This window comes from Erithacus rubecula, assembly GCF_903797595.1.
Source record: "Erithacus rubecula genome assembly, chromosome: 12".
Classification (NCBI taxonomy): Eukaryota; Metazoa; Chordata; class Aves; order Passeriformes; family Muscicapidae; genus Erithacus; species Erithacus rubecula.
The window spans coordinates 11883242-12027420 of record NC_136664.1 but is presented as its reverse complement, the minus strand read 5'-3'; the positions used below and the strand labels follow the sequence as shown (position 1 = coordinate 12027420).

The 144179-nt window shown below is 40.3% G+C and overlaps 1 protein-coding gene across 2 annotated transcripts; it reads left to right on the top strand.

Moving 5' to 3' along the window:
* Positions 1-24033: 24033 nt before the first annotated feature.
* NKD1 (NKD inhibitor of WNT signaling pathway 1) lies at positions 24034-134115 on the top strand. 2 transcript variants are annotated; one of them, XM_079315799.1, is made up of 10 exons: positions 24034-24635; positions 24777-24809; positions 25114-25271; positions 92688-92745; positions 110548-110654; positions 113150-113245; positions 121390-121537; positions 122556-122640; positions 126328-126458; positions 127195-134115. In XM_079315799.1, the coding sequence occupies exons 1-10, from the start codon at positions 24611-24613 to the stop codon at positions 127767-127769; spliced, it is 1416 nt and encodes a 471-aa protein (XP_079171925.1). In that variant the 5' UTR covers positions 24034-24610; the 3' UTR covers positions 127770-134115. The 2 variants fall into 2 exon arrangements, with proteins under 2 accessions (XP_079171925.1, XP_079171926.1); XM_079315800.1 differs by lacking the exon at positions 113150-113245.
* Positions 134116-144179: the final 10064 nt, after the last annotated feature.

The window sequence follows — 144179 nt, the reverse complement described above, 5'->3', positions numbered from 1 at the left end:
GGGCATGAGGTTTTCACTATGAGCTGGTGGTGGGCCAAGCCCTGATAAAAACAAAGCTGCCTTTTTGCCATATGCTGTGACAGAACATATGAAAAGTAAAAGCAAAGCAGAGCTGGACAGGGCAGGGGATGCATTCTTTAGGATGGGAGCTGCTGAGTTCAGGATGCAACAGGGCAAGAGCCCAGTGTGCTGTCTGCAGATCATTGTTCCCTGTCCCTACAAGAGCAAGTTGGGAGGGAAACTGCCTCCAGTCATCTTGCAGCTGTGTTGGGAACCAGATTGCACTGCAAGCTATGAATGCTTCTTGCTTTGGTTCCTGAATGGTCAATTAGCAAGGGGAAGATATATGTCAGGACAGATGCAAGAGTAATGAACTGTTCTCCAGACTCTTAATGTTTCTTTACAAAGAGGATAGTCCTGAGGTCTCTAAAAATCTGAGTGTGATTGCACCATGCAGTACGAACAAAGCAATCTTTGAAGCAGGGTGACATATTAAAGTTTTAATCCTATTTTTTTCCAGTTCATTTTTCTTTTTACTTTCCTCTCTAATACCTCTGTGGATCTCTTTGCTTTCACAGGGCCTATGGATGCTCCACACAGGCTAGCATCACTTCCAGCCAAAACAGAAAAAGTTAAAAAGCTTTTTGCTACTTTCATTCTCTGAATCTCTTGGAGTGAGTCTGTTTTATCTTCTCTGCCTTTCAGTTTGTATGCTCTTTTGGCAGAAACTGTTGGCCTGATTCTGATCTTATCTGAAGTGTGTAAATCAGAACAAAGCCCAGTGCTTTTGAGTGAAATACTGGAGCAAACACCTTGCTATGGTGTATGGCATTGTGTACTGCCAAGAATTCCAGTTGGATTTGCTGCAAAAGGGAATTCTTAACTAGGTTCAGTTTATACAAAGGGTAGTTTGCTGCTACAAAGGGAGTTAAATAGAATGACTCCACATTGAAACAAAAGTGGAGGGTAGGGATCACAGTAGTGAGTTTTAAAGGCATTTATTGGAAAGTCTGCTGAAGGAAAAATTGAAAATGCTGCTAAGAGACAGATCAGCACCAGCACAAACAGTCAGTATAGACTTTTTTCTGGAATATACTAAGCTGGTAATACACTAGATATTTCAACTAAGGTCTAGTTATTATTATTCTTTCACTTGCTGTTGTAACTATACTTGAACTCTTGGAAAGCAATGGACAGATGGTAGCATCAGACTGGAAGGAGGGCAACCATAGCAATAAAGTCAGCATAAGTAAAAGTATCATTTTAAGAGGAGAATTTTTCAATTTTCAGGTTCAATGTTCTGACCAGCAGTGCTTTCAACATTAATACAGAAGAAACCATAGAGGATTTTAAAGTGATCAGCAGTTTGTACTGACACAGCAATGTTTTTCTTGATAATATCTTTGCAATTTGCCTTTGATCTTAAAAGTAGGCAAGAGCTTGTCTTTTTGGGAAAAAAATAAATATCTACTTCCAAATTTCTTTCTCTGCATTGCTGCAGTCAATCTTTATGTATAGATTGATAGATAGATAGACAGATAGATAGATAGATAGATAGATAGATAGATAGATAGATAGATAGATAGATAGATAGATAGATAGATAGATAGATAGATAGATAGATAGATAGATAGATAGATAGATAGATTTACCAGTCAATCTATATTATATTATGATATCTGTATTGCTGCAAATCCTGGGTGAGTTGGCCTATTTTGGAGTGTCTTCACATGAGAAATTACACTACTAGAAGTTTAGTGGAAAGACTTTATTGTGATAGTCCTAATGGTGAACTTTATTATGCAGAGAAATTCTCAGAGGGTGTTAACGTTTGCTATCTCAATAGTTTCCCTGAACTCTAAAGTTTGAAAACATCCTTGAGATCCATTGCCACTGAAATTGCATGAATCACTGAGAGAAGCTGTGCATCTTAGCTGACTTGCTTCCAATAAAATATGGCTAAAACTGGGAGAGCTCGATTTGCTTCACTTCTAGTGAAGAAAGCATTTTTTCATAATTTATAAGTCAACTGCAGCACTTTCCACCATGGAATTTTGTGGAAACCAAATAGGTTCCAGAAAGGATTAAATCTATACCTAATTCAGCACCACTGCTAGGTTGCAGATTCGGTGTTCTTAAATTTCCACTTGTTGGAACCCGGAAGGATGATGGAGTAAATCTGTGCATGCCTTGTTCTTCCCTTAGCAGCTTGTAGATCTTAGAAACATGACACTGAATCATTAGCTTGACAAAGTGTTGCAGACCCTAAATACTCACAGGACTCTTCCTGAAGATGCATGGTGAAAGGCTGAGCAGCACTGGCCACAGGCTGCACCAAAGGAAATTCTGAACAGATATAAAAGTTACAGAGGTTTGGACTAGATGACCTCAAGAGTTCCTTCCAATCAAATTTAATAAATAAAATTGTGATTATCGGATAGCAAGGGACTTGGCAGTACTATCACTGTTATTGCAGGAACTGTCTCCTTTCTGTCTCTTCAGTGTCTTGCAAAAGTCGATGAAACTACTTCTTTAAAGTTGTTAGGGTCAGTGAAAAAAAAAAATCTAGGGAGTTTTCCAGCTTCAGCTTCTGTGCACTGCTTTATTTCTCTCTGGGGTTAGATACAGTCTTTGTAATTGAGATGGCAGTTACATCTCCTGGTTTTCCTCTTTGCACAGGACTAAGGATCATCAATCCAGACCCTGTGTCCTCTGACCCACACAGCTGGGATCCCCAGCTGAAGAGACGTCTCTCTGCCCGCCAGTAACTTATGAGTAATAACTATTTTATGACACTGTATAAATCAAACTATATCTAACTATATACTTGCAAAAATAAGACTTCAGTAAGCCTACCAGAAAGATTAGGACCTTTTCATTCGTTTCCTTGCTTTGTCTCTGCATAAACATTGAAACTAAATTCCTTTTCCATTCTCTATGACTTCTTTTCCTGGACTATCACACCAAGGATCCTGTCCTGCCTGCCAATCCTCCATCCCAGCACTCACATTAGACAGCTGGACGAACTCTGCTTTGCTGAGACAGAACCTTTAAGCTACTCAAGGTTCTGCAAAAGTGCAGATACCAAAATGTGTTTCTCCATGGGAAAAAACCCCATCAAGTAAACGTGTTTTCTTTGGTTTTAGTCTTAAAGCTGCATTATGGTTTGCAAAATCCAAAATGTTCCCTTAATATTGTTCACCTCAGAAATATTTTACTCTCAAATTTAATTTTTTAAATTGTCTTTATTCAAGCATGTATAATCTAGTATTATAATAGAGCTGTTCACTTGAAAGGAATGTTTAATTTCAATACAGTCTAAATGTTAGGTTTCTTTCCTTTTACCTGGCTTATCAACTTATTGTAGTTCACAAAATACAGCAATCTATTTGCTATACTTTAGTTTATGCTACACTTTATTTTGAAAGTCTTAAATACTGCAATCTATACTTAAATCACCAGAACATCTCTTAACTTTCTACATCTGCCCTTGCTGACATCTGGTTGATTTAATTCTCTTTCCAAGGAGCAATTGATGCCTTTGTCCCTCATTTTCTCTGTGAGAAGTGGCCCCAGCAGTGCCCACCCTCCCTGCCAGCCTGGCAGAGCTCCCTGCCCATGGTGTGCAGCACTTCTCTCTCACAGCCATTTCCCTTCACAGGAATTTCTCTCATAACCAACATTGGTTGCAAGAGAACAGACTGGGCTCTCCCCTGTGGGTATGGAGCCACTCGTTTTGTTTTGATTTGTTGTTTGGGGTTTTTTGTGTGTCTGTGTTCTACATATTTGGCCTTGTCAACTGTGTTTACTCTAGAGTAGAAAAAGAGAAGCTGGTCAGAAAATGACACAGCTGAGCAGTTGAACTGCTGGTTGTATCATTCCTTAACTTGGTTTTCAGCTCACGTTCAGAAAACTGAAACTTGATATTCCTACTCTGAGGCATGAGGAGAACTGATTTGAAGTTTATGTTCTCTATATCCAACTATTTATTTGTGATATTCATCCTGAGATTTCAAGAGGAGGGTTAAACTGGAGTTTTATTTTATAGCTGGCTCTAGGCTTTATGTGTGCTGTGCATACTCACCATGGCATGGACCTTTCCTGTGCCAGGGAAGTTCTGAGCTCCTCCACAGCCCAAGGTGCAAACTCCACTTTCAGTGCTCGTTGTCAGAGTGTACCAGCATTTCTGCCTTCTCTGCCTCTTTCAAGTAGAAATTAGTCACTCAGAGAAGGCTGCCAGAGAATGGGGGGCATCAGAATAGAAAAAATATCACTCTGAAAATATCATCTTAATGTGTCCTAGTGTTAAAATTCATGTAAGTAGCTGTCAGTGTGTGCAGAGCTGGAGCTAAAGCTGTTTGTGTGCTGTGTAACATAGCAGGGGAGCCTTTTGATTTACTGAGCAGCTTTGTCTAGATCCATAGCTGCTCCTTTGCATGCTTAATATTATCTTTACAGTTCTAAGAACAGATAAGCTGTTCTGACCCTCAACAGGATCATCAGATAAATCTTCTTAACAGCTATTATGCTGATTATTTTTTCAAATAGCGAATGCACTCACAATTCTGCATTAACATTGGGATTATTTTCAAGATACAAACACCCTCAGAAGAACTTTCAGAGTAAACAGAGTTTTTTTCTCAATTTGTTAACTTTATATCATCAAATACAATCTAGCAATAAGGTTATGTGCTCTGATCATCCTCTCAAGATCAGTTGTCATGCCCCAGAGTTATGGGCTGTCATTGGCTGGGTACACCAGAGACTCATCTGAAGTGCTTTGTGGGTATCAGCATTTTGCATACTTGCTGCACTGCTTCCAAGCTTGGTAAGTGTCCAGCAATGATAAATGGGTAATTTGTAATTTTATGAAAGCATTTATATGGTTAACACTTCAGGTAAGCATCACTAACTTATTTCCAATCACCCATTTAGTGACCTGTATGAGGAGTCCTATTAAAAAAGAAAATAGGTTTCTCTCTATTATGAAAGTATCTGCTATCTGATCATGAGCTAATATTTTCCATTTGTTCAATAGCCCTGCTTTAACATGTGACCCTCATGATAAACACCTGGATTCCAATCAGCATTACTGCTGTGAATCTGCTCATTGCTTCATCCCAAGCATGTTATACCTGAATCCAGTACAAAACCTTCACCCTAACACATTCTAGGCTAGCTTAGGCAGCTCCAACAATCCCTTCCACATAACTTCAGAATTTGTTTAGACCTGATTCTGAGTAAGACTGTGGCACAGTCAATGGAGATTATCTTACAGCACAGTTCATTAGTACAGATTACTGTTTTTTACTATTTACCTCCAAATGCTTTTCCCTTTCTTTCCATCATACTCCATGGAAAGATGAGCTTATGCTCTATATTTTGTTAGCTGAAGCTGTTTGGCTTAGCATGTGAGTTTTTTTCCTGTGATGAAAACAGAACCTAAAGAATTGTATCTGAATCACTGTTGTCACTTCATATGGCTAAAACTTTTGGGAAGGCTTTGAAAATAAGAAGGAAATGGAGGTTCCTTAACTGTAAAGCAAGTGAAGTGTTAGCCCCTTGATAGAGGCCCCATATTATGAGGTGTCAGCCCCTTGATAGAGGCCCCATTTTGTAACAACTCTTTTATGTCTGAGCTGTGTGAATTCTTGTCTTAAAGATACAAAACTATTCAAGTGTCCTAGAAATGTTTGTTCTAGATATGGAACTAGCAAATCAGGTGCATTTCCACTCTATGTTTGTTTGTAGAGGTTTAGAATTGATACCTGCTCTCCATTGTGAAAGGACACCTCACCTTCTATTTGCTGCAGGTTTGTCTTTGTTTAGTAATCACATAATAGAATGAATAAATGGCATCAAAAAAGAAAGATTGCATGAAATATTAATTGTTGGTCATTTAGAAAAACTCATGGTCAAAGCTGTCTAAACTAAGACATAACATGGATAGCAAGACATAACAGCTTGCAGCTTAGAGATTCATAATAGCAACAGCTTCAGCCAGAGTATTTCTGTCTCTTGAAAGGCCCAGCAGTAACTTGTGCATTTTTCCATATCCCACATCTTTATTTCAATTTGAAATACCAGGATTTTCTTCTGTGATGGAAAAAGCATTAAGCATGATTATCTGAAGAAGAACTGCATGCTGGAGTAGAGTGCTTCATTTACCAGATGATTTCACTGTGACATTCTGTTCCAGTACAGCATCCCTCTCAGGTAAGTATTTCAGCACCCTGTAGGCTATTACTGAAAGAACAAATCCATTGTTCCAGTCAATGAAGTGGGAACTTTGTCAGTTGTATAAATTCTGGGTGAACTCATTCTTTTGATGAGCCAGATCTTTCAGGCATATTAACAGGAGTTAAGAGAGGCATAAGGAGCCATCTGGTTTTTGTCTGATGTAGTTTTGTTAGGATGTCTTTACCTGGTGGTTGCTCTGGTTGGGAGAGCATTTGCTAATTTTTCAGTACAGTAATAATGGACAAAGCATTATTGCCATACTTATATATAAGCCTGTTTGTGTTAAATCTATAAAGCTATGGCAGCAATGCATGGTTTCCCAGATCATAAATTTGTTCTCCTGAAAATTCAGGTAGAAATGTCCTACTGAACTAAAAATCTATTTCCAGGAGGTACAGTACTATGGACCATGAACATTTCCTGCTCCAAAGCTCCACTTGTAGTTCTGTTACAGGCTCAGCCTCCATCATTGGCCTCTGGGGTCACTGTAAAAACTTAACTCGTGGGCAGACTGGGAAAGGAGCAGTCCTTGTACATGCTCTTGCATATTTTGTGTGTATGGAAGGGATGAATGAGCTCCTAAAACTGCCCATTCAAAGTTTGCTGACCACTATAAAGGTTCCTCCTTCCCATCCAACATATGCTGAAGTTTTCACCTTTTGGCAAATTCCCCAATCAGTTTCCTACACTCTTTAAACTTCTATGTGTCTGTGGTCATCTGGAGATTTGACCAGTTCTTGTTAGGGAAGTTTTTCATGCCAGCAGGTTTAATGACTTCATTTAATGTGTCAGTTGTTCCTATTTACTCATTTTCTACCAACTGAATTGACTGCTGTAGAAATTGCACAGAGACATCTCTAAATACCTCAGACTTCTGCTTTCCCAGGATCAGGCTCCCAGTTATGGTGTCTCAGCTCACAGCAATCAGCTGGCATCTTTTTCAGGTCCAGTTGCTTTCCTGTGAAGTTCTGAGAGGAGCTGCTGAGAGGAAAAGGGAAAGGGTCAAGTTCTATTAGCAAACCCACAGGCTCCTGGAATGACTGCTGCTTCTTTTCTGCCCTGATCTTGATCTGCAAGTCCAGATGCATCTAAGTGTGTACAACTGGTTCTTTCCCTGTTTATACTGGAGGACCTTACAAGCACTCGAATATGCCAAAAATACACATTTCCTCATGTTCTTTGTAAGTTCAAGTGGGGTCTTTTTCTTCCCTCCTGACTTGTACATCTTAGTGATGCTGTGGCCAGTTATGCCCCATGCTGGCTGCTTCCAGTGTATCAAGGACTGGTCCTGGATTGGAATGATTCTATTTATTGGAGGGGAAAAAAATTTGGAATATCACTGGTGCTAGATCAGACTAGATGACTGCTAAAACCCTCCTTTCTGACTGTCTTGTAAGCCATTCATTTGAATTTGACATTGAATTGAAAAAATCCCAGAGCTTGCACTTTGGCTGAGCTGGAACAGCAACTTGAAATTTCTGTGCTTATACTTCAGATCTCATTGCTAACACCACTAATCTCTTTCTGACCTAAGGGGCTTGCCAATTTCAACTTGTTTCTGTTAGGAGGAGAAGTTGACTATGGAGTGAATTGTTTCTCTGGGACAAATCTGTTCAGTCACAAAGAATATGCACCAAGCCCTGTTTCCCTGAGCATAGCTGGGATTAATAACAGCACTCACAGATCCAGGCCTTTGTCCATCCAGCCCTCTGCCTTAAAACTATTTTTTTTATGTCTTCTCAGATCATGTTGCCTGTTTGCCCTGGGCTTGTTATTGCTGCCTTCATTTGTTCTTTCACTGCTTCTTTCACATTTGAAAATGTAACACAAAAATTCAGTACAAATTCCTCTATGATTGCGTTTTTGATTGAAACCAATTCAACTTCTCCCTGCAACGAACATCCTATTCCAAAATTTTCCTAGGACTTCTTTTGTTTCAACTGTCACTTAACCAAAAGAAAACTAATTATCTTATATTCAGGAGAATGACTTGTTTGTCTGATACCAACCAGAGAATTTTGGAAAAAGAGTTCTCCGTTGAAGTTCACTAGAGAAAACAGACAACAAATGGAGTCACATTTTTGTGGGCCTATCCTGGAAGCTGGTGTGTCCCTAGAAACATATCCATTCAAGAACTAGCTGTGATTTTGGTCTTATTGTGACAAAAATAATAGACAAATGCCTGGTGAGAGGAGTATGAATGCATCACTCTTGTGATGAATGCATCTTCTCTCTAGCAGGAGAATTTGCCTCAGAATTGGATGCCTGTGACACTGAGCTGGGAGTGTCTTAGTCCTGACTGTTTCTGTGCTGGTTTCAGCTGGGGTAGAGTTAATTTTCTTCAGTGAGGCTGGTACAGGGCTGTGTTTTGAATTTATGCTGAAGAAACTACAGTTTCTTGGCTCTCTTCGGGGAAGAAGGTGGAGGAGGATGTTCTTAACAGAGGATGTTGTGTCAAGGATTATGTGCTGGTTTTTTGCAACGGCTGAAGTGCAAGTACAAATTGAGCATGAGCACTGGATTTTCAGCTGTAGTGGATGACATCTAGAAAGGAGTAGAAAAGAAAATCCTGTGGCTGTTCAGCCTACAAGTCTGGTCTTTAGTTAACTTGTAAACTAATTAAATACTTGGTTTATCTTTATTAATAATTTCAAATAATTTTTGACAATTTCACACCAAAGTAAACAACAGATAGAAGCAGTGGCACCAGGAACACAATACAATAGTGCTATTTTAGTGGTTGTAATCATATTTCATTTGACTTCTTAGTGTGAGCAGTGTTTGTCTTTCCCCCACTGTAGGGCACTTGCAAATTGCCATGGTCTAGAGTAGGAGCTGGCACCTATCAGGAAGCTTCTCTGGAACTGATCAAACATAGACTGTCTCACATTCAAACATGAATTTTTTTATTTTGGCATGCATAACTGGGTTCATTCTAAATGCTCTTTCTGGAGAGCTGATGAAATGCCAAGGTTATGTCCCTGGTAATTCAGAAATGTTGGGACCCTTAGTAGTTATTACTATAGAAAAGGAATTACTCTAGAAAGGAACATGTTTAGTGAGTAAAAGCAACAATGAAGGGTTTAACTGTAGAGACAAGCAGGAAATATACTTTTGGTCCTCAAATATAATCAATGGAAAGTGAAAATAGAATTCTCAGGCAAAACTCCATTTTCTCCAATTTTGTGCTCATATTTTCAAAGTTCTTGACATTTCTCTACTATGAAAATTTTATTTAATTTGAAGTGCTTGCGAGGTTTACTATCCAAAAGATGTTTTTTTCACTAAAAAGGTTGAATACCAAATTTTTAGCCAGTCTTATTTAATATTTTACACTTGTAGCTGTTACAAAGGTTGATCATGTGTTCAGTGTACATGATGTTTCTGATGCAACCTAGAGTTTTCAAGGATTTAAAGCACTCATAAAAAAAAAAAAACAAAAAAGGAAAATTAAACCTATTTTTTCCTGGGAATGTTATTGCTTTTAAAAGTCGAACTGAGAAGTAGCACACATATTACTTGGGAAGGAGGGAATCTTTCAAAGTGTTTAGGTTTGGAATAGGTTCACTAGGATGTACCAAATAAGTGCTGTCTGAAAAGTGGTATAAATAAAGGACCAGTTTTTAAATGGTTCCTATGATTATTTTTTTTAGTACTATTTCTCACTCAGCACTACTTGCCCTGGACTCTTATGATCTTATTAAGCAAAAAGCCAGTCCTGTTTTGGATAGCAGTATGCTTTTGGCAATCATTGTTATAAAATGTCTGTCAAATCGATTGGAGAAAGACCTTTTCAAAATAAAAATTTAAATTAGTTTTTAAAAATAAAACTTGTGGGGCACTTTTAAAAAATTTGATCTGTCCAGTAAGACCACAGCTTTAACCAAATGCTGCTCAAGATGCTTTGAATAAGGATATTCAGATTGTAAATCATAATGGGGCTCATTGTCTTTCACCTTGTCAGTAAAGTGATTTGAATCTACATGAGTAATTAAAGAAAATAAAAGAAAAATATATTGGGGAACACAATCCTGTCATCTAGAATTCACGTGTCGTCCAAACATCACAAGCACCTGTCCCCTTGCTCCTCCTGAGAGACAATTCAGACTTTATCACTGTTTCAAACCTTTGTGAAAATGACCATAAATACATGCATTTTGTGACAATTACAAATATGTGAAATGCACTGCATACTTTGAAGTCTGTAGTTCAATCTCTAGGAAAAAAAAAAGTTACATATAGTTTATAGAAATGTAAGAGCAAGGAAAGGAATTTGTGCTGAAGGCAAAATCTCCAACTCCATAAATGTCTGACCATTTGAACTAGAAGAATCACTGTAAGTGCTTCTTGCTCCTTCACACATCCATTCTCATACTGGATGATTTCTGTAGCCCTTTATACCCATTGTGGCAAATTGCCAGAAAAAGGCATACTTTAGCTGCTCCTTATTAGGAACAGCATATGAGGAAAATTTCTGAGAGCTAGACTTTCAGCTGTATCTCTTCTACATTTTCATGTTCTTAAAAAAGATTTTTTATTGCCACCAAAGGACCTTCAGCACAAATATCTCCGGGTTTGAAAGCAAGAATGGAAAGCATTGTTTACTGATAATTTGTAAAGTTTTGTGTGAATTTTAGAGCATGTTTTCTGTATGGAGAATGTGCACATCTGCCAGCAGAATAAGGGCTCGTGTCTGAGCTGCCAACAGCAATAGACTGCGCATGTATCAGGAAGGGTTTGTCAACTGCTCCCTTCTTTTAATTTGCACGGTTAGTGCTGTGAGGTTTATGCAAGGCAGCTCTCAGGGGAGGGGACTGAAAGTTCTTTGAAGTCCTTTGTGGTGGCTGTCTAATCTGGAGAAGAGGATTACTTTCTTTCTGCCAGAAGCACATGACAGTTTGGTAATTAATGAGCATCATAAAGTTCTCTTTTTCTATTAGATACCCATTAGTAAACCTGGGATGGTTGTCATTTTGGACAAAACCATGCATATCCTCATTTTATCCCAACATCAAAGGGGATCTCCTACTGTCTGATGCTGAATGCTCTAATTGTGTTTGCGTTTGGTGGAGTTGGTGCAGAATGCATCTGAAACAAGCCTTGACACAAACTGTGGGTCCTGTGATTGGACACACAGCCTGAGCCTTCCCAGAGCTAACAGCTTAAATGAGTGGTGGGTTTCTCTATTATTTTAAACATACTGCTCTCTTCCTCTCCTGTCTGTCTGTTTATGCTATTTGTTTTCCTTTGAGAATATGGGAATTAACATACTTTCCACATCCATATCATGCTGAAAAAAGGAAAGCACTGTGTTGGGCTATTTCCCTTTCCCCTTTTGATATAGTATTACAAAAAGTCTTTCTTTAGGATTTAAGAGCATTTCAGGTATTAAAGCTCTCTTGGGTTGTCTTTTTCACATTATTCTGAAAGTACAGAATGGTTTCCTGCTCTTTATATTTGGCTCTTTTATACTGAAACAGTTGAAAAGTCCTAGTCTGTGGACTTTTTCTTTTTGAGAAAATGTCACCCTTTCTTCCAAAGGGTCCAGTTTCTGAATGCAGTGTAGTTTCTTCAACTGCATTTAATCTCCTTTAGAAATAAGAAGAATGGCTAAGCAGCCTGTTTTATATATTCTGAATTTAAGATTTTTTTAAAGGTCAGATGCTCATCCTATACTCAAAATCTGTGCCGAATGCAGGCTGGAAAGAACTCAAGGATATGCAGCTGCCTTTTCTATGCACAGGGTTGGACCAGAAAGCTCCACTGTAATGAAATGTGATGGCTTCAGAGGGACTGCTCAGTTGTGAAACCTAAAGAGGAATATACATACTTAAGATTCCTTTTGCTTTGTTTTCTCTTATATTATTTTATCTTTTTAAATAGGATTATGTCTATACTATTTGGAATATCTGATGAGCCCAGAGTTCTTGTTCAGGGTCAGGCTGGATGCTGTATCTAGTGACTGTTAACTCAGTATTAGCAAAACAAAGTATTATTAATTTTTGCATCTCATGTGGTGAAAGAGCCCTGGTGTCCTAACAAAGGAAATGTAAAAATCTGCAGTGTAAAAACACATAAAATAAAACTGACTGGCTTTAACTGGCCCAAATGTTTAGCATAATCAGAGGCACCCTGCAGTATGGCTGTAAAGAAAACTGACAGAAATAAATGTTCTTCCTTTATAGCAAAACTGAAATAGAGACACTGAATTGCATCTGAAATGAAATTGCACCTTCCTCCCTAAAATCTCTGGGAAGATGAACCTGGGTAAATAAAGAATCAGGTTAATCAGAATTGGAAACTATTTTTTTCAGATGATATCCTAAATCTTTAAAGTAGATAAAATAATAAATATAATTACTATATTTGTTATATCTAGGACCTGAATTTTTGATCATGTTTTTCTGAGTCATCCTTGCCCTTAGGAGACGAAAGGGAGAAGTAATACCATTGAAGATACAAAACTACTTGTAACCCATAATATCTGTATTTTCTCACATTTCAAATTGGAACTGGTCAGAAAATTTATTGTGTATCTGCTCTTAATTGCAAAATGGCAATGCATATAAATGTTTCACTTTTGACAATGTTCTATGTATTAAAATACTGGAGCAGAATATTTGAATAGACTTGAAACAGAAGTTCTTTATATTTTTGGAATAGAACATTTTGACCTTGTAAAATAGCTTTTTAGCCCATTGTTTAAATTTAGGAAGACAAATTCTTTTGTAATAAGAAAAGCCTAAAAAATCAGAACCATCAGTTTAAACCCACTTTAAAAAAATATGAAAATAACGAAAGAGTTTTTTCCTCATTTAGAATGAAAAAAAGAAATTGTGGAATTTCCTACATAGCTGAAAACCTACTTTCTGCAGAGCTCTGATCCCAGCTATAAGCACGACAAAAGCTTGGACCATTGTAGCAATTTGAAACTCTTTGCTTGCAATATTTACTTTTGTCTAATTTTCTTTAAACAGATGCTGAGAATCACATCTGGATTCTTTTAATTGCTAAAGTGAAAATTATGGATGGCTGGAATAGTTTGTGGTCCTTGCAAAATCAGTCTCCTGCCAGTTTGTACGCAAAAGACCATTCCCTGTTTACTTCTGAGGTTGGTACATTGAATTTGTGATTGGGTCTAGACACAAACTTCAGGCGTGTTCCACACTGTAGGCTCCAGCAGCCCATGCAAATGTGGAGTTGGAGTGGAAAAGTCAGAGCCCAGCTGGTGTCTAATTAGGCAAGGGATGGGAAGGGCAACTCAAAGGACTTCTGCAAGTGTATCAGCAGGTAAAATGTGGGTCTGCTGCTGAATGAGGGAGTGGTCTTGGTGACAGAGGACGCCAAGGTGCTCACTGAATGCTTCAGCTCGTTCTCTCCTGGTAAAACCAGCCTCCAATCCCAGGTTCTTGAGCCCAGTGAGAAGTCTGAAGCAATAAGTCTCACCCTCAGTGAAAAAATGTCAGGTCAGGGGGTGTTGGAAGAAGCTGGATGTACACAAGTCCATGGGAACTGATGGGATGCTCTTGGGGGAGCTGGCTGGTGTCTCTGAGAGGTCACTTTCAGCTATCGTTGAAAGGTCACCACTATTGGGAGAGCTTCTGAGGACTGAAATAAAGCAAATGTAACACATTTTCAAGGAGGACAAAAAGGAAAATCTGAGCATTGCAGACCAGTCGGCTTCACCCTGATTCCTGGGAATGCAATGGAACAAATGCCCTGGAACCCATTTCCAAGCACATTTAGGACAGAAAGTGACTGGGAGTGCTCAGTGTTGATTATGAAGGGGGGAAATAATCCCTGGCACACCTGGCAGCCTTCTATAGGAAAGGTGGATGTTGCAGAGGATATTGTTCATTTTGACTTTGGTAAAACTTTTGACATTGTCTAACATAGTAAGATCCCTGCTGACAAAGGGATAGAGGATGGTCTGGATGAAGCACAGGCAGGTGGGCTGAGCCCTGGCTGAACTGCTGGGCTCAGAGCCTTGTGATCAGCTGGGCATGGCACCAGTGCTGCACCCAAGGAACCAAAACAGCCAAATACTGTTATACCTTTTCCTTCATTATGTCAGCTTTAGGTTGTTAGTCCTGTTTGGCCTGGTTTAAGGCTGATACATTTGGAATCCTTAACTATTTGCCAGGGTGCCATAATTCTGAGTATGATTTCATTGTGTGAAAGATGAGCTATTAAAATATTAGACATTATAGTAAAGAGAATATGGAATTTATAAACAAAAGTTCTATTATCCATCTCATTGGTTTGTGCTACAGAAAAGAATTTGTGGAGAACCATAGGGTATTCAACAATAATCCAACAGCAGGGAAGAGCTGAAGTATATTCTTTTTCCATAGAGATTTATGCTGATTTGTAGAATTTTAAATCCAGTTTTATTAATGCCTTCCCACTCTCAGTAGGAAATACTCAGAACATATGAGAAAACTGTCTTATGAAACAAGATTGTATTTTAATAATGTGGATATTATTGTACAGCTACACAGACATGAGGAGACTGAATAGTACCTCATGGGTCTCTTGAAATTAGTATGGAGCCTCCAGACCAGCTCAGTGGCTTAGTTGAACTTGGTGCAAGAATTTTCTTCCTCTCTTCCATGGGGACTATATTAATTGAACTTCTTCAATGGGTCTGAAACACTCCTGATTCACTTTATTTTACTGTGGTAGGTAGATCAAGAATTGCTGAACAAGGCACTGTTCTCTAACAGTGACCAAAAGCAGATGCCTGGGAAAGAATATAATAGGGTTAACATATCATGATACTTCTACTCAATCATGTCTCAGTCTCTCACAATTGTTATTCAGGGAATTCTTGAACCTGAAGTGACTTCTCTCTATTTAGAAACTGTCACTGGATTTCCCTTAGGTTGGTTTGCCCAGACTTTCCCTGAGCCTATGTAAGCTACAGTATTCCCACTGTTTGGTTGGTTAGGAGTACCAGAGGAGGAGATTGCATAGCTGTTCTTGCATGTGTTTGTCTGCTTGAGGTTGATGGGAATGGCTGATCTGGTCACAGTATTCTTCTGGACAGTATTTTCTGCACCCGAAGGCTGATAAGAGCAAACCCTAAGACCAGAGTAGTAAGAAACTTTTTGTGATGACACTCTAAGTCCTTGCAGAAACAGAAAACAAAACATTCCACAGATGCACAACTACACATAAAAGAATGGGATTAACACACCTGTAATTTACACATTTACTGTCTTCTGTACAGTGACAGAGCTGTGATCTCTCACACTTTTGTGCATCCCACTTGAGCCTTGTCCAGCATAGTAGCATCTTGTTCCCTCTGATCTCCTGAATGCTTTACAGTGCATAGCATGCAGGAGTATTCTTTTTTGTGTTTGAAAAAAGAAAATACACCTCTCCTTTTGAGACCAGGATGAAGAAGAACCTTAAAATCTTGCTCGATATGCACAAAGTGGAATGCATCTCACTCAACTTTAGCTATCTACAATGTCTTCACTTGATCTGGTCACCTGGTCTCCCCTTACAGCCAAGGGAGGGGAATAACCTGTTCATCTGACCTATTTTAAATGTCTATATTAAGATGAGACAAATCATGTCCTAATAGGTACTTTTAGAAGATGATTCATTTCAACTTCATAGAGACATATAAAATAGGTCACATGAATCACCCATTACTCTCCATTGACTATAAAGGAAGATAAATTCTACCTAGTATGTGTTGAAGAATTTGTATTTTTAAATGTAAATTTGGATGAATAAATAAGACACTGTTCTCTTATTGAGAACATTGTGAATGAATTAGCAGCAGTGACCCAGCCACAGTCCTATACCTGCCTCATGATACTGAAGGAGTCTTATAGGGAAAGATTCTCTTAAGATATTGCAAGAGGCTTCTGCAAGGGAGGCTGTGAGGAAGTACAAGGTGTGTGATTCATGTGCCTGAGTTCTTTCACTTGTCTGCCCTTTGGCTGCCAGAACAGAGGCAAAAGGGGAAGGACACTATGATGCACCCTGCCTTTGCAGGATGCTGGCAGAAATGGTGCCTTGGCTAGACATGGTCTGGCACTAGTTCAAAACCACCATGGCAAAATTATGAATGCCAGGAGAAGAATTGAGGGCTTGTTGGTTTTATGCAAATCCCAGAATTCCTGTAGCTTCTGTCATGTATTTAATAATGCACAATGTAAAAGGACACAGAAAGTAGAACAGAGCAGCAAAGTGGATCTCCATGGGTTATCTTCATTCAAACTAATGCAGCCTATCTGAATGCAATAATTATGTCATTAATGCCAGAAGAATATGTTGCAGAGGTACAGCAAAGAGGCCATGTATGGAGCACACAAATCAATGTGCAGTGTGCTTGGTAGGAGTAAAGTCTTGTAACACTGATAGTTAATGCTAAAAGAAAAGCAGATTAAATAAATTAAATGCTCAGAGTTTACTTGGTCATTTTGTATCTGTCCATCTGCCAGTCCTTCAGAAATTTCCATGTAGAAGTGAAGAAGACTACAGTTTTAAGCTCATTTAAGATACTGTCTTATCTATATGAGTGAGTGTTGTGGCTCCTTTGGATGCACTTTGTGAAACTAAGTAAATTTTGAAAACAAAGCTGTTTGCCACAGCAAAGTTTAGAGAATATAGGTAAATAGCAAGGACAATTTAGATCAAGCTGTATGTGCTGTGCTGGTGACCTCAATACAGTTGAACTGCTTTAGTGATTTCTGTTTTCCTTGCCAGGAGTTCCTTGCACAGGGGGTTCTGTCCGTGTCTCGTCACCTGGAGTGTGTGTGTGCTGTGCTGGCAATGCTGACACGCTCTGTGCTCCTGCTGTGTGCCTGCATCTCCCTGGGTCTGTGCCTGAAACCAGTCTGCTTCTGATTCAACAGCCTTGGTAACTGCACAAAGGCTGAGCACTGAGCCAGGACCATGCTCAGCAGTAGCAGTTTGGATCTTTTCTGTTGTACTCTTGGGTAATTCATGCCCAAGACTGTCTGGGTACAGGCAGCTGGGCTCTGCTTGGTACTGCAGAGCATAAACACACACAGGGAAATGGAGAGGAGCAGATCCTGTGCCTCAGCCCCTCACCTGTGCCAGTCTCTGTATTCCTGCTGCATCACAGGCTTTGTACCACCACCCCTTGGTGTGCACAGGGTACCTGTGGGGAAAATCAGCTGTAAACAACAACTCAACGTGTAAACAGCTTGGAGATAAACCTGACCATTTATTCTGCTGTATCTTAATGTTCAAAAGAAGGCATTCTTTTATAGCCAAGTTTATTTTATAATGACAAAATACTTGTGGCAAGTTACTGGAGCCAGATTTGTACAGTGACACGGTGGTCCAGGCAGAGTTTGTAAAGTTTTCTTTCCCAGTACGATATGGTTATGAATGTTTGCCAAAACACTTTGGAATTGTTAAAATTCATGCAGAGCTTAAAAGGTAGTTTTACTGACATTTTTTATCCTTTTCAGATATTTATTAAGTTAACACTTCTTACACTTACTTATTTGTAAGCACAGCACCAACCTTGTTTACTATAGCAACAGAACTTCAATAAACTTTGTGCTTATTTAAAAAAAAAAAAAAAAAACAGCAAAACTAACATAGAAGGGCTGTGCTAAACCACCACACATTGAATTCAAGCCTTTCACATTTCATGAAGGTTTTGCAAATGCTATCATATTGAAAATCAGGCCTGGGTGACTGTTAGAGTCTGTAGTTTTGAATATGCTGAAAATACTCCAGAGAAGGAACCTAAATACAAAATATAGGTGCAGATCCTGATTCTTACATTTTCTTTCCAAAGGTCATGGATTTGTCGACATGTGACAGTATAAGAATATACCACACCATAGCTGTAAATAATGAGACAGTGATCAAGCAACTTTCTCATTCCTCCACCCCTTGCTGTGGGTTGCCACTTTGACAGAAGTGACTTCTACACAAGCAGTGTGCTCTGTGTGTAAGGTCTGACTGGTCTTACTTTGATCCCATGCCAATTGTTTTTCCAGCAATAATTTTTTCCTTTTTAAGAAAGAAAAGCACTGGTGAGTTGCGAAATGAAAAATGAAAACAGAAATCCAGCTTCTTGTAGTTTAAAAAACCCCAACAACATTGAGTAAGTAGCAGCAGAGTGGAGAAGCTCAGCTGGCTTATCTGACAGTAACCATTTGATTTAATGCAAGACATGTTTCTTTGTCCATGTGCAGTGAGTATCCTCTAGAATGGATATGAAAAGTAATAGGGAATTGTATGATTTAATGGTGACCCTCAGTGCCATGCTTTGAACAGATCTATGATGTCTGTGTTGTCAGCTGTGGAGTGGGGCTCTCTTCAGTCATCAAAGCATTTTAGTAGAGTTTACAGTCTGCTGTTTACGTTATTGGCCAGTACTTTACTCTCCTGAATACAGTTTAACTATTCCACCGCCCCTGTGATGAGTATTCTTTTCGGCAGCAGCAGTCCTCACAGCCTTGGAACATTGTTTTTGGACACAAACATACACAAGTTATTAGAACACAAGATCAAAGGAGGTGTCCCACTGTCTTCCTTTCAATGCTCCCATTGTGTTTGTATGCTGAAGCCTGCTAGAGAGTTAGAACCAGAGAAGGGGGAGAGGGGGGGAGGAAACCTTTGTACAAAGGTACTTGTCACTGAGAGAAGCCCATAAAAGATGATGTGAGAAAAGACACCAGGTGGAGTATAAACCACCCTTATTGTTAAGAAATGCAAATAAAAATCCTCTCCTATATTAAAACTTTCTTACTTGTCATTTCTTAGATGCCAAAGGAAAGGTTCTGATTATTGAAGTCATGGCAGTACTTTCTACTTTGCTTCTTTTCTTTTTATGTGCAGCACACTATACATTATGTGAAAAAAGTTATTTTTCCTCTTTCTCTGCATATTGTTAGTTACAGTTGTTAGCAAATTTCATCTCAGCAAAATATCCACTGGAAAAAGAAAACTCAGAAAAATCACACTTTAAAATATTTCAAGGATTCCCTTTCAGGAAGGACATCCATAGTTTTGGTTTAGTAAATAAATTGTAATTTATTTTATTTGGATAGGAACAGTGTTTTCCTTGGGGAAACGGTGACTGAAAATTTCCTGCTAATTTTGTATGATCTTTGAATTTATTCTGGAGAACCTGCAATCAGATTCCAAGCAAACAGATTCTAGGTCCAACACCCACTAAAATATACTGAAAAGCCAATTGTTTCTAAATTTCTGGCCCTGGCCCAGCTTCCTCAGCTATAGAGAGACACATGGTAGAAGGAGTTGCACCAATTTTAGGCAGCATCAACCATTTTTTTCACTTTTCCACTTTTCTGGTGAGCTGAAATCTGGATTACTGAGTTAACTATACAAAGTCTTTGAGAGAGAAGTTGCAAGACATAACAGGTGACAATTAGGAATACATGGAAATGAAGCATTTCTAAACTCAGGCCTTCACTGAAGGCAGTTGCTGATGAGGACTTCGATAGTAACAGAGAAAACAAATTAACAAAATTAACCTGGCATGAACCTTCATCCTCATCATCATGGATTCTTCCATTTTAAGACTTCTAAAACTCATTGTCCTCAATACCATGAAAAGAAGATGTGATACTACCTGAAAAGGAGTATTTTAGTGGGGGCAGTAAAAAGGACAACTAGGTATCTCCTGGTGGCTGTTGAAAACAGTTCATCTACCAAATCAGCACTTGTCACCCTGAACTATTTCTATCTGATAGATTTTCTTGGCTTTGAAGAGAAGTGAAAGAAAATACCTTAATCATGGGAACTATATCCACTGGAGTATGGAGACACAGTGGCCTTACAATCTGAGACTATGAAGTTTGCCAGGGTTTTCTCCAGACAGTCATCACAGGCTCTCAGAAGATTTATAGGAATAATCTTGAAGAAGGCCTGGAAAATTTTCTCATGGTACCCGAGCATGTGCAATATCTGGCAAGTGATGTAGTGAATGTGCTCATTTGTGATAGACATCTTTCTGCTGCACAGACACTGTTTGAACTTGCTGATCAGTCTTTCTTCCCCCTCTAGGGTCAGGGCAGTTGCTGACATCCAAGAAAAACTCAAGGAAAACCTGTGAAGCAAGTATGTTTGGAGTTGAAAGGATGCCACAGTGCAGACTCATGCCAAAGCTTTGAGGCAATAAGCTAAGGCTGCAAAGTTGCTAAAGCCAGGAGGTGCTAACATGCCAGATTGCAAAAATGCCTAAGGCAAAAGTGCTGAAAAAACTGCCAAGACCAGAGGTACAAGGACAGAAGCCCAAAAGCTAAAACAGTGTCTTGTGACAGGCATCCCATTGATGTGTTGGGAATGAGCAGTCAGAGCACTCATGTGGTCACCAAACCAAAATTTAAATGTTCATAAAAGGGTTTATGGCCCTAAATGCATCAGCAGGGTAGTGATTGAGGCAACTGTTGAAGGGGAATCATTGCTATGGGCAGTTCTTTGTTGATGGAGTAAAAGGGGTTTGGTTGGAAATGGAGGCTGAGTGTGGTTTGTGACCATCTGTGATTCTGAGAGTGATGAGGTTAAAAATTCTGTATCAGCTGGATCCTGGAAATATTAAGAGCTTACATATGATCCATGTTGTCCCTGGCAATGCTGGTGAGAGCACCAGAGGCATCTTTAGAAACATAAAAACCATGTTTGTTTTTCATTCACAACTGAGCAACATTTTCTTAAAACACTTCTGTTCAATAGGATTTGAATTGTTTAACACAGAGGAGGAGCCATACAGAGGCTTGCACTTTACTGCTTCTGTGTGCCTTTTTATTTTTTTAAAGAATTACATGGGGTTTTTCAACTTCAAAAAACACGTCAACCCTCACTTGTTCTGGAGGTGGTGTAGCATGACCAGCATGCCACTTCCAGGTGGAAGAGAACAGCACCCACCTGAGACTGTGGGAGGCTAATACCAGACTTCTTTCATCTCCAGCTGGAGGGAACATGGCAGGAGAGGGGAAGAAAAGGAAGGAGATAAAGCAGAAGAACTGGAAAGCAGTATCTTACCACTACCCAGACAGGAAAACCAGTGACTCTATCAGGTAACTCTTGCTATTGCAATTATAGTCATCAATTTTGCCATGCTATTGAATAAGACCATTAATTCCTAGAATGGTCTTATTCACCCATTCCTTAGCTAAGATGCATTTCCTATCATCAACAGCTGTACAGTATAGTAAGGTTCAAAAGGGTTTTCCATCTTCTAAAGAAGTAGCTCACAGTCAGCACTAATGAAAGGGCAATGAATAATACTCTACGTCATAGCTTTCGAACTTTAAGAATTCCACTGAGGTCACTGAGTTGGAGATCCTTTAATCATTAGTACTGTTTTGTGAATGGTGTACTTTGCTCTGATACTTTACTAGATGTCACTACTGAACACACTTCTGGCCCCATGGAAGGAAAAACAAAAGGCTTTGTATGCCTTGAGGTCCCTGTAGTTTGAGGATCATTATATACAGAGTCAAACCTTGAGGTTCTTGTTTCGTTGTTACACCATGCTAAATTCTCTAGAAATCAACTGGAATTTGATGTCTGAACAAAACCATGCTAAGAATCGCAAATTTGTCGCTTAGAGAGTAGCTAAAACTTTCTTACTCCCAGGTGGAGGAAGAATCAGGTGCAGCTGTGGTTCATACCCAGAGTAACACAACCAGCTTGTAATTGTGTTACTCCTGTACCCAAGCAGCACAGTCATGAATCCCATTGTACAGAGTCAGTTACTGACATTTGGGATTCTTTTGTCAGATTTGCTCTCCTGTGAAACCCTTGGTTTTGCAGGGTATGTCATCAACTGTAATTAGGAAGGGCTTGCTTTAAACTCTAACAAATGTTGCATATGGGAAGCAGTTCTGCACAAGAGTGGCTGTGTTGTGAATACAAGTTCCTTGACACAAGTGGACCTCTGTAATCTGCTGTGAAAGCCAGGGCTTCTTCCCTGGCCACTTGAGCAGACCTGCTGAACTTGAGACATTTCTAAGGCCTTGTTTGATTCCCAAGAGCTGAATGTGAGCAGCATCTCACAAGATAGATCCATCCCATTTGGGGTCACTTAGGCTAAGCTGTTCTTTATTTCTCATAAACAGTGAAGATAAGTGATATTCCAAATAAAATATTTGCTGATGAAGTTTTAAAGGGTACTTGTGTATATGCCAACCTGAGGTATTTGGATTTTGAATTTCTTCATAAGAATCAGAAAATTTTTAGGAGTTTTCACAGTCTAGGTGAGGCTCATGGCCCAAAGAACCTGCTTCATCTAAATCACTTTCTTCTCCTCTTTCACCTCTCTAAGATAAGAGACAATCTTCAAAGGAACTTTAAATATACAATATAAAAATGGGCCAAATAAATTATTAAAATACATAAAAAGAAATTCACAAAAGATGCATGTTATTAGCTATTTGACAAGCAATTGATGCTGTTGCAATGGCTGCATTTCACAATGCAAGGGCTTTCTCTGCTAGACAGATAAATAGTTGGAATAATGTGAGAATTGACTTTGCAATCATCCAAAGAACAATTTGGGTTGAAATGGTCCATTTAATGGCATTGCATTGGCTGTGCTGTACAGTTGTTTCATACCAGACATTCACCACATCCATGTGCTTTGGAATTCCTTCTAAAAATGAGCTCCAAGCCTGACCCTCCTCTCCCGGTCCCAATTCCCTGCAGAAGTGTTACTACATATGCTTTGAATCTTTTTTTCAGATGAGCTCCCAAGTCTAACTCCTTCCTCCCTGTGCTTGAAACATATGGATTTGAAAGTACAGATGTGGCCTTGAAGTTTTTGGATCAGGCCCATCTGGGTCAAACCCTACATAGTTTGACTAGTAGTTTCTTGAGTTAAATTCTCAGAAGTCTTCATTTTTTCTTGTTCTGAATCTACTACGCACTCCCTTTTATCTCTCCTAGTTGAACTACAAGGATCTCAAGGGAGATGTGATTTTCATAAACAGAAATATAATGACCAGCCAGAGGAAGAAAGCAAATTTTTAATGACTGTGAGAATTATCTTTATGAAACAGCAAATTTCCTTTTAGTTTATGCTATATGTAAAAAATACACCATTCATAATTTGGAGAAGTAGGGGAGATTCTTTGCAAATCTCATCTACTTAACTAATAATGAAAAAAAGCTCAGAGAGACTTTGTCCTCCTGCTGCCAACATTTTGAATCACTGAGAAAGGGTTCCGGACCTGACCCTGAGAACTGCTTTTTGGCATTAACAGCGACTTCATTAGGATCACTTGTGTGCTAAGGGATGCCCGTGAAAAACAAATTGCACGACTAAGTCAGCAGAACAACCGCTCTTCCAGGCACGCTGGCTTCCTTCGCCATCCAGGCAGCGCGCAGCAGGGACAGGAGGGGCTCAGCAGCGCAGCCGGGTGCGGGAGCAGCGTGCGGGGTGCCGGGAGCGGGGTGCAGGAGCAGCGTGCGGGGAGCCCGGAGCAATGTGCGGGGAGAAGCGTGCGGGGTGCCCGGAGCAGCGTGCGGGGTGCATGAGCAGCGTGCGGGGAGCCCGGAGCAATGTGCGGGGAGAAGCGTGCGGGGTGCGGGGAGAAGCGTGCGGGGTGCCCGGAGCAGTGTGCGGGGAGCAGCGTGCGGGGTGCATGAGCAATGTGCGGGGAGAAGCGTGCGGGGTGCCCGGAGCAGCGTGCGGGGTGCAGGAGCAGCGTGCGGGAGCAGCGTGCGGGTGCCCGGGGCCCCGAGGGCGGCGGGCGCGGAGCGGGGGGGCGCGGCCCGCGGGATCCGCGCCGGCTGCGGGCGGAGGGCGGCGCTGGCGGCGGGGCCGGGCCGGGCCGGGCCGGGCCGGGGCAGCGGAGCATTGTCCGCCCCTGGGGCTGCGCGGAGCGGGGCTGGCCGCGCCGCCCGTGCCTGGCTGGAAGTGAAACGCACCCCGGCTGCTCCTTTTTCTTTTTTCTTCTTCTTTTTTTTTTTTTTTTTTTTTTTTTTTTTTTTTTTTTTTTTCCTCCCTTTTTCCTTTTTGAGCCTCCAAAAGGCTCACTCGCCCCTTTCATCTGCCGCCGCGGCCCAATGGGAAGGCGGAGGCTGCCTGCAAGTGGTCTAATCTCAATGAGGTGTCAATCATGTTCCCCGGTGGGTGAAGTAAGGTCTTTTGTAACCGCCTCTGTCTTTGGGAAAGAGAGGAGAGAGGAGGAAGGCTGGAGCGGAGAGGGGGACGCCGGACCGTGCTGCAGGAGAGGAGCTGAGATTTGAGCTCGCTTGTGTGTTAGCAGGGAGAAGCGGAGCACATGGATTTCTAAACACGCTGGGATTTTTATATATCTACAAAAAATAACAACAAGAGAACCTGACCCTACTGAAAACAGTCAAATGAATCGTAATTGCAGATCAATGCAGAGAGATGGGGAAACTTCACTCGAAACATGGTTAGTTTCTTTCACTTGCTACTTCCTTAGCCCCTTCCCTTTATTCGGATTTTACTCGGTTTGTTGCTGTGATTTTTATTCTGGTTTCTAACGATCTTCCTTTATTATTTCCCTCACACACTTTCCTCCGGATCTGCCTAGCTGCCGTTTGTAAACCCAGAGAAAGTCCAGAAGGTAGGGATGGCTCCTCACTGTTAGTAACTTTGAACGCCCTCCCCCGGTCCGGCTGGCTGCCCCCGGCCCCCTGCCCTGTCCCCTCAACTTTCCGCCGCGCTTTGCTCTCTGCGCGGCCGCCCCGCTCCCGGTCCCAGCCCCGGTGCCGGTCTCAGACCCGGCCCCGCTCTAGGTCGTGGTCCCGGTGCCAGCCCCAGCCCCGGTGTCGGTCCTGGTCCCAGCCCCGGCCGGGCGCGGGTCTGGCCGCGGGGGTCGGGCGGGCTCTGCGGGCGGCTCAGCGGCGGCATTGTCTCCTCTTTTCTAGGTGATAGTTTTGCGGTGAACGCCTCTCTGGCTCGCAGAGGGCTGGAGGACTGGATGGTGAAGCAGAAATACTCCGGGGGCAGCAGCAGCGGCGGCAGCAGCTCGGGACTCCAGCACGGCTGCCAGCACCGCGCCGTGTGCAGGCTCTCCAGCGCCAGGGTATGTCAGCTCCTCGCTGCCCCCCCGCCCCTTCCCTTTGAAATAGTGAAAAGCAAAAGCTCTTTCTACATCCCTCTTTCCCTCCCAAGGGGCGGTTGTGCAAAGGAAGGTTTTCTTTGCCCTAATGTTGCTCCGAGGCGCTGCCCCGTGGGTGGTTTCCTTCAGTCCTTTGATGAAGTTAGAAGCTGCAGAGCAAACTTGGTGAGGGTACAAAAGCCAGAGGAGTAAGGGAACCTGACTGGTGTCTGGGCAGTACGATTAGAACGAAACCTTTCACAAACAGGAACAAACAATCTCTGGGGAAAGCCCAGCACCCAGCCACTGTGCGATACCTTGTGAACCCTGATTAGTGCACAAGTTTGCCTGTGACATTTTGGGAGGCAAGGAGAAGTTCCCGAAGAGTTATTGTTATTTATTTGCTCGTTGCTAAAACCGTGAGGCTGACTCTCTCCACGAGTAACTGTGCCAGTCACTTGTCCTGGCTGTTTCACCCCTTCTCTTTCCTTCAGTCCTCCATGTAAAGCAGGGCTGGAGGAAATGTTTCAGTTGCCGTTTTCTTTTATTTATTTTTAATGTTGTCTCTTTAAACAAAGAGGCATGATGGGAGGTAAACAGACTTAACGATACTTAGATATGGTCCTCATAGTGTTTCAGGGTGTGATCCAGAGCTTATTGATGTTTACTGAAAGACTCCCATTGACTTTGGATCAAGCCCTGAAAGCTTCATCACTGGAAAGGTAACCTGAGAGATGGGGAGATTGGAATCTGTGCTTCCCAGCAAGCAGTGTGGCTTTGAAAGCACAAGCAGAGCCCGGGCCACCAAACCTCCTGCAGGCTCTTTGCTTTGTTAGCTACCAGTTGTATTGTCAGAAGCCTGGACTTCTTGTGTCTCAGGAAAAATTAACTTGGAAGTCGAGAATACTAAATTTTAGGTGGGATGTGTAACTGAGTAGAATATGTTTAGATGGGAAAAGCTAATGATGACATTTCAGTGTCCATCAGTATTGTGAGGAGCATGAATTGTGTGAGAGTCACTAGAAGTAAAGACAAAGGGGGCAAGAAATTGATTTGCTTGTCACTGAACATAATCACTTTCAACTTGCAGGTATGATTGGTTGAAGTGATACTTATTGTGCTTTACTTGGAAACAATATATTCAAAGAAAGATGTTCTCATTAATAATAGTACATACTGTGATACAGATGCAAAGAGTAAAAACGCTTATTTTTAATTATTTTCTAATTATCCCAATTTTTTTAAGTCATGTTTTTTACATATATTCTGCTTTTCACATGTATATTTTCTAGAACTCACCTAACTAAACAGATTTAATATACGAGAGTTAAAGGTAAAAACTCTGACTTTAGTTTGTGAAATGTATTTTCTCCCACAAAGATGATCTACTTTCTGAAAAGAAGGAGAAATACCTTTTGTCAAAGATACTTTCTATTCACAGCACTCTTCAGTTGGTAGTTTTGTGAGGTCTGCTCAGCTGGAATGACAGTAGAACAGTATTTCCCCTCTTACTCAAGAGGAAGTCCCCCTCATGATGGCTCAGCAATTAGCAAGCCATTAACTAAATATTAGTCTACAGTTTTAGTACATTATAAAACTATAAATAGGTTTAAGTGTGTTTAAAAGCACTGTTCCCATGAGGCTTTTTACTGTCATCCTTATAGAGATGTTTCTGAACGTTCAAAAATATTTGCCATTTATTGCCTAATATATATGGTAGGATCTGTGTGCATGCATGGCCTGCTCATTGATTTAGTTTAATTGTCATCCTGTCACAGGCACACTGTGACAGCTACATTAAAGTTCCTTTAAAATACGAACTTTTGGAATATGGAAGGATGTATTTCTAATCCTACATTGGAACCAGATGTGCCATATGTACAGTCATTTTGACAAGGATTATGGAGTCACAGCTATTGACTCCATAACTGAGATTGCATGACTGCTTCTCTTCTGAGATCTCTTTGATCTCTTGTATAATTATGCCAAGATACAAAGAGAATTGTAGCCTAACCTCTTGGTTCCTTGGTCTCCTCAAGATGTAGAAATAGTAGTTTCTTCTGCTAATGGTTAGTCATGGGCTTGTGGTGTAGTCTCCAATAGTGTGTATTAGTGTTGCACTTGAATTGACCAAGGACTCTTCTCCTTACTGCTTCAAAATTGATCCTAAAATGTTCAATGGGCTTACAAGGCTATGTGGGATGGTACAGTTTGATTGTGTCACAGCTGAAATTGTGACTTCTCAGTAAAACTTTTTTTTTTTTCCCAAAATAGATGTCAAGTTGCTGAGTATGTGACTTATAGCAGAAAGAGTTAGATCAAACACTGATGAAAATATCTGCATTCACAGAAACATATAACTGTATTAAAAAAAATAATGGTCCTAGAAATAATTTTCCTGGTAGGAATCCTTAACCAGAGCTTTGTTGATTTTGGTTTTTTGTGGTTTTGTTAGTATGTAACTAATATATTATGAAGTTCAGTTTACTTCCAAAGACCCATTGATGGGAGAGGAAAGGAGAACACCTAGCCTGAGGAGCTTCCAAGACTGAAAATTCAAAATTTGAATAATTTTTATACAGAACTTGGATGTGATAGTGCAGTTTGATTTATTTTGCTGTCTATAAGCCAAGAATCCTGTCTTGGTTGCAGTTGGAAGGCTGTTTCTCTCAAAAACAGACAGTGAATTGTTCTGCTAAAGTTAGTCATCCAGGGGAGATGACACTAAAATTCAGGGGATTCATGCAGTGTTTTACAAGAGGAATGAGTGACTAATAGAGGAAAACAGTAAAGTTTCATTTGTAGTCCTCTCTAGAATGATTGAATTTACAATTGTTGTGGAGGAGAGGTCTTTACATCACTTCACTCAAGGAGGGTTTAGTTATACAACACCTTTCCTTTTCCTGCGCTGAAGTTTTGAGAGTTTCTTGGTTAGAGAACTTCCCTCAGCTGATGCGTTGTGCCTGTCACCTCCATCTATCTCCCCCTCCAATTCACTGGAAGAACAGTAATTCATGTCCAGCTGCTGCCAGTCCTGAGAAGGATCCCTGGCAAGGGCTGGGGAAGGCAGGAGCCCGGGGAGGGCAGTGTGTCTGCAGCTGTGCTGGGGGAGAGCTCGGCTCTCATTAAACCATTGCACCCGCCCAGCAGGGGCTGCTCTGCTCTAAGTGTTTTAATGACTCTGCAGGCTGAACAGCAGGGCTGGCCTGCAGCTTCCATGGAGGATTAAAGAGAAAAGGAGTTCTGTTGCATCCATGAAAAGTATGAGGTCCAGAGTCATCTTCTGGTTTCAAAGCTAATTGAAACCACTGAGGCTGTAAATCTGCTAACAACTGAATACACTTCTTTTGCTGCTTTATGAATGAGTTAACATGTATCCAGAAAGGTTTTCTGATATTGTGGACTATCCGGTATAATTCTTAATCTTAAATTTATTCAGTGTGTTTACTTTTACAAACTATTTTTGGAAATCAATATTGTTTGCAAATATTCATGATTTTTTTTTTTAATTCACTGAGAAATGGTTCTATGCTAGAGGAGGGAATATTAAATATGACATTTGCTTAGTTCCATTTACTTTTATCTTCAAAGCCATACGAAATTTTACTAGGTTCTTGTGTGTCTCACTGACATCTGTGCTTGGGAATGGAAAAAATATCATATTTTTAATTAAATTTCAAACCAACTCTCATCGAGCTACATTGTAGGTAATCATTTTAGGTAAAATAGGAATGACTTTAGCTTACTACTTCTGCTGGGCTCATTGGTGCTAGTGATCCTCATGTTCAACCCTAATTGATATTAATTAGAGTTGAGTAACTGGTTTGGGACCAGCACAGTATGAAGTTCTGAGGCGCATCAGTACTGCAGAGGTGGGGCTTGTTCTCCATTTGTTCTGTGCCTGTAACTGCCAGTGACATTAATGGGCATTCCTTGCATGGCTGAGAGGAGACAACACCAGTGTCAACTTCACTGCTCCTCTAGTATGATCAATCTTAAATTGAAAAAGAAGCCCTTCCCAGTCTCCCACTGTTAAATAGTGTGTGTGTTAATATTAAAAATACATTGCCTTATGGAAGACACAGTTGGTTGGTCATTCATCCAAAATGAAAATAATAAACAGAAATTAGAGTTTTTTAGTGTTATGCACATACTTTGGCATAACAGCCTTTAAAAAAGGCTGTTGAAATGTAAGATTTAATTGTGGCACTACTTTGGGGTCATTTCATGGGTAAAGTGACATTTGAAAGACTGCCTTCTTACTTGTATGGTGACAAGAGCAATGAATGTTTCCTTGGATGTTATCTTCTGTGACTGCTTGAAGTGATCTTTTTAACTGAAATATTTTCAAGTCCATTATTGTCACTACTATATAAATAATTATTTCTGTTGACTCTGAAGATTAAAATAAACAACAGACTCAGCAGTTCTCAATATTGGTATGACTACAAAGTATTCTAGTGCTCAAAAATATTGTCTATGGCATTTAAAATAAAATTACCAAACTTTGTATTGACAGAGGGAAAAGCAGAATCTTATTTAGTGTTGAAATTTGGTACCAACAAGCCAAGATAATTTAATTAGTGATGTACATAGGATATCTTGACAGCTCTGGTTTGGGAAAATTATAATATGAATATTAACAATCAAAGAGTCTCTGAAAGTATTAGTGCCATGGTGATGAGATTAGTGAATTGGCCAATACTGTAGCAGAAAGCTGGATTCCAAGGGAATTATCCTTGAATGATACCAGTTGGTGCAATTAAAAGCCACAATTCAGTTGCCATATGGAAAGTGTTAGGCATCCTTATATGGTTTCAAAGCTGTGTGCCAGAGGTTAAATTGACATATGAAGAAAAGCATAAATTAAATATTTTGTGTTATGAAATTAAAAGTTGACTTTGCTTGAGCCATATGGAGGAGGTAGATGGAAGACTTGTCTGTATTTCATCAGGGCTTGTTTTATAGGTGTTTCAGATTTAATGTGGTGCACTTTTAATTTGGCATGTTGATTGGAAAGCCGAATGGCCCATGAAGTTTCTGCAAACAATCTCATTAAAGGAACTTTTTTTTGATCTTTAACAACCCTCTTTCTCCCACCCCCGCTAAAGTGGAGTTACTTAGAATGGTATTTGTAAGAAGAAAACATATTCTCTGTAGTAGCTGGGTCAAGTCCTCATGTGTCTCTTGGGCTCCTGACAGGCTCTGTTGGCTTAGTGAAACCTTAATTCTTCTGAATGAGAAGGGTTTGGTTATGGAGTAGATATTCTTCTGTAATCCAGGATGAAATGTAACAATACATTATATACTTTAATGTCTTAAATGTAAATAACTCAGCCCAGACCTCAGACTAAAACTTTAGTTATAACAAAAATGGGACATTTGTAGCATATGGTTGTTGACAAATGGGAATGTTCTTTACAGCAGCATTCATTGACAGAAGGGTTTTCTGTAGGTTTTGAGATCTGCAATGAGACCCAGGAGAGGAGCTCACTAAGTGGCTATTTGTATGCACCCTTCAGAAGAAGATCTTAGTTGACTTTTATGGTTTCTTTTGCATTGAGTTATGAACAGAGGAAAGAGAAGTCTCTTGAGTACTGAAACTTTGTAGGAGTTAGTTTTTCCAAAGTTGGGGAAATAATTGTTCAGTGATGATATTTAAATCAGAATGGAACATTGCTCCCAGTGCTGCAGATGTTGGCCTTTATAGAAATCCTTGCAGACGGATTTTTCTTCGTGAATGTCAGCATCAAACCCTGGTTGGGAAGCAAATGGTAGATGTTCAGATGTACAAAAGACTGGAAGTTGGGTTTATTCTGTTTTTTTTTTTTTGTTAATTGAACTATTTTTCTTTTTCATATGCCAGTTACTTTGAATACTTGTGAGTTTTCAAACTATGTGATATTTATAGATATCTTTTCAAGGAAAGTGATGTAAAGTTTTAGTTAAAGAAATTAATGTGAAGGAATGGTCAAATATACTTTCCCTGTGAATTTATTTAGTCATACAATTGGCAGCAAAACTAAGCCTGTATTTACTCCTACAGAGTAACTACAGCTATGGGGGACTGAGTTGGACTGTATTCCATTCAAGAATTATTAACCAAGTTCCAAATGCAAAATCTTCATTGTGTCTGATTTTTGAGCCAGCAAAGCATGTTTGTATTGCACTATCTCATAACATTTCTGTTCCAGTGGTGGAAGGCCAGTGGTGTTAGCTGTAGTGAAAGGGCTGTGCTGGTTTTTAGTGTAAGCTAAGAGAAAGGGGAAATGATTTGTGTACCTTCAACCACTGCTCCCCTGTTCTCTGTAAGGGGTACTGTTGTACAGGGCATTCACTTTTAGTAGGCTTCTGGATTTATTGTCATCAAAGCAATGTGGCATGTATTTTATCTTCTAACTTGAGGAATTACAATGGCACTTCTGAACATGTGAGATGGAAAGTCCTATACAGTACTGTATATGTATTCCAAACATTCTGCTGCCATGTAACCTGATGTTCACTGTTTAATAAGGTGTTCCTCTGGCTTGCCATGGGACTTGGCTTTCCAACAGACTTGTGTCTGTAAGCAGGTGCTCATCTGGATTCCCTAATCTCTTTATGTTTGTGTGTCATTACCTGATGGGTGGCCATCATATGTCAGGAATACTTGCGGTTTAGTCATACAGAACCTAATTATTTAAGGAAGAGGGTGCTGCAGTGTCTTTTGGGGAGATCCTGTAGCACTTTCAGAAAAGGTGGCTGAGAGGGGTCCTCATCAATGTTTATCTGTATCTGGAGGGAAGGTCAAGAGGCTGGAGCCAGGCTCTGCTTGGTAGTGCTAAGTAATATGAGAAGAGACAACTGTAAGAAATTGATGCACAGAAATTTCCATCTGAACATGAGGAATAATTTCCTTCCTGTGCAGTGACCAAGCACTGGAACAGATTGTCCTAGAGGCTGTGGAGTCTGCCTTCACTGGAGAGATTCAAGAACCTTCTGGGCACAATCCTGTGGCCTGTGCTCTGGGATGGCCCTGCTGGAGCAGGGAGCTTGGACCAGATGACCCAGATGATGTGTTCTCTTCCAACCTGAACCACTCTGCAATTCTGTGGTTTGACCTGTTGTATATTACAGGGCAATAAAGGATCCTATTGTTTTGGTCCGTAAAACTTCTGGTGGTATAAACTATTTTGCTCCTCAGATGACCAGGCAGTGGCCACAGGAGACTGAAATGCCATCAGTGCTTGAGAAGCTCCTCAATGGCCAAGAAGAGCCCTGTAAAAATACACCTGGAGGGTCCCACCAGACACCAGCCCCTCAGCAGGGGGAGCAGAAGACTCTGTGGTTCCTTGGTTCAAACCAAGGTCCCTGCCAAATATACATGAAAAGTAGTTGTTCCTTAAACCTAGGGCTAATGTTAATAAAGTTTAATACTTGTGAACAAGACTTACCAGGCGAGCAGTTTTTCTGCTTTTTGCCAGAGCTCCAATAGTTTGGTAATTAGTTCCAATAACCCTTCTCAGTCTGAGAATTCTGTGAACTCTAAAACTCACTGAGTTGACTGTGATGGGATGTGAGTGTCTCAATTACACCTTGAAAGGGGACATCTACCAGCCTTGCTTTCAGTTTTAGTGGGTTTGGATTTAAATGCAGGCTCAGTGGCTCTCCTTCCTTGTGCCATTTGCAATTAGAATGCCATAAGAATGTAAGATCCTCCCTTAAATGTTCAGTTATGTTTTGAGAAAGATTTGCAGCAGAGAATATTTAAGGTGCCTGGAATTTTCAGCCATGTATCCTTGGACTTGTGACTAACAAATGCAGGCAGCGTATGTTGCTTTAGCTCAGAGGTGGATTGACGTGGTCAGAACAGTCTGTGCACTGTCCATCCAGAGAAATACTTTGTATTTTGTGATTAGGGTGGAATTTAATGCATTTGGGGGCATTACTGTGGCAGCTTTAAAGGGATTAAATATATTGAGGTTCCTATTAAAGTATAACATTGTGATTCAAGATCTGTGAAGGAAAATCATGCATGGGTGTTTGATCTTGGGGTGCAGCCACACATGCTGTGAGGCATAAAATAAGGGGATAGACTCAGTAGGGAAGTGACAGAACAAAGTACCGTCTTGCAGGAGAAATGGGATTTGGGAGCAGCCTCGGATCTTTTGATCCATACTCTGATGTGAATGATGAGTGGTACGGAGGTGACAGATTTGTCTTGGGGGAGGAAGGAGAACGGTGAGTAGTGTGTCACATTGCCCTCGGAGATAGTTTGCTGTTTGATTCCCCAAAGATTTGGTAGTGGTAGGTAAGGACTAAGCTGCTTCTTGTCCTATCTTAAAAATCTTTCATGCTTGCAGGACAGTTAGTTTCAAGAGAGTTAGGTAAAGAGGGTAGTAGCTGTAAGGCTAAGCCTTGTGCGTTAAGTGCATGGAAAGAACAAATGCCTGTTTGGGGGAGTGGGGATTTTCTCTGAGCATAGAGTGTCCCAGTCCTGAGCTCACAGAATAACAAGCAGTCTCTGTATTGCGTAAGATGCTGCGGTTAAGCCTGTATCAGTGTTTCTGTAACAAACCACTCTTTTTGAAACAATAAATAATAATGCTGCCTGTGAACTTTCCAAGTCGCTCTCTGTTCGTGTAGTGTACGTGTGTATACACTGCGGACACTCATTCCCCTGTAAAGGGAGAACATCACAGTCTAGCAAACAGAATATCTGTCATTCCAGCTGAGCAAAGGTCTAAGGCAATAACCCAAAATATCCTGGAAGAAATTCTAAAAAGCATTGAAGAAATCAATCGTCTGATCCTAGAGGAAGGTCTTTGATGTAATCCTGGTAAGTTTATACTGGGAGCCTGCCTATTTATGGTCAGCCATAGACTTTCTATATGAAAAGTGGATCAAATAATTTCATAAGCTCCTGCTGTAAAAAAAGATGGTTGATAATTTTCTAAAGCGTACACACTGTTTAAATGTAGATTGTGGCTTTTAGCAGAAGGCCAGGTGGGGAGGAAAGGCTTTTCAAAACAAGTACCTACAGGAAAATAAATAATACTTTGATATTTTTTCCCATGGAAAAACTGTGCCTCATTTAGCCATCCCGAATATTTAATTTTATTTTGAGGATAAACTTCATAGGTTATCTCAGTTAAAGCCACTTTTATTTATGCAAAACTTATGTGCGAGGTCTTGTTCCTGATGTGGATATGTATGTAAAAGGCATTTTTTCAAATATCATAAATAAATTACATTTAAATGTATATTTTTAACTAACTCAGTGCAGTTAGGTAAGACCATTTCTATAATTTTTTAAAAATTCTGTGTTATTTCTGTTATGCTTTGATGCAAAAGTCCTGCTGTAACAGAGAGGAAGTTTCTCACTGGTTTTACTGGTTTTGTATTGGGTTCTCTGCCACATCACTGGAAGATGAGGGAAGGTTCAAGAGACTAATATTCTTTTAACCTGGAAGCTACATTGCTGATGTAATGGCAGTGTATTTTTCCCTGCAGATACAGTTTATCTGATCATTTTATGACAGGTTCACAAAAGTTTTTCCCAACTGCATTGGCACTTAAATTCCCATTTGTAATTAGCAATGTAACTTTCCAGATAGGTTTAAAAAGCATGTTTTGAAAGAGGCTATTCCCACAGCACTGCTTAATACCCATTAAAATGCCACATTTTTATTGTATGAAGGTGGTTTTTTATCTAATTAGGTTGGTTTGTTAAAGTATTGAACCCAAGTCTCATTCTTTTTTTTTTCCCCTTCTACTCTAAGGGTGTTTTCAATCATTTATTTATGACTAATAGGAAGCACACAAAATCTTTAACTCTGGACTAATGCACAGCATAAAGAGGTAAATGAGATCTCTTCCTGTGTAAGCTTTACTTTGAAAGATGGTTGCTCTCGGACTGCAACATGGTGATATGTAACAGAAAAGAAAGAAAAAAACCCAGCATTTGGAAAAAGAAGTATTGTATTCATTGATGCTATATAGACTTCACTAGAAGTCTATATACCATGGCATTTTCTTCCAGATAGGTGTTTGGTTTCATTTATTTTTTTTTTTTTTAATGCCATTTAGGAAAAGAAACCAAAAAAAAGTTGTGAGAACTCTGTGCTGAAATTCGAAGGTAAGGCACATTGAAGTAGCTGTGTGTCCTTGGACATTTGCTGCTACCCAGGAGGGACTAGCTCGAGTGCAGCATGCAGGTGTTGCTTGTGCTTATTCTTTAAACATACATGTGCTGTTCAAATACAGAACAAACCTCTGCTAAAACAATCTGTCCTTAATCTATGGCCACCTATGATTTTCCCCATTTTGGAAAGACAGAAACCAAAGGCACTGCAGTGGGAAGCCCCCTAGATTTGTCAGTAATTGAATAACAGACAATGGGTAGTGTCCTGTGGGAGAAGCAGAAAGGCTGTGCGATCCCTTATTAGCTCTGCAAGAGTAATCTGACCCTCCTCATGTGTTTCTGATGGCAACACTGGCAGTCCTGTCTCCTCAAAAATGAGGGGAATTTCACCACCACTGGGGAAAGTAGGAAATCTTGTCAAACACAGAAGAGCAGAATGGTTAGATGAGAAAAATGCTAATGATGGGCCTTTAGGGGTATGTTTTAAGAAAGGAAAGAGTCCTGGCCTAGTGTACAGTCTGAGTGCTAACCCTATCCAAGAGCAGGGTGAGGCTTGTTCCTTCCACAGTCTGAACTGACGTGGGCTCTAGTCAAGGTTATCTGCTGTTGCACATCTGTTCCAATATCCAGCAGTGTGAGGACTGGGTAGCCACTGCTGCCTTCAGACTCTTCTGAGAGGCACTCCAGCCTGAGAGAGCTGCCAGGTCTGGGGGTGGATGTGCTTTAAACTGGGCTGGCACAGCACACTGGTGCTAGCAGGCTGGGTGCCAATAGCTGATGGCAGAGCTGGGTGGAGGGAGCTAACTTTCCTAGAAAAGTCTTCTGATGTTCATCTCTCTCTCTGTGTAAGTGGGAATAAAAACCCCTTGTGTTACCTGGACTTAGCCCTCCACAGCCAAGGATCTTCCTTCTCCTGCCGAGGGTGAGGAGCACTGTTGTGTGTCATGCCTGGCTGCATTCCAAGCTCTGTTGAGCCTTGTGCAGCATTGCTTTGCAGTGACCCTTCTTGCAGGGTGCTGCTTCCCTCTGCCAGGGAGAGTGGCCTTTCTTCTGCTGACCAAGGTCTGCTTGCAGCTGGGTTTCCCCAAACTTCTCGTGTCTCTGGAAGTGCGTGCCTGTGCTGCACAGAGAGGGAAATGGTACGTGCTTTGCCTCGCAGCTCAGCGACTGTGCTGCTGATAGGAGAGGTTTTGGAGTGAGTGATCTTGGTGGAGTATAAAGGGTTACGTTGTTGAAGTTACCCAGGCGCCAATCCACTGGCACACCGCAGGTGATCTCCAGTGAATGTTGTTTAAAGCACCTGTCCCACGGTTTCACAAATGTGCTCTGACCAGAGGATGTTTTTCTAACTTCAAAGGGCTTCTCAGCCTGGCTCGGTGCCTCACAGACTGAGTCCACAATTCCTCTCTGCTCATGATGTGTTCTAACCATGTGTGATTTTTTTTTTGGTATGTGATGTTTTCTTAAAGAGGCATTGACCTGTGTTCAAGTGAAACTTGCTCTTAAGCTTGTAAACATAAACTTGTCATGTGGGCAGTTTTCATCTAAACTTGATGTATTTTTTTTTTTTTTTTTTAAGAGCAAGAATAGATTTCAAAAGGAGGGATAATTTATAGGGGAAAAAAAATAAACTTATAGCAGCCTTTTGAGTTGCACCATCCAGAGCCTTTCCTTGAAGATCAAAGTGTGTGTCCTTTGTTGGCCATAAGGAGAAGAGCATGTTCCCACCTTGGCACTGGGAGCATTACAGGGGTGCTTTGTCCCAAATGTGCCTCTGCACAAGGGGACTGTAAGGGGGCAAAGCAAGGCAAGGAGGAGTAGAAAGCAGAAAGAAGCTAGGACACTTGTGAGTGACCTGATTTTTTTTTTTTTTCTTTTCTTCTCTCCTCTCCTTTAACAATGTTATATTAAATTAAACTTTTAGGAACATGTTTGTATGTTTTTAAATATTTAAGGTTTCTTTGTCTTCTGTAGTACTTTGTAGTGTAGTTTTCTGAGAGGGATTGCATTTGATTTTGAACAGTGAGAATTAGAAATGGCTGAGATTTTGCAGGCCATATCCTTTTACTGTTGAAGTTCAGTAACTCTGTTAATTCTGCTGAGAGCAAGATTAGGCTGTGAAATATCTTCTGAGGCACACTCTGCTGCATTAGCTGTGGATGTGGATCTGGGAAGGCTTAGTTAGGGTTCACTAAGTTACACTGGTGGACACTTATTTTTTGCAATATCTTTTGTATTTAGTAAGGCTAGACGAAGTAGGCTAATTTGAGTTTTTAAAGTAATAATTCTGCATTTACTGTCACTGCTATTATGGATGGGTTTGAGTTTATTAAAAAAAAACAAAACAGCAGTAAAACAAACTCTTCAAGGAAACCAATACCTTGTAAACCAAACCAAAATACTTTCTGTTTGGCAGGGGATTAAGAAGTATCATCTGCTGTGGGAGTAGAACATCACACTGTGAATGGCATGCCGTGAACAATATATCTCAGCTGTGCAATCAAGTTTTCCTCCTCTTGAGTAACAGTACTGCAAACTAGCACTTAATAATTAATCCAGATTTGAGATGCAGCTTGATCCCAAGGTCCTCATCCAGATGAAATCCTGGAGAAGTTAGTGATGTCTAGGACCTAAGCCCTAGCAGCAAATAACCTGTGCTACCCTGCCATCCCATGGTTATCAACAGGAACCATCCCACTACGTTTATTTTGGCTGGTTTTAAAGCAGGTGGCCAGAATGAGTTCCTAGTTTCAAAGTCACAGCTGCTGCTTTGAAATTGTGTAAGAAGGGCTTTGGTTTCTTAACACAAAATAACTGAGCTGCTGTTTAGTATTAGAGCATCATTATTCTGGGAAATGCTCTCTTAGTTTTAAAAATATCTTCCCTATGGAAGTTGAAAGTTTATACCTCATGATTCTAAGGTCAGCTGAAATGGTTCCTTGTTGACTGATTGTAAATACTTAAGAATTTCTCAGTGACCTGAAATGAGTGGAGTCTGGAGGTAGTATTAAAATTGATAGTATTAGAAACACAGAATTACTGCAGGGACCTCTTGTTTGTTGGCATTAAGTAAATTAGGGGTGGACTGTTTTGGGCAACTGTAGATTAAGATTTTTTTTCCTCTTTTAATTAGATGTCTTTGTGGGAGTTATCCCCAAAATATTATATTTATCAGTAAATCAGTTAAAACACCAAATGGACTTTACACCATCACAGTAATGATGCTGTGATTAAGTAGAAGGAAATGTTCCATTACAAATGCCCATTTTTGTCTCCTTGTAAAAATTTGTTTTAAAATGAACCATCTTGGGTGACTTTTTCAGTAGCGTCAGCAACAGTGTCAGCAGAATGGTGAATTTGTGTCACTGGAAGTATAAAGAGAATTCATGAAGGAGTTTGTGTTAAGCATAGTTTTCTTTTTATAAAAAGGGATTCTATTCACTGTGGTTTTTTTTTTTTCTTTTGTATTCCTTGCCACCTTATGATATTATAATGTTTTTTGCCTACTTTCAAAATTTCATAGATATATATTTATAAAAAATATATGTCATGTAAGCCTTTTTCTAGTGTAAGAGAAAGTACATTTTATGCAAGGTACACAGCATGGGGCTTTCTGGGCCTTCAATCTCATTTGATCCTGTCTCACAAGAAATGCATCAAACAGGAGTGAGCAAAATGCAATCCCCTCAGACTGGGTGAAAATATTCTCCTAAGAAAGAAGACAAGAAAGGGCTGGTGAGAGGAAAGGCTTGACCTCTCCTCTGAAAGGAGGCCTGAAAAAAAGAGTGGACAGAGGAGGGAGTGCGACTTCAGCTGATACAAACAGACTTGGTAAAGGATGGAAAGGGCAAAATTAGGGTATTGAGGACACAGTCAAAGAAATTAGTCCCATTTGCATGCATACAGTATAACAAAATCATTGTCTTGGTTGTTAAAGGGAAGAAGTGAGAAGTACACCATTACAAGTGGCATATCTGGGCTGTGCTCTTAATCCTTTTTGCTTCAATCCTAAAATATTTTTTGTTTGCATTTACATCTTGTGACTTAAATTTCTAGTAGCTCAGTCTGTTGAGATTTGCATGTTCTAGTGCAGGACTGCTTAGACTTATCCATTTGCTGGACCATGTTTTCTATTCAGGTGCAGGTGGCAGAAAGATCCCTCCAAGGCAGAAGCTGTCTTGGGGCAGACTCAGGCTCTGGTGACAGGGTGTGCCTCTCCTGCTGCTGCTGCCCCTTGGGTCTCTGCTTAGTGCTTGGGATTTTCCTGGGTAGGATGTCAGCCCTGTTGTACTTAAGGAGATGGGGTAATAGGTTAAACACAGCTTTCTTAAGCTCTCTGGGTCACGAGGTAGGTAGGCTTTGAAGTCATCTGAGATTAGCAGAGGGGTCTGGCGGCTGGGAGGTGAAGCTGGGAGGTGTTTGTGAGGTGGGTGGCCAGGGATGGATAGCCACTCATGTGGTGCTACCTGGTCCCTGAAACTCTGAATTTATGGTTTAAGAGTGAGATCCAGGAGCCATTCATTCTAGTCCAAATCCTAGCTTCAGGTGTATATATTTTCTAAAGTTGTTCATATCTTCACAAAAGCCCAAAATATCTGAACACTTGCCACTCATTTAGTCTCATTTGTCTTCTCTTAGAACCTACTGGTTTTATCCATTTTTTTCCTACTTCCCCATCAGAGAAATATATATAGTTCATGAAGAACTTCAATGTCTGCTATACTCTTAATTCATGTTTTTATGAACAAGCCAGGTATTTTTCTCCTACTTTCCTAAGCAAAGTAAGAATGTTTGAATTCTCCTTGAAGTTTATATAATCTCCTCTTGCAAAATAGCCCAACCTCTTACATTGTTTCTTTTGATCTACTGTAATCTTCCTAAAATGTTTCAGAAATGGGCCTTTCTGAACTGTCCAGCTCTTGTTACAATCCAGTGGCTCAGGAAGTCTGATTCTAAAAAGTTTGTATTAATCAAAGCAGTTCTGACATAGAGAGAGAAAAGACATTTTACTTCTCCCTCATCCTGACGAGACTTTGGACAAGGTTGTAGAAGGTGGTGTCAGGGACGTGTCTTTCATGTCTGAGCTAAAGCTCCACTCATGGAGGGCTGTCCAAGGAAATGTGTGTTCAAGTGATGTGGACTTCCTGCTGTTTGCTGTACCTTGCTCTTGGTGATGCATATAGAGTGAGGGCAAGATTAATAGGAGTGTAGGGTGTGAAGCCCCTGGGTGATGCTAGCCCAGCTCTTAGGGTCAGTGGCTGCACTGAACTCAGTGATTTTATGCAGAAGGAAAATCTGACCTGATTGTTCGGGAACTAAAAAGTTTTAGCACTAGAAAACAACAAGCTGCAAGCCAAACAGTTTGTACTGAACGAACTGGGAAAGGTGGTACAGGCAGGCTTGATCCATGCACAAGGACAATGGCAGAAAGCAAGGGTTAGGGTATGGCAGGGGCATGGAGGGGAGGAATTAGGGTGGAGTTTAGGGAGGCGATCCAATAGGGGAAGGGGCGATTAGGAATATTAAAATTATAGCAGTAAAAAGGAATGAATGACAACAAGAGAAGCAGTGAACTTTCTGGCAGTGATCAACATACTGGAGCTGGAGGATTCTGGGGATGATTTTGTACTCACCCCACCTGCAAAGGGTTTTCCCATGGCCTTAAGCCATGATCCCCTGCACTTTTGTTGGAGCTAACCCCAACAAGAATGTGTGGTTGGCATGTGTGAAAATCATAACAGGTATGCAATACAGCATGAAGAGAATGCTAGGCTTTCACCCCTGAATGGAATAGACTATATAGACATAACTCAAATGGGAAGGAAAAGGTTTGTTCAAATTTGACTGGCGACAAGCTCTGATGCACCTGTTAGACTGGAAGCTTTGCAAGGAGATGAAGTTTTTCTGGTGTTTGCTTGAATAATGAAATTACTCTCTCTTGGAGGTTATTCTCTGGAGCAGCAGAGTTTGTATATGAGTGAAATGCATGTCAAAATGTTTGCAAAGAGCTGAAGTGGGGTGGTGAGTCAAAGCAGTAGGCTTTTCATTGCACTGGCTTTGTGATGGAGAGCCTTATAATGAGGGTGAACTATGCCTCCGATTCCGGTGGGCCTTTGTGCGATCTGGAGCACAAAGTGGAGCAGGTTTACAGGTTAATTAACACCTCTTCCCTCCTCCTTTAGTGCTCTCTGTGATGCATCACCCACGGTCATGTTTAGAAAGGGTGACTGATGGTTTGTGATGGGTACTCCTTGGTGCTGCTAAATTCTCTGCTGTGAATGCAATTTGTTCTTTTAAACAATAGAGAGCACAGCTAAATATATGGTGCTGGAGAGGCACTTATTGTCCTGTCAGCCTGGCAGCACTGAGCACACCCCCAGAGCTGCATGTTGCAGCCAGGCATATCCCAGCCTGTAGCTTCCCTGCTCCCCTCTCCTTGTAAATATGAAGAGAATTCAAGAATATTCTGCCTGTCTAAAGAGGATTTTATGGCATCTCAATCCATATTATTATATATTTAAGAATGATTTCTCTGAATATTGAATCGTAAAGATGGTTTTAATCTAGCAGCTCTGTGGTTTTGGAGAATTTGGTCAGTCTGGCTGGAATCAGGCTACTTTAGTTGCTGTGTTGGACATTTATTGTTGTTTTCAGGGTTTTTCCCACTCTCCCTTTGGACACTGAAAGCTTTCTTTGCCACCTATTGCCCACAGATCATGCTTTCTCAGTACTTGCCCTGTGCTTCTTCCTTTCCCTCCCAGTTCCTCAGGCCTCAAAATGTGTTTGCTAATTCTATTTTAACAGCTCTTGCTTTTCCCTTGGCTTGATTTAAATGCTACATTCTTCACAAACTAAGTCTTGGGGGAGAAACAAATCCACATGGTGGTCTAACTGTCAGAGTGTACATTTGGTGTGGAACACCTGGAATCCTTTGCAATCATGTATTGTCTAGCACACCAAACTAAGATTTGAGGCAAGTACACACCATATCTATTGAATAACCACACATTGCTACACCATAGCCACTGTACAGATGGCTAACAAAAAACATGTGTAGTGTATTAAAGAAATTCTCCTCAAATCTCCTCCTTCCTTACTTGCCTGGTTATGAGTGGAAAGACAGTGGAGCATAGCCCAGCTCATGAGCAGAATAATTTTGGGAAGAGGACAGTGCAGAGGCAGTGCTTGCTGCCTTACTTGAGGCAGAGTGGAAATTGGAAAGGAAACTGTGATTCAGTGAATCAGTCATCTCTCAGACAGCTCCAGGGCAGTGCAGCTCTCAGCTGCTGCCTTGCTTGCAGTGGATTATAGGGTCATAATACAGCCCACTATGCTGAAGCAGAAAAGCAGTAAATTCATCCTCAGGACCTGCTTTATGTTGTCTAGAAATGAGGAATTTCTCTGTAAGAATATAATACTTTTTATCCAACTTGCCAATTCCCATGCTTCAGCAGTATATTTATCTTCACCATTTTCATGCTGTGAATGAAGGAAGGCCAAGAAAGTTTTATAAAGGACTTCCTTTGCAGCCAGTGATATGTGCACTGTAGCATCCTATAAAGTTAGCAGGGATTAAGGTGAATGACCATGTGAGCAAGGGAGGCATCCCATCAGGAAATATGTCTGTTTCTGTGTAGCAGCTAAAGCAATACTATCTACAGACTTTGAATCAAAGGCCTGGACAGCTAAACAAAGCTAATCCCCAAAGATGTACTATTGAACTCATTTCCTGTGTATGGAGCAAATATTGTAGGAGCTTTGAAAAGCATTTTCCAGCCATTGTTAAGAGAGAAGCTGGGGTGTGAGCTGTAAAATTCAGATCTGCATTCAGACTTTCACCATATTTGTGGTTTTTGTTTTGAGCCTGTGTCTAGTTAGCAGGGATATAAATGTTAAAATTCACCCATGTGACTTGAGAGATGTTCTCCACTAGGAGTGCAAGTCTCACTTTTTCAGCATGTCTTTGTTTTAGAAAAGATTTCTTTCTGATGGAGTCAGATTCTTTCTTTTACTAGGCAAATTCTGAATATTCAAAGAAGGACAACTTGACTAGGTCTAGTAGAGCTGAAAATGTACCATTAGCTGTCTATTAAAGATAATACTTCTCTTATATGTTCTCTTGAAGTGAAAACTTGTAAGTTCTTACAGAGAAGAAAGTAAATGTCCTGTCATGCTATATTTTTAGGAAATGTTTTCTTTCTTTGTTTCAGTTTGATAGCCTGATAGATTTCATTACTCAATAATTGAAGTTAATTGTTTCATGGTAAAGGGTTAAACTAAACATATGAATAAACATTAATATCCTTGGTTTTGGAGAACTTTAAACAGGGAAGAGGAACATTAAGATACTCTCACACTGGGTAAAAGCTGCCTGTTCAGATCTGTTAAGCTGGGTGTTTGTACAGTGGGAGGTTAGGGCTCTAAATCTGAATTCTCTTCAGAAGACATGATTTATGAATTCCAGTGAGAATCACTTATCCAAAAGTGAACAGGGCAAATAACCTGGGCTGTCACCCATTGTATCTGTAGCCTGGTGTGTGACACTCAGTGTAATTTCAGACTGGCCTCGCTCTGAGCAGAGGCTGATAATGTGTGAACACGTGTGATGGTCCTGGGCTGGTGGGAACAGTCCCTGGGACACTGCAGGGTGTCTGCTTTCAGAGAGGTTTAGTGCTGACTTCATGGAGTCGGGCTCTGGCTGTTTTAATCGTGTAGCAGAGAATATTACAGAACCAACCATCTCACATGCTTGGCACTTTGTTGTAAATTTAATCTATTTACATATTTCCTGTACAAACAAGCCAGTGGGCAGAGTCCTGAAACCATTTTCTCAGGCCAAGTTCCAGTTGAAACCAAAAAGGTCAGAATTGAAAGGAATCACTCCTTTAGAAGCATTTGAATGTGACCTTTAGAGAAGTAATTTTCCTTGTTTCTGACTTTTTGTATCCCTCATTAGGGAATTATTGAAATTCAGCAGGAAATTTCAATGAGTGCAGGCTACAACCCTGGCTGAGTTGTTACTTGCTGTTCCTTTTGGACATCACTTCTGAAACTAGCATGGATCTAGAGTATTGTTGCTCTGCGCTCCCCCTTGTCCCTTGTTGAGTTTGCAAATGCTCATCTTGGTCCTGTGAGATCTGTGGGGAGCTCAGGGGTATTGCAGTCTGGATGCTGAGGATTCCAAGCCTAGTGGTGTGCACAGGCCGTGCAATCTAGGATTGTCTGCCACCATTGTAATATATTTTTGTTCCCAGAAAAAAAACTAAACCGAAAAGATAATGGGCAAACTTGAAGAAGTTCACAGGAGAGCCAAGGGTGGTTAAACCAGAAGACTGAAAGGGCAAATTACTTACTGCTTATTTATGTAGGGAAACTGATAAGACCCTTTGTTATAGACATAGAATGAAAGAAGAAAAAGTGCTTTTATTTATCAGTAATTACTGTGCTGACTTGTGCTGACTTTTATTGTGATACAGAGTGTTTGCAGAGCTGCAATTCTGGAATAGCTATTGCAATCTTTTTCCATATGTAAACATGCCAGTAAATTCCAAAGTAAAGGCTGAATGAGAATTTAGTCTATATTGTTTGATGCCTAAAAAAAGGTTACTCAGATCTATGGAGGAGAATGATGAGGAAAAACAATGGGACTTGGGAAAAATTGTGTGTAAAGACATGGCAGTAGCAGTCTCTTGACTGTAATAATTATTGGAAAGTGGTGCAGTTTTTAGTTCCACTCAATTATTAAAGCTGCCATTTGTCTCTTAACTTACTCAAGTATGTAATAGAAAAGGGTCTTCAAAGTTGAGTCCATTGAACTCTGTCCATTTCTCTTTCTTGCACTGAAAATATAGAATAATTGTGTATATCTGTGCCAGCAAAATTGAGATGTATGGGATTTTTCTCCCTTTCAATGAATATCTTTTACATGATTCCATTTGACATAGAAGTGTTGTTACTTTAAGCATGGCTTTAGCAGTTTATGCTGACAGCAGTTAGTTATAACTCAGAACTCTGTCCTTTATAGAGATTAATGAACCTTGAAATAATAAATATATTGGAAATGCCAACCCTGGAAGTTGTTTTCAGTTCATAAATAGAATTGTTTGTGTAAGAGCAGACATCTCCTGCTATTTCCTATAATAGAGCAGTAAGGTTTCAGTATCTCAAAGGTGCTATTGGAGAGAAAAGATCCCTTCATGAGGAATATATGTGTTGGGAAGGGCAGGAAGAGGGTGATGACAAGTCGTTTTGCAGTATCACATTTGCTCATGGCTTATGGGGAGTGCTGCAAAGAGCTTGAAGCTTTTAACACATCTGAGAATTGTTGACTTTTATTCTGGTTGCCATCATTCAGTAGGCAGAAAACAGCTCAGCAGGCACAGGGACCAACAGCTTGGCTTTTGTGGGTGGGCATTGTTTCGGGGGAGAACCAGTAACTTAAAAATAAGTCTGTTACAATATAGTCCTAACAGTAAATTAATCATGGCATTAAGAGGGAGTGTATGCATAGACATTACTTCACAGAGTTGTCATAAATTCTGCTCTTGCCATATTTTAATTTCCAAGGCTTTTGAATGTCAGACAAGGTGCTATAGATGTAGTTATTAAATTCTGCAGAAATATTTTTATTGGGTAAGACATTGCTTGATGATGTAGCTGTGAAAGGCAAATTCAGAGACTAGCAAAAGGCCCTTTATCCATGCATTTAGGAGGAAAAATACCATTTTGTAACACTCACTTATTATTGAAGTACTTGTTTGAAATTTGCCTTTTTTTCATTAATGTATGTGTATATATGTAGTCACAGTCTTGACAATGTGGGGTTTATTCTGTTTGTTACTGGGTCATCAGTAACACTGTCACCAATAACACACAAGTGAAAACACAGCTTTGGAAATAGTGATTTTTACTTTTGTGGTGCAGAAGACACTTCCTACTGTAGAGTCACCTGAGGAGATGATGCCCTTTTCCAGCTTTTTTGAATAATCTTGAGAGAAGACACTGGATAGGATATAAAGAAAATATTAAAAAGTTTACACAGTGTATTTTTTTCAGTGAGGAAGTGAATGTAGGTGGAGGCTGAGTTAGACTAAATATTGCTGAGGAAACAGTATCTAGTTCCCTGCTTTTCCAATATTTTTCCTTCGTGTGCCTTGAGAGGGAAAGCCATGTTCTCTGCACCTTTCTGTACCAATACACATGCTGCTAATTCTTGGTTTCTCTAGGGGCTGTTTTTTTGGATGGGGGTTTCTCATACCCTTTAAACCTATAGGGACAGCCAGTGTCAGGAGGAGCTTAAAGTAGGTTGTGTGCACTGAAGATGTTGGGCAACCAGGCAGAGAATGGAATGGCAGTGCTGGGAGAGTTAAACCCCCTCTCATTCCCTCTTATCCATGTAGCAAACTGTGCCTGGGTAGGGTGGATATCTCAGGATCAAGTGCTTTGGAGGCTGATATGGATTTTGGTTGTGGTCTTGGGGCAGATGGTCTCTGCATAAGTGAGGTGGTGGACACACCAATAACTGGCTGCTCCAGCAGTTCTGTCTGCATTCCCCTCTACCCACAGTAAATACAAGGTAATTTGGGGCAGCTTGTGCCTTTATTTACCCCAGTAGGAGTGCTGACACGAGCTATGGCTGTAGAATGCCTGCCATATAGCCATACTCTCAGATGTCCTAATGTTGGGGAACTAGCCTGAAGCACTTTGCTGAGGTTCATCCAGTAAAATTTCACAGCTTAGTCATTTGCTCCATAAACCATGATAGCAGAGCTGTATCAGATAGCAAGGTCCTTCAGCTTCTAGCTTTAAACAAAATTTAAAAGTTACTTCAAGTTTAATTTGATGCAATAATAATTTATATAGTGTAAACACACTGGACATATCTCCTCTTGATGGAATTAATCAGGCAAAAGTCTTGTAAGTAAAATTCTCCTCTTCATCTTTCCTTTGAGAACACAACCTCACTCGTGGTTCCTGTTTAAGAGCACTGGTTAAATGAAGTCCTTTGCCACAGGACACGTGTAAGCCACTGTCCTGCCCTGCCAGCCCACCCTGGCCACAGGTTGGAGAGCCAGGGCTTGGCCTGTCTGCTCAAACTGCTGGTGGTGGGCTGCAGGCACTTTACAGAAACTGGAAGTGAATTCCCTGTTTCATTCAACGTTGGCCAGCTGTTGGATAATAGCTTTCAGCCACCATTAGACTGGGCTGAGTTTGGAACTCAGCCTGTTATTGAAAGACACCATTTTCCTTTCTGATCTGCTGAGCCAGTTCATCCTCCAGAAGCATTTTAAAAAATGTGAGGGGTGGATAAGAACATGAAATTTTCCTCCCGCCTCAAATGCGTTTGCCTGCGACTTTCTGCGAACTTGCATTCTCACACAAGCTGTTTAAAACTTCAGTTCACTGCTCAGTCTATAGCTCTCAGGTGCCATTTGGCTTCAATTTCTGTGTAAAGATTTTGGAAATCAGAGATGATTTGGAAAGGGACAAAACACTGGAAGACCCTTCCTGAAGCAGGCAGAGTGTTTCCTTTCTTGTAAGGAGCAAGGGCGCGTTCAGAGAGCAGCTTTGTTCACAGCTCAGGACACTTCTGCCAAGAGTTTTACTTGCACTTATGTTCGTGGAAATATCCCCGATAAGGAGTAAGGAGTAGTTGTTGCAATCTTGTGGCTTCAACTGTGAGGGATTTAAATTATTTTTTTTTTTTTTTTTTTTTTTTTTTTTACGGAGACCGCTGATCCATTTGTTGTCACTTAAAAATGTGAGTGAAGGTTTATCTTTTCCTTTGAGATGTATGGCACTAGCTCTGGAATTGCTTCCAAGTTTACAAAATGAGTCTGTGGTTTAGACCTCTCTGATAAACATTTTTTGTTGTTGTTGCAAAGTTGGATCAGATTTTTGTTGTCATAATGGTTGGTGCATTTGGCAGCTTGCATTTTAAATAATTAGGAGATAAAATTGGACTGTGGTGGAAATCCAGCGTGTCTGGTATTTTCTTGCTTTACTTAGTGATGTTTTTAATCCCCCTTTTAACTTTGAAGACTAATGTAAGGCTGTTAAGAACTGAGGGGTGATAATTTTTTTGTCATTTCTGAAACCTAGATCCAAGCCAGCTTCTCTTGCAATATTTCAGCCTCAACCTCCCAGGACATTTTGAGATAAATCAGTGTCTTTATCAAAAGGAGTAGGCCTTTTGTGGTGGTAGCAGTGTAACATTAAATATTAATTCTAATTTGCAGAGTTGAGACAATTATTCTGAGGTTCCCAATAAAGTTTACTTTGGAATTTGAAGCTTTGAAAATATGCTACTTTCTTAATTTCAATTTTCAGTAGCTAGTGATAGAATTTAATTCTCAAATGCATCAGAATTGAGATGTTTTGAAAGGCATACATTGAGGTGCTGAGGGTTTTTTTTTGTTTTGTTTTGTTTTTCCTTTTAACTCTTTTTTTTTGTTGCCCACAGTGCCTGAGAATGATGAGGAAGGAAGGAAAAGACAAGGCTAAACTGGGTAGCAAACTTCCACCTTAAAGAATCTTTGCTGTGTGGAAAGTATACATTGAAAATGTCCTGGAGAATTTTGAATGCAATCACATTTAGGAAGAGGATGCTCACTTGCAATGTTGTTCTGCACCTTTTAGGATCTGTTGGTTCCCTGCTGGGCCTACAAGTGGATTCATTTTAGCAGCTGGAGAAGTAATTCTCTGTATCATTAGCATCACATTGTTAAAATAACAAACAAAACCCAACAAACTTGGTCTAACTGACCATAATTTCTCAAATATGCTCTGCATTCATCAGAGGATTAACAAGACAAAAGTTGTATGATGTGGCTTAGGCTGTATCTGCTATATCCAGGCTTGGGAAAGGAAGTGCATTTTTGGAATTAAGAAATATACACGGAAAGCATCACAGTCTAACTCATATGCAGATTTTTTATTTTTAATTATTATCTTGATTTTACTTCTTTATCTAAGAAAAATAATGTGAGGAAGAAGAACTAGAAGCTAGTTCTTCTGCAAATGCTTCCAAGAAAACATATTTTGTTAACAGTCTACCAAATATGCCACAGGAGGACAGTTGTGGCACCTGCTCTCATTTCAAATTCCTGTAGTCATCTTCAAACAGAAAGAACAGAAATTGAGGGACTTTGAATTCAACTTGTTTCCTTTGTAGTAATGGTCCCTCAAGTACAGAATTGAACATGGCACCTTGCTCTTGTCTGAGCTGAGCCTGTTCAGAGGATAAATTGACTGCTCAATCTGCTTTCTTTCAAAGGGTTTAAATTCACTTTATTGTTTTTACAGTTGATTTTCTGTAAAGATTAGGCTTCTCAATTTTTTCCTCTGGGCAGCATACACATGGGCAACTGGCAAAGCAATTTTGTTCTGCTGCTGGTGGCCTTAATTAATTATGTCTAGATTAATTCGTTGATCCATTTGTGGATGCAGTGTTTGGGAAAGAAAGTAACTGGCAGCATTGTGAGCCAAGAGTTAGGGCACTTTCTCAAATATGAGTAAGAAAACATATTCTAGCTGGTATTCTCGGAGCAAATGGGCTCCCTCTTCATGTTTCCTGTGCTTAGAAATACACAATTTTTAATGGTGAAAATAGAAGCTTAACAAAAAACCACTGAAGTTTGAATGGTAAAACTATATACATAAAATCAAGCTGTTTCTTTGTGGAATGTGACTTATGGAGTGGAACACCCAAGTTTTAAACTTCCTCCTTCAAAATTTATGGAAGCCTTAGAAACTTCCCTTTTTCCCCCTCTTTTTTTTTTTTGTCTCCTGTTTTTAATATGTTCAAATCTGTTTCAATATTTAACTTTTTTTTTTTTTAAACACATATTACAAAGTATGTTTCACAATTTGATTTAATGTAGCTTCCATGTGCCTTGAATACAATAGTAACTTCTGAAACCAATATTTCTTCAGAGAGCAGTAAAGTTGTTTCTTCATGACACCAGTAAGTAGTGTTCTTGCCAAGAAGTATATTGTAAGATTTATTAGACTCTCCATTGCCCTCCCCCAAGTAACCCAGATTTTAGCTTCAAGTAAAGCAAACATGTTCAAAAAGTGCTCTTTAACTTTAGGCTAGGCGGATACAAAATAAAATCCTCCAGGGGTACATTACAACTAAAAGATTCACAAGCCCTCCAGGGGGTTTAACTTTTTAAGCAGGCATTTCACAAGTATTTGTTGCATAAACCATTATATGCTCCAGGCTGGGGTTCTTCTAGAATTTTATTTTTTTAAAAATATATTTTTTAAAATATAAGACATTTGGTAATAAATGTATTTTTTGTGAAAAATTAATATCTCAACTTTGCTTAGAAGTGATGTTATGTTCTGTTCTTAAAAGCAGGTGTTTACTTCATATTTAATATCAAATTTCTTGGACTGTCATTTTAGTCCACTCAGTACCTTGAGGTGCTGCTGAACTGAAATGGGGATCGTCCATTCTGGTTTACTTCTTTCACTCATCTTTCAAAATCAATTGCTTTTGGACTACTGCAACTCTGTCTGTTGCAGTTGGAAAAACAGATTTTGGAGGCTGCAATAGTCAAATGACAGCCATTTATATGTTGGTCTTGCATAATTGAATAGGAGGGCACAAGTGCCCTGGGAAAGAGAATATCAGAGAGAGGCCATGGGGAGCCCTTCAGCTCTAGGAGATCTGGCCTCTCTCTCTGAATCTTTCTGAGACTTCCTTGTAAGCTTGGGCAAGTCTTGTCTTCTGTAGTTTCCTTGTTCATCCTTCCTACAAAGATAATGATCCTTTCTTTGCTTCTTTCCATTTCTAACTCCTGGGGCAGAGCCCCTCTGTTCCAGTGCTGTAATGTGCAAACCAGTTTCGACAGTTTCGTTGGGACCTCCAAGTGCTACTGAAGTGCAAATGACAAAGAAGTAGATGAAGAATGGAAAGAAAGTAATGCAAGACACAAAAAGAGTCCTTTTAAGATTGTAACAGAGAGCAATATAAGAAGTTTAATCCAACCTTGAGTCTTCCAGAAGTGAATGAGGAGCTGTAATTCAAAGAGATTTTGGAATAGAAGCCCTTGAGTATTATAGGCTAGCAAGTGACAAGAAAATGTAGGAAAAGGAGTCTTGATTATCTTTTTAGACAACTTGTTAACTGAACTGTTGCATTTCAATCAGAACGATGATCAGTTCGAAGTAGAAAGACGAATAGAAACACTTGTAAGGAGGGAAATGATGTGTCTGTCAGAACAGTGATATTCAAATCATCAGACATGAAGGATAAAGACAGAATACCAAAAGCTTCAGAAAAACAGAAAGGGAATATAAATCCCAGCAAATTTCTTTCTTTCTAGATCAGAGGCCCTTACAGAAGAAAAAGGAGAGCCCTGATACCTGTAAGAATGTCTTCTTGAAAGAGGGGCTGAGCTGATGTATTGTGTGCATCAGAGAGTCATAATAGAAAGGCTTAGCTCTTTGACTGACTGGGAGAGTGGTGGGCAGACACTGTCATATCCAGAGATATTCTGAGGTCCGAATGGAGGAGAGTAATTGCTAGACATTACTGAAGTGAAATAGTACTTGTCTTGAGACTTTAGTGTTGACAAAGCATTCACAGAGCACACAGACTCTAAAGTGGTCCCTGTACCTCCATTTTCCAGAAAAGCCCAATTCTGCCTGCTTTTTGCAGGGGCATCCCTTTCTCCAACAGGAGCTCATCAAGCTCTGGCAAAAAGACAGATATCTGTGTTACTGCCAACCACTGCTTTCAAAAATGTAATCCAAGAGCAAGCCTTGCTGCATAAAGTTGAGTGGTGTATTGTGTGATTGCCCAAGGACTCTGCTTATGCTTTGCTTCACACAGGAATTTGAAAACTGTTTATGAGAGAGCAGATTTGCTCAATTATTGATTCATTCCACGTGCTGTGTGATTTTTAAGTCACATTTTGCTTAAAAGCACTTGGCTGTCACAACCACAGGGACATCAATAGTTAAACTAACTGGCATGATAACCTCCTATATTTGTGTACAGCAAAATAAATTACTTCTGGTGAGGGCTTGTGCTGGTTAGGGAGGAAAGAGGTAGCAGTAAAAACTGGACATTTATTTTCCTTTTTTTTTTTTGGTAAACAGAAGCATGCTACTTGTGATAAATCTCCTTTTTTTCTCACATCCTGCTTTTCGTACTCTTATTTTACCTTTCCTGCACTGGAGGAACTAATTATATTAACAGGCTTGTCCTCAATTATTTATTTTCAAGTGTGTTTCTCTGTAACTTCTGTAAGTATTTTGATGTCTATTGCAGATCCTCTTTGAGGTTTTAGTGTTCTGTCTCTGTCATTTCCATTTGTATTCTTGCATTTGGACCTGACAAATTATATCCATTTCTGTTGTGGTTTTAGCTGATGCTGGTTTTCCACTTTATGGGCCAAATAAAGTTCTTGGATTCATATGTGCAGTCACCATTTATTTCAATCATCTATATGCTTTATTTATAGATTTCTAGGTTTTTTCCTCCCAGATGCTCAAGATTTCAGAATGAGAGCAATATCCAAACGTTGCCACCTCCTGGTCTTGTGTGGCCTAAATAAAGTGAAAATGAGCCAATTTTTTTTCATGTTTACACTTTGAGAGTGAGTGTGTGAAAAGGAAAGATTTGTTTCATTGTGCCTGAGGCCTTTATGCCTCATCCTTGTTCATACAACTTGTGCAATTTTTGCAAGCTCTAGCTGCATTCATTACAAAGCAAATATGGTTATTAGGAAGCAGTGCATATTAGTCAAATAACGTGAATGTTGGCAATAAGAACTGTATTGTTTGAACTCTGTCTCAATGAAAATAACTAAAGTGAAGTCTAAATTGTATAAATAAAATTGCTGCAGGGCCTTTGAGGGTGTCATTGTTATAGAGCAGCTCATTCATTGTTCACCTGAGGTGGACAGGAATATTTTAATTTGAGAGGACACACAGATTCTGTAATTCAGCCTGTCTTGCTTCATGAGGAGAAATAAAGCACAGTGATTGTTCTGCATGTTTAGATATGCATTTCTAGTGTTTTAATGATCCTCTAAGAGTTTGTTGGTTTGGTTTTTGTTCACTTGTTTTGTTGTTTTTTGGGTTTTTTTCACAGATGCTTACTAGAAATAAAAGCTCCTGATATATTCACTTTGCATTTAATTTATTTATGACAGTCTACAGAGCAAACAGTTCTACAAGCTGGAGATTTTGGGCACAAGATCAGATTTTCTCCATCTGTGGGAAATTCATTGGAAACTTAACATGGAAAGAGGAAAACTATCTTAGGTGTCTTCATTTCTGTGAGTTATTTTCTGAAACAGAAGGAAGCCAGGGTACATTTGCAGCCAGAGAGGTGCTTGGATGCTGCCCCAGCTTGGGCTGCTGAGAGCTCAGCAGCTCCTCTGCAGAGTGCCCTCTTGGCTGGGACAGTCTGTCGTGAGAGTCCATGGAAAATCTAACCCAATCCTAGATTGCATTATCTCTCCTTTGGGACTAAAGGAGATTTGGAAGGGAGGGAGGATGATGAATCTCATGAGTTTTCTTTCTCCATGGGTTTCTCTTCCTGGCCATGTGACATGAAGCATTTCCTTACAACAGCAGAGCAGCACTGTGATGGAAACTCATTTTTGTGTTGCAGATCCAGCTAGACTTTCTACATTTACTTAGAGGGGAAAGGGGGAAGATTAACCTCATTTTGCTGCCAACCTATTACCTTGAACAGTCTGGACTGAAATCTGAACAGTGGCTGTGGCTGAATTCTTGCTGGCTGATTTCTATGGAAAGCATGTCTCATTTTAATTTTTCTTCATTTAAAAAAATATTTTTTCCCCTTGATTCTTCTTTTTTTAGTCACTTGAAATAGGGAATGTAACTTGAAACTGGAAGTAAAAAATTTGCTTTGAGAGATCAAGAGTCTTTTTAAGCAGCTTACAGGATCAGCAGTTGCAAAGTTATCATGAGGCCTGAACTCCTTCTATGGGTTTAACGGAGGCAGCACAGTGCAGGAGCAAACATCACAACTCTGTATCCTCAAGGGAAGACTTAGTGCTTTACACATACAAGCAGAACTAAATACTGTACTTTGATGTACTCCTCTCTCTTTTTTTATTTTGTTATTAGTTTCAACCTGTTGGGAGTAAGTTTTTCTGCACTCCTGGTTAAGATTTCCCTTGATGTTTTGTGGATCTCATGTACATTATATAGAGCTGAAAAGAAGGACACTTCATGTAGATGGTAAGCACCCTAATAGCTATTAGCTATGGATTTGTGTCAGTGTGGGTTTATACAGTTCCACAGTAAAACAGAAGTCACCACGTGACAGGGCTGTTGCAATGTGCAATATTTGATGCTGCTGCTACTCTCAGCAGTGTTTGGTGAAAGCAGAGTGGATGCCCAGTGTCCACTCCAGGGTGAGTGGGATGTTGTTCCATGTGCTGAGTAGACTCAAAGGGTCAATGATCAGATTCAGTACCAGGGCCCAGTTTTGGGGTTCCTACAGCACACTGACTTCGTCTCTAGTCAGAGTTTGTATTTGTCAGATCTGGGTGCTGGCAGTGGACATCACTCCAGCAGAAGTATATTTTTAAAGCCCAGAGTTCTGAGTTGTGTGCTGTCTCAGGGTAGGAGCACAGCAAAGACAAGGTGCTGTGCCTGAGGCTTGGCCACACAAGGTAGCACCAGCCAGGGGGTGGCTCTATCTAGTTTGCCATATACTTAAAAAACCTTTTATCTCTGTCTTGAGTGTCATGTGCGTTAGAAAAAGTGAGGCAAAGGGCTGGAGTAATCCTCTGGGTTCTCAAGGTTTTCCCCTGTGCTTACAGCCAGCCATATAAGCACATTTATAAAATGACTAAGATCCATTAAAATAAAATAACCCAATAATGCTTCAGGGGTTTTAATTGCTTTGTGAGACAGTGGAAGAGAAGATTTTCCAGTTTTTTTTATTGGAAAGATTCTTCTTGTCTTAACCATTGGGTAGCAAACTATGTCTAATTGTAGCCTAAGTTAGTTATCTTGAAAGGTAGAAACACACCTTTTGAGCAGGAAAAATAAGACCTCAGAGAAAGAAAACTAATGACTAGTTGATAGAAGCATCAGGTTTCAACCACTGAAATGCCCTGGCACAAGAGATCCAAATCCTGGCAGTGTCTCTGTTTGTCCTTCAAAGGTAAATAAATTAAGCACTATGGATTTCACTGGCTGGGAATCTGTCACAGGAGTGTAAAATTTCCTTTTGTTCTTTTTCTTTAAGACTGTAGAATAGTCTCTTTAATAAATACAAATTGCCCTGACGTCCCTAAATTGAATTTTCTCTTTCCCGTTCTTCACTGTGTAAGGCATGTTGGAAACTTCCATGTTAAATGTTGTGGAAATGGTAACAGCTGAAATACAGATGTTTGTGTGCAATGCAACAAAAAGGTACTTTAACCCTTTTTTAGGGATAGTTTCAAAGGGAAAATTTTACATTAAAAAGAAAAAAAAAAAAGGTGTATGTATTCCTTGTGAGGTTCTGCAATACCTGCAGTTCTTCTTCATGCCCCAGAATCTGGACTTTACTGAATTTCCTACTGAAATCATCAATCAATCTTGCTTAAATAATTTGACTAAAGAGAGTGGGACAACCCAGAACTGGTTTGGGATCCTACAGTGAACTTTATTTCCCAGACAATATAATCTGTCAAAATAGACAGAATGTGTCACCAAACTTATTTTCAAAAAAGGTGACAATTTATTCAAAATTGCTGAAACATCAGATTTTTACATGCTTGAAATGAATTTTTACTTCTAATGTTTTTATCCTTCTTTAAGATGTAACTTTTCTGAAGTTTTGAAAATTCTTGTCCAGCTGTCCAAGTTTTTTGGCTCACATTACTGTAGCTAAGTTGTAGGTTCATCACAGAATGGTTTGGGTTTGAAGGGTCTTGGATGGGGTTCAGTTCCAACCCCTCTGCCACAGGCAGGGGCACCTTCCATAGACCAGGCTGCTCAAAGCCCATGTTTAAAGTTGCTTTGATCTTTCTTTGTGTATAGGACTATATGCTATGAACATTTTATAGTTTGTTTGTTACCCAGAGTAATTGGAACTGGCAATAATTGTATGTGAAGCAGCACTGTAGTGAAATAATGCTGAACTTCCCATGTGCAGCACAAATGTTGCCTCAGATCCAAGGACTCACGTGACAGCTCTTCAAGAAGGTTTAGCTGTACTTGGCTTTAAAGGGTGTCTTAGCTAATTAGTGTATTAGAACTCATGGGCCACGGCTTGTGAGTTCAGAGCTTCTGCTAATTAAGTTTTGAATGTAATTTTAGTTAAACTATTAAAGCTTTGTCCCAGGGCTGTTCTCATTAAGCAAAACTCCAGCTCTCCTGGATTTTCTTTGTTCAGAGCTCTCTTGCAAGTGCGTGGAGGCACATCTGGTATTGGCTATGGCATTCACATGGATCTAAAACTGCTGCAAAAGAAACAATGCAGTGAAATTTATCTGGGAAAACAGTGAGATCACAGCATAGCATTTCCCTAGAGAAAAGCCTGAACCTTTTTTATGATCTGTCTTAGTACTTAGTACAGCAATTTTAACCATCAAACTTCAGGGTGAATGAAATCCCAAAGGGTGGAAATGGAAATATTTTTTTGTTTAGTGAAGGCTAAGTATACCAAGATAATTATTTCATCTCCTCCTTCAGGAAACATTTGAGGGCACTAAGCCCCAGTGTGTAACATGTACAAAACAAAGTACAGTAGGTAGTTACTGCAAAGGGATTCATGGACTGTGAACCACCTGTGACTTGAGTTACATTGAAACCTCACAAAACTCTTATATTTCTGGTGTCATAATATCACTTTGTTTACCAGCTTTGGGCTTTTAATTAAATTTTACAGGATACTTGCCCACAATATGGATTAGGCCCATTATGCTACTTGGGGAAAAAAAAAATATTATCAAACACAAGGCTTTAAATTTGGCAGTTGCTCAATTTTTTTTTTTTTTTTTCTAAGCCATAATAGGCATGTCCAAATGAACATGGCAATTTCTTTAGAATAGAAATGAATACACTGTGTTGTTGTGTCTGAGGTCTGTGTAATGGGCTGTGACAGTCCCTGCTGTGCCAGCAGGTGAAAAGCCCCTTTGCAGGGGCCAGCCTGGCCATTGCCCTGGCTGGGAGCCTGTCCCTGCAGGTGGCTGAGCCCCCACACCAGCACTGCTGCCTGGCACAGACAGGGAAAGGGAAAGCTGGCTCAGCAGCTGCAATCTGATGTGCTGTAGAGGTGAAGGGAAGTAGTTAATAATAATTAGAGGCAAACTTCCCCCTTTCTATCTCTATGGAGAGCCCTGTGTAGCAAAAGATACTTGTTGCTGTTTATCTTCATTTTCAGCTCTTGTGTGCTCTAAGGTTTTCATCCCACTCTGTGCCTTCTGAACTTGTTTTCTTTCCTTGCTGTTGTGCAGTATGTTTTCTTCCTGATTATTATTTTCATTCCCTCTGTATCTGCTTTTCCCCAGATCATTCTTTTTCTCCCTATTTCTCATTTTTCATTCCTGTCATCTTTCTGTTTGCCTGTGGAGCAAGAAGCTGCTGGAGGGGCAGCATGGGGATGGGGTGGCTCTGCCAGGGCTGCAGCTGCTGCTCATGCAGTGGTTCAGCACGTGGAGGGAGCTGGAGGCAGGCTGTCAGATGGCAGTGGATAGGGAAGACCAGAACTCCCTTGGTTTGCCACACATGAGCACCCAGCACCTCTGCATGGTGGTCCTACCCTGGGGGATGCTGCCAGGCCATTGCCCTGCCCTGGGTGTTCACCTGTGTTTGTGTGTGTGATGAAAGTGAGCTTTCAATTGTTGAATTTGCCTTGAGTCCCTGGATTGGGGGGATATGAGCTTTAGAAGCTGCTTTAGGAAGCCACAGCCATGGCCTTGTTTAATCAGACTGCTCAGCTCTTGAAGAACCTTTAGGTCATATCCAGTGGTGATATTTGCCCTCACACCTGGCTCCTGGACCTGTCCTGTTCACTTCCCTCCATGTGAGACAGTCCTACCAGTTCTTCCTGAGGAAGAACTCAGCCCAAGCACCAGCAGCATTTCAGATTCCAGCTCTTTGTTCATGTTGTTTCTCTGACAGCACTTGTGGAACTGTGGCATGTTTTACTCAAATTTAGATTTTCTTTTTTACCAAGGAGGAACCACACCATTCCCTCAGATGGCTTGGCAGACTACCACAGGGAGTTAGCAGTCTGAAGCTGTTTGAGGCTTCTGTTACTGCCCAAAGTTTGAACCCTTCTATTAATTATATGTCAAGGAAGAGTTGTTGCTTCTGAGACTGCAGAAAGATCTCTCATCTCTCATCTGTGAGCTGATTGCCTGGTTTTGCATGTTTGCTTCATCTGAAGTGGCAGTATTGAGAAACAATATTGTATATAGGATTTATCTGTTTCACCTTGCATTAATTTTTCTCTTCACATACCCCAGGTTAAACATCAAAAAGAAGATAATGTCTTGTGGGTTTTGTTTGTCGTGATCTTTTATCTTTGCTATTAATAATATGTGATATTTTTTGGGGGGCAAACAATTTTTAAGGATGAGTAGAACCTGGTTCATATGAGACCAAACACAAGGACAGCACTTGTTCTCCCACAAATGAGATGTTTGCATTTTTTCCAACTCAGCCTCTAACCTCAACAGGTCTTGGACATTCCTTTTTCTCTTCCTCTTCTATGTGTGTTCTTTCTCTCCATGTCTTGGTCTCTGAAAAACAGCAAAATTTCTTCTGTGTCCTAGGGCAAAATTATACCATGAGAGATTTTTGCACCAGCACACCAAAGCTGCACCTGAGTCTGCCTTTCCTCCCTCTTCCTCAGAGGCATGAAATATCCAATATAGAGATGTGGGAAAGAATAAAAATTTAACTTTCCTTTGAATATTGCTAAAACTGCCTGGCATTGTGTCTGTGTCTATTCAAGAAGGATGACAAAGCAAGTATTACACGGAACATTTTATTATACTTCTGTAATTATGTACAGCCTCAGGGTCATCATTCAGGAGATGGGATGGAGGGACTTCCACACTATTTCAATTCTCTGTTGAATCCTTCTGTGACTGGAAATAAGTAGTTTAATTTCCTTTGGATCTTTTTCTCCAGTACTATGTTTACTTATGTCCCTCACCTCCTAAGACTGTGTATGGCAGAATATATCTTCCACTTGTGTTTAATAGTGGGAATATTTGGATTTTTAGACACTTCCAAAATGCAACTGATAATTTCAAAGTTTGCTTAATTGCACAATCAACTAAATTATATGTTTTAGCTATGACAGCTATTCTCAAATATATCATAGGTTCCATTTTAGAGGAAGTAGACTTCCTTTGTATATATCAGATTTGTTTAGTGGAATTAACCATTCTCCCTACTAGAATTATTTTGATGACTTAATCTCTACGGAATTTGTTAGAAAATGTAATCTTGTTTTGGCATGTGGCACTTTAGTTATGATCTGCACAGCTGTGAACTGGGTTTCCCTTATTCCTTTTTTACTTGCCCTGCCTCTGTTAATACTAATTTGGCCAAGTGTGGTTTATAGTTCAATTTCATGCTCATTACAGTGTGACACGCATTGGTAGCTGGCTGAAATGGGCATTCAGAGACTTGAGAGCAGGGAGGCTTGCTAGTGCATTCAAAAAATAAACACTGTGAGGATGTTTCTTCATTAGATGGAGCTGGGAACTATAAACCCTGGGAATTTGAGAATTATCTAAGTACATATCTGAGCACTTAGAGCTAAACCAGGGAAGGTGTGAGATTTCAGCTTTAAGTCATACCTGTCAAGGGTTAATGGGAGTTGAAGCTGGGCTACTTCCTTTGCAGCAGTATCCTTTTACACACATGCTTTTAAAAAGCTGCTAACCAAATACAAGCTGGCCCTCGCTTAAAAACCCTTTCTCCCTTTCCTGAGGTTTAACTGGGGCTGACTGTCCAGATCTGCTCATGTACCATTCGATATCACATGAAAGAATCATAACTACCAGTGCAAGAGGCCACACATTTGTCCAAAGGGCAAAGTTTTCCAAGAGTCCATCTCCTGAATGCCACCCGAGCTGAGAGCTCAGGATTGTACCTGCTAGGAGACAATGCTTTGCTACTTCACTTTCCTTTAAATTTGAGACTTGTATACAAAGTTACCTAACATTTTATAAATATATAAGAAAATATTTTTTGGTGTTTTCCAGAATTTTCCTTTAACATAAATGTTGCTCTCCTTATTAATTTTTAAACAGGACATCTGATGGCTTGAGTGACTGACAGAAAGAAAAACTCACAACTTCAAAAGAACACACAAGTTAATAAAAATTTGTTTTTTTAATGAATTTCAGTTAGAAAGAACTTCTGCCAAATAGAGATGTAGCTTTGCCTGTTACAGCCTTGTCCCATGACCAAATGTGTCAGAGGAAACTGTTCTCTTTTAAATCAGATCCATGAATGAGTATCATGAATGTTAAAGAGAGCTGTCAGCCAGAAGAAAGTTGGGTTGAAAGAGTTCTACAGGTTACCAGATGTGTGTGAGTTCACCCTCATTTGAAAGTTCACAGTTAGATAATCCTTTTCCTGGGACTGGTAAAAATGACTGCTCAAATCAGTGTGAGGGATGGATGGAAAAGCCTGTTTAGTTTTAGTTTTTATAGGGCATGGTGAATGGTGGGTAAGCCTCTGAACTCTGCTATCCTACTGCAATCGAAACATGTGGCAGAAAACATGTAGTCTTGAATATATATCTGACCAGAGAGGGGTGAGAGTTACTTTATTTTGCTTCAATTATTTTTTTTCTTCTTAAATTATATAACAAATTTTCAATAATCTACTTAGTTAAAAAAATTACTCAGTGTTTGTATAACAGTGAGAGAATTTGACTCTTGCCTTTAATCTAACCACAGCAGATGCTGCTAACAATACTCTGCTTCCCAATGAAGTCATTTACCTTGAAGATGAGAAGTGGAGGCACATTGTTTAAACAGCTGACTTGATTGCTCAGAAATGAGGCTGACCAAAATGACTTGATGACTTGTATCTGAGGACTAGGCTATTAAACAAACTAAGCATACAATAATATCAGCAAAAGCTGTCTGGGGGAATCAGCCCTCATTGCAATGGGGATGTTATGAGCATTTTTTAAGCAAATAAGCATATTGAATGAAGCAGTAATGAAAGCAAGGCTGTGATTTGCCTACAAAATTGTTATTAAAGGTTAGAAATTAAAATAAGTGTGAAAAACAGCAGAACACCAAGAAAGAGGGTAGGGTACTGAAGGCATGAATGTCTAACAACAAATGGGAAAAACAAATGTGCTGCATATGACATAGTACAGAACATTATTCTGGATTTATTAATGACTTGAGCTATGAAGAGTTTTGTGAATTATAACTAAGCTGGAAAACTTTCAAATCTCAATTCAGTGAAGCTGCAGTCAAAATCTGCAGTACCTACTCAGATAATTGCCATGATTTTCTTTATTCTAAAACTTTACAAATAGGATCTTCATTTCTAATTTGTCAGTAGTTTTGTTATCTTATTTAAATAAAATGGGCACAGGAGAATGTCCAGATTTTATAGTACTCCCATGCAGAATGTGTGTTTAATTTCTGGTTACCCTTTGTCTGTAGCTGCTGAGGAACTGTGCAGTGCCTTGTACTCCTTGTCATGTCTGGAGCTCAGCTCAGCTAACTTTAGATGTCTACAAGGTAAATGTTGACATCCGAGCCAGTCATGCTGTCTCCTTTCATCAGTGGAAAGAAACAGAAGCTTCAGTGAGGTCAGTTTTACCCTGGGCCTGTTTCTGGTAAGCCCCGTGAGCAGGGATGTCTGATGTGGCAGAACGAGATCCCAGCTCTGGCTGACTCCTCTGGGTGCTGCTGGTATAAATAGACCAGGGGTGAGAATTTTCTTAGAGCATGGAGAACGCTGTTATTTTTGAATATATAGCAGGAGGTAAGTAAGGTAGGATTAGCTGCTCAGTGTCTAGCTGCTTTGAAATTTTACAGTTAGTTGTGCTATTTTAACCAGAGGAGATGTATCAGGTTTCCATGGATAGACTCATGTCCACTCTGTGTGCTGCAAGTCACTGTGTCCAAAACTGTCACTGTCTCTCAGAGGAAACAGAAAACCTGACCATGTCCAATGGCTGAGAAGGGAGAAACTTAACAAAAGAAACACTGTGTTAGCAATCTGGGAGAGGACATGTATATGTATGAATGGAGAAGAGCAGATGACAGAAAAAGGAGAAAGGAAAGCTGCTGACTGTCCTTTCTTTATTCATTGCTTTAAGGAAGACCTTTAAGCTGGAGAGCAAATTGGAATGTCAGCAGGCTGACACGAAAACATTAATCTCATCAATCTGAAAAGGGGCAGATTTAGGAACCTTTGCCTGTGAAGGCTGGCCTCTGTTGCACTTTGTTAAGTGGGGGTGTTTAAGGGACAGTGTGTTTGTGTGTACACGTGTCAGAGAGAGAGAAAACAGAGGACCAAGGACTTATCTTTGCAGAAGCAGAACATGACACCCACTATCAACAGTGGGTGCATCTCTTCTGCAGATAGAGGGGTTTTGTCCATTGATCATCATGTTCTCTGTGTTTTCAGTGTTTGCCTGTGTGTCACAGAACTGGATAAGCACTTGCAGTACTTCTCAACCTTGTGGTAAACTGTGACTTATCCCATATCTCTTTGTATCTGCCTTTTACATTGAACAGACAGAAAATCCTTGCATTTTCCCCAGCAGTACAGCTCAAAATAACAGCTCCACTGTGTTAGAGGTGAGACATGTGTTTGTGTAAATAACCTGAACAATGATAAGATGTTTTGGTTTGTAGTTGTTTTGTTTTGTTTTGGTTTGGTTTGGTTTGGTTTGGTTTTTTTAAATTCTCAGAATGGTTGAAAATATTGGATGTCTTTTTGACCATGTGTATAATTAGTATAAGGAAGAAGTAATAACCCTGTCACTTTGCTGTGGAAGGATTGTTGGCTGAAGGTTACAAAGTAGGTGAGGTTATAAGAAATCTTGGGTTCTGTGATTGGTTCTCTCAAATTTTTTAACTTCTGCATGACATACGTTATCATTCTTGAAAATACCTTAAAGTTTTTCAACCCCCATTGCATCCTGTACCAACCTATCACTTGCTATCACTGCTCATACCATAGCTAGTTCTCGTGCTTGTTTTACAAAGTTCTCTCAATGTCTGTAAAGCAGTTTGTAGTTACTTTCAGTCATGGATCTCAATACTGGTGGCATGGTATTTAGGGACAAAATTTTGTCTGTCTAATAACTTTTCATTTGAGAGTGAGTAATATCAGTGCTGGGGCTTTCTTGAACAAAAGATGATGTCAGCCTCTTGCAGGAAGGAAGAAGCCTTGCCTGTATTTCAGTGGCATAGATAAGGGGAGGAGACAAAAATTCCTTCCCTGAATAGTTGTGCTTGAAGTAGGAGGAGCTCCTATCACTCAGATCTTGAGTTGCTTTATTGTAGCCTGCTCTTCCTCTTTGATGCCTTTTTTTCCTTTAGAACCCTGTAGTTAATTAACTCATTTGATTAAAAGCAGAATGTCCAAACTCATGGGTCACCACACTTGGGAAGTTTAGATGTCCTGTTTAAAAATAGGCATCAGCACCTGATATGCCTTTTGAAGACAGCAGGAGCCTGTCCTGCATGAACTGGCTAAATATAGTGGCAGCCCCAGCACTTGCCAGAGAGATTAATAAAGGGAAGAAATTCCACTTGGGCAGGTAGGGTGCAGCAGATCCAGATCTCCCAGCTGTGCTGTCTGGTGGTGTGGGCTCGTAGTTAAGAGGAGAATTGCTTTGATTTTTATTTTTTTCAGTATAGCAGTGTAGAGAAACTTGTTCTGTCAGATGTTGTCAAATTGCGAACAAGAATTGGTTTATATCCCTTTTACTCAGTTATTACTTGGACAGAGCAGAAGTACTTGAAAATTGCTTTTTTACTTCACAGCCACTTGCAGAGATCAGCCCTGTGTGCAACCTTCACTTAGTGAAATAGAAAATTAAATGATCCTAATTGCATAGTGCACCATGACTCCATGTTTCATCTTTCTTTCATTTTAGTTTTATTTTTGCTACCATTTCACACAGACTTAATTTTGATTTTGCTTGTATTATTGTAAATTACTGGTATCAGCTGAAAGGGAGGGATGATGAAAATGAAGTTAGAGCAGCTGTCTGGTAAATTACTTGAAGTTTAATTCTGTAAATTTATTTTTGTGTTTCTCAGTTTAGGCACACATTTCAAGTCTGTGAGGTTTGGCATGTAGGAATGTTTTGATGTATGTTGACTCCTGTACATAAACACAAACTTCCAACTGTCCAGAAAAAGAAAAGCTCATATGATGAAAAGCCTGAGATTTGAAATGAAGATAGAAACAGTGGGGAAGAGCAGAAATGGGAAAGATTAGGCATAATAAAAATGCAGGAACAAATTCTGAAGGCTGACAAATACTTTTTGGAGTTTTCACTAGGCAACCCATCCTTTGAATTCAAGCTGGAAAAATTTACCTTTCCCCAGCCAAAAAAAAACAACAACAACAACAAAAAAAAAAAATCCCTGAGTGAAGGGGTGGGAGAGTCCTTCTGAGGAAGTTTGGATCTTCATGATCAATATAAACTTCCTTTGCCTGACTGTACACTTGACCCAACCTTCCCCTTCTGCACTGAGTGCTGCTGAGTGGGACATCCTCACACCTGCCTTTGTCTGTAGGCAGTGCCAGAGCTTCTGGTAGCTTCTACAGCCCTCTTACATTTCAGAAGTGTGAGTAGTTATTGCCCAGGACAGTTTGGAACAGCATCAAACAATCTCCTGCTGCTTGGGAAAAAATTGTAAATCATTCATATGTCACTAAAGGTGTAAAATAAACTCAGTGTTGACCCAATTTTGACACACGGTGCATTACAATAGTTCACTGTCATAACCCAGATTCATCAAAGATCAATCAAATGCAGCAAATAAATCCAACACAGTGGATTTAAAATAAATAAATAAATCCAACATAGTGGAATCCAACATCCAATAAATAATAAATCCAACATAGTGGAACATAAGAGGCCCTGAAAAGCTGTCAAAGGCAGTGCACTTTTGCAGGTATGGCACATTCAGCAACTGAGAAAGAGAAGGTTGATTATTTACCATAATATTATCTCTGTACAGATATAAAAATAAGTTGATATAATGACATTTGGCCCTGTTATTTCATTTGATGTATAGTGAACAGCATAGGGGTACCATGTGCATGAGGCAAGTCCCTTGGGAAAGAGCTTTACATGGAAAGAAAATTTTAAACTTAGTTTGTAGGGTTACTATTTGAAATAAGAGATGTGAATAAATCTTTCACCTCTTCATTTGTAGATTATTTAATCTCCAAAACTCTGATATTTAGAAACACACCTACTTACTGCCTACAGATATTCTGAACTGGGGACTCTCTTTAGGTGATTATTTGGCCTCTTTGAACTTAAAAGCTTTGATTTTCCCCACAGACCACTTGACGCTGAAACAGATGCCTGCCTGACCAGGAGGGCATGCTGATGAACCAGACTGTCTAAAGCTAGTGAAAGAGGGAAAGAACAGTGATATGAAAAGGTGGGGGAAAACATACTTACAAATTTACTATGGCCTCTGGGTACATGGTCAAAATCCACTGAGAATTAATTCAAACACCATAACCCAGTGGGGGCACTCCTCTCAGTGAGCTGTGTCTTCTGTTTCCTCTCAAGAGATGTGTGATGCAGGCAGCCAGATCCAACGTTTCAGGTGGGGCTTTCCTTTAACTTTTGGGCTCAGATCAATGAATATCAGTTTCTGATAGAGAGTTTACCAATGACACCTTCTCATTCCACATGAAATATGCTGTTCAAATAATCCCTGTCCAGGAGTGAAAAAATAAAAAAGACAATAGAGTCATGAAACTACTAAAGATGGTTGGTTTCAGTAGCTGCAGGAGTTAGGATCCATATGAGTACTGCAACTGAATGGAAAAGAGGCTGAAAGAAATATGTATTCCATGGGGACCCTCAAGAAAATTCTCGCCCCTTCATGAGAAGGAAAACAAAAGCATGTTCCTCAGCTCTATTTCCATTTTGTTCATTCTCTATTTAATCTTTTGGAAGGGAAAAGGTAGAGAAGCTCTTTCCAACAACCTGTCTACACTGGGCAAAAAATAAATGTATTTTTAGTACTTGAGCTGCTCTGGCTGTGGCTTGTCTGTAGAGAGCCTAGTGCACTCCCCTCTGTGATTATCTATTGCAGTTGAGGCAGAGGGTGCTGATTCCTGGGGGAATGCTTTTCCTGTGGGATGACAAGGAGTCACTTGCTCAGGGACAGCCAGGAGCCTGGTCAGCACTCAGGCTCAGGTCAGTGCTTAGTGTCAAAGGCTTGCAGCTCCTGCCAGGGCTCTCTAGGTGTGGCTGCAATGCAAATAATTGTGGTTACTGGCCTGTCACATTTCAGGAGTAAACAGACATGGAGGCTGAAATGCCATGTTAAGTGAAGTTAGGTGGAGGCAGCAAGGAAGAGCTTATGGCCAAAGTTGAAGAGGGCAGCAAATCAAGGATGTCAGGCTCATCTGCTTTCAGGGGCTCTTCCCTTGTGCAAAATATTCATACAGAAAATAATTCTCTCTGCAAAAGTCTATTAGTGTTGAAACCTCCTAGACTCTCTTCTTAAAAGTTTTACTGTTGGAAAGATTGAACAGAGGAAAACTCCCTCTCTCTTCAGAGTATGTGCTGGTAGCATCTTCTGAATACTCAACTGCTTAAGTTTTTTACTGTTCTTACACCCTTTCCATTTTTGCAGAAGTCAGTTAAATATTTTAAATGTATTGTATCAATTTTTTCTTAGGAAAAAAAGAAAAAAGAGCATATGGTTGAAACTATGCAAATTTCAGGTTGACCTGGGTGGTGGTTGTTGTTCTCCCAAGACATTGACAGTATTTCTGATGGTAGCTTCATTTTATACAGATATTATTGAAACACAAAAAGCCCAAAATCTTCTGAGTTTCTTCAAACCCACATTATCATTTTGCCTGTATTTCTCCTGAAAATAGTCAACTCTGATGTCCCATGAAATTGCTGAAAGTAATTTTTTTCAAAAGACACTTGTTCTTAAGGAGCTATTTTCTATTGTCTGTGTTCCTAAAACAGTAATTGCCTTTCTGAGCTCTTGAGCTGCTTTTGCTTCTGTTGAAAAACTTGGCCAAATCAGATTTAAGGAAAAGAGAAAGAGGACACAAGGTCAAGGGGGATGGAAAGTAATTAGTGGCATGTTTTTCAAAAAAAGTGTTGTACAAGTGTTATACAAAGATACTGTACTATCAGTCTGAACTCCCGTGTAGTTTCTAAACGTGTGTATTTCATGAGTTTTATGGTAAGGAAATCACATCTTTTAGCAGGAGTTGTTTCTTTGGAGCCTTTCCCAACTTTGGGTCCCAAAGAAGGTTATAGGACCTTTTGGAAATTTGCAGCATGCCCCTATGCTAGCTGTGGGACAGATAGGTAAATCCTGATAGACCAAGACAAATTACATGCACTTGCCTGTCTATAAGAGACAGTAATACACTGGAAAAATATTTCTTTGCCAGCACCTTTCCCACATTGATTCATCTCGTTCCAGCACCTTAATCATGGCCATTTAAATGTGCTATTGCAGATATTAATTCAGTTTGACACATCCATTTTCCATACACTTGGGAAGGAAATCTCTTTTGCTGGTTCCCTACTTCAAGACACAAAGCAAAACAAAATACAAAGGAATGTTATGTGATTGGTACCAGCGCCGGATGCTCTATTTGTTTGTAAGTTCTTGTCCTCTTTGAAATAAGCTGCAGTGGCAAGAGAGGCCTTTAGACAATCTGAAGGGGATATAAAGAATGTGCTTTGTTTATACTGAGATAAAATAATTGAGCTTTTCTGTTGCTGCCTGAAAGCCATGTCTGCAGTTTCTGGGACCTGTTTGCTGTGTGCTGTGCAGAGCCTGCAGCCTTTCTGCAGCAGATCGGGACTCCCCTGGCCTGTCTGCCGTTTCCTTTTTTATGGCTGGGCTTTTGAGCAGCACTGGTATGCCCCAAACACCTGCCAGATTTGCATATCATTCTTGCTTGGCTTGAGCATCCACTGCAAAGTTGGCACATGAACTGTGGAGAAGCAGGGCTAGTGTTTTGATTGCACGCCAGAGCCTGATACTGAAATAGGCAGTGGGAAGGAATCCAGTAATTGTTGGCCTCTGATCAATGAAAACTGTCGTTAGGCCAGTAAATCGTCGGTATGTGGGCTTAGTTCTATATATCATCTTTGGGCTGGTGTCACCCTGACTCCAGGACGAGAACATTATCAACATGTCATCAAGTCTGCCGGGAGCTTTTTATTACTTTTTCTCCCTTTGATTTATATCCATTCTCGAATTTCACACAGGTCAGGTTCGACAGCACGCTGGAGGGACGTTGAAGGGATTGTTTCTTTGGCACAGAAATAGATTTGCCAGCCCCATCTAGCAGGAGCCCCTCTCCCTCTTCCCTGCATAGTCCAGACTGGTCTTCCTCTGGGCTGAAGAGCCTTCCTCCCTCATTGCTGGTTGCTGTGGCAGGAAGCAGAGGTTGCCATTATCTCTGCTCAGACTGTTTGCTGGGATTGTGATGAGACAACACTTGATTAGCTTTGGCCTTGTCCGTACACAACGACTTTGGTTTAAATAAACTGCTGCTTTAATCTGGATGGAATGGTGACGACTCTATTGTGGGCATTAAGGATTCTGGATATCTTTTTTATTTGGCTTTAAATGATTCAGAGTCAATTAAGCCAAATAAAAATAAGCCACATGAAATAAATGTCGATTTGACTTTTTGCACTTGAGCTCTCGTTAACACTAAGCCTCCTGTTTAAATCCAGCAGAGCTTCCTTTTGCAGACAAGCCCATCCACCAGTAGTGCTGTGGAGTAAGGCCAAGCAGCCTCCCTGGATTGTGCAGATGTACCTGCTCAGGAAAAACTTCCTCCTCTTCCCACTGGGAAAATGAAATCTGTACTGCCTATAAAAGCTGCAGCTTCTGTGGCTTTGCTAATGTTTTTCTAAACAGTTAAGTGAATGGTCATTCTATGTGTGGATGTGGGATAATGTAATTTCTTTTTCAGGGTAGCTTTCTGTGAAATGAAAACTTTTTTTGCAGTAACACCTGCAAGAGGGCACTGCTAAAGCAATAGCAGAATAATAGTAATTGTGATGATGACCTAAACATGGTTTTAAATGCAATCATAAGTGTTCACAGTGTAAAACACTGGTCTTACCTTTGAGTTGGAAATGGGGAAATACATGGTATTTCTTCAGTAAATTTTTCCCTTATTTCTAACTACATCCTGGATTTTCAAGGCCAAGTGGGGCTATTTCTCAGCTGCTGCTGTTGAGAATGATTAGTGTTTAAAAGTATGTGGTACATACAATTAGAGCCTATTGTAGCATTAAGGTTTGAATTCAATTCCTTTTGCATGCAAGTAACAACTGAAATCTGGAAAAAATCATAACTGAAAAGAACTTGGCCAGAAAATAGGGATGTTGCCTGTTGGATTACCAGAGCAAGACAGCACATTCAGAGTTAAGGCTGAATGCCCAAGTGGCTGTGGTACACCAGGGGATTATGTGCTGCTCCCTTCCACATACAGGCACAGCGAGTCCAGATGCAGTTAAGAGTCCAGACTGATTTTTCTCAGATTGAGCTGAACTTGAAATGTTCTGTTTAAAATAACTCTTTGTGGATTCCAGCCTTGAATGTAGGATAGCTTTATTTAAAAGCAAAATTAGATAAAAAGTTGCTGGTTAAGGTGAATGGCTGGCTTTTAACAGGCTGAGTGGCTTTTCTGGAGACCTTTTATTCTAATGAGTAAATCCTCATTAAAGGACACTGTTTAAATCTGATCATGGCCCCATTTCAGCCAAGCACTTAGTGTTTCCTGAAGTATGTGGGAAGTCAGTGAGATTACTTACTTGCTTAAAGTTAAGCAAGTGCAGTACCAAATTGGGATGTGCATGAGCACAAGATTAGTTGCTACACAAATATAGACCTTATTACCCAAAGTTAAATATTTTGAATTCTTTTTTAATCTTCTTAATGGGAAAGTGAGTAGGTTGCCTTGAAACTCCTTTCTTGCCAAATTCCATTTCTTAAATCAAAGCTCACATTTGAATTACATGACCACAAAAAGCATTATAAACTAATAAACCTCCAAATTTGTTTACAGTTGTGTAAATTGAAAAACAGACAAACCAGCTTAAGATTTCTTTGTTCTTATTTTTCCTTTTCCTTTTTTTTTTTTTTTTTTTTTAGCATTTGCTCTCAGGCTCAGGCCTTTGAACCGTGTTCTTTCCTTGGCTGTGTTTCACTCTTGCCTGGGCCGAGCAGGCAGGGAGGGCTGTGACAGCTGTCTGTGCTGAAATGCAGAGCCAGCCTGGTTACCCAGACTGTTCAAAGGAGCTGCAGTTTGCTGGCAGTGCAGTTTCACATGTCCAGAGTGGCAGACCTGCCTGCCCTGGGCTGGTAGCAGAAGGTTTAAATGCAGCCCTGGCTGTAGAGGGCTGACTCTCAGTGTCCTGGGGTGGTGACATGCTCTGTGTACTGTTGGGAAACTTGTTCTCCTCAAATTCCCCTCCTGCTTCTGTGAGATGAGCAGAATGTACACTGCAAGGGGAGAGCTAAGGCTCTGTGTGCAAGGGCATAACAAAAATAAACACAGTGACAAAAAGAAAAAAATAAATAAGAAGAGCAGAGGTCTCTAAACAAGCTTTTGTGTGTTATCTCCAGCAAACATGTAAGAGAATTCACACTGTGAATTCTTGTATGTGTGTGATCATTGCCCTGAGCATGTGGGCTTTAAAGTCTGGTACAAATTGTATTTGTTAGTATTGTCCCTTGTCCTAAATTCTGTCCAAAAAGTGAGATTTTGAAGCAATGATAGTTTCTTGTTCCATTTAATTTTTTATTTTTAAACTTTTATATTTGTTGCTCTTAAGTGGAAAAGACACTAAAGCAGAGGGGAAGGAGCTCTGCCTATCCAAACAGGCCTATGGAAATATCCCCAGCTAAAATAAATGGAGCATTATTGGGTGCATGTAGGATTCAGTCAGCATGCAAAGGAGTACCCAACCCATAACTAGCTCAGCAGCTGCAAAGTTTTCTTTGCAGGTGTTGTGTAAGAGATTCTCAAAATTAAGCTGTTAACAAGTATTCTGGTACCACATTACAATGGATAAATACTGGGTAGGCAGGGTTATTTGCCATAAAAGCAGATGAACTTGATCTAAAATGGTCTGGTTTTAGTACTGTGTGGGAAAATGGAGACTACTTCAGACTTCATTGTGAAATCCATATAGTGCCAGCCTATGTGAAACACCTCAGCCCATCCTAGGGCAGAGAATTTTTAAACTGGTGTTCTGAAACTATCCCACACACTGTGTTTTGTGATCTAAGACAGGTTGTGTTCAGCTTTCCCAAAGTTAAAAGCTTGTCACATGTTAACAGACACTCTCCCCCAGGGCTTCCCAGCAGTATTTGAGTCTCCAGTATCCATCAATTCAAATGGACTAGAAAATTGTGTAAAGTTCTGTTCCTATGCACTTGAAACCCTCTATACCTTGTTTGCAGAACCTGCAACAAGTGAATTTTTAGAGAGACTCCTCTAACTCAAACTGCTGGGGCTTCTCCTTTGGCCCTGGAGAGCCTGCAAAGACTGTGAGTTTACAATAAACATCTGAGCAGTTCATTTTTCCATCAACTTGATGTAACTTTCAGGGCTTTTACTTCCATGAGATGTATTTTTCTAGCCTGTCTCTGCTTTTTCCCCACTTCTCAGGTCTTTATTGGTTTCTCCCATCCCTGTTATGGATCACTATGTTTGAGCTATGTCCCTGGAGACAGCTACTGCTTTCTGCCCCATACTGCACATTTGAGGGTGAGGTCTGTTCTAGGAACACTGATGGAAGAACAGCTCATTGAGGATCTTTGGGGATTGCTTTGAAATGGTTTTTCAGGCACTCCTGGCAGTGCAGGGCAGCACAGGGAGCTGGTGCTGGGTGGGGATCTGCACTGTCAGCTGCCCATGCTGCTTCAGCAGGGTGACACCACAGGCAGAAATTTGTGCAGAGAAATTTGATAGAGTATTCATCTGCTTCTCTTTCCAAAATAAAAAGTTGTAGAAGAGCTTTACTGAAAGACATCATCCATGGAATTATTTTCTTCATATCAATTTTTTTTCTTTTGAATTCTTGCTAATTTGTTTTGTTTCTGTTTAAAGCAGTTCCATGTATGCACTAGGTGTTGATACCTAACCTATATTTTACATATACATGATCTGAGGAAACATCATTTACATGCCACAGGAACTTTTCTCACTAGGGCAGTGCTTTTTTTTTCTCAGTGCTTTCTGGTGTCAGCCAGCAGCACATCTCATTTCTGTCAGATGAGCAGTAGAATCTGTTCATAATTTCTTGGAAATATTAGACTCCACTGGATATCTGTCTCTGCATTGCACCACATTTTGTCACACTCTCAGCAGTTCATTCTCACTTGGATAAGGCTGTGGCTGTTGGAACTGTATTGTAAGAAATTTGGAGCTCAGAAATGGCTGTGAGTTAATGATCAAACCCTGCAGATGCCCAAGTGTGTGCTTATACACAAAGGAAGTGCCTGCAACTCAAATCTAGGAATATTCTTAAGAGTTAGACCCAGGTCATTGAAATTCACAGTAATGGTCATGGCTTTAGTCTTTTCATCAGGTGGCAAATGTTTGCAGGTTGTGGCCCTGAATAAATTGGGAATTAAACATCTGGGCATGTTCTTCATGTACATACATCCCATCTTCCTTCCTGCTGTAGTCCTTGCTGGTTTCCCTTTTTTGCTTTAGTCTTTCTGATTACTCCCTTTTCACTGCATGAGCTATTCTATACCTTAGCCTTGATTCTATCATCACTTTTACATCTTGCCTATATTACCATTTAGGCTTCTTGTACCACTTTGAAGTTTGTTTTTAATGAGGGATGATTAACATTAGTATTAGTGTGATGCAGTATTTCATGTACTGATATTCTGATATCTTGTACCTTTCTTTCATTTATTTTAAGCATTCATTTTAGATGATTGATCCTGCAAATTTAAATTTACTTATTTAAGGAGTCAGGTTGGTTTCAAAAGAACTATTCATTTGAGTAAGCTTTGGTGCCTGTGCAAAGGTTTCCATTGCTGGCTACCTCTAATTTCTCCTCTGCATCTGTTTTCCAGTCTTTATGTGTCTTTAAGCCTTGTCTCTTAATCTCTTCCATCCTCGATGTCTTTTCTGTTTAAAAAAAAAATTAAAAAAATCTAACTTCTCCTGGGTTTCTTACTTTCTCTTCTGTTGTTATTACCCTGATTCTGTGTGAAACTGCCTTGCTCCTTCAAAAGCAGTCAGTTGGCAGTTTCCAGTAGTAGCTGTAAGGTGATAGTTGAAGCAAATCAAGGCAGATTGACAGCAGTTTGTTTGGGATGAAAGAACATTGTAGTCTAAAGTGAGATCTGCAGGGCACAACATATGGTCTGGGGAATTAATCTGAGTTGGCCTGTGCTATGCACTGGAAATGAGGTCTCCTTCCATGAAAATCCATGACAAAGCTTCCATTTTCTTAAATGGGAGATGTTGCAAATCCACAATGTGTATTTTGTATAATTGCACACATCACAGTAGAGTGACTCATACATTCAAACCTGTGTTCTGACCTTTTGAGGAATTTTGCATTTTCCAGTGCAATGCCCAGGTGAGTTGGTGTGGTGAGATTGTTGGTGTCTCATCTGGAGAATGTGGAGGAGAGCTGAGGTTCCAAGCTGTGCTTCTCCTTTTCCAAAGTCCCCAAATGCCTTCTTGCTCCACTCAGTCATTTCTCTTTCTCTTTCTCATAACTTGTTATTTTAGAAGCAAAAGAGCAAAGCACACTTTTGTAGATAGCAGGTAAATAGAGCAAAGTCTGTAGAATACTTAAGGCTGTTTGTAGTGAAGAACACTTGCTTTGATAGACAGTTCAGATATTGTTCTCTGGTTTTTAAGACCTGAAAGTGGAATAGATCTAAGGAATTAAGCAGTTGGTTAGGGATAATTGTTGACCTGCCTTGCTTCAGTTATATCTGTGAGCTCCAGAATAATTCTTCACACTTTGTGCAGCCACATGCCCCCAAACCAAATTGTGCAATGGAAAATTTGGTAAAAATTGATAATGAGGTAAAAAGTCTGTCACACAATCAGAGCATCTTCAGAAGGTATGGGAAATCCTTGTTCTAATTTTCCTATGGAACGCAGAAGGTCGTGCATTTGCAATATTGAATCTTCAATTCTGTGTTACTTTGAATCAAATCTGCATTTAGTTGCAAATGGCAGGGTATCCTAACTGGAAGACAATAACCTTTCTATAACCATTGCTGAGATTTATGAGTGAATTTGTATCTTAAGGCAGTACTTTGTTCAGCTATTGTACATGGTTACAGCTCTGGGCTGGGGCACTGTTAGCCTGGGACATCTGGAGTAAATCTTAATAGTGTCAGGAGAACAGACTGATCAAAGTTTCAGGTCATTTGCAACCTTGTGCTTCCTTCTTGTGTATCATGAATTTCTTTCTCACTGCCCTCTTTCTTTTCTGTTTGCAATATTTTTCTTTATGGTCAAAGAGGAGCTGTAGCCTCCCAAGAGGTAAAGAAAAAATGAGGAAACTCTTCAGTGACTAACATGAGCAGACAACTGATTTGGTAATGAGGTTCATTAAATATGGTGTAAATAGTGGTGCAAATGCCTTCGTCAGGCACGTGGCCCTTCAGAAGACTTTGGAGCCAGGATATTTCCTTTCATCATCAGGGCTTTGTCGAGGTGCACTCTTGATTAGGAGCACAAATGTCAGGCTGTCAGTGTGCTGAGTTGGGAAAGCGTGTCTGAACAGATTCCCAGCAGGAAAATCACTGAGCTACACTTAACAGGTGAAGTAAGGGAAGAACTGAGAGAGAAAACCAGTGTTAATGGAAGGCAGCTGACTGGGGAAGAGTTGTTGCAAAAATCCTCATTATTATTATTTGTTTTATGATAGATGTCATCCTCTCTCACTGTATAGTGTCTTCTGAGGAAAGACAGTGCACAGTAAACTGAAGGTTCCTTTTTATACCATCACTGAGGCTCTTCACCAGTCACTGTTGAAGACACTTGGGATGCTCTAAGAAAGATCTTTTGCAAAGTGCTTTACCCCATTATATATTTTAAAGGTAGAATGACTGTCCTTGCAGACAGTAGGGATACTGCTATACTGCCTGCCTACTTACTGAACTTACAAAGGAGGATGAGCCCAGAGCAGTACAAGGGACTAGGACTTAAAAGTCAAGTTTTGAGGTCAAGTCAATAATTTAAAAACAAATCCCTATTGTATGGCTTTTTGATTTCCACTGTAGGTCAGAAGAGAGTGACCCACTATATGTAAATATTTCTTAAAAGATAAAACAGGTGATGCAACTAACACAGGGTTGTCAAAAAACAAACCTCAGCAGAAAGGCAAGATGATGTGCCTGGTGTCAGTGCAAACACTCCTGGTTCTGTTATGCTGTACTTCAATACTGTGAGGCTTATCTGCCCATTGCTGGCAGGGCAGACACTCCCAGTCCAAAGCTCACTTGTTTACTATTTGTGGGTTACTATGTCATTTGGAAGTATTGGCTTATGCCTAAAAGCATTTCTATTCCCTGCAATGCAGTTAGAACCAAAATTTGTCCTTGTAACTGAGTTGGAAATATGAGCTATTGCAGACCAGACCGCAGGCAAGTGTTGCTTGTTCTCAGATTTTGAGACCTTTAATACAGATGTCCTAATCTCTGCTTGTTGCTTTTGACTGACTTTGGTTGTGTTGGCCCCCATGTGCACTTCTGGCCCTGTCAGTTTCTGTATTTCCAAAGAACAAAACATCAGGTGCAGGCAGCAATTGGCACCATTAGACTCTGTGGCAAGAGAATGGAATGATCCACTTGGAGCAGAGGTGACTCTGGGGTCTTTGTAAGGTCCTGAGAACGTGATGCCTGAAAAGTCCTTCTTGTTAAATCACCCTCCATGGTGACACACATGGCAGCTGAGGTGCTTCCCAATGGCTTCCTGCATGTTCCCAGTGTGTGTTCCTGATTGCACAGAGCCAGCAGCCCGTGTAGCAGAGGATCTGTATCTGTGGCACTGACAGCTGGGGCACTGCTGGGAGGGTGGGCTGCTCCAGGGATGAGGGATTATACAGCAGCTTGGAGTGGGAGCAGTGTAATGGTGTTGGCTTTATGCATGCTTAATGGAACAACTTCTTCATATGGCTCCTAGCCCTTATTTTAGTGGTTTTTAAATAAAAGCTTTCCTTTTAAGAAAGGATGTTGCTGGTTCTTTTTAATGTACCTATTTGCAGGAGTGATTTTCATTCTCATCTGCTTCCCTCTGCCCTTTTTTTGTTGTATGGTTTCTTTCTTTGGGTTTTTTTTTTTTTTTTTTATTTGTTTGTGCTAAGACCTTTTTTCCTTTGCAACTTGATTGATCCTCCTTCTTTCAATTTCACATTGGCTGGCTGCATATGGAACCCCGCCTGGCTTTAGCTGAGACAAAATCGACTGCACACAATTTCCCTCTGACAGCTTGTACAAGAGCAAACATTTCCGAAGAGCTGAAAGTCTAGAAATTCAATCAGCGGAAAACCTACTGTGTGGAACAGCTTTGCTAGTGCTACAGCTCCCTGCTGGGTAGAAAAGCAATCCAGTTACAATAAATCCTTAAGAGTGGAGTCATTTGGGTAAAAGGAAAAACAAAAGCTGGTTTATACAAACTGATTGGAGTCAGACGTTTTGACTTCCCATTGAAAAAGGAGTCAAAGCCCAGGCCTGCTTGGTAATTTAAAGGGGAGATTGACTCCTTTTATCTTCCTCTAGGCCAGAGTTCTTAATATTTTGCTTGTGGAAGAAATATAAAGAGTTTTCAATTTAAGTTCAAATATTTACTTTGATATCGTTATTTATGACTGACTAGGAAATGAGTTGGTCTTGAGTGTCCAGCAAAGGCACAATTTTATTTCCAGCCACTCTGATTTTGTTCTGCTGCAGTTACAGAAATATGAAACTAGGGCAAAACTGGGATCAAAATCAAGGTTTGCATGTCCTGCCATGACAGCTTGGGCAACAGTTTGTGCTATGCTGCTGGTGTGTCATGAGCTCATGAAGCTGTTGATGCAATCTGGGCTGCCTGACAGACTTTTCTGACTGAAATTAAGAGTTGTGCCTAGTGAGAAAGGTCTGTTTGTGTTAATTTTATTTCATTCTTTAAATACAAGCTATTAAAAATTAGCAGCATTCAACAGCATTTGACATGAAAATAATGTCAACTGAGAGGCCAGTAATGACTGTGATGGAATATTTCCCCTAATTTATATTAAAGAATTTAAATGAAGGTAGCTTTATTTCATAATTATTTGCACCACTCCTCTTTTTGTGCCTTTCTTACTGGAACATATTAAAAGCACCATCAGGCATGAATTGAAACAGTCTTTCTAAAGTCAAAGTGAATTGTCTGGAAATGCTGAGACTTTCTTCTTCCTTTTATGCCTTTCTGGTGTTCATGTAAGACTAGGTAAAACTTTTCTAGGCAAATGTGAATTTTAAAATGTTGCTGTCCCTTTAATAGTGCATGGGGCTAGTCAAGCCTGCTGCTCTCCATATAATCTGCATTGGGCTGTCATCCTTCCTCCCTCCCCTCCCAAATGTGTCTGGTCCTCATGGAAAACATTAAAAATTGTATAAACATTGTAAAGGATTTCCATGGGCCTTTATGTTTAAATAAGATGTTATAAATCATAGCAAATGAGTACAAAACCTTGCCACAAAGATGGAGTGAAATAGGTTTTAAAAAGAAAGGCAGGATGGGAACTTGATGAGACTGTCAAAACTCCAGTTTCTGTCACAATCACATGCTGAGGGCTTTGTGGATCAGTGATGAAACTGAAACACCCTAAGTTTCTTTCAGCTTTCTCCCACCCTCTATGGGAAGAGAAAATGTTGTGATCCCAAGTGACTCCACTTTTGTCCAAGTGCTTTGTGCTATTCCCAGAGTGTTTCCTGTGGCACCTGTGTAAAGGGGCTGTACCTTTCCAAGGGGAGCACACTGAGCATTTGCTATTCCCTGCTGATGTGCTCAGGGCGTGGGAATGGTGCTCTCATGGCTTTTGGCAGCATCCCATCCCCTTGGTTTGGTTGGCTTCTCGCTGTGCTGGCTTTGGCCTCTCCCATTTTGTGTGGAGTCTGATGCCAAGGCCAGCTTCTGTCAGGTCCCTCCCTGTATCTGAAATCACACATAACATTGTTCCTGGGGACACACCCTGGCACTGGGGTTGATCCTGAAGTACCTGTGCACTGGTGAGCCCTGGGATGGGTGATACAGTTTCTCTGCCCAAGATCTGCTCAGGCACCTTTCTCTGGGCTTGGTCACCTACTGCAAGCACCTGCAGGTGATAAAAAACAAATCCCCATGCACCCTTTTGAGTGTGTTCCTGGGCTGGGGAGGCTCTGTGTGTCTGTGTGAGGAGCAGGCACTGCTCCCTGCCAGGGTGTACTGCAGGAGGGCAATGGCTAATACAGCACTGCTAAGTAATACAGTAATTCTTGCTAATGGAAATAGGAGAACAAGGCAAAAAAAAAAAAAAAAAAAAAAAACCTTTGAAAGAGGTCATATAAATATTACCTCCCTCGGTGCTTCAGCAACCCAGGCTTGGCTGGGTCATTGCAAGTTCAATTCCTTTCTTTGAGGACAAGAACTGTCCATGTTTGTCAGGCTCCATTATGTTTTTCTATCAGTGTTTCTTGAGAGGAAACTTAGCATTTGGCAAAATTAATCTTTTTTCCTTAGCCTTTCTGTTGTTGCCATGTAACAAACAAAACCTACACACTCCAACCCACACAATCAGAAAACTCAACATTTTCCCTGAAATGGTGAAAGCAGCCTCAATGCCCTTCCAAGGTCTTTGGATGCCTCTGGGCATCATTCCCCCAGCTCAGGAGACAAAACCATAGATTGGCCCAAAGTTTAGGGTTTTGCATATCCAGAGTGTCAGAGTTGCATCAAAATGAGGATCTGGTCCATCCTGGATGCCTGAAGTAGGGTATTTGTCCTCATACTTGTAGTATAATTCCCATGTGTGTCACCAGAAATTCTGTTTAAGGAAGATATGCACATCTACATGATTTCTATCTACACCTTTACTGTTCAGGGCAACACAGCTGAAAATCTACTGATGGTACCTTTGACAGTTAAAAAATAATTTGTGAAAATTAAATAAATTTTGTATCTGTTTAATTTGCTTGAGAATGGAAAGGAATTTCAATATTGTTGGTCTCCTGCTACTGAGACCATTTGAAGGAGATGCACTTGACAGATTCACTGCTCTGGATTGTCTGTAAATTGGGGAGGGTTGGGTTTGACAAATTCTAGCAAAGGTAACTTAACCTATTGAACGTAAATTTTCAATGTATAGAAACATCTGAGAGAGTCCAGCAAGACTGTTGATAGCTGGATGTATTGTTTTTTTTGTATGTATTTTGAGTATAGAAAGCAGAACCATGGTATGAAGTCAAGATTCTTGCTGTAGGTGCAATTTCTAAGGCAAAGCATCACCAGCTTTAGGCGGACTCCAGAGTGGATTTCAATCTCTCTTTAATGTAAAACCTCTGTCACTGTGCTGCTCCTGTTGTGCTTCACTTTACATGGGGGAAACTCTAGCACTTGCTGCCAATAGTCACTAAAAGTAATAGCTACTAAGTTTGTGGTCTGGGTGAGGGATTTTTTTCCTTCTAATTATTATTTGCTATTTTTTTCAGCCTAAAGTTAAAATTATTTTGCTGTCACAAAATAGTCATGGTGGAACTGAGCTGAAACTAAAACCAGGTCTAACCAGGAAAATGAAAACATATTTATGTTGTATCATATATTTCATGATTCTTGGGGCATTTTCCTCACTTTGTTCTGGTACTCGTGGGACAGAAGGAGCATGTGAGTATCCCACACTGGAATGTGCAGTTTGACAGGGGAGAAAAACCCGGGCAATGCAGACAGTGCCGTCCAAAGAGCTCCTGGCCCGGTGCTGCCCTGGGAGCTCCGAGCCCATGGCTCGATGGCAGTGGAGCCACTGCCACCAGGCAGCACAGCTGAGAGTGCTCCCCCTGCTCAACAGTCCCCCCAGTCCAGAGAGGCTGGGGAGCTTTGAGCAAACTTAGAATCCAGATCCTAAAGGTCCACTATCCTGAGAGTTCGGTAAGGCTTTGAATTTATGGAATAGAATTCCAAATCTTCTGATTCCCTAAGGGCTCTGTAGTGTTTAGTATTTCTGTGCCATCCTGTGTCTTCTCCTGGTGTTTTCAGCCACAGACTAGATTTGAGTTACCTGAGCAGCTCTGCTCTCTGGTCTCCTGCTGAAGCTTCTTAATGCTCTGAAATGTGGTGGATGACCTCAGTAATTTGGTATTTAACTTACAAAGCCACAAGGCTTGAGGATGCCTTCCTTGTGTTTCCCTAGAGGAAATGACCTATCCCCAAACAGTTAGGCAGGAGAGATAATAAGGAATCACTTTACAAGAAACCGCATTTTATCCTCCACAAATCTGATAAATAACTTTAGTTCTGGTTTTCCTAAGCTGTTTACCAGTGTGTTTGAGGGATAATTATTTTGCAAAGAAGGTGTGAATGGGAGTAGCATCAGCTAAACTGGGGAGGCTATTGAGCTGCTACAAGGAAAATTTTCATGCAGATATGAGTGGATGCAAAGTGTGGTGCTTGCAAGTGAGCAGCAAGGAAAAAGTAACGTTTCACGTGCTGTCCTATTGTATTATGATTTGTATTTGAACGGTTCAGAAAGAGACCATGGGTTGCTGCTGCTGTGGTAGGGCTGCCTTTGTTTCTCCTCTTCTAACCAAACCCCTGGAAAAAAAAAAAAAACCAAGCAGTAGAATGCACCTGTTTGTCTAAAACCTTTAAAACTCTTTGCTTTCTAGTTGTTAGATGAGAGATGTCAATGTATGCCTCCTCCTGATATTTTCTTTCTCATTGTTATTTGCTTTGTGTGAAATCTGCAATACAGTGGCAGGAACTTTATAGAGACTTTTATACAGTAACTGCAGTGGTGGATTTTTAGGAGTATGTATATGAGGAGAGAAGGGATTTAACATTGATGCTATATTTTTGTTTGTTACGGTTTGATATCCATCCCAATGGAGGGCAGAGAACCACTGAGAGAGGTGCTGCCAGGTGTGGCTTCCTACTGCTTTTTAATTCTGTGATCACAGAACACACGATTCTGCAGTCCTCGCACAGACGAGTCTCCCACTGATTTCAATGGGAAATTTGCCTGCATCAGGGATGAAAGAGTGGGCCCCAAGTTGTGTACAATGATGCAATCTGATCCCCCTGCTGTGGAAATTGATGTAATCGCATTCTCGCCCTCCCCCTTCTCTCAACCCTTCTCCCTACCAGCCCCTGGTGACTCCTGGGGGGCTTCTCACCAAACGGGGGGGAGGATGCAGCTGTGTGCTGAAGCAGCAGAGGAGAGGAGGAGACCTGCTAGCAAAATTTATGGAGGGTTGTATCCTAGATGTAATCCTAGAAAACAGCTAAGAACACAGACCTGCCTGCCCTGCAGTCACCTGCTTTTGCTAAATGAGGGGTTTCTTGTTTTTAGTTGTGACATTCATGACACATCCTCTTCATGTGTTTAAGGCTGATTTACAGTGCTCCATGAGCTGAGCAATCTTGCTGCCATCTGCATTCATTCTGTGCAGAGGGACAGGGTTAGCTTTTTCTAGGGCTCTCTGTGTTGTTATTGTTGACAGTCTCTGTCTTTTTAGCGGTGCTTTTGTGCCCTTGCACACTGCAGGTTGCTTGGGAATGGTGAACCTTGAGAATGCTGCACTTTGTTGCTGGGCGAGCCGGGCGACCTCTGAGATGCTTCCCCTGCTTTGCCATTTGTATGGGGTTTGGGTTTATTTTTTTCCTTTGGGAATTCTAGGCTCAGCTGAATTTGTTCTGTGTTTTGCGGAAGAAAGAGCTTGTTAAAGAATTCCCTGATGACTTTGAAGTGAACTATTTATTTTCTCTCAAGGCTTACTCAGTGTAGCCATTTGCCCCCTCTCCTCTGTTTTTTCACCCCAGTGTTTCCTGAGCTACAAGCATTCTTGGAATATATTAGTTGTAATGAGTTATGTGGGCATCAAAAGTTTTCTTTGAAACTATATGGCATCAACATCTGTTAGCTCTTAGAGAACAGAGACACAGACAAAGGGGCTGATGGGGGGAGGGAGGAAAAAGATATTAAATTCTGGAGTATGAAGTCTCCGTCTCAAAGACTCAGGGGGAGGGGAAGGGGAAATCTGCTAAACTCCGTGCTTTGATGTGGGCTGCTGGCCCTGCCATTCCATTTATGGGAATGTGCGTGGCAGACGGGCCTGCACGGCTGCCCTGTGCTGCCTGTGCTGTGCTGCCTGTGCTGTGCTGCCCTGCTCTGCCTTCCCTGTGCTGTCTGCTTTGTGCTGCCTGTCCTGCCCTGCCCTGCTGTGCCCTGCCCTGCTGTGCCCTGCTCTGCCTGCCCTGTGCTGCCTGCCCTGTGCTGCCTGCCCTGTGCTGCCTGTGCTGTGCTGCCCTGCTCTGCCTTCCCTGTGCTGTCTGCTTTGTGCTGCCTGTCCTGCCCTGCCCTGCTGTGCCCTGCCCTGCTGTGCCCTGCCCTGCTGTGCCCTGCTCTGCCTTCCCTGTGCCGCCCTGCCCTGTTCTGCCTGCCCTGTACTGCGTGCCCTGCTCTACCTGCCCTGTGATGCCCTGTGCTGTCTGCCCTGCCCTGCCTTCTCTTTCTGCCTACTCTTACTGCCTGCTTTGCCCTGCCTTTTTGTCTGCCTGCTCTACCAACTGCCCTGCCTTGCCACTGCCCTGCCGTGCCCCACCAGCCCAAGCACTTTCTGTCACCTACCTGCCCAGCCTGCAGCCCAAATCTTGCCCCAGCTCTTGTTGCTACAGTACCATTTTCAAGGAAAATGCTATATGCTGTTTTCAGCTATTGAGATAGGCAATTGGAATTTCTAACAATAGAGGCAATTCTTAAGTTAGAAAATGTTTGGAAGGGAACTTTTTATTTGCTTGTAATTGTCCTGACATCCTTGTGAATCAGCATGCAATTGTTCATCTAAATTAAGTTTTTAAACGGTGTGCATCTGTGGGGTTTTATTGCTGGTAATTAAAAAACATGTGTCTGTTTTCATGTATTCAGGATCAGTCACCAGTCAGGCATGGTCACTGATGCTGGACTGCTTACAGGAATGTGTTGAGATAGGTTCTGCTTTTCATTTTATCTTTTTCCGCAGAGCCTCACAGTGCTTGTCCTACATGCCAGGCTGCAGAGGAGAAAAGAAACCTCCATGTCTGTCTTTTCCTCCCGTTGGCTCTGTTTTTAGCCTTAATGTTGATGGCATTGTGCTTTGCTGGGACTTCCTGGCCCATTAAAACCCCGACCAGTTATAAAATGATTAGTTGACATACCTGGGCTCTGGGGACAAAGGGGTGGTTTAAAAAGGAATGTGAACCATCTGTTTTGCCAGCACCTCCTGTTGACAGATTTATGGCTCAACATTAGCATATGTGTCCAGGGTCACACACCTGTGCTTCCTAACAAGGTAATATTATTTAGCAGGAATGTTTTCATCCTGAAGATTCAGAGCTCTCTGCAAAGGTGGGAATCAAGAATTCCGCTTTACAGTTGAAAAATGAAGGCACAGAGAGATTTAAGTGATTTACCCTACACCACACAGTGAGTCTGTGGTGGAGCAGTTATTGAATCCAGGTTTCCTCCAGCTGCATAAATATACGTCATCCATTAGCAGGAAAAGCCTTAGAGCCATAAACATAATAGAGAAGCATTGATTATCATTCTGGGGGAGCTTTAAACCCTTAAGCTGTATGAAAACCTGAGCCATATAGGAAGACACAGGCTATTCTCACAAGGCAGGTACAGAATGCAGTACATTAAAGCTGTAATGGCCACTGAAATTGGTGATCACATCTCAAATGAGCAAGTTATTCTGTACTCAAGCTCTGTAGCCATTTTCTGCAAGCTTGCTTCCCACTGCATGCCTGGATGCTATCACCTCAGTGCACTTAAACCTATCTGTTCAAGAGTTTCTTGGTAACCAAATCTATCATGAAAGGAAGTTGAACAGAAAATCAGAAATCAGATTTATTACATAGCTATCCCCATCTGTCTGCTGTGGTGAAGAAGCCTAAAATAAGCAATTCAGAGAAGCTTCTGAGTTTCTTCAGGCTGGAAGGAAGATGAAGATTGCCCTCTTTCATTCATATCCTTAGACATGTTCCTCAGAATAATCTATATTGAAGATAAGATCTTGGGGAACATGGGACAATTGATTTTCCAATCAGCAAGGAGATTAGAGGATAGTTAGAACAAGAAAGGTAAATAGCTGAATCTGTAAAGTGAGTTCATTTATTCTTCTGAAGTAGCTTCAAAGTGAATTTAAATATAGCAAAAAGCAGTCATTTCTTGTTTCAGCTCTATTTAATCTCAAAGACTGATGATCTTTTTTAGTTGAAGATGGCTGGACCCTTCAGGAGGAAAGTAACTGCTGATTCTGTACATCTGTTCTAACAGTAGCTTTCAATTATATGATCTCTTATCTGGCAGAAGTCCTTGAAAAACTGTATTTTATCCTATCACCTTAAAAATTAGACGCCTTAATAGTTACAGAATTCCAATAATAATGTTAATGGAAGATGTCACTTGCAAACACCTAGCAAGGGTTTATAAATATCCATGAAATCCAGGATTAAAACATCATAAAAATAGTAATATTCTGTCTTGAATCTGGAATAATCTAAATAAAAATGTACCCTAAACTGATCTTCTGAGTATCTACAGGTTTTAGCATACATTGGATAAAAAATTCCTAGTATTTTAAGCTATTGTTTCTGGTATTTTCTTTTTCTCTATATATTTTTGTATAGTTAAATGAGTTAATAAGTTAAATGAGCAGGCAGGTAGCCTTTGTTGGGTGCAGGTTGCAGTGACTGACCACTGAAAGAGGATGCTCATATGGCCACCAAAGAGGTGACAAAAATACTTACAAAGTGTATGTTTCAGAGTACCTGATTTCCAGAGGCTGGTGAAAAGAAATAGGTTAGAAATATGAAGAAAGAATTTATGTGTAATCCTACTGGAAGCCCTGGTCCACATTTGTTTTGGGCAAAAGAGATTCAGCTGCATATTGCTAGCAACCTGGAACAGAAAGTACCATGTTTCCTTTCTTATTCAGGTGTCACCATGAAGGCTTTTGTGCAAGTGTCCATCTGCTGTCTGTGTTTCCTTCCTCAACAGGCTCATGTTCCTACTCCTATGGATGAATGGGCTATCCTTAAAGGTGTATTTTACAGGATCTGCTCCTGGTCCCCATCTGAGGGCCTCTAACAGGGATATAAAGGTATTGGGGATGGTTTCTGCCTCATAAGCCTTTAATAGTGCATGGCCCTTTGTGACTGGAGTTTAAGAGTGGGCTCTTTTTTTTGCCATCCTGTCTTTATCATCACAGTATTTTAGCAGCAGCTGGAATTGCTCTACAGGTAACTTCTGTGAGATGAGACTGCAGAAGTGGCAATTCTGTCAAATTGATGGATACAGATGTGTGCTTTCAGAGAGTGTTGCCATGTTTTTATGGCTGGGAGTTACTGCTCCCAGAGAACTGAGGCAGCCAAACTGAAGGCATTTGTGTTTCACCATTATATTTTTGGGGCTGGTAGATTAGTGTGGTCATTATGCTAAGGTACCAAGGGATGAATTTTGGTATCTGTGGTATAAAACCCATTGTGTCCTGCTCTCTCTGTTAGGAAGATCATAACTTTGGGCACAGAGGCCAACAAGGCAGATAAAGGCAGTAAAATCCTAAGCCACAGCAGTTAAACCCATCCAAGATCATCTGTCATGGATCTTAGAGGAAAAGTCTGTTTTCATAAGAACTCTACCTGCTGTGATTATATGATTGAGAAATTTTATCTGAGAGAAGCTTCAATGCATTGTAGAGAAAGAAAAACTCTTCTGTAATTACAGAGGACAGGTTCTTATTTCGGAGAAAGAAAACACTGTAGAAGTTGAGCTTGTTTCTTCTACTGAACAATCTACATTATTGCAATTGCAGTGTGTATTTAAATGTGCGTCTAAAAATCAGAGTCACCTTGATTTGTTCAAGTGTGAGCTGGTTTATGCATTCTCTGCAGAATGTTGTATTCTAGTGAATTATCTGTATTATTAAATTATCCAGAATGGCAAATTTCAAAAAAGTAAGACCCCATGATTGCAGAGGAAAAAGGAAAATATGCTGTAGAAGAATAATATTAGGCTTAAAACAAGGCATCAATGTGTATTGCTCTATAGTGTTTTTCTGTATGGCATATGTTTAATTTTTGCATGTATTCACCTGGTTTCAATTTTCATTATAGGGAGGCATATATATACTTTTATCTGTGTAAGGCCCGGGGTTTATAGATTACTCATGAACAGAGAAGGAAAGGAAGTTCTTGTCCTAAATAGAATACTGTAATACAAGGAGTGTATAGTTTATTTGAAAAAGCTTATGAGGGGGATCTTCAAGCATTTTTGAAAGAGAATATTACAATGAAATCTTCATTTCCAAATCCTGAGAGAGCCAGATGCATGCCCAAAGCACATTCTTCTCTTTTGCCTGTAAGTAGTGATTGCTCAAAATTGTGTGCATCAATACCTACTTTCATGTTTGACCTCATGGGTACTGTGCATGGAAGCTGCTGGCCTGGCACAGTGTCCTCTCCACATATGTCTGACAATGAACTGTTCATTTATTTATTTATTTCAATTTTTATTTCATTTTCAAGTTTTAAGCCTGACTGCAAACCTGTATTTAAACAATGATGACCACCTCAGGATAACTGAGTTTCTGCTTCCACTTACATTAGTCTAAAAGAATCCCCATGATCTAAGGTGTCAGGAGGGTTCCTAGTGCTGGAGCCTGGGCTTTGGCTGGTCATTGTTACACATGGTTGTGTTTCCAGTCCATGGGAAATTTCAGATACCCAAAGGGGATCAGGGTTCCTTCCATCAACTGTTTTTCAAGAGTCTTTTTCCTCTTTCTCTTCAAGTCTGAACAAGACTGAAAATAAAGTAAAACAATAATGACTGTTTTGGGATTTGGATGGGTTTCCTGAAGCATCTTCAATAGATGAGGTTTTCACATTTTCACAGTCTGCTAAGGACTTGCTGTACGAAAATCAGATTTATTTTGGAAACTTGCTTCCTGTGAGTGAGACTGAAACATCCAGAATGGCCACTTAGCACCTGACAGTGGTTTTGTTGAAAGGCCAAAGGGCATCCTCATTCTCTTGAGCCTCTGTTTCTTGGGATTGTTTTTTCTACATCAAGAATGGAAGTTTGTGTGTATGGGTGACACAGCATTCTTGTTGGCAGTGACTTTAAAACCATTTAAAATCTACACAAGACATTAGAATTACCACATATCTTGTGCCTTGCAGTCCTGTTGTGAAATGCATTCAACTTTGCTCATTCCAAAACTTTATTGCATCAATATGAGAATAAAGAGAGAAAAACCCATGTTGCAGTCAGATGGTTAAAAATAGGGAGGAAAGGTTTTTGGTTGATTTGTCATCTGCATGTGTTGTGAAAAAAAAAAAAAAAAAAAAAAAAAAGTATGTATGATTTCTCAACAAAAACTTAATTAAACAGGAAATATGCGCACTTATTCTGCCAAAAATGTGGAAAATTTAGTATCTTAAGGCTAAATCAAAGTATTTTAAGGAGGTGTTTGAAGAAGGAGAGAGGTAAAGCAACTTGTTTCTACTTGAGAAGAGCAACACCTTTTAGAAAAATGTTAATTAACGCAATATTGACTTGAGATGTAGTACAAGGAGTAGAGGGGCCCAGGCTTTGAAAATATGCTTGTTATCAGGATAACCCACTTAAATCTAAGGTTATCCTTTGAAATATCTAATACATGTATGGATGTATCTGTCTGTGCTTATCACTGGAGCAAAACTCTGTTGAGCACTGTGTTAGGTGAGGCACAGGCTGCTGAAATGCATGTTGTGAATGCATCAGGAGCTTGGGCTGTTGTGTGCCTTAAATGTGCTGGGTGTCATGGGGGTGACGTGGAAAGGCAGAACCAGGACAGAGAGGGGTCACACTGCACAGCAAGGCTGGAGCAACTGGTGGATGTAGGGACTGAGAGGCAGGACTAGGGGATGTGACTGCAAATACACAGTGCAGAGCCTGGAGGGTGAAGTTAAGGAGCTTGACCTCAAGGCAGCAGCAGAAAGGGAGCCAGCAAAGGTGATTTAGGCAGGATGAAGGGTGAGTATTTGGATTGCAGCATTTTCAGATGACCTGTGGGAAGGGAGTCTATAGCTGGCAGCCCCAGAGTGAGTGCCTGGCTTTGTCTCCAGAGACTTGTATCAGGAAGAAGACTACACAGAGCAGTTAGGGCTGAAATTGAGGTTAAAAAATTAAAATTTCCATTGAGTTAGAATTCACTGATGTCTGATTGCACAGTGAAGGTGGGAAGTGAGTGATGATTGCTGGACTAGAAGCTTTGGGGTGTTTCTCTTAAATCTGGGGTATACCCTCTTAAATCTGAGCTGAGTACAACATCACCTATCAGAGTGGGGTACATGGGGCACAAGGCCCTTTCTAGCCAGGCCAGGCAGCCAGCTGTTCTGGGTTTTGAAGCACATGTTTGAGCCTGGATCTCAGTCATTCACGGTGAGTTGTGTAGGTAGCTAACAGCAGCCAACATATTTATCTGGGAAACTCCTGGTGAGGTAGAGACACTCTAGATGGATTCCTGTTCAGCAACCCATAGCAATGGCATGCTGGAATAATCCTTCTGTGTAAATGTTTCTTTTCTTTATTCTTTCAAGTGCTTGCTGACCTCATTTATGTAGTATTTCTCAGGGTACATCTGGTTTTGGTTGTTTCATGACTCAGTGTTCCAGTTAGAAAAGGCAGTGCTGTGATTTAAAGCCTCGTGTCAGGACAGTGATATACAGCTGCCTGTGACCCCAGTGCTGCTGCTGTTGCTCTTGGGCACTGGTCCTGCCTGTGGCAGAGCTGTTCCTGGCTTTTTCATCCCCTTGAGCCCAAGTCCTCTTTGTGCTTGAACACACTTATCCCCAGTGTCAAATATTCCTACCTGGCTGTAGTGTTTGCTTCAAGAATTTCTTGAGCTGTGAGTTCTGTTTTATCCATTGACACTTTTCTTTCACTCTAGCCCACTTTATGAATTTGGGGTGCTGGGGGTCAATGCACTGTTTTATCCACTCTAAGGCAATTTATGTGGGTACTGGGGGAATATTATGCAGGATGAGCTGCAGTCAGAATTGTTTTCTCTGATTCTTGCTCAACTTTTATATTTTTCTGTTGTGTGAGTTCATGGTACTGCCCAGAAACCTTTTCTCAGGCATTTATCCAGGTTGCACCATCTATCTTGGTGGTGCTAAAAATATTCAGGTAACTCTCTTGCAGTTCTTTTGACACAAAAATTAATGGTGATAAGATGAATGAGACAATATATTCTTTTTCTCCTACATTTTTTTCCTGTAAAATCTTAAGAGTTGCCCACACCCTTTTCAGATACATGTCTGTCTATCAAAGATAATATATTTCAGAATCTTTCACAGAGGAGTACCTTTGAGTGGGAGCTGGGGAAGTCTGCTTAAATGTGTCACTAAATGTTCAAATGATACTCTCATCAGTTTCAGGATGGATTGTCAATTTATGTGCTGTCTAACAGTTATATTATGGTTCAACAGCATGAAAACCACTTTTTAGAATGTGTTAATTTATAATAATTTGGTTTAAGGCAGAAACACTTACTGGAAATTTGCTTGCATTAAGTTACTACTTTAACTTAAATAACTAGGAGCTAGAGAAGGAGTGAAACTAGACTGGAATATAAAACATATTTGCTTAAGACCCATGTAATGATTAAAAGTGAGGAAATAAGGAAGCTAGTGTAATGAATATTAATGCTTCACTCTGCTGTTTTACACTCCCTGTCTTCCACTGTTTTCCTTTGAGTTACTTGATAGTGCATTTTTCATCAACAAATGTATGCTTATTTTTAAGTGATGTCTTTTGACATATGAAAAATCACAACAATTAATGACTTGTGAGTTTTGTAGAGCACGAGATTAATGACATCATTTTAACAGGCAATATCTGATACCCAGATGCAATGCTTGCTTAGCTAAAATTTAAGAAGGTGAAAGCTACCATCCAGATAGCATTTTCAGAGATACACCATAACTACCTACCCATTGCATAATTGCTGGCCAGGTTAACAGATTTTTTTTTTTTTTTTTCCCAAGGGGAGTGGGAGCTCCAACATAAAACCCCAAATGAAACAGTTATTCAATATTTAGCATTTTGGGAGAGCAGTCACTTCTATATGTCATTATCTATGGGAGCAGGCAGAGGTATGCTCTCACAGCTTCATGGAAAATTGTGGCATGGGGGAATTTGATCAAACAGAAGCATACTAACTTTTAGATGGTCCTGAATAGATCATCTTGCAGCAATATGATGTGTCATGCCAACATTTTGTGTCTTTTAACTCTCTGTTTGTTCTGTCCATAATTTTTAAGGTAATGATTGATATTAATCAGCACATGCCCAGAAAAAGAGAGGTTTTCTTTTACTGGAACAAAAGTAGTTTTTTGTGATTTTCTACCTGGAAAGATAAATCCAGAATGTCAGTTTTTATAGCAGCATTGTGCTGTGCTGTATCCCAGTATTCCAGGCCAGTTTGCCAGCATTTCTCAGAGATATTTGTCCTTCAAGGTCTAACTTTACTTCAGGGGATGTGACTCTGAAGAGGAAGTATTTTCAGCGTTTATGGGCTAGGTATCCAGAATTGTTAGTGAAATCTAATTTTTAACATGCTGTTGCAGAAATTGATACAGAGGAATTCCTAAGATATGCTTTTGTGGCTTAGTTACTCTGTTATAACTAATCTCAAGGAATAACATTTGGGCATGTGGAAGGTAAAGAACTCTGCCAGCTTTTTCAAGAAAAAGAGGTGAACTGCCTTTATCATGATCAAATTCCTTAACAATAATGCTAATGAATACAACCAGACATTAATTTTCACAGGTTACTCCCTTATCTTTATCTTGCACTAAAAGCTCTCCAAGGTCAACTTCCAGCCCACAGGCTGATGCTGAGAGTTCTGGCTCTGTGCTGCCGGTCTGTTTTTGCAGATGCAGCTGGAAAGGCTGTGAGTGCAGCACACCAGGTTTTTAGGCCCATATCCTTCTCTGTCACCATAACTTTATCAGAAAGTGTTTGGGGGAGAGTCTAGGGAGCTGGACTGCAGTGTAAGGCCAGTGACACTGGTGCTGCCCAGGCTTTGGAAAGGCTGAGAGCAGTCAGGACAGGATAGGTGCATTGCTTATGGCTTAGCTGGGCTAGGGTGATGGAGCTGGGGGGGTTTGTTATCAAGAGAGTAAGAATGCTCTTCAGAGTATTTGTGACTGGGATTAGCTCCAGATGCCACTGAAGCCCTTTTATAACTAGCTCAGCACCACTGGAGAAATGTTTTTGAGTCTGAGCGAAGTTCATTTGCGTATCTGTGGCATCTGCTTCTGTATTGTTCTAGACTCACTGGGGCTGACAGAATTTCATTAATTTCAGAACTGAAGGCTCAGGCAGCTTGTCAGAATCTGGTATCTGCTTTTCTTGGGTGACCTCTGGCATATGGAGGTTTTCTGTTTGTTGGTGCAACCAAGTGATAACATTCCTCTCTGGGTAGTGAAGGGCTTATTTCTCATTTCCATTTAGAGTTTTTTAATCTTGATTGAAAGAACATTGAAATGCTAAATATTACTTTATATAATTATTTAAATATGGTCTTTTTTTTCTTTCCCCTATATAGTCAATTCATCTTCAATTAATTGTTGTCCAGAAGTATGTCCAGAGCACTGTAAAATAGCACCAAATGCATTGACTTCTACTACTAAGGTGATTGAATTCTTTCCTGGAGAACAGTTTCTGTGTTCTCATTCATGTTATAAATTAATTCTGGCAATCATAAATACATATTGTTAACACCTCAACACTTTTTATGTAGTATATTTGTAGTTAATTTGTTTTGTTTTGTTTTAAACAGGATTTATCTGGGGAAGGCTACAGAGACACTATTGGTGATGAACACTTTCATCTAGAAGGTATTTAAAATTTTTTTTATTACTATAAAGGGGTATTGGAGTAAGTTAGTGAATAAATAAGTGTGAGAATGCATATATTTAGGGTGCAGCTCTTGATCTTACTGATGTGTCATTTGCCTGAAAAGACTGTTAAGATGGAAACAGGATATTATTTTTGTATCTGCCACTGCTTATGTTGGAAAAGTCACCCAGCTGAATCACAGGGACCAAGTGTTTTAATTCTAGGTCTCACCATTTTCTCCAGGTGCTTCTCCTGACACTGGCAGAGTGGTGCATGTCACAGTCCCTGGCAGATGTGGCAATTGGGTGAAACTGTTAGCACTGGGTTATGTGGGACACTGCACTCCCTCATGGGTTACACAAAGCAGCCTTAGAAACTCCCACGTTAATTTCTAGTAAGGACTAGAGACTCTTACTCAACACATTTTCCTTAAATATGAATGGAATCATTATTGCCTCAGACAGTTTCCATCTCATCTCCTCCTGTGTGATCAGAGGAGATGGAATCATTGTTGTGGTGGGAGGGCCTTTGGTGCCTGTGAGTATGGATGCTGTATTCTGCCAGAGAATATATCCAAGGTACCTTGAACTTCAGGGATGAGTGGGGGCTCCTGGATGGAGGAGATTCATTTGTTGCTCATTCCTTTCACAGAAAAAGGATTTCAGGAGCTCTCTATATAACAAGCAGTTGCATGGGCTGTGTGCTGGATTTATATTATACACTACTGGAAACAATATGCCCAGTTTATTTAGAGCAATGAACCATGTCAAGCTTCATCTGGAAATTTCTATACTTCTATAATCCAATCATTTGTTTCTGGTATTAGAAGCTTTTGTATAAAAGGAACTTGAAAGATTCTTCATTAAGACTGTCTGCCTTCTATTCCTTACCTGTGCAATGTGTTAATATACTGTGATTCTTGGATTCCAAGTTTCTCCCATCTCTGTAGTTTACAAAGACTGCATGACTTGTGTATCATAACATAGGAACTCAATTTTGGCTGGTGCTTGTAGGCTACTCTTAATCACAAGGGCAAACTATATTGCCATGATGGAGTCAATGTTTGTTGAGTGGTTTTGTATTTAACTTCACCACAGTTTTCCAATCTCCCCTTAGCAGGACATAGGGTAGGATTTTAATTTTAGAATTATAGGAGAAACTACTTCAGACAGGATATTAAATCAGCAGGGTGAATAATTTCATTTTCTTTATCTCATTCTATCTTTCCTTGCCTTTAATTACTTCTTTCTTTGTTGTGTAGCATTATCTTGCATAGCCAACACAATGTTCAATATATAATGTTTTCAAACAAGATTCTTTTTATTAGAGTGTAAAGCCTTCTAGGTAACTGTAACTTCAGTCTTTCAGCAGTTTCACATTATTGCTTCTGCTGAGTCTTGTTTGTTGTGAGCTAGCTGAGTAGTAAAGACCAGACTGAGACACCAGCAGTGGTGGGTCCTTTGTGTGCTGTCACCATGGAAGGGCTGCTCTGTGGCATCTTTCCAGCTGGGAGGGACATGACTGTTCCCACCCCGTGCTCAGGAAAATGCATGCAGGTTGTCAAGCTTGCTCCTCATCCCTTTTTCTCTCAGATATCCAGGCTGTGCTTTCCATGCTGGGGACAGTGTTAACCACTTTTTATTTCATTCAGATATTGAAAATCTTGTAATTATCAGACAATACAACAATCATTGTGTTAAAGCATCCTTTTTGTGTAACTTTTTTCTTGCATCATACTTTAATGGTTGTGCTAGTTAGTAGTAGCACAAAATTGTGATATTAGATAAAGTGAAGCTGAAACATGATTTGAAATCTTTGATAGGGCACAGCTTGAATTGTTAGATACAAGATGGCAACTGTCATACCTCTTCTCTGCATAGAAATGTTTCTGTGGGAAAAGGTAATTAATATTCTGGAACATAGATTTCCATCCAAAATAGTTGTTCTGCCTCTATTTTGCTGCCTCACGATCCTTGCATATGTACTGGTATAACACATGTGCTGCATGATTATATTCTCATGTATCATAAGGTAACATCAAAATCACCAACAGCTTCAGAGACAGGGATCTGTAACCCAGAAAATGCTTAGAGAGGACAGGAATGGCAAATGCCATGCTCTGCCAAATACCATGCATCACTGAACTGTATTCTGTCTTCATAAATACATGGTAGGGATGAAAAAGAAACATTTCTCAGATTTGCAAAAAAAGCACAGCAAACAGTGCCATAGTTCTGTTTTAGGGGAATGTTAGAGCCTTCTCTCTCAGGAACACTCTTGGAGAATAAATCAGAGCTCTTTAGAAGATTCTCACTGAAAAGACAAAGTGGCAATAAGAGAAATAATTGAATTCTTTATTTTGTTTTACATAGCCAAGTTCATTACCTTTTTTTTCCTTCCCTCTCTTTTTTCTCCCTCTTAGCTGTCTGAGCACTACAGATAAAAAGAACTCTCTTTGCTGGATTTAACTTCTGTGTTGTTATGTAAAGCTTGATCAAATCCTTTCGTCTTAACAGACTTAACTGGCCAACAGCAAAAGGCTCGGGATTCTGGGATTAAGATTGTATTTGGTAAGAGGACTGGTGCATTAGTGCTTTCTTTTGAACTATACAAAGAACAAAGTAAACATCAAAAGCATTAAGCCATGAGAGCGGATTGTTGACTCAATGTTGCTGCATGACAAGAGGTTAGAACTCAATAGCAGCAACTCTGTTTATTGAGTGCTGTGCAGAAAGCAATGGTTTGACCAGCATTGCCTATTATGTCCACCACCTGCCTTTGATTTTGCTGCTGGGCAAGTTGCTAAATTGAAATTTTTGGATTTTCTCTTATGTGGTCAGTTGAGAGACTGATTCCTTAGATAAGAGACACCAGTGGAAACCTCAGTCTCACATTACTCTTACTCTGTTTTCCTTCTTCGTCTTTCATTAAGAGCACAACAATTGGGCTGGATATAGGTTCTGTAGTGGATTTGGTTTTGCATCTTGCATTCCAGGTGAATTCCCAGTGCATTTCAGAGCCTTCCACTTGCCAGGCCTGGAGTACTTGTGCAATCTGCTGTGGCTATGTAGGAATGTCTCGTGCTCCTTGTCCCCCAGTTTCTGCACAGGAAGGATGTGCTTCATCACCCTTCACATGTAGGGTAAAAGAGCTCCCATTTTCTGCTCCTTGTCCCTAGCTAGAATAATGGGTTACCAGAACTGAATGACTGGGGGTGGCTCTGGAAGAAGCCACAAAAACTAGCACAGACATTAGGAGATATTTTCTGTTTTGTGTCAGCAGAGAAGCTAAAATGGCAGGAATTGAGTGCAGGATCAAACAGTGAGTCACTCTTCTGCTGTGGAGACAGGCAGGGGGCTCAGAAAGACAAATCTGCTATTTGTGTGCTCAATAATGACATTCCAGTTCTCCCTCAACTCTTCTAGGCCTAAGTAAGCTTCTAATGAATTGTTCAAGAGTTTTGCTCTTGTATTCCAGAACTTTTTTCACCTCCATTCCCTGGACCCTTTCAGAAATGTTTGCAGCCAAAACCTGTAGACCAGGAGAGCTTTCTTACCTTGACCACTCCATGTCTTTCTGAAATGACCTGGGGTTTCTCCATCTTGTCACTTGAATATTTAAAAACTTTTCAGACAGTTCAGCTAAGGAAGGAGCTGATGCAGTCCTCTGATGCAGACATTGTATAAAGAGGTGATTTCTTCCTTGTCCCAGTACAAGCTCTTTGGAGCCCTGTGGGATACAGCTGCCTTTTGGAGTTCACAGTGAAGTTTTGAGCTTCACCTTGATACCTAACCTATTGTCCCAGTTATTTATGCAATAATATGATTTCTCATGCCACTGCTCTCCTGAAAATATGACCTAAGTATTTGTATTAATCAGAAATCTGCATCTCTTGAGATCAGTCTAGTCCTGTAGCTGTCAGAGGAGCTGCCTCTTACACTGATAGCAATCTGTTCCCTGTTTCATTTGTCAGCTGAGGGTGATGTCTTGATTATTATTCTCTCAACAGAAGACTGGAGAAGATCCAAGCCTTCCTAATGCCTTATCTGAACATGATATCCAAAGCCCTGCTGAAAGCAGTGACACAGCTTGGCCTGAATCAACAAACCCAATATTTTATATGCTTCCCAAGACAGATGTATCTAAATCCCTAGATGTGAGACGTTCCCTGTTCTTGTTCTCTGTACCAAAAAGTACAAATTATTCAGGTCATCTTCTTGCCCATTGATATTAGAAAACCCTCCAGCAGAGTTCAAAGCCCATGTTGTTGCTGAAGAAAAATTTAGCAGATCTGTAAAAGAGCTACTTGTTGCACTTTTCACATATTTACAAATGGTTATGGAATATTTAGATCAGGAATTAAAGCATTCTGTATCCAGCAAAGCAGAAGAGTAGTTTGTTATATTCTTAACATTGTTGCATGTTTTTCAATGTTTTACTAGTGTGTGCAATCTGTCCTTCACATCTTTTTCCCCAGCATCCAGGGAATCTGTGGTCAAGTGGGAGCTGAGGTGTGGTTAGCAGTGCTCCAGCATGGACAGCTGTGTTGCTATGTATGCCTTTAAATAAGAACTGATAAACTAACAAGGAACCTATAACAAAGAATGAGCTGGTGGTTTAAGGCTGCTGATCTTATGCCCAGCTCTGACAGGCTGCCTAGACCCCCCAGCTGCCTGTGCTTCCCTCTCCACGCTGATCCCATCCAGTGGTGGGAACACGTTGGCTTCCAGGTGTGTGCTTCCCTTTGCAGGGGCTGCAGCAGCAGGGGAGCACAGGGGAGCATCCTCCCCAAAGCACCTGGCACTGAGGCTGCTCCTGTGTGAGCTGACTCCCTTGCTCTCTCTCCATTCAGGAAAGGCTCAGTGAAGGATTTAGATTTAGCTCCTGGAGTTTTCTCTAAAGTTAGTAATTAGAAGAGCATTTGTTGTGTTGTCAGCTCAGAGGAAGGGTGATAAGGTGTGGAACTTGGCCCCATATTGTTTCTAAGCTAGTCAGCAGAGAAAAACTTGAACAAGCATTTTTGCTAGTTTTAGTTAACCTTCTACTTGCCTAGGGGACACTTTTTATTGTACTTTGTTAATTTCTTAACTTAATAAATTAATGTATTGTTCTAAGCTGAGCTGAGAATAGGTAATAAAAGGCAGTAATTGCAAATTGCATTCCTCTCCCTAGTTAATGATTTCAGTTATAAAAGTTATTTTCTAAAGCTTAAATAATTTCTGTATTTTATACACATGAAATTCTTGTGTATTTATAGAAAAGGCATAGACTGCATCTTGCATATGGGTAAATTTTCATTATGTTGGCATCACTGTTATTACATGTATGGTACTATTGATGCAGGCTTGGTGCTTTGTAGAAAATGATGGTCCCTTCTCTCTCAGGTTCTTAAAGAGAATACCTATTTATCCCTGACAGTGCAAGTAGAGTGTTAGTAATTCTACCTTAAAAGTGCTCCTGTGGTCGGGCTTCTGGGATGTTATATGGGAACTCTACATTTTAATGACTTGTTGCTAATCCTGTGCACTTACCATAGATTTGCTATTCATGAGTATACACTGTGTGACCACCTCAGCCTGCTGATCACTTGCTCACCGGCTGTATTTTATCCAGCTCCCGAGAGGTTCCTGCTGTATCCTTTCCTACTGCTCAATATGACATGGAACAACTCTGGAAAACGTCTTTGGCCACAGGGTGACCTGCTGGCAGCAGGCAGCAGAGTGTGACAGGCAGCAGGTCCCTGCTGGGGCTGGCACTGATAAGCTGGTTACTGTGGGCTGGAAGGAGCAGCGAGGGACGTGGGGAGTGGGGAGGAAGGAGCAGGGAGAGTGCCAAGAGAAAACTGCTTAGTTTGGCAGTTAGAATAAAAGTCACCAAAGAACATGAGACTGGTAGGATTAGCAGAAGTTTTCCTGTGGTTGTGCACAGATCCAGGAAATTATAAGAAGCAGGTAGGCTGCTTGCCATGAGTGGGAGGAAAATCTTACGGCATGAGGCCCTTTAAAAAAAAAATTAAAAAAATATAAAATTGTACAAGTGTTTCTTAACATTAGCTGTTCCAGTTGAGGGGGGTTGGTATTTGGATCAGAAGCTTTTACTTCTGGAGCTGCTGTTTCAAGTGCAGCCAGGTCAGTAGTGATGAAAGCCTGTTGCCATCCAACGGTTGCCCATGGCCTGTGTAATGAGTTAGTGGTCTCCAGGTGTTTCCAAATGAACCTTTACAGTGTGTCTAACAGCTCCCACCCATGTTGGCAGGCAGAGCACAGAAAGGCAGTGAAAAGTGGGCTGTTAGGATGCCTCAGAGGGTGAGCTTTCCTCCTCACTCTGAGCTGCTGCTATGTGGAGAGCATGTGCTCTGCTCCCTGTGTCCTGCGTTCCCTGCCTTTAGCTGACACCCCAGCTCCTGCTGCTGCTGCCTAACAGGCTGTGATAATACATGGTGTCTTTTGTCTGTGGTTTGAGGGTGTTTTGAGTTATAGTCCTCTGCATTAGATGGGAAGATCATACCTGCTGCAAGCAGTATTTTCACAGTGATCTCTGTGTTCAGCTGGGAATTTGTTACACTGAACACAAGCAAGTTGCATGTTTGGTTCAGGAGCAGTGTAGCAAGGCTGGGAATGAAGCTTGGGATTTTCTGCAACCATGTTTGTCCCTTAGAATATGATAGTTTTAAAGTACAGTACACAAGAAAGCCTTCCAAACTTACTAGTGGTCTATATTATCTGTGATAGCTGAAGAAAGCTAAATGTTAATAGAGAAGTGAACAAGCACTTGAAAAAAGCAAAGAATTGATCCTTAATGAATGTCTTAAATATGGAAAGCTTTAAAATAATATTATGTGCATGGTATTTGTAATAATATTGTTTTTCCATGTTTTTTCCATCTACCAAAGACTGGCAACTTTTCCTTCTGCTGTGGAGAAGCTAATGCTCTTCCTGAGTGGTCATTTAAAAATAATCAATTAACAATAAGAATATTCTTTTATTGTTAGCTCTGGGGTAGTCATGAACTAGTTTGCTAGGAGGCAAAAAGTCACCTGTTGGAAAATCTGTGTCTACAGATCTCTTGTAGCATGTGAGAGCCAGACCATCAGGGTGCACGTGGGAAGAAGAATCAAAGGCCAAAAGGGTGTAGCTCAGGGAGATCTCATCAAAGGCAGGAAGGCTCTTGGATTTGCCTTTGGCATCCCAAAGGTGAGTGAGGCATGGAGATGGATGTCAGGCAGCACTGTCAGCACCCACAAGGGGTTGCTCACATCAGTGAGTGAAGCTCGAGGAAAGGTGCCCTGTAGCAGGACTGAGGAATGGGTGCCAGGGGTGTGAGGTTTGTGGTTTGTCTGTGCAGCTTGCAGGGGCTGTGCCTCAGAGCTGTGTGCTCACTGCTGGGTGAGCTTTGGCTGGGGCTGGGCTGGGCACAGACCCCTGAGAGCAGAGCAAGGCTGTGCCCAGCCCTGCCCCAGCTGCCCACCCTGGGGGCACAGCGGGCACAGCCTGAGCCCAGCTGGGGCTCTCCTGCTGGCACCAGCTCAGTGTGCCTGGCAGTGCTGGGCTGGGCTGTACCTGTCACAGGGTCCCATGCCTGTGGTCAGAGATAAAGCTGCATTGCTGGACATGGGCAGCAGCACGATAATGTAACTTCAACTTTGCCCCAGGACATCCACCACCAAGAACAAAGAATGAAATATGGGAACAAGTCAGGAGTTTGAAAACAATCTCTCTGGAAACATGATGAATACCAGTGGTTTCATTTATTCTACTTGAACAAAGGTCCTTTTCTACTTTTAATTTCCCAGCAACGATTATTACCAGTTATTTTTCTTGTAGCTTTGACCACAGTTCATGGAGGTTTTATTAAACATGTTTTTGAAAAGTGATTCAAAATGCCATTCTTCTCTGACTCTCTTGTGACTCTCTCTTTTATTTTCTTTTTTTTTTTTTTCTATTTTTTTTTTATCCATGTGAAGCTAGTGCATATTTCCAGTCAAAGATTTTGGAGTAGATAACACTGTCATGCTGGTGTTCCTAGAATTATTCCAGGTTTTTGGCCTTATAACTGAAAGAAGTTTTAGCCTTTAATATTTCAGAAGACAACATACATGTTTCAGATCCCTTGCCTTTACATGAAACACTGCACACATTTTTAGCTCATTTTTGGATACCTTGAACATTGCATTTAATAGGCAATATGTCCTGCTGCAGCTCCCAAATATTCCTGATGTTGCAAACTTTCTTGTGTTTCATGACCTGTGACAGAGCCAGGCAACTGAGCTTGAGTGCAGCCTTTGCTGGGCTTTGGTAGCTTTCTGCAAAAGGTTTTTGTTTGGATGCCATGTGTGTGATTCTGTTAATGCCCTTCTCTCCTGCCCGTAGGGATTTCACATCTTGGAGTGTCTCGTGTGGAAACACATTATGACAGGATTGAATACTTCTTGCATTTCTGGGGCTGAGTTTAGGAGCAGTTTTATGGCCTGATAGATGCAAAGTTAGAGAGAAGCCTGAGCCTGTGCTGGTTAGTTCAGCACAGCACCCTCTGAACCGTGCAAACAGGGCTGTGCAGATGCAGAGCTCTGGAGCAATTTCCATGACAAGCATGTTGCTTTGCCAGTTGCTGTTCCAAATTCAAAGTGTGTATCAGTCAGGGTGCTTTTGTGTGTTTCAACTCCACTTCTGCTGCAGTAGCTACAGAAACCCAAAGTTTTACCTCACCAGGCAGAACAAGTGCCCTTTGTTACCTAGACAGATTACAGGTTTTTCTAAAGTCTGCTCTTCATAAAAGCCCAGCTTGAACAGTGGAAATTCTGACTTGCCTCAGATACTGAGGAGACTTTTATAGTTTCAAGTAGCTCCAGGGTTATATTTTAAAAGTTGAATTTCATCACATGTTTCAAGTTTGGTGGAAAAAAAAAGGCATGATATTTTTAGCAGAAAAAAGTCCCCCCACACCTTTTTTCTTAACAGATGTTTCATCTCAATCATATCCAAACCTCAAAGCACAAGTAGCAGTCAACCTTATTCTCCTGTGGAGAAAGAGATAAAATGTCATTTGTTTGGAAGACAAGCTTTTTTTTGTAACCACAACTAGTTTGTGAGTAAAAGCAAATAATAAATGCAGCACTGTGGGGTTGTGGAAATGAACCTGAAGCAACATTTCTGTTCTTGAAAGAGCTTGGAGTCCAGCTGCTCTTGTTAGATGGAAAGTCCCAACCCCCAGTCTACAGAAAAAAAAAAAGAACAACAAACCAACAAAAAACCTACCAGCAATCAGTTTTTTCTTGCTTTATAAATCTGATCCAGCAATCCAGGTCCTTTCACCAATAAAATACGTCATCCAGGGTTCTCAACTTTGTACCAAAAAGGATTTAAAACTGTAAAGGTAACAGAGAGAGAGGAAAGGAATAGTAGTTGTAAGCTGAAATGTCCAGAAGTAAAAGTGCAGCTACCCAAGGAATTTTCAGAGGGCTCAGGGGGAGTGGAGAGCATTTCTGTGCCTGGCAGCCAGGGCTGCACTCAGGGCTCGGTGCTGGCACAGGAGCTGCAGAGGGGAGCCAAGGCAGCCCTGGGCTCTGTGCAGGAAAAATATATTTAGGAGGCAGTTAGAGTCCATCCAAAGGATGGGGAGGCATAAAGCTGCAGTCTGGTTCTCTGTACTCTCCAGGCTTCAGGTGGTTGGGTCCAGCCTCAGTGAAATTTATTTCTCTGCATGATTAACAGTATATGGTGTGTCATCTCAGTACCATTCCTCACCCATTCATAAATATGAAAAGGGAGAGAGACGTGCACATGTATGTGCTGGACTACTAATATTAATGACAATAATGCTTTTCTCTTGTTTTGTGGAGCAGTCTCCATTCTCCTCCCCCCAGAGTAATATATATGGCTGTGAGGATGGGAACACTGAACCTACTACTGAATATTAACTATTAAAGAGTTGTCAGATCTGTAACAATTCATCACAGCCAAAATAATGTTACAGCATAGGTCGACAACATTGCTCTCTATAAGAGATTGGTTCTGTGAGGGTCAGAGTGACAGTCATCCTCATGGGAGGCAATTCTGACGAATTGAAAATTGCAGTTCAGATACCTTTAGAGGCTGTTATCACAGCAAAGGTGGTGGAAACACATTTTTCTTATTGAACATCTAAGTTAGATGGGAACGAGTTAATATCAAAGCCTACATTATTAATAACATTACCTGCTCAGTCTTCATTTGAATAAAGGGTTATGCAGGGACTGGGTTCTTCTTTCTCTTCCCTTGTGTATCTCAGGGGGAAAAAATCCAAAGAGACAAAGACAAAGGAAATTTAAGATATAAAATCCTATGTGAACATGCATGCCTGCAATTTACACTGAGAATGGCTTTTTAAAAAGCAAAATTGTTACCAGTTACTAACCAAAATCAGTGTAGGACCAGCTTTAGAGAAGAGAGGTCTTTTTTCTTTAAGTCACAAGTGATCAGTTGATGTCCCCATCTGTCCCTGTTCAGTAACAGAATTGAAGGCTGCACAGAGCCCCAGGGACATCCAATACTGTAAGAAGGTGGTAAGTGGTCCATATGATACTGACACTTTTCACTTCAGGAACACTTTTCCATGTTAAATGGCACAACAGGCTGCATTCTGTTCCTGTGGATTTTGATATGTCCACTGATCAAACAAAAATCTTCTACAGGTATCATCCTGAACTATTCTGACCAAAGTTTATGGAGATTCTTCTCTGTTTTCATCTTCCCCTCCTTTCCCTCTCTCTCTCTCTCTTTTTTTTTTAATTTTTTTTTTTTTTTTTTTAAGATAGGGGTGGGGAATGAGAAATTATCTTCTTTGATCTCCAATGAGGAAGAAAAAAAAAAAAAAGACTGTTCTGTTCAGGCTTTTGGCTAACACAACAAACAGTGTTTAAAATTTAACTTTGCTTAATTAATTAGTAATTCTGTTTAGTGCTGTCTGATCTTCATCCAAAAGGTATCTTGAAGCTTGAGAACTGAACATCAAAGTGTTTTGGGTGAAGATGGTCAAGTAAGGCATTTAATCTGGCAGTTTCTGTTGATGAAATACAGCCAGTTGGGGAACTAATTGGAAAAGGGAATCATAATCTGGCAAAATTCAGCAAACTCCCTCCCTTTAGCAAACTCATTTCAGAGAGAGTGTGAGAAATCTTGGTTTAGTGTTTATGCATGCATGAGTTACACCCTGGCTAGCAGAGAGAGACCATAGTGTCTTTTGTATCTACATCTTTAGTATGAAACTTTTTTGTAAGGAAATAGCAAAAAAATCTACCCCCTCTCCCCTGCATAATAGCCAAAAAACCAAAGAAACAAACAAAAAAACCCAACAAAAGCAAAACCACCAAACCAAAAAAGCCAAGCCTAGATACAAACCTGTAAATCTGCATCAAAGTTTGGAAATATTTCTACTTAGAAATGTTAAATTATTGGGATTGGTGAAAGGAATTGAATCTTTAAGGGAGGTGGTCTTGCACAGACCTGTGAGTTTGACTTAAATTTATTTTGTTCTCTGAATTTTTGAGTGAATTTCAGTTTAGCCATTCCTCACAGTCCTAGTAGTGTCTTGTCAGTTAGACCCATGCCTGAATATTTAAAACACATTTTGATTGTCTGTTTTTGTTGGGATTTGGTTTGGGTTTTTTGCTTTGTTTTGGTTTGGTTTTTTGCAAGTTGTCACAAGGTCTGAGTCACTACCCCTGTGCTCTGTCTCCTCCTGGCCAGGTGCTGGCAGTAGGTCTGGTGACATTGTGGCTTTATTTTCCCTATGGTGTGCAATTGGGCCTTTAATTTCTGTTGTGACTGTCAGCAAGAACCATGACATAGAAGAACATGGGTTCTCTCCATATTTTCAGGTTGAAATACCCATCCCAGATTAGTAGGAGGCACTGCTAGTACAACTTCCTCTAAATTGGTTTTGACTTGTCCCACTGGATGTAAAATGGACAATTAATTTCCCTACAATAAGTTTCAGAGGAGGCAGCTTGATCTTTGTTGTTTTGAAGGGTGTGTCTAATTCATCAGCTTCAGCTTTCAGTCAGGCAAAGCTAAATACATGTTTCTGGCACTGCCCCAGGACCAGCCTGTTTTTCTATGTGCTTGTTCTGGTGGCTGTGGAGCAGGAATGTTCTCCCCTGATCCCGTTCTCCCTGTGTTCATTTGCCACTGGAGAGGAGGACCTTTGCTCAACAAGGTTATCTCCATCAGGGATATATTTCAATCAAATCAGTGGAATAAAACAATGTGTGTTTAATGGGGGTGATGTTTCTTAATCCATGGCCTCCAGGAGAACTTAAAAGTGAAATCTGAATGTGAATGTAATTGTTAATTAGAGGACTTCTCCTCAGTTTAGACTTTCAAACGTGGTTGTTATTGCTCTGGTTGTTGCGCAGTCAGTGAGGAATGTCAGTAATGTTTGTCAAACCTGATTTGCAATGAGAAAAATGTTGGCAGAACCAGATAACTTAGACATCAGAGACCTCAGATAAAACAGTGAAATTAATTCTGTTTCTATCCCTTTGGTTCTCATAGTCTCTAAGTCCTGCTGCATCTGCTAGGTCTGTAAATTGGAAGGGAAACCCTGACCCCGTTGATGTCCATAGGAATTTTTCTACTGAGCTTGGCAAGCTCTTTGATGCTCAATTCCACCAGCTGAAGTTCAATTTGACTTCTTATAGAAGTGCTTATGACTTCTCCTCCTTATCTTAATAGGTAATTTTTAAATTTTGCTTTTATCCTACTCCCCCACATGTCTCAGATTCTCTAGTGTGTGTTTTGTTGTTCTTTTTCCCATGTACAGATAATTCTGTCCCTTTGCTTCTGGTAGTAGTTTTAAAGAATTGCTGTGGACTCCAGCCTATCCAAAATGAGATGAAATCTAATCTCACTTCAGAGGTTTGGTTTCATATATGGCAGGTGCTGAATTCCACAGGCAACATTTTTGTCAATTTTTTAATTTTACCTTGACTCTGGTATCTCCCAGTAATGACCCTGACATTAAGATAGGGTAGAGACATCACTGGTAATGTGCAGTCATAATTCACCACTGTGGAATTGCACAGCTTCTCCCCTAGTTCTGCTTTTTGAATGAAGGTGATACAACAATCACATACCTTTTGGAATGGCTGTCCTTCCAAAGAGGTTCTGGAGTTGTTTGTCTATTTAGCCTGAGTTTTCCTGACTGCTGTGCAAAATTTGGAGTTGGTAGCCCAGACTTGGACATTCAGCAGAGTTGCACCCTTTGATTCTAGCCTCAAGATCTGTCAATCCATCTGACTAAAATGCAAAGTAGGGTTCCAAACTAGAGTGGAGCTGTCCTTACTTTGAGAAGGCAGATCATTTGACAAAGCACATGGTCCTTTGCTGGAATGAGCCTTTGAGAAACGTGGAATGACATGCTACCAGAGTGAGGGTGAAAGTTTCAACAGTCACTTTTCCACCTGAGTGCAGCTCTGTTTTGGTGTTTTCTTTTTCTCCCTTATTGTCAGATGCAGGATGCAAAAGAAAAATGTTTTGTCTGCCTGAAGCTTACTAATCTAACCTCATTCAATACACAGAGCACAGCAATCAGTTTACCTCACTTCTGGGATATTTTGGTGATTCCTAAGGAGCATTTTGAATTATTGCCCCCTTCCCTTAGGAATGAAAAAAAAAAAACCCCAAACCTGAAAAAAAGGCTTTATTCTTCTGGGAAGAGTCTTAATATCTTTAAACTGGTGTTCATTCTCTCGCTGTTTTCCTCCCCCACTTCAATTATGAGCAATTGGGTGGTAGTAATTAACAATTGTAGAGAGAAACATCTGCTAGTACACTTAAGCCAGTCAGTTTGTTTTTCGTGAAAGAATGGTATTTCACAATTTTTCCAAGTTAATATTTTTCCTTTATTGTCTTTCCAATTTCAAATATTGTCCAGACGCATTTTCATAGTGTCTTAAGGTTATAGAAGTGAATACAAGACCATTAATAATGAGCAAGAAAGGAACATAATAAAGAAAACATATGCAATATTTCAAGTCATGAAACATTTCTGTTAGGGAACATTGTTTTTGAGAGCATATGGTTATTCCCATGAGAAGCAATGCATATACTTTTTTTTCCTTCCAGTTGCGGATTCCCACAACAAGGGTATGTTTCTCTGTGTATTTGTCCATGTAGCACATTCTTTTTGTCAGGACTTGTTATCTGAGCAGGGAGGTAGGTAAGTATTTTTGCACAGATGATGCATTGTATGCAGACCTATTTCTGATGACCTAGGCTTTGGAAACACAAGTCTATTAATTCTCCACACTCCTTTGAGATAGCTATCTTGTCTGGTCTGGTTTAATATCATTGGCAGAGCTGAAAGGAAGTTCACATTGTGAATATATCTGAACCTTGGCATGCAGCTCACTGGTGGATCTCTGTTTACAGGCTGCCAGTTTTAACTGCCCCAGCAGACATTCTCATTTTATTTATAAGTAGGCTCTGCATGTGTTTGTATCCCTCATGAAATTGAGCACATGTCAATAGTCAAAACTAAGTATAGCAGCAAAATACCAAAGACTTCTCCTGTCAGACAAAATAGTATGTATTTTAAAATGTTCATTGGGTTTGGATAAGGCACATGGGGATATATGCACAGACACATTATTTGATCACTCGTAAATACTATTTTAGTATCTCCATATTGCCCTTTAAAGTTTCCTCAGTTAGATTTCATTTTTCTTTGCTGAATGGAACTTGACATCAGGATGAGATCACCAGATTTCCCCATTTCATTTGAGCTCCAAAATGAGTAACTGATTTCAAAGGATAATTCCCTGGAGCAGCAAGGCCAATAAGTTCTTCAGATCAAAGGTCAGCAAACCTCAAAGAGGATAATTTCTGGCATACAGTATTTAAAGTCTCCCAAGGAGTGTACTGCAAGATGTATCTCCTCCTTCCCCAATAGTTGAACCCTTGTTTTTTGAGAAGACTAATTTGTCAGTGCACGTTTTTTCCTCTGTTACATAAATTATACATTAAAGTGAAAGCTTCCTGTCTGAGCACACAAACTGTACATCCAGAAAGGTTGTTAAGTGTACTGGGGAAGGGCTGCTCCTGGCAGCAGAAGGTAACTCTGTGCTGCTCCTCTCTGAAGCACCTGCTGGTCTGGGGAACTCTGGTGCTCTGTGCTTATACCAGGGGCTTTTAGCACAGTGCAGGAGCATGGTGGTGGAAAAGGGGGAATGCTTTGTGAGACACTTTGCTTTGACAGAGCACCCAACAAAGGGCACTGTGGCAGGGAATGGTCACCTCGTGCAGGATCTGCCTCAGTGCTGTGCCTAATGCAGTCTGCCATGCCACTGTCATTTGGGGTGCTGACCCTCAACACATAAAAGGCCACTGTAGAAGTCTTTTGGCTGTCATGCACTTTTAAGCATTTAAAACAATGTATGATAACAGGAGTAGATTTTTTTTTTCCGTATGTCTGTTCACTGTCCTGAAGGAGCTGTGGGTCATACCAGCCCAGCTTTCATTTATGTCACATTCCCTAGAGCAAGACTGGCAGGGATTGCAAAAGCCTCTTTTGCAGAAGTTTTTATCAGGTTCTAACTGTGCATATGAAGAACCATTGTACCAGAATCACTGGTACAGATGAGGCACTGAAGATCCAGGAGTGTGTCTAATAGCAATGAAGAACCACTACCAGTGTAACTGTCCTTGTTATGAAGGCCCAGGTTACCTTTTCATTCCCTGTTGATTTTAAAATGATTCACCAAAGCTGGACTGAAGTAGACAAACAAATGTTGTCTTTTGTTGTATGGGGGTCTTTTTGTGACCTTAGCTTTGAACTTCTGGGAATGTGGAGTTGTATTTATGGGCAAAGTGAATATAAAGCAACGGCACTTTGTCAGATACACTTCAAAGTTAGTATTGGAAATAATACTTATTTTCATACCTGTCTTACCTGTGATAAACCCTAGACAAAAACCCCCTAAGAAACAATCCCTGCTTGTTCTGTAACACCAGCCTAAAGGAATCAGGGAAGAAACTTCTGTGAAGCTGCTTTGTCTTCCTTTGTCTGACCTTCCTACTTAGCTTATGTTTGGTGAAAGGAATCCTGACATGACTTGGAGTAGAAATCAAAGTATATCAACACGTCAGTATGTGTACAATAAACATCATTGCATTGGTATAATGCAAATTACATGTGTGTGTTGGGAAGCTGGTGTTAGTAAAACATCAAAACCACCAGTAAGTATCAAAGACAGGAAATTCCCAAGGTCAGCATTTCTACTTTTTTCCCTTTTCTTTACTGTACATCCATCTTATATAGTACCACAGTTTTGAAAACAAACAAACAAAAGTAATAGAATAATGTTACATTTAAACAAATGAATGAGATTATGGTATGTATTGCAGTGTGACAATGTGAATGTTTGGGCAGAAATCCTCTGGAATTTCTGAGAGTATGAAGCTATGGTAATGGGATTTGTAAGAGGTTTTTTGTGTTTTTTTTTATTTTGTTTGTTTGGTTTTGTTTTTGGATTTTGTTGTTGTTGATTGGTTGGTTTCTTGAAGCTTATTTTTCTATTTTAAACATGAAAGAAAGTCCTGGAAGATGGCTAATAAAATATCTTAACTTCTAGCATGTTAGTGACTTGCTTTCCTGTAAGAATGATTGGGAGGCAGCTCAGCAGTGTGGAACAGCAGGAGAGCCAGTAAACCCAGTTTGAAATGGGTCACCCTGAACTAGAGGGGACCATCATGTCACCTTTTTTGTAAGGAATCTGACTTGATTGAACTGGTACTTAATGAGATGCTACTGCCAAAGGCATCCCCAAGAAACAGTTCCTAACATCATATTAGGATAAAGGCTTTGGGTAGATGCAAATGTTGCAGTGCAAGAAAAGAAAATGCTGACTTTAGGACCTATGTTTTTGCAATTTTGCTGGGTTTTGGGAAGTTGGAAGGATTACTGCTATATGTAATGTAGTATGGGGGTAACATTGGCAGAGGTATGTGGAGTGTAAAAAATCACGTCTAAAGTCTGAGAGTAGGGTTAAAAAGTCTTTGTATATTTTCATAATGCTAATGAAGATAGAATTAATTTTCTTCAGATATAGAGTTTCATCATGTGCAAGGCTGAATGCCCCTACAGAAGCCAAAGGAACAGCTATTAAGTTCTAGCTTTTAATCTACATGAGAAGTGTATATTTTTCTGTTATATATCTGATATATGTTATGATATGTTGTGATAGATATTAATATTGATGCTCTTTATGAGTACTATTGATTTATGCAAGTGCTTGATGTTTTAACTTGAAACTTGAGTGAAATATGCTATTTCATGCATTGAAAAAATGCAGCTTAACCTTTTTGGCAGGTAGTGTTGCCTTCTTGGAAGGCATGAAGCTTTGTGTGTGTTTGAAGAGTGAAACTGGAACAGAATGAGGGCTTTATTTCAGCTTCATTACTTCACTCACTGCTGGTGAATGTGATGGGTTTTTGCAATGTGTCAGAAACTTTCAATATTTTGCAAATTATTCGACTTATTTGCAGTAACAGTTCTGCTATTTTATATTCTCATAATACTGTGTTTGAACTTCCTGTGACTCTAGTGATGTTTGTAGGAGAGGTTGTGTACCAAAAGCTGTTGGTAGATTGTCTGCTGAAATTATCCCAGATGTGTAGCGAACACAAAAGCAAATCAAGTATAATGATCCTCTCATACAAGTTTGCTGATACCAATTTCACCCTAAATAGAAAGACAGATTTGCAAATATGAGACTGCTTTGACATTTCCTTATAAGCATTTTTTCTTAAATATGCTTTTCGCAGTGGCTTTGCCTCCAGAGAAGACAGATGGAGTTTGCAGTGGAGATGAAAAGAAAGCAGAAAAAGAAAGTGACACACGCACAAGTTCCAAGAAGCAACTGAAATTTGAAGTAAGTCCTTTGTATTTTAAAGTTGCACTGTACTGACATAATTATGGTAGAAAAAATAACCTGTGGACCAAATAGTGACATCTGATGAATGTTTATTGCTGCCAATGTTTGTAGTGGGTACAGGAGGCATCAGAACTGGCACAAATCAGTGCCTCACTATTGGTGCTCCATATGAGGTGATTAGTGACATTTATTCCCAGGTTTGGAGGAAATCAAATGATGATTTATTTCTCTGCAGTATCTGAAATGCAAAGTAAGAAGAAGCTCTCAGTTTAACCCTTTATCTATTAAGCCAGCTACCATATTATCAAATCTTTAGATTGGCTTTCATGGACTATTGCACTTGGTTAAATCTGCCTAATGTAAAAGAGGCCTGTGAAAGCTTCTGCAGTGATTGATCTTCTGTGCCCAGGTCTCCAAAGTGAAATAACCCTGACCTGCTGCATGGAAAATCCATCTGATCACCTGGCAGACAAAGAGGAAAGATGATGAGTCCTATGGGTTATTTCCTTATAGACTTGCAGACATCCTATAATTGTTAGATATTGTGTGTAGTTGGCAGATTTTGTTTCTGTAAGGGTGTGTTTTCATAAATATGAGTATGGAAACATGCAGTCAACCAGCTAGTGGGTTGTCTGTCTTGATGAGAAGGAAGATATTCTGGCACCAGCAAAAAGCAGCACAAGTATTCATCCCTGCACTCCAGCAGATATGGCAAACATCTTCCTTTCAGTGCTGTCAGCCTCTCTGAGTAATGACCTTTGTGTTTCTTCAATTGTTGTTTAAAAGACCATGCAGCCACCTTGCATCGTGGCTGGAGTGCTCTTTTCCTTCTCAATCTGGTGCATTTTTTTGTTGTTTTAAAGCAGATTAGGGGGAGGTAGGTTTCCCATGGAGGTGTTCTATGTGTGCCTTCTGGGGCAGTGACTTTTCTTCTTCTTGTTTTTAATTTTTTTTTTCCCTTGCACAGCTATAACTCCCTGTCTAGGCCCATTTTATATTGTATCTCTAGTAGCAGACATTTGCAGACAGGAAAGGCATGATAAATTGCAATTAGCAGTGCCTTGATATTTGAACATTGGAGGACACCTGTCAACATGGTTGGTGCCAGAGTAGCTGGAGCTGCACTGCAGCAGCAAAGTCTGCGTTTGTTCCCAAGTAGTTCTTGGCATGCCATAAAGGTTAGCACTTGGTTCTAGGCACCGTGACTAATGCAGGGAAGGTTTCCATGGCTCTTAACTAAGCACTGCACATCCTCACATAAAGATGTTATGTTAGGCAATGTGGGACAGGGAAGTATTAATATGTGGCAAGAAACCAAGTATTGATATTTTTTTCCCCTTGTTCTACAAATGAAAGTTTTCCAGCAATGTAAGCTGGGAGCTGAGAGACTGGTAAATGCTTCAAAGGTATAAAAGAATCAGAAACGCAAGTGTTGCAACAAGAGGTCTAAAGCTGAGGTGAAAGTGATTTGGCTTTTAAAGGTGCCGGGAATGTTTATGTAATACGAAACTGTGTTTCCACAGTGGAGTGTGGGGCACTTGGCAGCTCTCAGCCGGGCTTGTTACAACTGAGAGGAGCTGCTTTGAACTCAGCAGGGGACGGGTGCCCATAGCTGCTGTAGGGAATTGGTTTCAAGTCAGAAGATCAACCAGGTGTTTTGAGGTCTATCATGCTGAAGCTATTTGGGGCTGTTTATTTTACTTGCATACAGTGACTTTCATTTTAATTGCACTGTAACTTCTCTGTTTTGCCTTTTTGTGGCTCTGGATAATTCTGATTGCACAGGGCTTGAGAGACAGCAAACCATTTGCACCCAGGTGACTGGAGTCAGTCAAAGTGCATCCTTTGTTCTTGGTTTTGGTTTGAGGATTTTTTTCCCCTTTAACAAATTGATTCTTTCAGGCTTTCCGCAGATCACACTCCCACTAACAGAAGCATAGTTGAAACAAGGAGCAGGCACTACTCCCAGGTTGTTCTTGCCAATTCCAAGGCAGGCTCTATTTCAGGAGCTTCAGTGGCATGATGTTGTACTGCACTAACTCTGACAACCTTTGCCTGTCAAATATCTGTGTCAAGGACAGGTCTCTCTGTTGGGGATTTGTGTCCACACTGCATTAATCCTTATTCCTGGCCCTGTGGTGTGCCACCTCCTCTGTGAGTCTGCTTCTGTTGCCTTCCTCTTCCTGAGTTAAGCGTAGTTTTCCTTCTCACAGTCTTACTGTGTTTCAACAGTCCTCTTGTACCTTTTCCTGTTTTTTACAATGTAGTAGAAAGCAAGTAGAGAATTCCCTGAGGTGTAGCCCAGAGAGCTTGGAGTGTTATGTGATTATGGTGGGACCTCTTCGTTGTGGGGGACAGAGCTCTCAGACATGTCCTGGAGCTTCCCCCACAAGGGAGGGAGGAAGGAAGAAAGCAACCATCCTCCTACAGAGCCTCCTCTGCAAACAGGCCATTTGCTTTAGGTAATCAGCTGCTCTTTGCATGTTTCTTAGGAATTGCAATGTGATGTGTCTGTAGAGGAAGATAACAGGCAAGAATGGACCTTCACACTCTATGACTTTGATAACAACGGAAGAGTCACACGTGAGGTAAGCAAAGTACAGCTGCCCCTTTCTGTGCAGCCTGCTAACAAGACAAGTGTTTTATAACAGGAACAGTTTTTCTACTATGAAGTAGAGGTGTCCTGCCAACTTAAACAGCAGTTTCATGGACCCTTCCCTCCTAGAAACAATCCCACCAGTAGTTTACTGTTTTCAGATCTACTGTACCATTTTTTAAGCTGGTTGTTGTTTAATACCTGAGATTAGCCTTTAAAAAATTGTACTGGCATTTGAGGAGGAAAAATATCTGAAACAACTGAACACATTGTCAAAATAAACCCCTGCAAATGTATATTGTTCTGGCTTCTCTCCTGCTTTTCAGTTAAGCTAACCAAATAGCAAGGTTGCTTGCTGACATTCTTTCCAACAGTACTAACTATACTCTTATATTGTTTTCATGAGTAGTGGGCTGATCTCTGCCTTTTCCTTCCAAGTATAAATAACACTGGTGATGTTCTCTGGGGGATCATAGGGAATGGCTGTCCAAGCATACCTGTGTGTATTTTTTTATTATCAGGATGTCTTCAAGCCAGATAAGAGGATGTTTGGATTAGGATATAGTCTTTTTTGAGAACTATTTCTGCCCAAATTGAATGATACTTCCTCTAGAAGAATGTCTTTTACTTGGGATTTATGCTATGTGCTGTCATTGATTTTTGTGATGTGTGTTTACTGGCTCCCATGCCTTTACATAATCAACTGAAAATCAAAGGCTTTTTCTCTCTTAGATCAAATGCTGGTGCCTGTGACAATTGCTAAAAACTGTTTGAAAGTAAAAGGGCAAATATTGGAAGTGTAGTGGCCTTAGACACCAACTGAGGGCAGAATATTTTTCTGTAAGTCTGAAGCAAATTTCTTTTGACATTGCCAAATGTGGTGTTTGTTCAGGGTTTTTAACATGTATTTGAACATCATTACAAGGCTGTTTTTATTGTCTCTACTCTGATAGTGCTTTGAATAGTCAAGTGAAATCTGTGCACCTCATGCACAAGAATGAGCAGATGAAAAGTTGCAGGCTAAGTCCAGAGTTTCAGATAGGAAGATGAGATAGAGAGGGCAGGAAGGGGGAGAGAGATGAGGAAGTAGTATTGTATTTGTTAATGTTTGAGAAACAGAGACTAGAAAAAGGAAATAGCTTGCTTGAAGTCTCACAAGAACCTAGTGGCAGATTGAACCCAGGTCTTTCAAGACCCAAGGCTAAGTCTTCATTAGAAGATTATTGTGACTCTCAAAAATAGGGGAATACAACAACACACAAAACCCAAACCCACACACATGGGTGTCTTTTACATTCAGGCATGGAATTCCCATTAATGTCAGTGGGGGTTCCATGTGCTGAACATAACGAGAATATGCTTTCAAGTATGTATGCAATAATTGCTTGTGATTATGTGGTACACCAAAGAGCTTAATTTGACTGTACTTTGAGAATATTTTACAGCCAAATTCTACCTCTCCCTGCTACAAGAGCAGACTATAGCTTAACTGAAACCAAATCAGTGCAGGGATTGAATATTATACTGTTCTGAGGTCTGGAGGTTGCTACATTTAGGTTTGAACCTGTGCCAAAAAAAATTCTTTCAACAAGGGACCAAATAGGTTGATAATTTTCAGCTCTTTGCATGTGACCAAAGATAGAAACAAGTAGTATGCACCATTCCAAATCTTCCCCTTTCTGTCACACACTTTTTCTGCAAACTGTTTCAGAGCCATTTGTATAAGCCCTGGTTATCTTCTTGGTTATCTTTTGTTGAATCCAGATGCAATTTATGAGCGGGTTTTTGAGCAAGAATGACCAACAATAGCAGCTCATGGATAATCCTGGCCACAAAAGAGGAATTTTAGTCTCTTAATATGCCATAGAATTTCTTATTCTCTTGGCCCCTGGGAGATGGGTAGGCACAGTGTACCTGATACTGTCCTTTGCTAAGCAACTCTGCTCCTGCTCCAGCAAATGACTTCACTTGGGGGAACATTAAACATTTGAATAGTTTCCATTAAAATGAATAAGAGACATGTTTTCATTTAAAAGTATGTGAAGTACATTGCTGGAGCAGGGACAAAATGGGCAGTCTGAGCAAGAGGCAGATCTGTACCAGTGCCCTTTAGTGAGCTGATGAAAATGCATTCAGAACCAGTCAGCTTTTCTTAACAAAGGTCCAGTGTTCTGGTGAGAAAAGCTTAATATGGACCTTTTCTCATTCTTGGAAAATTTCCCTTTAATGTCTCCTGGATTTATATCTGGATTTAACAGAGAGATGAATTTTTTCACTTAGTTTTTTTACCTGTAGACCTGGAGGTGATTTACAAAAAGAAGTCAGTAGCATTATTCTTGCCTTTCACCACATTGTAAAAGTGAGACAGTGGAAAAGAAGTAGCTAGCCCACCCAAAACCATTTCATTTGATTCCAAATAATTGTGTTCAAAACATTGTACCTCATGTCCAGAGAGTTTCCAAAGGAATCCCCAGTATTAAATTAAGTTTGTAAGACACATAGGTGGGGAGCAATTTTACTGATGGGATGAATGGACTTTTTTCATTCAAATGTTTAAGAATTGTGAATAAGGTGCATACTTAGTTGATACAGCTTCCCTTGGGTTCTGCAAAGCGACAGATCACTGCTAGAGCATTCAAATTCCATTTTAGTGAAATTTCTTCTGGATTTAACAATGTCTTCAGAACTTAATGCTGCTTTGATTTGCTCCTAGAGTCTGTATGACTTATTCTGTAGTCCTTATAATTTGAAATTCACATCTAGTCATGCTTCTTGAAGAGATACACCCATTATGAAAGCATAATTATTGGGATGGCAAATTATAAATTAACATTACTGTATGTTATTAAACCTCTGCTTTTTCTGTCACAAAGATGACCAGTTCTCAATCCCTTTTGGTTTAGTGAGAGATAACTTTTCCTGCTCTAATATGTATATTACAAAACTTGGCTAATACCACTTCCCTTCATTCCATAAGCCATAAGAGGACAATTCATTATGTACAGCAGGCCTTTTTAAAACTGACAGCTGCACTGTAATTATCTTCACAGGAATATTTGTAATCGGACTTGAAACTTGGATAATTGAACTAATGTGTTTTGATCCGTGAGGTTTTATACTGAGCTCTCTGAATGTAATTATACTTCATAAACACTAGCTTTTTCTTTTTTAAATTTTTTTTTAATCAGCTCCTTGTAAAATTGAGTTTCTTTGGTGAGTGGCTGCACAGGAATAAGCACACACGGTAGCTGCTTGTCAGGACAAAAAAAAAAAAAAAAAGAAATCTTTTCTAGAGGAGCTTTTGAGCAGATAGCAAGTGAAGTTCCTTTTGTGTTCCAAATAAGAATGATTCAAAAATGTATGTGATCAAACAGAGCTGATGCTGCAATAAAAACATCCTGCTGTATGTAGAAATCAGACTACAAACAAAGTACAAATGAGACATTTGTATTTATCTTTTTCCAAGGGAAAGGTAATGAAGTGGTATTGATGTTTCTCTTCATGCATTTTTAATGCTAAAATTGTTCTTTGTATCTTACATTAAATACCCGTTTTTCCCTCTTATGTTTCCTTTGTGACTTGTTCTTTGCCTTTTTAGATTTTTTTTACTCCTCCTATGCTCTGATGAATAAAAAGACTTGAGGTTATATCTGCATTCAGAACTCAGCACCAATCACTGACTTGGGGAAGGATTTGACTTTTTTGGGGCAACCATTTATCAGCCTTACCCTTGAAATTTGTTGGTTTTCACTGTACTAACTCAGGATACAGAAAGAGCAATTAAAAGGATAGAGGAGCAGGGCCTGTCTGTATCTGTGGCCATCATTTCAGTCATTAGAGATGGTGGCTTCATGTCTGATAGAAATATTAAAAGAAAATATAACTTTTTCTCTTGGTTTTAAGGGGAGTCCAAAAGTGCTCTCTCAGGCAAGCAACAGAGACTCAAACTGAATATTTTCATTTTATTAAACTCTTTGGCTTTGGAGGTGTTATGTGGTTTTGTTTTGTTTTGTTTTGTTTTGTTTTGTTTTGTTTTCTAAGGGGAGGCTGGTAGTTTAGGGTATTTTTGGGCGTTGTTTGTTGACTGAGTTTTTTGGAGTACAAATATCTTATTCTGGTAAATGAACTCTAATGGAAAAACCCATTAGTGTCTTCTACAAAAATCTCTAATTTGCTGACTAGTTTTGTGATGATAATCTATGCTAATATGGGAAAAATAAGGTCATCCCTGTACCACTAATATTCCTTAAAAATAGAAAGTAATACCTGGAATAAAGACTTTCTCAGTCTCACATATGTTCTGTAAGGACTGAGGAATGCTTCAGTATTCTTATTCTTTTTTCAGACTCATTGGTTTCTCTGAGTGTTATAAATTACTGTTAATCTCCTACTGGAGATCCATAAAGTATTCTGCAGATAGATATTTGAGTGTAGCATACATTTGTGGGCTTGTCTGTTTGCTTTTTAATATTTTGAATGGAAATATTTTGGGCAATATATTAAATTCTCTCTTCCTAATATACTTTGTTGCATTGGCTGCTTGATAAAAAAAGATGAGGTTTTCACCCTGGTAAAACCAGCCATGGTGTTCAATGAGCAACAGATAAATAAATCTGGGTATGGCATTTGCTGGCTGCTTGGATACTACTCAATGAGCATTTGTTTTCCTCTCTGTGGAAAAATATCAGTTTCAGTTTTTGTACTTGATTAACCTAGAGATCCCAGCAAAAATTCTGCATTCCCTCCAAATATATTCCATTTGCTATAATGGAGAGAAATATTTTTATTTAGTCTAAAAATCCACTTTTTGTGGGGGAAGGGCCGAGCAGTCTAAAGCAAAACAGTTGCAAAATCCCATGATTTGTAAAACTCATGATTCCTTGTGCAGAAATATTTGATTCTTTGGTAGGTGGGCTCTGAGTCATGCTGGTTTATGTATCAGACAAGAGGACCATTTAACTAGGTTTTATTCTTGATCTTTGATGCTAGATTTCTTGAGGATGGTGAAATGCACAAGCTGTTGTGTAGAAGGTAAAGCTGTCTCAATTATTTAGGCAGTTCTTAAGCAGATTTAAATGCAGATAAAGTTCAGTGGGACAGCTTTTAAGAGAAAAAAGTCTGTTGGCAAGCTACTGGAAGATGAAAATACTTTTGGGGGTAAATATGCATGTAACCATAAAATACAGGGTGTGTAACATATATCTTAATGGTCTATTGCTACCAATTTGTCAAGTAACCATTACTATATTAGCTGCCAAAATAGGGCTGTGAGGAAGGAATTTTAGTCACAGTTGAAATTTTATTGACAAAGGCCATTCCCAGTAGATCACTGCCTCAGAAATTCATATGAAGCAAAAATTGTGAAGCAACAGGAGGCTCAAGCTGCCTTGTAGCTGGTACCTGCTCAGCCAGGATCACAGTACATGAGACAGAACAGATCAAAACTGTCAATTTTCTGAAATTCCCAACCCCAAATTAGGACCACAAGTAAATGAATCCTATAATAATCAGTGGTTGTCAATATTTAAAAGATCAGCATTAAGTGGTTGCTCATGGCTATCCCTGACCTGGACCTTGGGACACATCCAATGTGACAACCACGTTCCTGCAGTGCCAGAACACAGAGTGCAGAGCTCCGTGAGGGGAGCTGCATTAAACACACACTGCTGCCTTTGCCTTTTGTTCTGTAAGTCCACAGGGTGCTGAGTCCTCTCCTCAGTCATTTCACAGCCTGGACATTAATTTGGGTTAATTTGGGCATGTTTGCTAGAGACATGTAACTTGTCCTGATGTGATATGTGTGTGCACATATTTGTAACTTGCTAAATTGTGTCATGCAAGTTTGCCCTTCCCTGACAGCCTTTGGGAATACTTTATAAACTGCTGAGTCAAACAGCTTTTTGAGAAGACCCTCAGAGAACATAAGGGGCAGATTGTCAGCCTGTTAGCAAGTTAGACCTCAACACTGAAAAAATTCATATAAAAGGACAATGGATTTTTTTAAACCTGTGATTAAGATAAAATAGACTAGATGTACAAACATCTGGCTTTACAAATATCTGGCATAGCTGAAAAAAAGGAAGAAGGGCAGATTATTGTGAATGAAAGAGTTGATAATAACCTCTTGATAGCAGCCTTGTGTGGAAAGATGACATGTTGGCTAACCAACACTTGTCCAGGAATGTGTGGGAAAAACCCCATTCACCCATGTGCTGAGTGTATGGAGCCCAGTAAAGAATAAATACCCTGCTTAACTAGTTTGTTGAAGGAAAAAGTTTATCAAAGTATAGAATTATAGCACAATGCTCCTAGAACATGACTTATGGAGGAATATAAAACAACAGATATGGCTTGTTTATCTGTTTATGTGCTTGCCTGGGTTTTTCATCTTAGATGAAATAAAAATCCAGCCCTTCAAGCTGGCTGTCAGATGTGGCTGTTTCTGTCCACATTTAGAGGTCTGGCTAGGTTTCAAATGAGGGAGAAGGGAGATGTGCTAAAGAGCTCTGAGGTGCCCACCAGATGGACACAGAGCATTCTGTCCCACACTCAGGCTTTGGACAGTGATTGTCAAGAGCATGGAAAACAGCTACTGATATGTAATAGTAGCCCATATAGACTCTTGCAGCAATGAGAGAAAAAATATCCCTGGAAAAATAAAAGCGGCATTGCAAATTCTGCTCTCTTTTTATGAATGTATTGTCTTGAACTTACAAGTCTGGAGAAATTCCCCTGAGTGCAGAAAAGTTAGAGAGGTTACATGTTAAGACAAAGTCTGGACCCCCTAGGATTTAGTTATTCATTCTTCCTATTGAGCTGGAAAATCATCTACTGTAATATCATTGGTCCTGCCCATAAGATCAGTATTTCCCTAAATTCTCTGTGAGTAGAAATTAATGTTTCTGTGTCATCCGTACATCTGGCTCTATAATGAGGACTGTGTTGGATATAAAGTGGTGGGGGGGGGGGGCCTCCATTAGGGTGTACTAAACTTGGAGTTGCCCACGTTGTAGGTGTGACTCCTGAAATTTTTGTGGAGATTTTGAATTTTTATAGACCTGACTATTAATCCTCAGAACCAGTTATACTTATTAAAAGATGATTTAGGTATTTCCTTCGTGCTTCCAGGCATCTGGAAAGAGTTTAGGTAGTAGGAGAGATCAAGGAAAAGAAAGAGCAGCATGGAGAAGTTCTCAGATATGCATTCAGTGGGCTCTTTATAGCCTGCAATGATCAGAATGATTCATCAGAATGCTTTGGCCTTAGGTTGGTGCCCAAAACCAGTTTGGGTAAAATCTTTTTTAGGAAAAGCAGTGAGCCAAGAGATCCCCTTTTCATCCTGGCAGTTTAAGGCAGTGCCCTGTTTGAGCCTGTCTGGATTAAATCAACCTGAGAGACCTCTGAGCATCACCAGCTACTAAACAGTGTTCCTCCTGTTTGAAACCATTGGCTTGTTAAAATTGGCTGGTGTTCTTTCCAATACAGCCAGACATGTGAGCCTCTGTTCAGATCCCATTGCCTTCAAAGAGATCTGTGAAGAAGCTGCTGCAATAGGCCTGACTGGATAATATTTGCAGTTCAAAATGTGTGTCGTTGAATTTTGTAAAATTAGCTAGACCCCAAAACATTCAGACAGACATAATTTATTTCCAAACCTTTACAGGTTTAGAGTTCTGCTACTTTTCTTACTGATTTTTCTCTATATAATCAACCATTTAACTATGCCAAGGGAAAAAAATAACAAAAGCAAACAAATAGAAAGACTAATATCCAAGATTTTCTTCAATTGATGTATTTGTTTTGGCCATGTGAACTCAAGTTTTAGTGGAGTATTACTGATTAACACTGGATTCTGTGTAAATCAAAGAAAAGAAAAGGCAGAACACCATTTTGCAGATTCAGAGCTCAGGAAACCTGCAGATCTTGTAGTGTTGATATTGTTTTGATCTTATTTGCCCCAATTCAGAAACCTGTTTGGTGAAGATTGTAACACTGTGCAAGTTGAAGTTTTCTAAATTCAGTGACTTTTGAGGATACTTCAGCATGTAATAGTGCCAAATCCAAAACAATGGTAAGCTGTAGTTTTCATGCCATTTTCACAGTACTGTATTCTTTTGTGTTTCATTCCAACTCCAGGACATTACCAGCTTGCTTCACACCATCTATGAGGTAGTTGATGCATCAGTAAACCATTCTCCTAGTTCCAGCAAAACTCTGCGAGTGAAGCTCACTGTGGCACCAGATGGCAGCCAGAAGAAAAAGAGTATCTTGTTAAATCATACTGGTAAGGATGTGCAATCAGCCATTTGAAAATAAATTGCAGAAAACTTCCAGAGTCCCTTGAAAAGCCATCTCTATATTTTGTTAATGCAAATATATATATATACTTAAAGGCAAATAATTTTGTGGTTATTTTAAATTCCATGAACCTGCTTTATGATCTTGACTGGAAAATTACCTGCCCTCCTTTCAGTGTCTCATTAGCAAATGAGGGTTCTCCCTTCTGATGGATTGCTTCCTTTGGAAGCAGCAGTAACCCATATGTAGTGTAATTGTCTTTGTGCACTGCAAGGCAGATCTAAGGCCTTCTTGACTTGCACCACTTTATCTCTGCGGATATTGCAGCACTTGGTTTGTGTGAAAGCAGGTGTAGGGGTATAAAATGTTTCTACTAGTGCTGCTGGGTAAAAATAAACAATTAAGGATAAGCAAATTTAAAGAATCTGTGCATAAAAATTGCACATTTTCTGTGCTGGCAGAGTCTGCCATTATAAAATGTTTGTACCATAATGGCTCGTCCAACTTCACTGTAATAATGATAATTGTATCAGCATAATTACTTCAGTAGGTAGAGTAGTACTAAATTGAAATGCTTAAAAGTATTTAAAGTAATACTTCAGTAGCAAATGTAGGCATCAGATCTAAAAAGAGAGCCTGGTCACCTCAATTTTAATAAAACAATCACTCCCTCAAGACCAGACACAAGCAAATTCTGCCTGCTGGGGAGCTCCATGCTGCATCAGCACAGCACTGAATTGCCTCCACTGAGCCTGTCAGTGAATGTGGCTCCACCTGGGCTGCCACAAGGAGTGCAGGGTAAACCTAACCCTGGCTGATCTGCAGTCGAGGTTGTATCTGAATAAAAACTGTCCTGGGGGCAACAGCAAGGCTGAGAAGGCTGCATGAGATGATGCATGACATCCTGGTCTGCTGACACCAACAGAGGTGTTTGCAGTGTGGGATGTTAATGGTTCTGGTCTGCAAGGACAGTAGTGTGACAATAATGTTCTTTCTCTTGGCAGATCTGCAGAGTGCCAGGCACAGAGCTGAAAACAAAGCTAATGAAGAAGCAAGAAGCTCTGAGAAGAAGCAGAAGGCTTCCCTCAGGTAAGATGAATGAACTTTGGCTCCATCTCAACCACCATTTCTTGCTTGCTTGTTTTATTTTTAAAAATTATTTTAAAATAAAAGAAATACAGGAGTTTTCATTGTGGACTTGAGAGCAGATTCCATAGCTGCATATTTATGTTAAAGCAAAACGAGCAAAAAAAGAAAAAAAGCCTGACATTTTCTTCTTCTATGAGCTCTTTGGAGAATCTGAATTGTCTTTTTAGATGTCATCTGCAAATAAGTGAGATTAATAGCACAGCTTTTTGGCTAAAAGTGTCCTAAAACCTTTTCCTCTCCTTAGAGGCCACCTCCTATCTTGCTCTGTCCTTCTTCCAGCCCATCTTTTTCACTCATCAACTCAAATAGTGCCAAGCTTTACATGGGCTAACTTGGTTACCAGCTGACAGCCCAACCAGAGTGCTAACAGGTCATCTTGGTGCATATTTGGTATATTTTAGGATTTTATGTTTCATAACAGAAACTGCTCGTAAGGCAGAGGGAAGTGTTTGCTGAAATGTTACAGTAATGACATTGACTCATTAGTTATGTTTGTTTCTTCAGCTGCAAATTTTAAAAAGAAAAAAAAAACAACAAACTTTTGGCTTTCCTTAGATTTAGGGATCTTTGTCTGGATACATAACAAATTTATCAGGAGAAGGAGCATTCCGTCTTATTAAAACTGACAAGAAAACAGTACCTCCCTTTTTTGGATGGAGAAAAAATGCTAGTGAGTTATCCCAGTCAGCAAATCCCAGTACAATCAAATTTCAGATTAAAAGAAGAATAAAATTACTATTAATCTTGTGTCAGCAACTCTATACAAAATCTTCTGTGAACTGAAGAATACTCCCTGGTTTTACTTGCTGGCCTAGATTGGTGTGCAGATTCCCTCTGCCCATTAGCAAAGTTTTGCCCTGTGTGAATTCAACAGACTGGTTTTATTTGATAATCTAGTGCAAAAATTCCCTTTCAGTTTGAAACCCCCTCTTATCCACCTTACAGTCCTGGCTCTGCAAATGTAGTGTTTTTATGAACAGTGGGCACTTCCAATTAAATCCACAATTGTGACAGCATCAAGTGTTTGGACAAATGTTTGTCCTTCTCATTCCTTTGGTGAGAGGCTTCATCAACAGAACAAATCTGTCTTGGGCTGAGTAGAACAGCATCAGTGGTCAGCATCTGTCAGTTTGTGTTGCATCCCACTGAATGCAGACAGGATGAAGAGTGTGCTGCTCACACTGGGTGTGTTTCAGGGATGTTTGTGCACTCTGGCCAAGTTGACAGCCCTCAGAAAAGCTGCTGAGGCTGAGATCAGAATCTCACAATATTAATGCAGTTGCTTTCCCTTTGAAAGCAGCAATGAGTACTGTGAGAAGTGCACACATTTCACATGTTCAGTCACTTAGGAATTCTAGGCAAGATGTGATTAATATTCAAGATAAAATGGATAGAAATGTTTTTATCCTGAAGGTTGGGAGATAGATGGATTTTTCATTTGCTGGAAGCTACAGGCAGGAGTTTTCACCTGTAGGGCTAATATAAGTATCAAGATAATAGCTAGATTCATGGCTAGATAGCCTGGTTCTCCTGGCTGACTCAAACTCTGTGTTCTCAGTGAATGAGGCTTTCAGGGGATGTCCCTGCATTTTCTGCCCTGTGCTCTGTCACTGCTCTAATCCCCTTTCCTGCTATATTGCTGTGTGCTTCATGCCATCAGCATGACACATCAGTGTGGGAATTATAGAAAGGGCTTCCATACACTCCACAGACACTTCAGCAGATGCCATTTTGTATTAAAACCAAAACCAAACCAAGCCCAAACCCAGCAACAACACTGTATTTTTACACAGTTGATTCCTGCCCAAGCCTTCCCATGTGTTTGCAGCACTGTGGGCCTGGATGCCAGACACTTCAGTTCTCAGAAGTGCTTGAAGTTCCCTTTGACAGTGGAGCACATCTCTCATCAGTGTATAATTGCTTCACTGTGTATATTTGCATGAATATTGTTGAACGTCATCTTGCATGTAAGAAAGTTATTAGAATTTAGGGCTGTGGCAGTACTGGCATCAGTTTTCCTCTCTGATGAGAGATTGAATTTATTACAGTAACAAAATAACAGGTTCCCTGTTAGCTTCATTTCCAACAGACAGTGCTGTATACAGAGTTGCTTAATTGTGTTGGATCAAACTCAATGATGTTTTTTCTGGGTTAACTGTGCATTGTCTTCAGCACATGTGTGCAAGTCCCAGTGGTTTGTGTAGGTGATTCATGCCTGGCAACTGCAATTAGGCAGTTCTAGCCTAACTGTTCTAGCCCCAGAGATCTTATGTGTTGACATGCTAAAGTGTAACAGCCTGTAAAGTTTTGTCTGAGATAGGAAAGGTGCTGAGTTGGTTAGAGAATATCTGGACATTCCCTTTTTTTATTTTGAGAGTATCCCATGTCACTTCTGGAGTTCAGAGCTGACTCAGAGTCTTTAAGCCTTACCTGCTTTCCAGACTCTCCTCCATTCAAGACACTCTGCCTCTATCAAAGTAGAGCAAAATGATCTTCCAGGTAGGTCAAGTCTTGTGACTTTTATCAAAGAAGCTGCAGAGCTGTGTCTGACAGAGACACGAGGGGCCTCAGCTCTGCAATGTCCCTGAGCAGTACAAGCTGGACCAGGAAAGCCATTTGTGCCAGAGCTCAGGGGGATCAGCAGCCTCTGGAAACTTGGAAATGTGTTAATAGACTAAAAGCACAGTACTGGGCCCCATACAGCACAGAGCCCATATTTAGCAACTGGTGTAGGATGCAAGGCCACATTCTGGTGTTAGGTTGACATCAGTGCACTTGCACAGAGAAATAGCAAAACCAATCTCCTGGTCTTGGAGACTGAACTGTCTGAATGACAAACAGCAACTTCAGAGTTTTCTGCTTATCCTGTTTTTTATATTGAAAATATTGTTCATATTTGCAGACTTCCCATTTAAATTGCTGAATTAAATTGTTTGGCATTATGGGCTACAATACTGTAAACTTCTGCCTGATGTTTTTTTCTGCCTCATAAATGAATGGTATTTCAGATATTCATTCTCAGGAAATAGTTCTGCTATAAATAAAATTGCAAAGCTGAGCAGGAAAAGGAGTTGAGATTCTAAAGCCAGTGTCTGATCTGACCTTATTAATTATATTTTGGAAAGCAGCAGTTACCTCTGAGTGTCCTACCAACACCTTCTCTTCCCAGGCTCTCTCACTACACCTGTGCTGTTGCCTGTCTTTCTGAAGCAGGAACATGAGCATTTATCTGGATTACCCCAGCACTTCCTCACAGTGGTGGGAATGATCACGAATCAAACAGCAGATTTTCTTTGGCATGTCCACATTGGAGAATGAGTTGAATGGTTTGGCCTCAAGACAGAAAGTAATAAGTGCTAGGAGTGGTTTTATTTGCTTTTGCACATGTGATGCAATCTGAAAGCCTCCTTTGCTTTACAACATCAGGGTTGATTTATGTGAGGGGAAGGAACAGTCAGTTTAGGCCTATCGTCACAGCAGATCTGGTCATCCAGAATTCCAAGTGTTTGTTGTTTCTTTGAGAGCAGCTCCTGTCACTTCAAAGGGTCCATTAGTTGTTGGTTTGCAGATGGTGATAAGAACTTTAAAGAAGTTCTGCTGAATTGTAATTTTGCTTCCTGCTGACAGATACCACCAGAGTGAGAACAATCCAGAGCAAAGTGGGTGCTATCGTCATTGTGTTGATGAGAACATTGAAAGGAGAAACCACTATTTGGATCTTGCAGGAATAGAAAACTACACATCAAAGTTTGGGCCAGGTAATTTATGTTGTAACCTCATAATGTTTTCTTTCTTCAGCTGCATGTTCCATGTCAGGGACAGTGAATTGTGAAGATGTGTGATCTGTCTGTGGTGACTCAGGAACAGGACTGTAAATACTGCAATAGGATAATTACTGGTGAAGGTGGTATCACAACAGAATGGTTAATGTGCTGCAAGGCTGCTTTGATGTACTTGTTTGTTTAGCTAAACTTGGAGCTGAGCCTAGGAGAACAATCTTTGCATCTAAATAATTAAGTTTAGTCTACGGGTGAGGCAAGGATTGGCTTTTGGATGTTGGAACTTTTCCCCAAGATGAGACCAGCACATATTTTGTACTCACTACTGACCCAAAAATAGGAGAATGTGTGTTCATACCTGGAATTTTGGCTCTAGTCCTCAAATCAAAGAGATTTGGATTTCCTTCATTTCCCTGCCCTCTGCCAGGATTTTACTATTCCACTCACATTTAATTTGATAACCAAGAGTTGGTAACATAAAGATTTTAATACACATACACACACACACTTATGTTCGGTCTTCTCTAAATAGGTATTCATATTTGTGTATTATTTACTGGCCAGAATTATTAAATGTAATTAAACTAGACAGCTATAATTGCATTCACTTCCTTAGGAAAAATTTGTTCTGCCGATAATGCTATCCCTGCCAACTGCATGCTACTAATTAAAACTTTGAAATACTAGATGACTAACTCAGCTTGTTATTTCCTAGGATCTCCTCCAGCAGCTCAAAAACATGACCCACCAGGCAGAATTGTGAATCAAACTAGATCCCGCTCTCATGAGCCTGAGACCTTCCATGCTCACCATAGGAAATCTCAAGTGGTGGATCCAAACCACATCAGTCTGGCTGAAAGTTCGTATGCCAAGATTGCAGAAATCCAGCAGAGGCTCCGCAACCAGGACTCAAACAAGCACTTTGTGAGGTCTCCCAAAGCCCAGGGCAAAAATGTCGCCCCTGTGCATCCAGGAAGGGCAGTTAGAAATAAACCTTTCCAAGGGGTGCCCTTGGCCGTGGCTTCCCCGAGTGCACGGCTGGGCCAGAACCTCCCGTACCTCCCCTTGCAGTCCCAGCAGATCCACAAGAAGCATAAGCAGAGGGCAAAGGAGAATCACCAGATGTGCAAAACCTTCCAGTCTCCAGGGACAGTTGTGGAAAAGGAGCATGTGAGAGACCTGCCCACAGTCATTTTATATGAAGGCCAAGTGGGACAAATGATACAAAGACATGAGCACCACCACCATCACGAGCACCACCACCACTACCACCACTTCTACCAGACATAGAAGAGATCCCACCAACATCCTCCAAGAATCATCCCAAATGAAGGAAATGCATTCTTGTGACACCAGAACTATGACTAATACTATCATTACTCCATTAATATTCAGCTAGCTTATATTTTAGAGGTTATATGGAACTCTTGAATCTCACCGTATTTATATGTTGTGGAACTGCATAGCTTACTCAAACACCTTGTGGATTTTTTTTTTTTTTTTTTTTTAATGGCTTGTAAAACAGCAAACAGCCATAGCTTTTTGAGCTGTGATTTAATACAGGTCGTCAAGGCACTTCTGTACAAGTCCTGCTTCCATTGTACTCGGGAAGATACTTCAAACACTCCTGCAGCCATCGAGCTTTCCACTCTGCTGTACGCCGGCTGATCGCACACAAGCCTTTCATCAGGGGAGCAATGTTCCAAGGGTTGGACTCCAGAGATACTCAGATAATGGAAAATACAAACAGCTGCTACCTCTAGTATTATTCAGATTTTATTTTCTTTTTATTGATTGTAATGTGCTACAGGGGGGAATTTTAATATACTGTGTTCATGTAGCCTGTTTGTGTTCACATCCTTTCAAATCAACTTAATTGCAAGGAAATATTAGCTAAGCTTGTCAACAGGGCTACATTTGTATGACTTACACTTTATTTTCTTGGAGATTCTTCATTGGCACAAGTACAGTCTGTTATATACTGGGTAATATTTAAATATTCTTCTTTTTTTGTTGTTTTTCTCTTGCTTATTCTCCACTCTGTTTGGGTACCATTTGAAAAGAGGAGGATGTGAAATAGGGTTTTCCAAAGCATCACTAGACTTTAGTGCTTGGGCCATAAGTATCATTCATGGGGGTTTGAGAAGGAGAGGGGTTGACTGGGGGGGTTTGTTTTGTTTAAATCCACAGTTCTTTGTTTTGAGAAAGAATTGAGGAAAATATACTTTCTCACTTTAAATGTTGGCAAATATATATTAAATATAAATATAAATATATATATATAAATATGCACACTCTCAGGTACATTTTGTTGTGTTTTAGAAATCTGTGGTTTGAATATTAACATTATATTTGTTTTTTTCCACAACAGTGACTTTTTAGAAACGTATTCCATGGCATTTTCTTGGTGCTTACAATTTGAATTTCCCAAGCACCTATCAATTCGTGCTTCTTCCATTTCAGACACATGTATAAAAAATTTCATTCACAATCTTTCTGGATTCTTCTACTTTTTCCATATCAAAGGGCTTCCATTCCATGAAGGAGAATCAGACCACACTCACAAGACCTTAATGGCTGCTGAGAAATTTGAGGCCAAAAGAAAATTGGAAAAGTTGAAAAAAAAAAAGGGGGGGGTGGGAGGGGGGGGTCAGTGCATTGAAGTCTTGCTTTCTGTGGAGCCCAGATTTAAAATAGATTCAGTTGGGTTTTGTACAGATCACCATTTTGCAGGTAGAAAATGACTGGAAAACACCTACATTTCTTTTGGAACATTAAAGTAGAGAACTCCTACATAAAGACATAATTGTTCTATAAATGTATTTGCTTTTGGTTTTAATTATTTTTAATGTTGTGGTATTTTGTCAATAGTATATATTGTAAAATGTAACTATCCACATTGTTATAAGCCCTTTATGATTAGGGTATTTTTTGTTTTCTGACTAGAGTTTTGATCAGTCCAAAATGGGGTATTACCTTACTGCTGACCAGTTTTAGAGGGATGTTGTCCTTTCTAAGAACACAGAGACATCTCCTTGTAAAGAACAGTGGGAGCCTTGCCTTCTTGTGGAATTGGAATAGAATCACTGCTTCATGGTAATTAGGTCCATCTCTTGTCTCCCTGGATCAGCAGATGTTTAGACTTATTGTCCCCTTTAAAAAATCTGGTTTATTTTATTTTACTTTTTTTAGCTGTCAACAGCGTGTTCTGTAAAATCTAACAAAATGTTTTTAAAATGTGTTTGATCTGTGTGACAACTATACTGTTCTGTTTATTTTTAAATTCCTAAAGTCCAAAAATATTTATATGCAGAATTTTCTGTGTTGAAAATATGAAAACGCCACGAATTTGGTTAGTTACCACTGAGTTGTTCTAGTCTAAGCCTTTTTTGCTGCTTGTGTATCATTCTTTTTCAATGTATATATAATTATGGACTGCAAAAAAAAAAAAAAGGCATTTATATGTCTAGTAGAAGGAATAAGCTTATTTATATTATAGTGTTAAAAAGTCTGATGTATTCAAGTGACTTACATTATACCGCATGCAAACACACAGTGTACATTCCATCTAAGAAGGGATGCCATGCTATTTGTTTTGAAGAAGTAATTAAAGCTGTTCTCTTTTCAGAAGAGCATATGCCAGAAAGGCTGGGAGGTGGAAATTGTTCATAGTCAATTTTTTAAAAATTCAGATTGTTGCTGAAAGCCAGAAAATATTCTGGAAAACTCGAGTGTTTTCAGAATTGTGGGGTTTTCTAAGAAAGGGCAGCAAAGGAGTAAAACTGCTCCTTCTCCCCAAGATATTTTGCTGCAAAAGAAAAGAGCACCACTACCAAAATCCCATCTGCCTGAGAAGTGTGCAGTCCTGGCTGTGCCAAGTGAACCCTGACATGGAACACCACTGACCATTTGTTACAGCCTGGCATTGATTTGTTTTGGTTTATTATATTTTGACATCCAAAAGACAAATTCTGCCTTGCTCAGAGTCTGTGAAACACAAATACATTATAATAACATGGCATCCCCTTATGAAAACTACACCAGCCATATATGAATATACAGTATCTAAATACTGTGTTGCAGTTGTGTTATGTGCATTATAAGTGTGAATAACATGTAGCACAGTTTCTTTTCACAGAACCTTAAATTTCCGTATCTTTTAAATATGTTTGCTTTTCAGTATTTTGTATAGTAAATATAGATGGTTTTGACTAAATGCTTTATTTATTTAACAGCAAAAACTGTGCCAAGAGAACCCCCTGTTAATTAAAGTTTTACTAGTTCAGAAAGTATATTTCTTTCTTCTTGTTGTGGATTTCAGGGGCCTGTTGCAATTGCTGTCAGTGCTTGCAGATCCCACTGATGAAAGAGCTTGCATTAACAATTTTGGGAACAGGATCAGGAAATTACGTATAGACTGGGTATGCTTTGGTCTAATATTTAAATATCAAGTTTCAAAGTCAAATTTCTTGTCCCCTGCTGTTGGACCTGTGTTGAGTAACTGATATTTCATCTTGCTATTAATTCTGAAAATTTCTCCTTAAAAAAAAATAAATATTGTTTTAAGTTGTTCAAAACCATAGCTGAATCAAAATTTGAAAGACTTTAGTTTCTGGTTAAACAAAACATTATTTTCCAAAGAAAAAATATCAGAGTTGAGTATATTGTTAATATTGAAAAGTTAAATGGGGTGGCATTAAGTAATTTCAGATGAAAACTCCAGACTTTTCACTTTCTTCTTCTGTTTTTACACAAGGCAGTTCAGCAAAATGAAGTCAATCCTGAAGTTTGCACTATTTGCCGAAAAAATTCAATTGAAAAATTTTGCTTATCTCTACCAGCTGCAATTCTGGGGAGGACAATGTTTTGAAAAGAAGGATTGCTAGGCTCTTCTCACAACTCCATGACCACAATACAAATTTACCAAAGCTAAGGCTGTGAAGTAAAATTTCTGTCCCAGTGAAATCTCTGGCAAGGCTGGCAGGTTCCCACTGGCAGCAGGGTGCCTATAACTTCATTCCAGGAAGGTGGGTTGGAAGTCTACATAATGTGCAGCCAGTAACTTCAGTATTTATTTTTTTCTACAACTTTCTGCTGATGGGTTTGCTAATAGTAAATGGAAGTTTTGCTGTTAAGAGATCAAGCTGGTAAATTAATTAAGATTAGCAGCAAATACTCTTTACACTGATGTCATTGGAGGACCTCAAGGCACTTCCAAATGTCTTTGAAGCAGCCACATGTCATTTAGCCATTTTTAGAAATGGACACCCAGTTCTGCCCTTGGATGATGAGGTACAGATTCACCTGGCCCAAATATATGACCAAATATATGACCTCTATTATGGTCTTTCTGCTCTAGTCATTGTGAGCTTAGAACAGCAGTGTTTAGAAAAGTACTTTAAAAGTGTGTAAGTGTGTGTTGTGTATATATATATATATATATATATATATATATATATTTGTGTGTGTGTCCTCTGGCAGAGTTACTGAATGAACAAAATGGATTCTGGCAGAGGTGATTTGTTCTAAAGGGATGAGCACTGTGTGTGCTCCACAGTCCACAAGTTGCCCCATAAACACACAGCTCTGATGAATGCATACTGTTCTCCATATGTCATCGTGTACCTCAATTACTGAATGACAGATTTCATTTGTATTCCAATTAACAGGAAAGTTGGGCCCCTTTGGGCCTAGATTATACTTGAGAAAAATTCATCATGCTAGAAAATTTGCAAAAACATTCACCATAATTTTTGCCTGGAGTACAGGCAAGAATGTTCATGTTTGGAAACATGTCAGCTAATCAAGTCTCACCTTTAATTACCTTGATGCAATTCATCAAGATCTGAAAATACATTTTCAAACATGATTTATTCATGGCTTTGCTGGGAACCAAGTCTTATTCAGCATCCTATTAATTGTTAGACTTCTCTGGTTTAGTTTTTTTGTTTTAATATACCAGCAGAAACATGTTTGAAAATCCTTGAATTAAAAATATAACTTAATGTGTTTTCTAAATAGCTTCTGGAAGAAGATTTCTTTCCTAACACATTTATCAGCAAAACCAGCCCCTATTTATGACATAATAATGTATTTTGTTTGCATATTTGAACAGATGTTGAATTGATTTGATTTGGAAGGTTCTGTTTTGGGATTTTTTTTGTTGTTCTGTGCACATTTAAAATATGCTTAAAATGATCTAAAAGGAACAGATAAAGAGAAACAAATTATATACATTGAAATGCATCTTATTTGGATTATAGTTATTAAATAATGAGGTTTTCAATGATGCTTTAATTTACTTTTGTATTTATATATTTCTAGATAATTCAATCCTAAATGAGCTAAAATGATAGGAGTCATACAGAGGAAGTCTTCTAATTTCTTTATTTTACACTAGCAGGAATTAAGGACTGTTTGGGCAGATTGCTGTGAGGGTTAGAGCTGTGAAGAAAGACTGGCCAGGGAAGGATGGAAAGATTTGAGGAGCATAGGGATAGCAAAGAACTCCAACAGAGGGGCAGGGCAGGCACACCAGAGGCAGGAAAAGGCTGTTTGGAGAAGTTTTCATTCATATTACTTTAGTAAATCTCTTATGGTACAGTTTTTGCTCGTAAAGCACCAACAGTAGTTTGTAGAATGCTTTTCACTGGGAAAACTTGAAAGACTTTCTATAAGAGGTGAATCTCCAGCGTGCAGGGGGAGGCTCAAGGCAGGAAAGTTGCATTTAATCACTGGGGCTATGGCAGAATGAGGAAGGATCCCCATTTCCCTGAGTCCATGTCCAAGCTGAGGGAAATGTTTTTGGAAGCAGAGGTGTTTCTACAGGTGTTTTGAATATTCCTTAGAACACATTTTGTATAGTGACAGCAGTTCTTTTCTCTTTGATTACAAACACACAAAAGTTGGTCAAATGTTACCCAAAGTTTCAGTATGTGTTGTGATTTTTCAAAACACTAAGCACTAACTATGCCTGTGAAATCTACTGACACAAAGGATAATGTTTATACCAAAAGGAATGACAGATTGGGCCTGTTGGTTGTCTCATCAGGCTGGTGTTCTGTGGTCTGGGAGTTGAAAGTTCCAGAAGTTTTTTTAAGGATGTTGAAGACATAATGTTAAGGGGCTTTGTAATTTGGTGATGGACAGACATTAACAATAGCAGGCATACTGGTAATGATGAGCATGGTGCTTTCTGGTTTTTAGGACTTCTCTGTGGGGAGAATGTTTGTCTTCCTTTGAGTGCCTAGAGACAAAGCTGCCTCTAAAAACTAGCAGCTAAGGGATGTGTGTAGTCCTTTGGTGTTGTATTTTGTGGATGAAGATATGGGGCTCAGATCCTTCTGGTGCTGAGTGCTTATTCTTGCATTTACTCCTTCCCATTCTGTTCTATCACAAAGCACAGCATGCTGAGGCTTTGTGAATTTTCTAATAAAACACCTAACAAACTGGGCCCAATTTGTTTTCAGCTTCATAAATGGAAGCAGAAGAGCCCCATGCTTGTCTTGGAATTTGGACCTTTCAAATGCAGTTTGCTATGATTCATCATTTTTTCTTGTACTAATTTCAGATATTTGATAAGCTCTTTTCATGGTTTACAAGTTTAAAAAGACAAATAAAACTTTGTAGATTAAAACATCGGTTTGGAGGTTGTATTTTGTCTGCTCTCTGATGATCTGTGAATAGCCTTTTTTCCGCAGGCTTCAGCTTAAACCTACGGAGTGACTTTGGAGTGGGTGTTTATAGTTCTTTGCTTGCTTGTTCACAGGGTAAGGCTGTTGATAGATGAATAAAGTGCCACTTGAGGTTGTTAACAACCATGACTGGTAATGCTAGTTCGACTAAGATAAACAGTGAAATGCTGTGGCAATTAGTGTTAAGGTCTCACTTGGCCAGTGCTGATTTTCAAAGCCACAGATACGGTGCTCTATAGATACCCACGGCTGGGAGGTCTGGAGCTGTTCTCATCCCATTTTTGGGAGGTCTGGAGCTGTTCTCATTCCATGTTTGGGGGGTCTGGAGCTGTTCTCATCCCATTTTTGGGAGGTCTGGAGCTGTTCTCATCCCATGTTTGGGAGGTCTGAAGCTGTTCTCATCCCTGCTCTGAGAGCTGGGGGCTCTGCACTCAGCATCTCTGCATACTCAACGTGCCAGCAGGAAGCAGGAGTACAAAAACTGTAATGTTTCAGTCCAAAGCAATTAACCCTCTCACCCTGCCAGGAGTGGAGGGGAGGAAAAGCTCAATTAAAGAGACTCGGAGTTTCCAGTAAGTGCAAAAGTATGAAGGGAAGCAATAAGGCAGCACTGTGGGCCTCACATTCCTCTGGTCTTTTACAGCCTTTTCAGGGAATATTTTTGACTTTTGATGTCTATAATCACAATTTGCTGTTTGAGTGTGCCATCTGCTAGGACCACAACGTCCAATGGCTCTGAGCATGTGACTTCCATAGGTTTCACTGGAAATTTTGTGCAGCTTCCCTGGACCAACAGAAGTATTTCAATTTATACCCTCATGGAATCAGGGCCCTGGCACACTGAGAGGTTGCACTGGTTAGGGACAGGCTTTTATTAGAACTTTCCTGGTCTAATAAATGGATGCTAAAATAAGTTAATTTAAAGATTACAATCTTGATATCCTATGAGCCTGAAACACGGAGTCATTTTAGCTGGCAACTATGAATTAAAGGAGCAAATAATTGTGTTTTCAGGAGCAGGGCAAGACTTTCCTTTCTCTGCTAAAAACATCACCACTACAATCCCTTTTGCTATAATTGAATCAGGAATTCGACATTCACAGGATATTATGTGTCTGCTGATCTTTCTAACAATAGTTAATGAAGTTTGTTTTACTTGGAGCCTGTGTTCCTTTGGATATTGCTTCTGTGGCTGCAACAGCAAAGGAAATCCACTGAACAGCAGATCTCCCCACGAGCATGCCCTCTTACTCATCTCCCCAGGGATGTGCAGGATGGAGCCACTCCAAAGGAATGGTCCCAAATTTCTCCTGCCTGGCACACGAGGTGTGTTCACTGTGACGCCAACAGAGAAAACTGAGGAGCCAAAGTCACTGGGACAATTCAGTGTTCCTTGTCCTCAAGAGAGGTGTCAGTGTCTCATCACCCCCCAGCACTGGGTTTTTGTGGAGGCTCTGGCACACTGACAAGCAGGTGCAATAAGATTCCAGAATGCTCTTCCATCCCTTTAGTCAGTTTAGAAAGATGTCACCATAAAAAGAACTTGAACAAGACAATTTTTTGCTGTTGACTTTCTGTTGTGCCCTTTCATGGGTTTAAAATCCACTTATCTGAAAGTGTGCAGTTTCATTTTGTCCTTTTTCATCATTTAAATGCATCTTCTTGATCTGAAGAAATAAAAGCAATTTAAAAAATTAGAGATTTTGTTTTCATATGTGCTGCCAAGTCTGATACTGCAAAGTAACTGCTGAATTGGCACAAGCAGTTTGAGAGAGCCAGCAGATTTAGGAAGGGAGAAGATAAACCTTATTATGTTTCTTTGCCAAAGGAGAAAAGAAACGATATTGACTTAAATGTGGGAAATTTAAAAGGGGCCATATGTTCTCACTTTGTGCTTTGTTTCTAATAGATAGACAGAAATCTTTGAAGTGTGGATTGGCACAGTAGGGTGCATGCTTCTGTAGAGAAAAGATGCTAAATGGGGAGGATGTGAGGGGGCACATGAAACTCTATTAGCCATGCAACAGCAAAGAGAGAAAGGCAAATCCAATGATAATGTACATCTGTTTCAGGGAATTTATAAGCTTTGAACATTTTTTATGTGCAGATAAGTGGATCCTTTTCTTACCATAACTTAGAACTTCAAAGCAGATTGTGTGGATAATGCAAATTGCTGAAATATGAGATTTTCCTACAAAGAGGTTTCCAAAAAAGAAAAAAAAAAAAGAATTAAGGCTAATTGATGCCACAGTCTTTTATGTACAGTGTAAAAACTCTACAAAAATTGATTTTTATGAACTAAGAAATTGATGAAAAAATACTGAAGTCTGCTGTTTGCATTCAGGGACTGTAGTTAGAAACGGAGTTTCTGTGAATTAAACATTTGTCTCTGATATCACTGCAGCAATATTGTAACATAAATTAAGATATGTAGCCAAGCTGTAATTGTATCAAAGTCTGGCATGTCACAGGAATGTAAAACTCATGAGTGTGGCATGATGTAGAGCACCTGATGATAACATCACTGTCAAGGTAGCAAAGCAGGGATTTCTGGAATATGAGGAAAAAATGATTACAAGAGACAAAAACTATGGGGGAGGCAGGAGGTGGAGGATACTGATATGGTTAAACCTCGGGAGCAGATGAATGTGCAACTTCTTAACTGCTCAGAAAAATTAGTTGCTCTCTGAGCTGGGAGGTCACAGCCAGGCTTGGGGATGCCAGCTGCATTCCAGCTGGGAGATATGAATGTCCCAGCTCAAAGGCCAAGGCTGTGACACCCTGTGCAAGAAATGACATCAGCCAAGGGACTTTGAAGCCCTTCATTTATTAGATGTAGTGCATAGGGACATTCCCTTGCTCCCTGGGCAGACTCAGGCTATAAAGCCAGCTTTGTCCTCCTCCTGTGCTGTGAATAGGGGTGCTGAGACAACCTGATGCTGAACACAGAGGCAACCAGGAGTGGGAGCTCACGCCTCATTCCTGAGTCTTTCCCCAGTTTTGGCTTCATTGGCCAGCTGGGCATCTTCAGTAGATATTTTTTTATTTCTAAGTCCTTGCACAATCTTGGTAACTGTCTGCTATGGCAGGCCATTGGAAAAGTGCCAGGTCTCAATATCCTAAAATAATCAACATCCCTTCCTACGTCATGTCCAGGGTTTGTTCTGCCACAAATCCACCTCAGCTGAGGTGGGAAGCAGAACCAGCTCTGTCCCCTCACCTCATGCTGACAGTGACTCAATAAATGCTTCCCCTTCACCCCAGTAGGTAAGATTGCCCAGAAACGTGTTCTTTTTTTTTTTTTTTCCTTTTTAGCATTTTGGCCCTGAAGAGCAGCCCTGTGATGGGATCAGCACCCTGTGACTGTGGGATTCCTCCCCATCCCTGGCCATGTGGGAAAACTCCCATGAGGTAATGAAACAATTTACCCCAAGATTTGGGCTAAAATGTTTTGTTTTAGGCAATCAGCAAGGGCTGGCAGAGGGTTAAACTCGAGGGAATCCCTCCTTTGCTATTTCCCAGTGCACCCCAACAGCAGGGAAAGGGCAGCAGGCAGCGATGCTGAAAAGAACAGCTGTATGCCATCAGACTAAAGATAGAAACATGAAGCATGTGGACTAATTAAGTTCCCAAGTGGCAGTGTACAAAGTGTACAGACCAAACAGAACAGTGCCTTCTGCTTGTTTAGATCAGCTCTGCTCCTCTCTCCCTTTGATGAGAATCACCGTGGCTGTCGCTGGCTGCCCGGGGATCCCGCACAGCACCAGGCTCTGCTGCTGCCCATCCCTTCACCAGCCCTCCTGTGCCTGCCCTTCTGCAAGGGGGGACCTCAGCAGCACCAAGAGTTAGGGCAAAAGCGTGAAAAATGTTCAGAACTTTGGAATTAAGTTCCTTGCTTTTTTTCCCTTTTCCCAGTCAGATATAATATTAGACATTTTCACCCTAAATAGGATGAAGTGGGCATGCTCTGACCAGCTTAGCACAACAGGATGGACTTTAATTTTTTATTTTTCCTCCTCTGATGTCTTTCAGTCATTTCTCTTTTCCTTCAGGGGGCCCAGCAGACTCTTGGTTAGGTCTGTCAGCTTGGTTTCCTAACTGGTTTGTAGCCCTGGTAACTTTTGATGTAGACTGCATATGAGCCAAAATTCACCACACCCCCACACCCTCCTGCCCCCCTTTTATTTTCTCAGAGTTCTGAGTGGAAAACTACCTTAAGGATAAACACAAAGAGAAAAATTAATCTGAAAATCATCTTCTGTGTGGAAAATGAATTTGTGATGTTTCAAAGTCTCTTCAACTCCAACAGGAGGCAGAAGTCTCACTTTGGGCAGTAATCCCATGAGCTGCTCTAGCAAATTCCAAGAAAGGCTTGGCTCAAGTGTGGTGTTGCAGCAGGTTATAAGTTGTAAAGTTGGAGAGGCTGTGACAGGTTTGAATTGTTTGCTTGTAATGATGCTCAGCTAGAGACTGAAGGATGAAAATGCTCAATGTTCTTTTTTTCCAAGTGTAGCAGTCAGCTCTAAGTTTGCCTTGCTAAGCTGCTTCAATTCAAAGCATAGGACACACTTTCTTTTATTCCAGTACAGCATCCAGTGAGCTCTGGAATTTAAATTTAACTCTATTTTAATTCCAGACTTGATCTCTCAGCTGAAACCTTGAGTTTTCAGAAGGGTGTATCATTGCTGACTACTTCATGCCTGATCACCAGCAATCCAGTTGAGATAAACACACTTTCTTTACGTGATCTTTTTCTAAGATGTTCCTGATTTAATATTTTAACAGTTCCATTTTTCAATCTTTGAGATCTTAGTGCTCAACCCAAACTTTTTTAACTTCAACCCACAACTAAGTGACTCCTTGAGGGAACTATGGATGAACAAAGCTTTATCTTCATGCACGGGAGACCTGATGTCCTGTAAGCTGTCAGGCCCTGGAACATACAAACACTGCTGTGCTGTGGATGAATCAAATAAAATATTACTAGTTTTTTACAGTAAGAACCTAAATTGCTCATGAATTTTGTTAGACCCAGCTGAGTCCTTAATAATTTTGTTTGATGTTGTAGCCCCTCAATTAGAAATAAGTGTCAGCTCTTGTTTGCTGTATTGGCCATTTGCAATAGATTGATTTTTCTTTTCTTTCCCCTCTTCCTTGTTGCTTATTGCTGATGGAGTTCACACATCTAAGTTCCACTTCTGAACTCTTCAAGTAAGGAGACAAGTGTGTAGATGATATGTGTATGTAGTAATTCAAAGTCTAGTAGCATTTCTTAGGTCTTTAAAGACAAGTGAAGTGGTTTTCTCTCAAAATTACAGAAGTGCAACTGGGGAAATATAAATGAGAATCTGATATTACAGTGTACTATGTCCTAGAGCTGTAGTGCCAAGCAAAAAATATAACATAGCCCTTGTTTTCTGGAAGATTTAACAGTAGTGTTTGGGTCACTGCCGTGTAATGCTTGTTATCTGCCAGTGTGGAGGAAATGGAGCAGTTTCCTTAACCAGAGTTTACTGCTACATGAGATTGGTTCATTATGCTAGTAATGAACTGGTTTATTTATGAAATATTCAGAGATCATGATGCAGCACAGAGATCCCAAATCTGTGCTACCAATTATTGCCAAAACAGGCAATGCTAGCAGGTATTTCAGTTCTGGCAGCAGCCAGTGCTGCCTCTGTTGGGATGGGATAAACTCCTGGGTGTTGGGAAGTTGCTTCCCAAGGCTTCCAGCAGGCACAGACTGCCCTGAGGCACACAGCACACAGGTCCTGTCCTCCCCAGAGCTCTCAGGCCTTCGTGCTGGGTGCTGGAATTGCTCTTGGCACGGGGTGGGATTTCAGAGAGGGTGGAGAGCATGGTTTTTCTCTTGGGGAGCTGCTGGTGTGCTCAGCTGGACCCTGGGGTGTCAGAGGTCCTGCAGCCCCTGCTGGCTGCAGCTCACTGAGTCCTGGGGCTGGCTGAAACCAAGCCTGGAAACAAGGCAGGCTGGGGGATTTCCCTGGTGTCTGGACACCTCAGAGCTGGCAGAGAAGTGGCTGCTGCTGCTGCAGACGAGGGGGTAGTTGTGACAGGATGTGGGAATCTCACACTGGCACAGCACTGCTGAGAACTCCACCTGCTTCCTTTACCTCCCCATCTCTGCTCTGCTGCTACACAGCTTTTACAAAACTGGAAAGGGCTTCTTGCACAACTGTATCCCTAAGAATGAGCTAATGCTTGATGAGAATATTTATGATTTGACCAGACCTTATTTCAGGCTCACAAAAAGGGGCATAAATATAGATGGTCAGTTTTTCAGTGTTTGGCCTGCAAAAACAAAGGATCTCACAGATTCACCTTGCTAATCCTTATTTCTCCAAACAGTTCTTCTCAGCATCTGAGAGGCAGCCTGAAATTGGGGCCATGGGGTGGGACATAGCAGCAAAGCAGTTTGGAAGTGAATGTGATGCTAACAAAGAGTTCTTAAAAATGTTCAACCTTCAAACATAGCAAAATACTAAAATGTGAAATTTCTTTTGCTGGGAGTGATATCAATAACATTGCGAACACCTTTTTTTTTTTTTTTTTTTTTTTTTCTGTTAAATATTTTAATCCTGGCATTTTGGCCAGTTAATAATGATAGTGAAACTAGAAATATTCACTTATCTCTCACAGATCAACAGCTCCTGAGAATTTTTCTAAGGTAGACTGAGTCAGTGCTTTGACAGGGAGGGAATCTCACTGGAATATTGTTGAAAGCAGAGAGCAGAATAACAATGAGTGTCAGGAGCACTGAGGGTTCAGAGGAGTTGAATGCAGAGGGCAACAGTGACAGAGAGTAAACTCCAAAAGGCAGAAATAAAAAGGTTAAGTCACACACACAACTTCATGTAGTCAGAAGGTGCTATAGAAACCTGCCAAGTCTGTCAAAAAGCCTGTACTAACAATGGTATTTTTAGGCAATATCATTCTCCTCAAAATCCACATTAATTCATGACGGGTTTTTTTTTCCCTGACACTCAAAATATTTGCTGGAAAACCTCTTCTGTTCTTTTGCGAGTGCCTGTCAGCCAAGGGGAAAGGACTGATGCTCTGAGGCTTCCATTCTCAAACCTGGCATATTTCAGGAGCTGTCTCTGAAAACTCAGTGCTCTTTGGTCAGAGACATCCTTTTCATTTGTTTGGCTCTAGCAGCCCAGGTAGGTTTTTTCATCTAATGTGTGTTTGGATTGTATAGGCACAAAAGACAAAATATAACCATATACTGAACCATCTTTCACCCTTGGTACCTACAGCCTTGCTCATTCTGCTGCTCAGTAATGGCAGCAGAGACAGAACTTTTACAATAAAATGGGGTCATCTGTTGGTTTTGTTTAAACTGCTAAAGAGGCATAAACTACCTTTCCATTTCTTCAGTATTTCCAGTTGCATTGACAGTTTATAGGTTTGGATCTTTGCAAGAAACCTGAAAGGGTCATTTGTATTGACCCACTGTGGGAGTGATTTGCTCTTTAAACTTGGTCCACTTTTAGCTTGGTTTTTGCATCTTTCAAAGTAAGCTTCAAACCATACCATTGGTGGAGAAGGGTTTCCTCAAAATATAGTCTTAATCAAGGGTTTATTTTGTGCAAACTTAACTGGATAGAACGCAGGCAGTTTAATGAAGGTAAGATATCAAGGATTGTCTCTTGGCTTCCTGCACAGTTTGGGGCAGAGGAGAAGGTACATTGTGAGCTGAGCTACTTGGGGTTCATCCACACACAGTCTCATCTGTGAGTTTTTGCAGAGCCATCTTCAAAACTCCATTGTTCCTTTCTTTCTGAGACAGGCATTGACGTGGTTTACACCAAACTGAAACTTTAGGTCAGTCAGAACTTCACAAGCTTGAATAAATAAAAGCAAGGTAGACAAGGTTTAGCTATTAAATCTCTCTGTGGCAATGCTTAGCTGCCTGGCAGAATTAGGATCACTTGAGTAATAAGAGCAGCCCAGCAGCTGTAGAGGTGCCACCTGGGCAGCAGAGTAATAGAGAACTCTGGAGAAGCTTCTGTGCCAGTGGAGGGCAGTCACAGGATTAGACACACAAAACCCCATCCAAACTCCCAGTAAAATCAAATGGCATCTTTCCTTCCACTGACAGAAGCTGGATCAGGCCTCCCATGAATTGTAATGAATAGTTATATTAATCCACTGCTATGTAGCTGTGAAAATCCTGCATCCCCTTCTCTGGGATGACTGTGCAAGGCTAAATCTCCATGGATATTCGATTGCATTCTGGCTCATGTAGCTGTAAGAGCATTACCAGGCAGCATTTTATCTAAGACGAGTGCTCTCTACAGCACTCACAACAAATCTCAACTTACTGAAACTCCACTGATTAAATGTTTTACAGACCCCTGCAACATCAGAGGACTCTATGCAATAGGCATGGCTGCTTTCAATATGATCTCATAGGGATGTGATTACCATTTTGGCTCTCTTCTCACAGCCATTCAAGTGGACCTTCAAGGAAGTGTAACCCTTTCACTTTCAGATATTTTAGTATGCAAAACACTTGCTTGAGGGTAAAAGCCTTGAGTATAAAACCTAAAACACCAGAGCCAAATAGCCAAACTGATCATATCTGTGCTGGTCTTGAGCACAATACAACAATAAATGAGGTTAAAGCAGCTATTTGTGTTGTTTGGAAAAATTCAGGCCCTAAACTGAAAATAAAAAGTCTTTCTATAGCAGAAGGTCTGGACTAAACACATTCCTCCTGAGATGGTTGTGGTTAAATGTTTGACATACGTTCTCATGTTGGCACCAATTATTGATACAATTCTGTTTGAAAGGAGTAGCCAACACTTCAGTTTGTGCATAGTCCATTCACATCCAGTTGCTTAAAATGTAGTTCCTGCAGATTAACAGTGTGACCAAAGTTTTCATTCCCCTCCTTTTGGAGCAGGCACATTAGAAATGCACATCAAAGAAAATGAGCTCTGTTCTGACTTACAGTCTGGGCATGTTCCTGACAAACCACATCTGATGAAGAGTCTTAAAGAAATAGCACAAGCAGCCCTGGCAGCAGCAAAACAGCAGAAGGGCTGGCCCCTTGCACCAGTGAAAGGAGGCTGGTTAGTCAGAGGGTTTGTGCCAGGGAGAGGGACAGTGCACTCTGTGTTGAAGCAATGCAGTTCAGTGATACATTTGCAATGACCCAGCTTGGCAGCATCCGAATAAATCACATTTAATTACATATCTTCTCCTCTCATGATATTCTTCTCAGTTCCACTGCAGTCTGGGAAATCAATAACAAATGTTCATTTTGAATGTCTCTGTTCTCTAGCCTTGGACTAATTATGCACATTCCTTCTGTCCTTATAAGGGCAGGGCAACTCTTCACTTCAGACAATCAAAGAAAACATGCAAAGCAAACCTCCCTTCCCATTGCTCAAAACAATAGGAACAGGAGTTCTGGACCAGATCTGGCCTTTTCTCCTGTGCTGTTGGCACTTTCTGACAAGGTATGCCCAGCTCCTCCCAGGCTGACTGGCACATTTTGTGTCTGTTATGGTGCTGAGGAAATCACCTTTGATTTCATGAACAGAGTGAGCCAAGTGTCTGCAAGGAATTGGGACAGCTCTGTTTTATTGCTGGCTATTTGCTCTCATAGCCAAACCAAATAATATCTCTCATTGCACAATTCCTTTATCTAGAGATAGGAATGACCATGTTTTTCTAAATCCCTCTCAGTGACCTGTGAATGAAAAATACAGCTCATGAGCTGTCATTATCATTATTAGTGAGGTGATGCTGGGGGTCATGGCACTTGTGTGCAAAGTCACAAGTGAGAAACCAAAAAGCCCTTTAAATAAAGGGTGTGTTCAAGCCACTGTAGTTTAAGCCCTGGGGCCCATTTTTAACAGACTGCAATGAGATCTGGCTTGTTTTTTTACTGGGAACAAAATGTTTATACAGGTTTGGTGAAAATGGCAGAGATTTCCACATATTCATGGGGAAAGCAGTAGTATTTCTTTAAGGG

What these genes read in the sequence shown, in the direction of transcription:
- NKD1 (XM_079315799.1), top strand. Translation starts at nt 24,611, where the DNA reads ATGGGGAAACTTCACTCGAAACATG. An exon ending in ACCCAGAGAAAGTCCAGAAG is followed by an intron (nt 24,810 to 25,113) that starts GTAGGGATGGCT and finishes CCTCTTTTCTAG; the next exon opens with GTGATAGTTTTGCGGTGAAC. An exon ending in AGAAGCAACTGAAATTTGAA is followed by an intron (nt 110,655 to 113,149) that starts GTAAGTCCTTTG and finishes CATGTTTCTTAG; the next exon opens with GAATTGCAATGTGATGTGTC.